At 40.1% G+C, this 144,179-nt stretch overlaps 5 protein-coding genes, 1 long non-coding RNA gene and 1 pseudogene across 12 annotated transcripts in view; 4 read left to right on the top strand and 3 right to left on the bottom strand.

The window, feature by feature from the left end:
• LOC137299150 (coronin-1C-like) overlaps positions 1–39,505 on the bottom strand; it is a 40,505-nt gene extending 1,000 nt beyond the window's left edge. The window contains exons 1-12 of one of the 3 annotated variants that reach the window (XM_067831701.1): positions 39,144–39,256; positions 38,725–38,913; positions 20,794–21,046; positions 19,607–19,782; positions 19,083–19,199; positions 18,224–18,328; positions 17,156–17,301; positions 14,248–14,308; positions 13,320–13,421; positions 11,961–12,107; positions 11,764–11,802; positions 1–3,785 (exon numbers count right to left, since the gene is read on the bottom strand). The exon at positions 1–3,785 is cut by the window's left edge and continues 1,000 nt beyond it. In XM_067831701.1, coding sequence (XP_067687802.1) covers positions 3,630–3,785; positions 11,764–11,802; positions 11,961–12,107; positions 13,320–13,421; positions 14,248–14,308; positions 17,156–17,301; positions 18,224–18,328; positions 19,083–19,199; positions 19,607–19,782; positions 20,794–21,046; positions 38,725–38,913 — 1,491 coding nt within the window. In that variant the 5' untranslated portion in view covers positions 39,144–39,256 and the 3' untranslated portion in view covers positions 1–3,629. Of the gene's footprint in view, positions 3,786–8,585; positions 8,761–11,763; positions 11,803–11,960; positions 12,108–13,319; positions 13,422–14,247; positions 14,309–17,155; positions 17,302–18,223; positions 18,329–19,082; positions 19,200–19,606; positions 19,783–20,793; positions 21,047–38,724; positions 38,914–39,143 lie in introns of those variants that run through there. The other 2 variants (XM_067831709.1, XM_067831717.1) reach the window with 2 other exon arrangements.
• A 6,334-nt stretch (positions 39,506–45,839) lies between these two features.
• Positions 45,840–49,204, bottom strand: LOC137299145 (uncharacterized). Its single transcript, XR_010957786.1, has 2 exons — positions 49,004–49,204; positions 45,840–48,161 (listed from the first exon to the last, which is right to left on the bottom strand). It is a non-coding gene; the product is annotated as an uncharacterized lncRNA (long non-coding RNA).
• A 27,982-nt stretch (positions 49,205–77,186) lies between these two features.
• Positions 77,187–89,931, top strand: LOC137254908 (equilibrative nucleobase transporter 1-like). 2 transcript variants are annotated; one of them, XM_067792562.1, is made up of 11 exons: positions 77,187–77,339; positions 78,403–78,908; positions 79,241–79,287; positions 79,556–79,632; positions 80,407–80,499; positions 83,628–83,808; positions 84,878–85,099; positions 85,553–85,654; positions 86,444–86,630; positions 88,001–88,121; positions 88,649–89,931. In XM_067792562.1, the coding sequence occupies exons 2-11, from the start codon at positions 78,427–78,429 to the stop codon at positions 88,751–88,753; spliced, it is 1,617 nt and encodes a 538-aa protein (XP_067648663.1). In that variant the 5' UTR covers positions 77,187–77,339; positions 78,403–78,426; the 3' UTR covers positions 88,754–89,931. The 2 variants fall into 2 exon arrangements, with proteins under 2 accessions (XP_067648663.1, XP_067648664.1); XM_067792563.1 differs by having other exon boundaries at positions 77,248–77,369; positions 88,649–89,927.
• Positions 89,932–100,198: 10,267 nt separating this feature from the next.
• On the top strand, positions 100,199–108,181 carry LOC137254862 (E3 ubiquitin-protein ligase TRIM45-like). Of its 4 annotated transcripts, none has more exons than XM_067792557.1 (5): positions 100,199–100,280; positions 100,362–100,472; positions 102,359–103,730; positions 105,334–105,375; positions 105,660–108,181. In XM_067792557.1, the coding sequence occupies exons 3-5, from the start codon at positions 102,563–102,565 to the stop codon at positions 106,289–106,291; spliced, it is 1,842 nt and encodes a 613-aa protein (XP_067648658.1). In that variant the 5' UTR covers positions 100,199–100,280; positions 100,362–100,472; positions 102,359–102,562; the 3' UTR covers positions 106,292–108,181. The 4 variants fall into 4 exon arrangements, with proteins under 4 accessions (XP_067648658.1, XP_067648659.1, XP_067648660.1 ...); XM_067792558.1 differs by having other exon boundaries at positions 102,557–103,730; positions 105,660–106,370; XM_067792559.1 differs by lacking the exon at positions 100,362–100,472 and having other exon boundaries at positions 100,244–100,280; positions 102,557–103,730.
• A 1,876-nt stretch (positions 108,182–110,057) lies between these two features.
• LOC137283963 (chitin deacetylase 8-like) lies at positions 110,058–112,510 on the top strand. Its single transcript, XM_067815635.1, has one exon. The coding sequence runs from the start codon at positions 110,142–110,144 to the stop codon at positions 111,273–111,275; it is 1,134 nt and encodes a 377-aa protein (XP_067671736.1). The 5' UTR covers positions 110,058–110,141; the 3' UTR covers positions 111,276–112,510.
• A 17,478-nt stretch (positions 112,511–129,988) lies between these two features.
• Positions 129,989–134,576, top strand: LOC137276885 (integrase/recombinase xerD homolog; annotated as a pseudogene).
• Positions 134,577–138,064: 3,488 nt separating this feature from the next.
• Positions 138,065–139,012, bottom strand: LOC137283953 (zinc transporter ZIP3-like). Its single transcript, XM_067815628.1, has one exon. It carries the CDS (start codon positions 139,010–139,012, stop codon positions 138,065–138,067), a length of 948 nt encoding a protein of 315 aa, XP_067671729.1.
• Between the last annotated feature and the right edge of the window lie 5,167 nt (positions 139,013–144,179).

Genomic DNA, 144,179 nt, shown 5'->3' with positions numbered 1-144,179 from the left:
GTTTGTTCCCTGTGGAATAACAATGTTGCATGAGAGTACGATATGATCACATTCTGGAACTGATGTTCCGCCATGTTCGTACCAAAACCTGTCACTCACTGTTCAATGCTCATTGCCTGTCTGAGAAACTGTTACTCAAGCACTTATTACAGGTGCACATCTGTTTGCCCTCATTTGACAAATATTTTCCACATACAATAACCACGTTTTCAAGGAAAAAGATATAAAGGTCTAAATACAGACTCATTTTCACTCTAAATAACAATCAAATGATAACATTGTTTAAACTCTCCCATGTACTTTATTACTTTCAGGTTGAAAATTCTATTGAGTGAGCGAGTATGGTTTTATGCCAATTTTATCAATATTCCAGTAATATTGGCTAAATTGTATAGAAGAGTTGTTACCATGGGTAAACTGAAAATGAAACATCTGTAAATCAAGTCTTAATGAGGCCTTACCATCCAGTAACAATGGGCATGCTGTGAAGAAGCAAATGAAACATTAGCATAAACATGCATCTTTAGCATGATAAGAGATCACTTCTGATGAGCGTCCACTTCCACACTGACCATGTCCACTCCCTGGTCCAAGCTCCACACATCCACATCCTCTACAGCAGCACACTGTTCCAACCTAAGACACAACCCCAGCTGCCCTATTACAATTATCACATGACACCTGTCAGACAATTTCATTGCAACCAGTTGAAAGACTGAACTGCCGTGTTCCAAGGAGACCTACGATTAACACATTATAACACCTAAACACTTTCAATACCCTTTCACAAACAAACAAATAATCTCTTTGATTTTCAACGGAATGATCCTTTGAAAAGTTAAAACTACTATTGCCTAAAACTGTTTACCAAACAGAATTTTATCATGAAAAGTTTTCTTAGTAATTCTTACTAGACAGCTACAAAATCAAAAACGGTTTCTAATTTGGAAAATGAGCCATTTAAATTTAGTCAGAATATGAAGTTCCACCTCCATGCACTGTCAAAGTATGAAGACTTCAATGACCATCATCTAGCTTCTATCTCTCCCTGTATAGTATGGTACGCACATATAAGCATCATCGGCACACAATGTCATACAAGGCAAGAAAACTAAGCGAAATGTCATACATGAACACATTAAACAGGCAACCAGTCCTGACGTGCTGAGGTATCAACTGTCTCATATGCATTCAAATAACATGCCTATGCATGAGAAACAAAGCAGAACAAAACCATAAGCAACATCTAACTGTTTACACTGTGGCACATAGGAAGTAAAAGGATGGTTGGCATTGGGTTTTCCCAAATAGCAGTCCCTGTGGTATGTTGTTCCCATGACCACATCTAAATTGGAAACATTTGTATTTGGACAATAAGGTGAGGTAACAACAAAAATTGAAGACAATTTTGAAAAGTAGCATTCTGTTTCCTAAGGTGCAAAGTGGAGATGAATCAAGGACTTTACACTAAATTCCTTTGAAGGCATTATGTTTTTGGTCATCATACTTCTATAAACCCATAATGTAAGGATGTCTGAAAGTTCTACCTAGGAACTTTTACTGACATTTGCTGCAGGTACTATCTGTGAAATATCAGTAAAACTGTTTTAAACTATAACTCAAACACAGCTATCGGCTAAAACTAAGGCTTGCCTAATAGGGATTTCATTGAACTGGTCACTGAATATGATCATGATGCAAGAGAAACTACTGAGAACTACCAATATTGACTAACTTTAGAAAATGTGTTAATATAGAATACAAGGTGTTATAAATAGGTATATATGATAAACAATGGCTGAATCATAGGTGAAAGGTGTTTGATCTTTGTTTATACTGTCAATAATTGCCGCAAAATTACATTTACCTATTTGAATGAGAGACATTTACAATCATGGAAGATTCAGTGGGAGCCTGATGCAGTACTAGGTGCTATTAGCACTAATGATGAAAGGCACTTGGAAACAAAATCAGAGTGAAGTAGTTGTAAAATCATAGTGAACAAACAAGTGAAAATGACACAATGTGCAAGAACAAAAGGAAAAACAAAAACAGAGCATTAATAACATGTGCACATTGGCAACATTGTATAGGGAACTAAAGATTAGCAGAGAAGCGTCAGTTACCCTCTTGCATAGACATTGACACTGTCGTGTGGAATCTCTGTCAAATATGCTGCCATATACACAACTGGGTAGAAGATATTATGAAAGGTGACCTTCTCAAACATGGCACTATGGCTACACATGCAGTTGAGGCTGCTACAGGAATGATCAAACTCATATTGTATCACTAAAACACTATAAATAAAATGACAAACAAAACAAACCTTTTTTGGTAGGTATTAAATATGTGCTGTCAGTTTTCAAAACAGGACCAATTTTATCATACCATACTTGCTAAAAAAATCTTAGATGAAATTTAGTATCTGAATCTCACTCCAAATTTCCTAATTACCATTCACTCCAGACACTTTTTAAACACATTTATGTGTTGTGAAATTATCCATGACCTTGAAAGGAGCATTGATAGGGAGTATAATTTGATCACTGTTATTAGTGGTCACTTGCATCCTACAGTGATATGAAGTGATGGATGAAATCTAAGGATGACATCTCTAATCAATTTTGGTATACCCGAGTACAACATACAGGTTATATCGCACACAAGCTATAAACATGCATCTCGTATATCTAGCATGTGAGATTTGACTGTAAACAGCACTGCACAGGACTGTCAAGGTAAAAGTGAAATGGAAAGACAAAACTTGGGTTGCTGAATCAAACATTAAGTCTGTTGCAGCGAATACTGAAGGCTGCTTACAGATATGTCCGAGGCACCCGAGTTCTGTATGCAACAAAATCAAATGATAGCTTTAATTTAGGTCTAACCTCAAAGCCTCCATTTAAAAATAATATTTGAAGATTCAAGATTAATCATTAAAAAATATTTTAATATGACAAAAATATCTTTTTGTTTGATGCTCAAAGCACCAGGGGAGATAATCAATGGTATGTACATAGTTACTTCCCCTGGTCCCCTAGTGATACAACACAAAGTTAGTGGTCGTTCGCCAATGTAGATTGTATTAAGCAGTGACAGTTGGTACATTCGCTGATCTAATCAGTCAATATTTAAACACTGTGTGTCCATTATTGAGTACAAGGTAATGGAAAGACTGACCGCTGGTCAATATATGATAAAATAGGCAGTGAAGGACCTCGAAAAAGCAACTGGATTTTTCACCTAAACATGAAAGATGAATCCAAATCAATTTCAACTGTTCCAATTCCGTTCATAAGACAATACACAAACATGACAACTGGTCAAACACATCACTGAACCTTGAAAATTATACAATCAAATGTATAAAATTGTTCCGAAAGTAGATGTGTCTCAGACTTTCAACACTTTCATTTAACGTTTCAGTTTCAATTAACAAATTACCTTAACATAAAATATGGTCAAAAATGCTGACAAAAGAATTTCAAACAAATACACATGGAAATGTGTACAAAGTTTGAGGAAGTTAATGCAAGAGTTCCTGTTTAGAGTGCCTCCACCAGTTGTGGTGAGTGTCCTCGTCGCCAGTTATGGAAGAAGCTGTGTTATGCTGCTGATGCTGCTAGTTAATCATCCTTGACCTCCTCCTCACTCGTCTGTGTCTCCAGTGCGGCAATCCGAGTTTCAAGCCCACAAATAAGCTTCTCCTGACTTTTCACAGTTGCTTTTAGCTGTTTTAACTCTTCCATAACTTCTTTGGGGTCAAATCCTTCTGGCAGACTCTGTAAGAAAAATGTTTTGATTGGTTATTAAAAACATTTAAAATTAAAAATGATTATACCCATTTATGACCTGTATTTTAGATATGTGATTTAAGGAAGGTGATGCTTATTACTGTATCTGTGGTGAATGATGAAAACTCGAGTTTCCTTGTTAACAGTTACCAGGCTTGTTGCCATCATTTGATGAAGTAAGTATGACCCAAAACCAAGCAACTTTAGCATGCTAAGCATGTGATAGCCTTTACCGTACATTTACATTAGTAACACAAAAGAAAGGGTAAAATAACTTCTACTTGAAGTAAAGAAACAACTAACAAAACTCTGGTTCCATAGAACATTAATAAACCCACAAAGAATTACCAGTAACAGACACAACAGACTCATCACTGTACCAAGTCTATGTATTTTTACCAACTGTTGATCATATTTCTTTGGATGTTTATCAAATATTAACAGAGAAAAATCCTCAATAAATATAAACCAAACAATAACGTAATTGTCAACATAACATTTCGAAAAAAAAAAATATTGATAAAAGATTCGTTCATCAAGTCATAATCAAAGTAATAAAAACATCATTTTGTTCTTTATGACATGCAAAACCTCAACAACAAAGGCTTCCTTTCTGACAAATGTTCATGCAAGACTGAACGAAACTATAAAAACATGCCACGTTGTGATATATATAAACTCGTATCTGGTTTCTACTTGAAACAAACACTTGAATAGGCATGAGCACTTAGAACAATATAAGTAATTCAACTCTACCAAATCAGATCATGCCATCATTATGTGTTTCAGTAAACATCAGTTCTAAACTATCACAATACTTTACATTTAAAACAGAATGTTTTACTTGATATCACCAAACACAAGACAGTTTCCCATATTTCAATCATTAGATACATTGAGCTAAATTAAAACGAACAGTGCTAAATACTAAGCCTTGCATTTCATTCTGAAAAAAAACAAACAAAAAAAATTAGTGAACATCTGGGTGAATCTAGTGTGATGCTGAAGTAATTGACTTGTTGAGTTGAGTTGTCATTTCAGTGGTGGTAGAAATCATTCGTCCTTTATTGAAGTGTAGCAAATGACGTCCATCATGACTACATGACTGATATGCTTCTCGTCTTGTTGGAAGAAATAGTCCTCAAGAGTTGCTATAGTAACGTGTGTTTTCAACAGATTCAGCTGCCCTTAATTCACTTAACTAATTGTAAAAGTGATCAACTGTGCCTAAAAACGCTACTCATGTATTTCCCTCACAACACCTCTGCATCTAACCATAAGATTTCATGGAACAAAACTTCAGCTAAATCTCCTTTCATGCAGTATCCTGGGATGACAATTCAGAAAAGAAGAGGGAGAGGCTTTAAGCTTTAAGTGATATGCCAGCAATATCTCAAGGGACACCAGAAATGGACTTCACACACTATGCCAACCTCAGATGTCAGGTGAACACTCTAGCAACTAGGCTACCAATGTGCCCCATGAAAGGAATCTATTGCGGCATTTTCTTGTATAAGACCACATAGGATGATAACTAAGCTCTACCAATGCAATACAGATCTCATGGATAACAACTTCATGATTTATTTTCACCACATTTCTGGGCTTCTAATCCACTTGAGGAAACACAGTGAAAAATAAATTAAGAGCTTGTTATCCATAATACTTGTCTTGTATCACTACATCAACTTCAAAATGCCTTTGGAGAATTTCACTACCATTGCTGTTGATTGATACCTATTTCAACAAATGCAGAAAAACCCTGCTTTGAAAAACCAGGATTTTCATGTACATAGCAGGGACATTTAAAGACAATTTCAGCAAACTCAAAGAACCACTATCCACTAATTTCTTCTTCTGAATGCCTAGGTATTGTGAAGAAGTGCAAAGGTAGAAAGTTTAACCATCAAACTACGAAGGAAGAGGTGTACAAAAGGAAATTACGATGACACAGCTGCAGAAGATGGAGCCACTGTATGAAAAGATGTGCAGTGGGTGCACGTGTGCCCAAGAGAGTCACAGATCACACTGATCTACACAGATCACAACCAGTCCTAACCAGAAACAAAACCAGAGATCATGCACTAAGGAAGTCAATGAATGTGTCAGTCATGAAACCATCCACATAACTTACTTGGTCGTTTTCCCTACACTGAGATTACATGCATTATGGGGAGGGCATTGGCGTTATAAGCATACATCCCAACACCATGTGGCTGCATAGCAAAGCAACCCTCAACTGACATGATGATGCCATGGAAACAGTTCCAAGTTGCTGTCCTTCAAGCAGAGCATACCACACCAAGCAGCTGACCAATACACAAACCCAAACATGCAGAATACAAACATACCTTGGAGCAAACATTGCACAAAACCAAACAAACAAAAATGATGAAAAGCAAAGAGAACCTCTGAAGTTCAGGTAAAGCACTCTCATGATATCAAAATCAGTAAAAATGTGAGGCTGAAGCTAAGATGAAAGAAGGACTTAAAATGGAATGGCTTTCAACATCATTTACTGACTTTGCAAAACCATAACAGAGAAGCAAACAAAGCGAAATAAAGTTATCAGGAAACCAAAAACTTCTCCAGCTCCAGGGATGCTTTGACTCTCAGACTGACTGACCAGTTCTTCTACAACAATCCAGGATCAACAGAATTATGACAGTGAGATAATACTGAACAAAAGAAAAGGCACCCAAGAGGCACATCTATGAAGAAGCATGGAGGATTGGGAAGTAGAGCTGTTGGTATCTTGCAAACACTGGATGTAAGTGCCCTGAGTTGCCTGAGTCTTTTACCAACATGGTATCAATATTGCTAAGCTGTGGTCTAATTTGGTCTCTCTTGCCAACTTCCTTTTCAGGTTTCAAATGCACACATGCTATAGTTTCTGAATGAGTTGTGTCTTACACAGCCTTAACAAACAATCAGCATTTTATCATGACATTCTTTTTGGCCATACAAAGACAACTCAAAAGCCTGAAATTCTAATTGTCTGCACAATTCTCTTAGCAGTGGACAACTTGACTTGTCTGACGAGTCATTGGCTTTAAGTCAAAGGGAATTCCAAGGTGATTCAGGCCTCAGGAGCTTACCACTAAGGTGAAACACAATTTTGTGCTGACAATCCTACAACCATTATCAGAGCAAATCTATGGATTGGAATCTACACTCACTATCAGATCCATGGATTTGAACCTGCAGTGACTACCAAATCTAGGGTTTAGACCCTACAATAATTATCAGAGCAAATCAAGCTATTGGAATCTGTCATGCCCAAATATTGGGATTGCGGTGAGTGAGTTTAGTTTTACGCACTCAGTAATAACCAATGACATGTCAACCAAATCAGCAAGCCTGACCACCCAATCTCGTTAGGCATCTCTTATGACACGCTTAGTTGCCCTCTTTAGCAAGCATGAGTTGCTGAAGACATATTCTACCCCGGAGCTTCACAGGTTCTAGAGACTGTAACCTACAAATAATATCAGTGCAAATCTAGGGCTTGGAACCTACAATCATTAACAGATCTAGGGATTTGAAAATACAATAACTTCCAGATCTAAGGATTGGAATCTACAATCATTAAAGGTCACATGCAACCCAAAAATCAAACATAATTAAAACAGTTATCACTTATTCATTACATATAAAATGCACTGCTGATTAAGAAAAAACAAATAAACAAAATTATAAGCGTATAATTGCAATCAAAAGTGCAATATTTTGTACTTGGCTTTACCTCTCTCGAAATAAGCAGCCGCGATACTGATCCCAGTCATTGCCAGTGTGTGTGAACTCAAGTACAACAAACCTTTTCATTGGCCACTGGTTCATTTGCTGATATGCCTAGCCGGAGTTTTGTTTATGGCATATAAGCCTGATAGGTTTTAATTGCATGTGGTCAGTGATTGAAGTTGTGCAATGCATATTGTCATTAGCAGACAGACAGACAGACAAATAAGTGTCAGTAATCAAGACCTTGAGTTTTCTTTGTGATAGAGCCGGTTTATCACAATCAACATGTTTTTTTATATGTAACAAGTAGATTATTTACTTGTTCGTGTACACAACTGAGATTAGACTACTGCTCATGACCTCATACTCAGGGCAGGCATACTGTTTCAAGCCACTCTTTCCAGGAGAGAGGGGCAAAATTAGTGAATTGTTTGAACTCTGATTTCACAGGCTTTATTTCATAGAGTTGTCTTTCAACGTTACAGGTTCAACTGGCATTTTTGATGATTTGTTCTGTAAGTGCATACCAAAAGGTATCAGAATCAGAAAGTTTTATGTTGCATGTGTCCTTTAACAGATTTAAGGATTGGAACCTACAGTCACTGACAGATCTAGGGACTGGAACCTACAGTCACTATGAGAGATAATCTAGGATTTGAATCAACCATGATCTGATTCAGGCACACTTGAGAGATACAAGAGCAGAAACCCATGAGCATGTTGAGGGTTTTGACAAACCCAGGAACATATTCAAGGCGAACACATAATCAACAGTCTGTGGATTGCCAAAGGGAGGCAACTGCACAGTGTTTTGCGGTGCCTTAAACAATGGGTCCACAATGAACCCGGTAGATTAAGAGATTAGGTTGAAGTGTACGACAGGCAAAAGACAACACACCATCACAAAAGCTCACATGAACCTAAGTTCAGGTAAACATAGGATACCGTTCCCAGTTGAGTAGGATTAATGACAAGTTACGCAACGATACAGCCATGCACATTCAACAAACGAGTAACACAAAAGAAAGCCATGAAACGGAACTTGCAATACAAAGTGAGAGGCTGAGACCGAAATACATTAAGCTTTTCCTTCATCCTCTTCCGACGTATTAACTTCATATTGGGACAGTTTCTCCTCTAGTGTTTTTATTCGGCGTTCATGAGCTTTCACTATCAGTTTGAGTTTGCGCATATCATCCAGAATGCCTTGGGGGTCAAATCCCTGTTCAGAGATAGAAACAAAATAAACACATGCACAAAAAATAAACAACCATAATCACCGAAGCGAAACCAATTTTCCCACAAATCATCTAAGCCCTTTACTGGGAAATGTCTTGTGATGTCTAAATTTGGTACTGATGTTACTGCTTTTTGTTTTCAGCTTAAAGTTGAATTCACTGCACTCGTAACAAAGTAAACAGAAATGCATTCAAAAAATGCAATCACTCAAAATGTACGAGACAATATCCATGACACACTGAAAAATAATAAAAAAATTAACCGTACATGAACTTATTGTTTATATTGTACACAGGTATATAAACATCCAGCCATGAAGGAGTTGGTGACATAATCACAGGTTAGAATGGTGAAGGTTTAAATAATTGTGGAGGTTAAAGGGTTGGTAAAAAGACAATACAATCCCTTAGTTGGTGAATAAAACATTATATGTCAATGGGCATGCATGAGAAAAACATTATTTTGTTATCTTCATGATAAAAATATGTGAATTGCACTTAATAATATCAGATCTCAGTGCCTGCTACTACTACAAAAATATTTGTAGACATTCTGCTACATAAGAATGAAGATTTTATGGATATCAACTTCTTTATGAGAGAACACAACGTTTCGGAGTTAATGCTTACTCCTTCATCAGGAGTAAGCATTAACTCCAAAACGTTGTGTTCTCTCATAAAGAAGTTGATATCCATAAAATCTTCATTCTTATGTATTTACACTTCTAAATGACATTCAAAGACTTGATTCTGCTACATGTCATTCTGGCAGGACAATCTACAAACTTTGACCAACCTACGAAATGTCTGAAATGTGTGACATTAGCCAATCAGAAAGCAGCACTCTCAAGCATCATGGCAATTGTTTCTTAATTTATTTCTATTACAATGAATGAGGGAGTATGGTTTTACAGCACTTTCAGTGATATCGTGGCTGGGATACTCCAGAATGGGCTTCACACATTGTCTAGGGTTGGGGCAATTCACTTATGCACTGATACCTTTCAATACATTTAACTTTAATACAGTTATCGCATCATCGACTGGTTGTATGGATACAATTACAAAACGACACACAACTTTTTTTCAAAGTAGTATTATTTTTAACATGATAAAGTACTTATCTAAAGAAAAATATGCAAGTACGACAGAATTACTTGCTTGTTTACAACAATATTGTTATTGTTATAAATAAATCATTCTATATCTTAATACTGCATCATTCTTTCAACACATATGTATCATGATACGTATCATATCACAGGTAAAATATTGCGACATGTATCATACGATGACATACTGTATTGTCCAAGCCCTTATTGTATCCATGTGGGATTTAAACCCAGGTCTTCAGTGTGACGAGCAAATGCTTTAATGGATACGCTACCTCACTGCTGCTAGTTCTAGTACAGACTATGCTTAGAAAAATAAACTGACATAGTTCTCCACTACAAATCTCAATAACAAAAACAGGATCCAATGGATCACAAATTATACTTCATCATAACTGTAGTTGGTATATGCATTTAAAACAAAAAACACAGCTAATAGTAGGGATTACAAACAGTTTGTTATACATGTCATATTGAAGTAAGCAAATTCGTTATAAATGCAGTTTACTTCACCTGTTTCAGACTGAGTGGCACAATGAAGCACAGACTATGAAAGGTGTCTTTCGTTTCAAATGTTTATCAAACGAAAAAACCCAGATCAGTGATGATTTTGACAGAATCAGCATCAATCTGTACCTGCCATCTGGAATGTTTAGTGTTACCATTTTGAGACTGTGTTTAGATATTAAATTTAACTTATAGTGATATATTCAAGTCCACAGGGATATGCTCTAAGTGCTAACAAATGATGGACATTATCACCCCAAACAAAAACAAGCACCTGAGGCATAGAAGGCTAACAGTCATGTGACATGCCACCAGGTACCCATTTTCTGCTGGGAGAACAGAGACAATCTTAAAAGATCTCACTAGCCTAAGGTGTGACCCCATGGGCACTTCTTTGTGGGGTGGAAGTCCCAGAAACTCTCCAGAGTCAGGCTGCCAAACATGGCCATCCATCCAAGAACTCTCTGTGACCAGCATTAGAAGTGATGTTCTGATAAAAGGTCATTCCGGTGGGGTCATCCAGATGTGACCAGTCATATAATGTCATGTTAGATGTGTAGCTGCAGCAGGCATTAAGATCTGACTTTAAGAGTCTGACATCAGAAACAGATTCCTCCTTCACATTAACACCAAGATTTACCTTCACCTACTCAGGAGTCTTTCTTACCTTATCGTACGATGTACCTACGCTAATCTAATAGTTACTGATGGATTAACCTTCATCTATAATGATGAACTTGAACTATAGCTATATTGTTAAATCAACTCTGAGCTATATTGTTAAATCAACTGTGTTACTGTAAGTTTTGTCTATCTCAGAATGAGTAAATGAAGTGATGGCTCATTAATGGTGACATAATAAAGAATATAATGTGATATGGATAGGACAGGGAGTGTCACAAACCTTCATGTTAAGGATATTCATCCCATGAAATATTATTCATCAATAATGGCACAATTTTTACAAAACTTTGTCAGAATCATAGCAAAAATTACTGAGAGAAAATTGTGTTAGTGCTAAAAAGGAACATTAGTTTGATTTAAAACACATTAAACTTCTCACTCCTCTTAGTTTTTTAAACATGTTATTCCATTTTAACAGTTTAGCATATTCCATAGATAACAACTTTACCTTTTCCATAGTTGACAACATCAGCTCATTCCATGATAAACAAATTTCCCCTAGTCAATAGTTAACAGTTTTACCTTCGTCAGTGATAAACAAATTTATCCCACAGTAGATTTAAATGTGCCCTGCATTGCTGTCAGTGCAAAGGAAATCTGGAGGCATTGAGTGAGGCATTTGGTTAGGCAAGGTTGTGAAGCGCTTCTTATTGAAAAGCTTAATCTTTTAATAATCGTATCTACCACATGTTCATCTGGAGGAGTAGACGTGGTAGAAGGTTTCTAAAAAATAAAGAATTAAATGAGTATATTTCACGTTTTAAAGAAACACTTCAGTACTTCCTGATTAGTCTTCTGCTGAAACAGAAGGTGAATGAAAATGCAGAATACATTGAAACAGTTCAAGATGATAGGACACTGATGACCGGTGGTCAACTCACCGGTGGAAGGGAAGGGGCTGCTGCAGCTTCAGAGTTTGTAGACTGAGCCTGGGATGTTCTGGTGGGCATCTTGTCCAGAACATTGGACCTGCGCACCACCTTCAAGGCATCCTTTCTTGTTGGAACAAAACCTCCCTTGAGTGACACCTGAAAAACCCATAAACACAAAAGTTAGTTCAAGTTTCTGAGTTTAGTATTTATGCCACTTTCAGCAATATTCCAGCAATATAATGACTGGGGATACCAGAAATGAGCTTCACACATTGAGCCCATCTGGGGAATGGAACAAGGGTCTTCGGCATGACAGGCGAACGCATTAACAACTAGGCTACCCCACCGTCCCTGCCTTAGTTGGAATAGAGAAAGAGACTTTTGCCTTGCATTCTGTCTGTCCTTACTGGGATGTGTTGCAGTTTCATACTGCTTGCCCAGAGATCCAGCATGTTGTAGTATAGGTAGGAGTACCTACTACTTATTCCTTTTCCAATAAAGGAGTACTAGAGCACTAAATGGAATTTATTGGTGTATAAGAAATCTTGTGTTTTGTTTCATACATACACCACAATATTGCTACTCTCATGTAAACAAGTCAATAAACAACAACACAACATTTTTTTCAGATAAATACATCCGTCAATAATTCTGAGAGCATGGTGGGGTGTGTATCTGCTGCGCTTTCTAAATTTTTTCCTACCACATTGTGCATATGTCTTATACATACATATGCCAATACATGCCTTATCTGGAGCCCTGTATAGACATGGGGACCCCATTGAGGCATGATGTGCTGCCAAAGCCTACAGTCCTTGTTTTTTCAAGCATCACATGTGATATCAACAAGAACAATATTTCATCTACTTTAGGTATGAATTGGACAAAGAGAAAGAGTGATCCTCCGATCTGTGTGAGTGAAAAACTTGAGTGAGTGAAAGCCACCTATAGCAATATTCCAACAATATCACGGCAGCATCAGCAGAAATGGGCTCACATATTCCAATCTCTGTGAAGACACCATAGGCTCTAATGGGGTCTCAATGACTACAACAACCAGTCATAAGAGTGACAGGTCAGAATTAAGCATTTTCAAAATTCTTGGCAGAACTTGACATTCAGTTTAGAACATCATACATGGACAGAATACAAAACTATGTGAGCATTATCAAACACACTGAGTGATCACAATCAAGCATTTTCAAATTTCAAGCTAGAAAGGAAGACAAAAGTGAAACAAAACAGCGAAACTGAGAAGAAAAAGAAATAAAGGAGCACTATCACCTGAGTATCCCAACTATAATTGTACACAGTGCATATACAGTCTATTGTCTATTTAACTACTTTTGTTACTGGAGAACACTGTACCATGATTGGGTCTGCATCTTTGCCACCAAACCATTCCTCAGCTGATAATGCTGGTGTGTCCGAAGGTGTGTCTGGGTACAAGTCATCCTGGAACAGCTCGGACTGCAGAAGAAATTAGTACCCATTATCCACCAAGAGTGAATGAGTGAGTTTAGTTTTATGACGCACTCATAATATTCCAGCCATAAGGTGGAGGTCTGTAAATCATTGAGTCTGGACCAAACAATCCGGTGATCAACAACATGAGCAGTCATTTGCACTACTGGGGACTGATGACATGTCAATCAAGTCAGTGAACCTGACCACCCGATCCCGTTAGTTGCCTCTCAACTTGCAGTGTTGCTTTTTGTGGCAAGCATGGATTGTTGAAGGCCTATTGTAGCCCAAACCTAATTAACATGGTGCAGATTACTTAAAACAATAGTGATTAATGAAAAACTATTACTGTGGCCTTGACCTTCTAAATACTGGTAGGTCACCTTTTCGCTCAAAGCAGTCCAGACCAGCCATACCCAAAGGATGACATGGACTAGTTTCCACAGGTATAAGTATTTGGCTGGTACTGGAAGTTTGCTGAACATGCAGAAATGAATAACAACTTCTCATTCATCAGATGATTACTGACAATTTTATCATCGATTAACTGAAATGGTATGACACAATAAGTCTGCACACTTACAGGGGACGGGACTAATGTATGAAAGATAAGTTAGTGAGTGAGTTTAGTCTTCCACCAGACTCAGCAATAATCCAGCAAAATGGCGACGGTCGGTAAATAATAGTGTCTGAATCCAGTGATCAACAACCTGAGCATCGATCTGCACAATTGGGAACCGATGACATGTGTCAACCAAGTCAACCTATTCTACCCTGGGACCTTCATGGGTCAAAAGATAGGTACAAAGTAGCAAGTATTCAGGTACATTACCTTTCTTGGTACTGTGAAGGGGATGACTTCACAGAGACCACTGTTGTGTAGTTTGTATATCCTGACAAAATAAAACATTTCACCAAATGAGTCTATTATTGACTGAAAAGGCCAATAATGATGGAACAGTAATCACAACCTGTAAGTGACTAGAGTGAGTGAGTGAGTTAAAATTTAATGTCACATCGGCAATATTTCAGCCATATCGTGACGGGAACGGAACATTAAAATGGAATGTATGAGTATTATAACAATCAGTAAGTGACTAGAAACAGTAACTAGTGCATCAGTTCCGTGTGCTCAGTGCAGTGAGTTCCATTTGACTTAGTTTATGGATATGGACTGGTATAAGCTCTTCCTAGTTAACCATAAGAAATTTCTTTGAGTGAGTTTAGTTTTATGATACACTCAGCACTATTCCAGCTGTAATCCACCTGGTGGCGGTCTATAAATATTCGAGTCTGACTAAACAACCCAGAGAGCAGCAGCATGAGCATCAGTCTATGCACCTGGGATACCATGATATGAGTCAATCAAGTCCTACCACTAGATTCTGTTAGTCACCTCTAACAAAAAGCAGGAGCTACTGAAGACCACCTCTAACATGATCTTCACGGGTGAAATGGCTTTCAACTAGTGGCTGGAATTGTTCACTGCTGTTGGAAAGCAACACAACTTGACAAAAAGTCATAAAGGGCATTATTGGTAACACTGTAACATTTTGCAGCTGTTTGTATGAAGTAAATTACCCATGAAACAAACATCAATAACTAGAACTAGGTCACAATGCACCATGTTGTATCTTATACAATGGAAATAAATCTATAATCAAATTTGCCTGGAATACACTTTTTTCCAGTCATGTTAACATTTTCTGTTATACTTTGTATTGATCTTTGATATAAAGAGTGTTGGAGCTTTTTACAAAGCAAACACACAACTGATCAGGACGCCTCTTTATAACTGTGTCCGGCTGTGACAAAGGAGTGGTGAAGAGCAGGATGCAATCACAGGGAACAGTAGCACTCAATGAGGCCTAACCTCAACTTGCAACTACCCAAATTATCAAGAACACAAGCACATGAATAACTTTAGGTAGCTACACTGTGGTGGCATGTAATAAATGAGGACAGGACAATTCAAACCAATAATCCATAGCATGATGCTCCCTTAAAGGTATGACATGATCAGGTCAAACAATGTCATCCAGATCCTTCATGATTGGTGGTTCAAGACAACAAAGTGTTTAAGTTTTCCAGATATATACCACTGCATGCAATGATTCCAGCCTGGGCCAGAAATACCAGTGGAGATCAATGCATGCAATGTCCAGATGGTCCTCTAACGATGACTCAAAACCAGACAAAAACTTGTAACTCAGGTATTTAATGAGTGAGTGAGTTTAGTTTTATACTTTTATACTCAGCAATATTGTATATATATGGCGGCAGTCTGTAAAAACTCGAGTCTGGACCTGACAATACAGTGATCAACAGCATGAGCAGCGATCTGCGCAATTGGGAACCGATGACAGGTGCCAATCTAGCCAGCGAGTCTGACCATTTGATCCTGTTAGTCGCCTCTTATGACAAGCAGAGATGCCTTTTATGGCAAGCATGGATTGCTGAAGGCCTATTCTACCCTAGACGTTCATGGGTCCTCAGATACTTAAGAACGGGTGTGATTTGACAACATACAATCAATCACTCAAACCACCAAATCTACCAACTGACAGGTAGAGGCCCACATGGACCCTCAAATATATCAAGGACTATTGCAAACACTGATTTCACATTTGACTGAAGATAAGGAAAACATCTAAAGGACTAAACGAATTTCCCTAATTTTTGAGTGAGTATTGTGTTACTGCTTTTAGCAAGATTTCAGCAATATCAAATTCCTATGGATAACAACTTCTTGAATTTATTTCTCAAGACGTTTCAGGGCTTGTCCTAGCTCCATCATCAGGTTGAAACGAACAGTAAAATGGCCTTCACATGAAAAACTAAAGCATAACAACAAATTTTGTCAAACTTGAGTTTGAGAGTGTGAACACTACAACAACTCACCACCAACAACTATTTTAGAGTTGTTGAACTGTTGTCTAGAAACAGGATTGGTCTCTATTCTCTCCAACTTTTCCAAACTTTTGGTGTTGTCAAACTTGAGTTTGATGTGTGAAGTGTTGTCAAACTTGTGTTGTGCAGAAATGGCCAATCGCAGTTAACGAAATTGTCATGTGACAGCTCCGATAGAGATCAATGCATTCAAATGGCATCAAAGTTTAACAACATGTATTTGACGGGTGAGGGTCCGTGTTTGCCAATTTTCAAAATTTCAACAACGTGAGAAGGCCACTTAAGACATTACTGTTAATACTCTGCCCATGACATCCCAATGCTATGACAACATAATATAAGTGGAAGCTAAGAGAATGAATACATGTTATTATGAATATATAAAATATTGTTGGATATACTTAGAAAAGTACAGATTCTTATTATACACAATTGTTGATTGATTTAGACATGTACAGAGACTTTTTCATAAATGTATAGAATGCTGTTTATACATGAGTGCCCTCGTCAGTTTTTACAAAGAGATTCTACAATGAGGACAAGGGTATGTTTACATAGTAGAGTGGTTGAGAGTTTATGATTTTTAGGTGATGCACTAGGCGCTAGTGAGGTAAACCCTTTGATCTCTGTTGATCTTGTGCACTAATCTTCTTATGTTGATTGACTCAAGAAGTTGTGAGAAATAAATTCAGGAAGTTGTTGGCCTTAAGATCTGTCCTGTATTACATCAATTTGTACATGCCTATGAAGAATCAAATCAATATCAAAGCAGACTTAATTTTCGAATTGTTTTTAATTGCATCAAAAAGAGAACGAATGGGTAAACATACCTGGCGATTTCACAGTTATTAACATTGAGTCCTCTCTTTGGCATGAAGCCAACACCTCTACCAGACTCCTTGGACTGGTATGTGTTCAGGTAATGCACGTAAGGTTCCTCATCGGTCACCTCGAAATAACGGATCTGACTGTCACCCTGTTGACACAGAAGATTGACACACAACTTTCCTAAAACTTTCTACACCTACTACTCACATAGGATAACACGTGTGAAACCATTCATATGTTTCATGGAGAAAAATGCTTCAGGCTTCATGGTGATTTGATTACGTATGCCTATAATGCAGACCTGAATACCCCACTTGCCTTCAAAGTATATTCATGATAGATAAAAAGTCTATTTCGAGTTCTAAAAGTGTACAGTCTCATAAGGAATATAATCTGGCTCCTCCAAGCAAGTCTCCCGAATGTGCAATATTAATGTCTGCAGGGCAATATGTACAATACACATACTTGGCTCCTTTAGTTGATCAGCTTATTCTGAGGATGGAAGTTTATTTCCGAATAAACTTTTGATCGAAGCATATTTTTTTCATTTTCAAAACTGGGGGTCTGTCAATGGCTTGGTCAGCCATACTCTTGCATTCATAAGCAATCAGAATATATTGGTAAGACTCAGGTATGTGTGTTGATGGCATTGATAAACAATATTGGAAGAACAGACAGGGACGTTCTCAGTAATGGTTAACACTAAAAATTTGAACTGCAGAGTGGTATGAGACATTTTTTTGACGACTATAACTCAACTAGCATACAAAAAAAATACTACAATCTGTTATGTGGGTATATAATTGTATTTAATGATAAAAAATCATGAAAAATATGCCAAAATATGCCAGGTAGGCAGGTCAGATAACGTTTTGTTGGCTGTTTACAAAAGGAGCAAAAGGATTCTACAAAACAGTTCACAAACAATACTGTATTGCAGTAAGCACATTCAAGGAAAATCATATGGAAAATTATGTCTGTATATGTTTCAATGTAAGTCCTAAGGAGTTATTTACAAAACTTGAAATTACAAATACTTACTTACTTACATATTACAATAACATACTTACCTTTCCACAGAGATAGACCATGTTGACATCAGCATCATACAAGGGGAAAATCACTCCATTGCTGTTGTCCAACTCATTCATTTCCTTTGCCTTACTCAAGTCTTTCTACAAAACAGACATACACAGAATTAGCCATCTTAAACATCAATATTTACCATGTGTAATAATTAATGAATACAGGGCATTTATACAGTGCACATATCCATGCAACTAGTGCTTACTGAAGGTGCTGACATTTCTTTCCCCTGATCATTGGATGTCTATCACAATGTCTTATCGTATTATCAATCTCAACTCCATGGGGAGTAAAGAACTCTTGCAGCCTCTATGTGCTCTGAATTTATTGTGGCTTTCTCATCCTAACGAGGTACCAAATTCACAGCTGGATGGACTGGGACACATATTCAGTGCTGTGTGCAGGTGTTTGCACATATTCATGTGGTCACCATCTGGTCATATGCCAATAGATTTTTGGGTTCTATTACGTGCACAGAGTTGTGTACTGTACACTAGAGGTTGTGACACCACAGAAAGAGTCAGCACACAAAGTTGACCCCAAGGTTTTTCACACCCAGTCACAGGTGGGCTTGATCCTGACACCGCAACCTTGCTGGATCACTAGCCTGGCACTTTAGCCAGCTTGCCCACCACGCCCCCGGGGTTCATAGAGGGGTCCCAAGGTCCTTCAGCAGAATGAAGCTTCGGAGTAATCAGCAAGGCAAAAATGAGGATGAAAAAGAATGATGATGGTTTACTATGATGCAGATTTTTGCTTTGATATTTCTATGAATGTGGATGTAAGTGAATCAGTGGCTTATCTGAAACGTTTACTGAATGTGTATGTGATGGAGTCACTTACCTCATCCCACAATGCATACTGTCTCTCACTCATTCTAGAGAAGCCAGTGGAGAAGATGAGCCCATCCTTGAGGTACGCGACCTGTGCAGGCTTGGCTCCAGCATGACCTGGCCCTTCCTGCAACATATCATTTAACTCCGGGCTTTGAGTGGCATTTAGAAGTCGTACAGATTAGGAGGAGAGTTTTATGGACTAATAGTTTTTATTGTGAGAAACACAATGTTTTGGCAGATATGCTTATTCCTTATTCCTCCATACAGTTCAACCTCATTTACTTATACTGTTAATAGTGCAACCGTTATCTATTATCAGCATTCCTGTTGCTGAAATTACTTTTCAGATCATGGAATCACAGACAACACTGACAAAACTAAAAGTTGCTTTCTACAAGCATGATTGGCCAATTCCAAAATATTGATTATTTATTTACATTTTATGGTAGAGAGAATTTGTAGAATGTTAAAATTTTAGTAAAATTATTTACATTCATGACTAAAATCAGTCATTTCCTGAGTAGCATTTACCTGTAAGCATTCCCCTGATCTTGAGTTGTACACTCGAAGTTTTTTGTCCTTGCAGGTGCAGGCAAATTTGCTGCCATTAAAGTTAAAGGAAGCAGAGAGTGGTAGATCAGGAAGATCAATCTCTGTGAAGACCTCTCCAGTTCCAACATTCCAGATGTAGATCTTGTTGTCCGAACCTGAAAATCACATTACTGTTTAAACACCTGGAGTGAGTGAGTGAGTGAATATTTGTCCTTTTACTTCTTAGACATAACCTCATATTTGATAAGTAGGTTACCAGGATACGCATCTAGCCATGATTAAATTTCTTGCCAACAGAATTGGTATTAACCTTAATAGTTCATTTACTGAGTATGCCAAACAGTTCTCAAACTGAAACTGACTCTAATAGCAAGTGATACAGTTCTGATAACATCAATCTTGAAACCGGGTTGGATAGTCAGAGATACTGTCCTGTTTATACAATATGTAAAGAGTCTCATTTAGTGAATTAATTATGAAGGGAAAGATTATAGGTGATGGTAAGTATGAGTATATTTTAACTTAAACCACAGAGATTATTAAAGTTAAAAACTGTTAATATTTCTTACCCATGTATAGGTTCTCAGAAAAAAATATATTACAATATACATAACTTAAATGCTAAATTCAGTTACAAGTATACTGGTTATACCCATCCTTGACAAGTCTCCACTATACCCTGGATGCATCTACGGCCCGATAATTTTATTACCTCCCTTTGCTGGCTCTGGATTCTCACAGTAGCCAATCAGATCAGATGCCATTACAGTGGAGTGCTAGTGTAAACAAAGATAGAGGCTGCATCTGCGAGGGATTGTTCACAGTGTGATTCAGATTTGGGGGAAATCATACAAACAAATTGACAGGTCCGAAACTTTTACAAAATATGCAAAAACTCTTTCAGAGTAACTCTGCATTGTTTGTGTTGCCAGGTTTAATCTGTTAGATAATTTAAAAAGTGTGAGTGAGTTGTTATTAGTACTGTCAACTTCCAAGCGTAGACACGTGATTGGATAAAAAGCTAACCAAGGGATGTAAAAACTTCATTGGACCGAGCCCTAGATGCATCCAGGATGTAGTGGTGATATATCGGAATGTATACCCAATGCAGTCCTACATACTATCATTCTTAACTGTACTAAGGGAAACTGTGTTTGAAAGCTTACCTGCACTGAGCAGCACATTGTGTGCAGTTGGGTGCCACTTAACACAGCTGACCCTACGCTGGTGGGCTACCAAGTCAACCACTGGCTCGGTCAGCGGTTTTGTGAGGCCACCCTCAGGTATCTGCCAGATCTTGATAGTACAATCCTCTGATGCACTGGCAATGACATCATCATTATGGGGACACCAGGCTATGTCCAGCACAGCCGCTTTGTGACCAGCAACAAGAGGACAGTCTCTTTCTACTCTACCCACCTGAAACAATAAAGATTGTAATCACTGAACGTGAGGGTAAAGGTCATTCTTGGTTACCCAGTTTATCTCACAATGATTACAATTTCCACTTACTGCTGAACAAGTATTAGATGAACCATGACTGGACAAATGACCCTAATTTGCATATAGAGGAACTCCCTACAGAACATTCCATTTGAAACAAGAAGGTTGTCATCTAAATATTGGAAAGTTCAATTTCCTCAAGCATTAGATGAAATTTGCTGCTGCATAATCTATAAGTTAAATGCCTTGTTCAAATACGAGTTGCAAAATAATGCAGAATGCAGAAGCCAATTTGTCACTGTTGACCATGACACCACCAACACAAAGACAGCACACTTACATCTCCAACTAAATACAAGATACATCTCTACAGACACATCATGTTAGGGGAGAAACTTGAATTATAAAGTCAACAGGAACATATAACACACATTGGAATAACTTTCTTAAACATGGTCAAAGCTTTGGCAACTGTCACACTACATTTTCATATTACTGAAAGTGTTAATTTCAAAATTTCAAAAATAGAATTATAAGAAAGTATCATTATGTCTAAATATGGCTGAGATTATGTGGCAGTACTTCCTACTGAAGTCTCTGAACAGCATTCAGAAATGGTTTATGGATGTCAACTTCCTTCAAGGTAATGCAAGGTCCCTTCTATTTAAATCTCTATTCCATCGAAGTGAATAATAGACAATGACTTTCAGGAAATCAGTGTAAAGCCCATAACTTTCCTTCAGAAACCTTATCTTCATATTTTGATGTCACATGTATTGAAATATTCTCAGATTTTTGTGCAGAGGTTGAGAGCAAAAACCTGGTCTAACAATGAATGGTGTTAAAGTCATTTCCTGTTACCGATATGAATAGAAAAGTCTCCTGGTGTAGTGGTTTCACTTTCAGTTCTAATTCAAGTTATAGGAAACATCATTGAGGAAGTTCCCTGAAGTACAGGCATATGCTTTTTAATCTTTTGGAGTTTAAAATCAGTTATTCCTTAAATAAATATGATTATGGGGACACTGTTTTTAATTCTCAAAATCTGCCAATACTTCTAATGCAATTGAAACAAACCACTCGTAACTGAATATTAATGTGTGTTGTACAGTATGTGTTGCTAAGTCGACAACTAGTCTGAATTGCTGTCATTTATTTCACTTACATTTATCGACTTTAGTTCAAAATATGGTAATAACTCCATAGAAATTGTATTGTTTGCCCTTAGCTACATCAGGTGTAATTATCAACAACTTGATTATTGAGTCAGTCAGCAACAAAGCATTCACTTACACAGCAAATTCAGCAATGTTCCAGTTATATGAATACTTCCTTTGAATAAGCTTTACACACAGCCCCTATGATTACCATGATTACAGTATAACCATTAAAAGCACTTGACGTTTTGCGTATCAACTAATAATTAAAGTTACATAAATAGTGCCCACTTAATTCCCAAGACAATTGTCATTTAACAAGTACAGCGGTTACATTATTGAAACGATTCAGTAAAAAATCAAGTTCAGTATGGGATGTAGTAATTTGAACAGTGTTGAACAGTTGCTTAGTTACATATTTTCAAAAACTTTCAACTTGTAAGAACCATGTCATGGGGACACAATGGTCTTGTAGCGCAAAGACTGCAGCAAGTTGATGTTAATGTATGAAGAAACAATCATTCCTGATTGACAAAGCTATCTCATGGTTGTTAGTCCCACTCCCAGTCAAAATCTACATCAAAGACAGGGAATCACAGTACTAGTAGTCATGGCTAACACTGCATTGTCATGTTTGTCACTACACACATTGTTAATTTTGAGCAGAGATTAAGTACACTATTACAAATCAAATGGATAATTGTACGCTAAACTGATGATGTACGTGCTGAAAATATATATCATCATTATCCTTATGTACTAATCATATTGAAAATGTTTCTTTTGTTATTTGTTAAATATTACACTCAGCATTATTCCAGATATATGGTGGTGCTCTATAAATAGTAGAATCTGGACATGACAAACCAGTGATCAACAGCATGTGCATCAATTTATGCATTTGGGAAATTTGTCATGTGCCAAATGACATGTGTTCATGAAGTCAGTGAGCCTGACCAGCTGATCCCAGTACTCACCTTTCACGAAAAAGCATTACTTTACTGGTTACACAGAGAAGATATCCTAATTACTGACAACTGCAGAAACCAGAGTCACAGTCTTCCTTAGACGCAGTTTACAGTATCACATGCAACTAAAGCTGATAGCACCTGTGTTAACAATGTATTCCTCTGATTTCCTCTTCAAATATAAATCATGATACCAAGCTGACAAAAAAACCTATGTAATTCATGCATGTTTGTTCTTTTCTGTAGACACCCACACAATACAGAATAGCAGTACACAGTTGCTGTGGCCTAGTTACTGAATATAGTAGAGCAGATCAGCATCCTAGCCTGTCTCACAATCCCTCAACCACATTATTTTCACTACTGCCTAGCCTCTCTGCAATGTTTATGCCCAAAATGAAGCAAGTTTAGACTTTCCCCAGGACCAGGATCTCCCACTTCACTAGAGCTCCTTTTCGCTTTAAGTAGGTTTATTTATTACTTTCAAAATCATACATATTAATGGAATAAGCATTAGCCAACACCCTTGCCTCAGTTAGCATCACTGGATACAATGATGACCAACCAAAATCTGTGCCTCAAAAAGAGAGTTACAAAAATTCTGTAATATATTTACATGACTAGTATCAGCATACAGTTACTATCATTGCACCGTTCATCACTATCCCTGCCTCAGTAATAATTATTATGTACAATATTCAGTGCCAGTAACACTAAAACAGCATATAGTTATTATCCTGGCACAGTTTATCACTATCCCTGCATCAAACCAATAGTAATAATTATTATGTACAGTATTCAGTGCCAGTAACACTAAAACAGCAAATACTTATCCCTGCACAGTTTATCACTATCCGTGCCTCAAACCAAGAGTACAATATTTACTGGACTAGTAACTGGATACAGTCACTACCAGCGGGCATCCTTCCCTCCAATGCCTGCAGTAAACACTTAGTAATTAGGCAGGTTATGACTCATAGCTTACTGGCTGCAGCAGTACTAACAAGTCTCCACTTAATCCTCCTACCTCCTCAAGTCCATGTGCTGCCACTACTAGAGCTGTATACATTAAAACAAGTGACCCGCACAGCTAGACACTGATCTGAGTAATGGAGTGAACAGCGCTTCTTGACATCTTGCTGCCACTTACAACATACATAAATCTTTCTATTGAAGATTCAATTTCTGGCTGATTAATTTAGCCTAATATGAATTGTTTTTCATTTGATGATACATAATTCTGATGAAAGAACATATCTCTGAGAATCTTTTCTAATTCCGAGACCGAGACACAAGATGACACACTTGTAATTTAGTGTGTCATAGAATAGTTTGTGTCATGTTTGTTTATCATATACTTAGTACTTCAGGTTGGTATGCTAGATAACTTGGTTTATCACACCAGTGACCACATAATAGATGATCCCTGATCATACTTCATCTGGTCAAAGTGACCAGGGTATAGGTGGATATAAATTGCAATAATCAAAAATATCATTGACAGAAAAAATATATTAAAGATTATCAATATGAAAGTAGTGTCATTGATAATACTGTACATAAACGTTTGTGACAGAATACTGGTTTGATTTACCCATACAATACATAAAGTTTGGTTTTTAATCATGGGCCATTTCTACATTATGTTCAGGGTGTTGTTTTGTTAGTAACTCTTGCATAAACATGTCTCCACTCACTAGGGGTTTGAATTTAAGTTAATTTCTTTCAGACATTTTTTTACATTTTTGCACAAAGTAACTTCTTCCATAATTACTGATAATTGACTTATGATTAGTTATTTTTGTCAATCCCTATAGTCTGTAATTAACTGAATCTGGACCAGACAATCCAGTGATCAACATAATGAGCATTGATCTATGAAATCTGGATGCAATGACATGCATTAACCAAGTCAGCGTGTCTGACCACCAATCCTGCTAATTGCCTCTTATGACAAGGGTTGCTCAAATGAAATCCTAAACCGAATCTTTACAGGTCCCTGGACCAGGATATTTTTCTGTATTTCCTGAAACCTCACGCTACATCACATCAATGTAAGGAGGACATCATTATACTGACAGTGTTGTAAGTATTGAGTCATTACAACAGCACTATGAGGAAGATCTCTAAAAATGTGTGTCAGTAGGCCAAGTACTTCTAACCACTAACTTAAAACCTATCACCAGCCTGACAATGCCAATATCGCCAAGTTAATAAAAAGTCTTCTGACTAAACTTGCGTAAAGTCAACATTTGAAGAAAACATTTGACATCAACATGTTCACCTAAAAATAATTAACTACAGTGACTCTTTGACTGTTTCCTACTTACAGCAAAAATGAGTGAGTGAGCAATGTTTTGCATTGCTTTTAGCACTATTCCAGCAATACCATGACATCACAAATGGACCTCGCACATGTGAGGAACAAACCAGGGAACTTCAGCATGACAAGTGGATGCTTAAACCATTAGGCTAACCCAAAAGTAAGGACTCCCACAGGATTGGGAGTGAGGTTAATTTTATAAAAAAAACTCATTAAATATTCCAGCTATATGGTGGCAGTCTGTAAATAATCGAGTCTGGACCTGACAATACAGTGACCAACAGCATGAGCATTGATCTGCGCAATTGGGGACCAATGATGTGTCAACCAAGTCAGCATGTCTAACCACCTGATCCCATTGGTCACCTCTTACGAGTCGCCTTTTATGGCAAGCATGGGTTCCTTAAGATCTATTCTACCCAGGACCTTCACAGGTCCACAGGATTGGGAAATTCAACATGGCCATTGTTTCTAAAAGCACAGCAGTTATTATCAAAACATCCTTAATACCCGATCTACATTCAAGAACTATCAAAGACTTCAAAACTTTTAACATGTTACAAGCAAAACCTGATATGAATTCATCTCTATAGATAATATTTCAAGCTATTCCACATCTCAATTACATGCTTCAGTCGTACTGACCAATTCAGGACGACCTTTGCCTGAATGATCATTATATACTAGAGCTTATTTCAGAGAAGTCCTGACAAGTATATGTCTCTATCACTTAACTGCTGTTATCAGTATAACATTAATCCAAATATAATCCTAACTGTACAGCATACTGACTGTCGGCTAGCCTCAATAAGCTGTGGACCTATGTCACTCAACAACTCTTATTACTACAGGCAGGGTAAGTTGGACTGGCACAGAGAATGTGTTTACGAGAAGTAGATGGTGCAGGGTTATGAGCAAACCCATTTGGTTTGTAAGAGGGAGAGAATATACGTAGGCTCACGCAAGTGCACTGCATGATGATGAAATTACTTTTGCACATAGCTGCACATAAGACTTTCACCTGTTCAGTATAGCAACTACATTTGATCCCACATGACCTGGGGCCTAATTGCCAATACAGCTAAAACGGGTCAACTGTCAGGCTGGTGCACAACTTATACTTGCTTGCCAGTACTCATAACTTAATTCATGTCATGTGATCATGGCTATATAAACCATAGTTCAGACAATGTAAAAATTTAAAATACAAAAATTAAATTTGCAAACTAAATATCCAACACCTTCAGGTTGCTTTTTCTTCACTATGACACTAAATGGTTAACCCCAAGAGGCCCAGACAAACAGCATATCTGGGTAAAATATGCATAGAAAATATCCAACGCCGCATTGGAAAATAATTGTCACGTACCAATTCTGCGTTAAAAATGTTAAAATACATGAATACCCACATATTGAAAGCAGTGGGTAACAGAAAATAAAATATCCACTTAGCATTCATGATACCCACTCAAAATAATACAATAGGTACAGTATGCACATAAGCTAAAGCTTATCTGGAGCTTTGATTCCCCACCAAAAATGCATAGTGGCAGGAAGCCCATGTAAAATCTCCAAATCATCATTGATAAGATCAAAAGATCGCTCTAAGCTGAATGAGACTTAAGCTAGGTGCTCCAGGGCAAAACTATCAGTACCACTCTGCTAACCTGGAACAAGTAATTCCTCTGTGTGTGAGTGTGAGCATGTGTGTCTTTGCATGCCTGTCTGTAAATGCAAACTTGTAGTATCAGTTTTTACTGATAGTGTTGGGCCCTCTGACAAATCTGGAAAAACTGATGATGATATATGAATATTTCACAATGACTTTGACTGAAGTTGTCATATATGTGACACATCACATTTGTTTACTTTTTAGAAATTTTATGTTTCTTAATAATTTCAGTTAAATCTGAATGTCTGTTTAATTTTTATTCTATGACTCCTGTAAATTTTCAGTGGGCCAGACAAACCTCTGAAACTCAGGACTAATGTCGATTTACAAACACCATGTCTTCCCATCACAACACAGAATACACATCAACTAGGACAATCATGTGAATCTTCCAATATCTTCATTCAAGCCTGCAAACTAGCTTCTGCCAACAGTTTGACATGCCAATCTTACTTTGACTTTCAGCAGAAGCTTTCATCATGTTCATAGGACTATCCCACCAGCCCTGAAGACTAACAAACACATGCTTGACACACAGAAGTATATTCTCTTCTTTATGTTCTAAGACATGTGCCTTCAACTATCAGTATCAACTGATGAGATGCATCTGAATTACGAGTACTGATGCTTAGCTTTTGCACAGCTCATTTTGGATTATAATGTTATGCAAAATACCAGGAAGGAAATACCAGTGTATTTATATTTTCACTTGTCTACAAGTAATGTATGAGTGCACATACCTATGCGTCTGCATCATATCACTATTGATTGGCTTATGCATGTAAGGCAGACACAAATCCAAACAAGCAATATTTTTCAATAATAATTACTGTAGAAATAAATCAGAATTCAGCAAACTGTCCCCATTACAACATACTTTTTCATCTATCATATACAAGTTGTTTGCTAAAACTAGAAGCAGCTAGGTATAAGAACAAAAATTCAACACCAGTGAAAGAAGGCATCACTTGCCAATAGCAGTTTGTGTCATTTGAAAGCATGAAAAGCATCCTTTGTGTGGCCAGAAATTTACCTATCTGTAAGTTCAGTAAAACAATCTGAGAAAGTATTTGTTGTTAAATGCCACAAGAAGCAGCATTCGAGCTTCAGGAGAGCAGCCTTTAAGAAATCAAGTCAATGATCAAATAATGAGCGATGACACATGATCAACCAAGACACAGGGTCTGACACTCACGAGTTTTGAAAAACACAAGGGACTACTTCTAGCCTGGTATCCCCATAAGACTGCTCAAATGTTAACTGCTTCTGAAGATTTCAAACCATTTGGAACATTTGCCATTATCTGTGTCCTTACTACCTAAATCTGGCATTTCTGGATGTGTTTTGAGTGTTTTCAGCCAATGAATAATATATTTAGACCATAAGATGGATTATCACCTCAATACTCCTTCACCTGGTCTCAGAAATATAAAAGGCTCTTGGAATCCTTGAAGTTTTCTGCTGTATTTGAATCAAGAGACACTAAAAATACTGTAAACATTGTGATTTATCTTATTTAATTGTTTTAAAAGTTAGTGTGTGAAAGTAGTTTAGCATCACTCTTAGAAATATTACAGCAATATCATGTAAGGGAGACACCAAAATAGGCTTCATATATTGTGCCCATGTGGAGAATTGAACCCAGCATGAAGAGCGAATGTTTTAACCACTAGGGTACCACACTGCCACTAAGCTGCAACAGGTACATTAGGACATGTTATGACATTGCTTCAACCTAAACACCTTTGACTGATAATTTCTACAAACCAGGTTTCGATACATGGTGAGGACTCTTCGAACTTCCTCCTCATACACATAACATGCAAGTCAGGATCTTTACAAGAGGAAGAGGAAGTAATTACTGTAGAAATAAATCAGAATTCAGCAAATCGTCCCCATTACAATGTTCACTTGATCCTCTTGGCACAACACTATGGTAAAAATGCTCCTATATACTGTTACTGTCTCCTTAAATATTGACATTCTGGGTGTATTTTGATTGATGCTGATTAAACTGTAATATCATAATTAAGACACAAAAATGGTCTACTTGAATAAATGTGAATGTTTTTTGACTCGTAACATCCTAGACATTTCAGTCTTCCTAAACAGGGTCTCAATACACGTAGAGGACCCTTTGAACTTCCTCTTTATACACATAACATGCAAGTCAGGACTTGTGCAAGTGGAAGAGGAAATAATTACTGCAGAAATAAATGAAAATTCCGCAAATCGTCCCCATTACAATGTTCACATGATCCTCTTGGCACAACACCATGGTAACAATGCTCCTACATACTGTTACTGTCTCCTTAAATATTGACATTCATGGCATGTTAAGAGGAGCATGTGGTCAATCAGCACCTCTGGGAGGTTAATCAAGAGCCATCAGCACTGAGGCAGCTGGAATGTTGATGCTAGCATCCTAACAACTGTGTCAATGTCTGGTAAGGTGCTTGGCAGTGGTGTGGGTGACGAGATTACAGGATTAGGCCATGGTGGAAGGATTAGCACAGATTATGTAGACTAATCTGCTGACACCTTGTACAGGTGTGGTGTGGGATTCACACTGGTGAAAAAGGACATCCTCGACCGCCGACAACTCCAACAGCTCAACCAGCTTGAACCACTTCTGTCTCAGTCAGTGATGTCCTCATGGTGTTATGGTTAGGATTAAACAGGACCACATTCATAGCATGCTGCATCTTAACAGCTGAGGCACGGTCACTGGTTCAGTTCAACAAAACAGCACACAACCATTATCACTATTTAGTCATGCATGCCTTTTTTACAACTAAACTAGCTCAAAACAGGCACTTGTTATGCTAATGGAAGCCAACAAATATTTGACAAGGAGCTAGCATATTTAACAACTTGAATTGCAGTTTCATTGATAGATAACTCGCTTGCACTGCAGTATAAGGGTAAAAGATCAATCCTACATAAACAGAACCTGTGATCTGATAGGTTTGGGGGTTCTATAGGGTAGATCATTGATGTCTGTCAGAATGAGAGTGGAGATGAAATGGGGTTTCATGTCACACTTAAGAATATTTCACTCATAGTCATATGACAATGTGTATGCATCTGTATGCATGGTTGCTTCTACTAGTCCAGGCTGAAGCTGGTTATATACTGCTAGCCCACTGAGACACCATGCTGCATTTTAGCATGAATATCCCATTCGAATACAGAATGCTGACACTGTGCCGACCAGTCCTTGTACCCATTAATGTAAAGTACCAGACACGAAGAACAAGTACCATAGTTTAACATCGTTTGGTATGACGCGGCTGGGTATCGAACCTTCCAATTCCAGCAGACGCTCTAACTTCAACACCACGGAGGTGGTCTGTAGAGCTGTGACGATATATCGTAGTATCGATAATCACAAAACTTTATCGAATGATAAATATATTGATAATTTTTCCATATCATGATATATATTGTTCACCACAAAATTGTTACTTGCCATTGAAATTGACAGTTATGTCAGTACTTGCACTGTTAACTGATATCAAAATATACATTTTTTTAAAAAATGACTGAGGATAGCATATCATGATGTTATCAGTGTCTGCTCTGGCTTAAATTTTCTTGGGGTCAATTGGACCCCTTCACTTAAAAATTAGGGGTCCCAAAACAAAATGGAAGGGTCCATGTTTTGCTTGTAATATAGCATTAACAATAGAACACAGTGGTTGTAAAGATTGTCATTCAGCACTTCTGAGACAACTGTAGACGTGTTCTGTCTCAGAGATGTAGTTTGAATAGCAGAATTGTGGTCATCAGCCTGCATGTGCCTGACCAGAGTGGAATGCCTATAATTATGGCAGCCAACAGTAAATGCATTGGTCTTGCTTTCAGAAATACAGACATGGTAAGTCATGCCAAGTGATCTCTCAAATCTTAACCTGTTGTACTTTGTAAGTCAGTGACTTTGAAATCGCTTTTCAACTTTTTGTTTCTTTTGCAAAGGTTCATTTTCTGTCATTATTTTCACCAGTTTTCTCAGCTGGTAATGATTTTTGAGCAGTAGTATTGCCAAACCAACTGACTAAACTAGCCCGAATACGATGGCTTGTCATCGCTGGAGCTGTCAAATTTACGCAACGTAGTAAATGACTACCTTATAAGGATGTGCCATACCTCACGGAACAAGTTAAATAACAAACTTTCATGGACGATGATTATATATTCACTCACTCTGACGAATTCTAAGAAAAAAAAAACACAAGAAGTCTGTTGTAGAATATCAAAATATTTAGAGTCCATAAAAGAAAAACAATGCCCATATCAAGTTTTCGCATTTATTCTGCATTAAATTTGTTTGCGCCGTTACCCCGTTCTGACGAATACCCTTGGCCTGCCTGGCTATTTTTAGATTAACACGAGTTCGTGATGTTTTCGACCAATCCCCAAGCAAAACAAATTAAGAACGTTGCCGAGCCCTTCAAAAGGTATCATCTGATTGGCTGAAGAAACCTATGGACCACAGCGTACGTTAATTTATGCAAAACCGAAAATAGAAGTAAATCAAGTAACGGGTTTGGGTATTGGTCATGAAAAGTGCGAGACAAATAAAACTGGCTCTGTTTAACAAACAGAAGAGTTTATGCCCCAGAAATGTTTTTAAACATTTCACAGTCGTCTTTGACATGAATTAACCCAATACGCTAGGACATGTACACACAGATGTACGTTTACGTTGGTGCGTTTAAACTCCTATTTGTGCGTCCAAGACAAAAAGACCTGCTCTTCAGCCAACACTGTGTTATCGATTCGTATCGTATCACTCCAAGATATCATGATAGGTATCGTATCATGAATTTTCTGTATTGTCACACCTCTAGTGGTCTGAGAGTATGTGGGTGGTAATGACATGATGTATGGACCATGGTCCAGGAAGCTGGTGACCATCATGGGCTAGTCACTGCCTGTCACAGCCCTATCAATCAGCCACAAACCAGGAAGTGTGTCCTCCAGAAGGAGAGGATTTCACTTCAACTGTGTCAACTCATCTTACTATCGCAGTCGGACCTACTGATGACACACAAACGCTGTTGTAACTGGTATAGGATACTAACATGTTTCTTTGTACCCAAACACTAGCCCACTAGTATGTTTTGTATATATTTAGATAGGATATGGGCTAGCAGTATTTCAGATATTAACTTTCTGTGTGTGGTAGGGCAGGGTGAGAGAAGAGGAGGAAGAGAGAGCAAGAAATAGAGAAAAGAGAGAAAGAGAAAGAGAGAGAGAGAGGGGGGAAAGAGAAAAAGATGGCAACAGGAGAGGGTGGGGATAAGAGAAATTACGAAGAGAGTGGAGTAGGAGAGAGAAGGAATAAGGAAAATGAAGAAGAGAGAAAAGAAAGAAGAAAATAGGAGTGTAGGAAGAAAGGAATGATGGAGTGAAAGAGAGAAAAAATACTGGGGAAAAGGGGATACATTCTCAGTGAATATTGATACCTGGTTTCTTTCATATGAGTATTTATGACCACAAGGGACTAAATTCTCATTGCTGATATATACATTACTGTCAATTCAGTTCAAAAGTTCACTACTTCCACCTAAAGATAGATTCGGTCATTGAGACATTAAGTTGTATAATTTCACTTATCGCAGCTAAACAAGGGAGTTAAAGTCTGAAAATATCACATACATTCCTTTATCACTTTGCATGCAGTAGTCACAACAGACTTCAGGTGTTTTATAATTCCGTGATACTAGTGTAAAGCTGTTTGTTTTAGGTGACATATAATCATAAGCTGAACATGCCAGCAGAAAGAAGTAGTGACAAAATAAACACTTGAAGATATGCATAACAGCCAAAGGCAATGCATTAGTGTTTTACCAATTCTGAGAAACCAGCAAAGACGGGAGATGCACCCAAACATTCAAAATCAGAGGATATCTGGTATTTGAACATGTGACCACAAGGTTCTTGCAAGCCAATGGGCCATAACTCTCTATGGAAAAAAATGAGTACACAGCCTTGCAACTATCTGATTGTTAGACATCATAACTTGTGATCACACTTGCTTAGCAGAGTACACTTTCTAGTACATTTTGGGGTTGAGTCCATGGGGGATTCAAACTCATATTCTCAGGGTAAGGAAACTAATTTCCACAAAAAAGAGTGAGTGAGTGAGTGAGTGAGTGAGTGAGTGAGTGAGTGAGTGAGTGAGTGAGTGAGTGAGTGAGTGAGTGAGTGAGTGAGTGAGTGAGTGAGTTTTATGCCAATTTCAGCTATATTCCAACAATGCCACGACAGGGGACCAGGGACTGGGAAAGAGAACTTTGACAATGAGCCATTTTCAGGATTATTCGCCATTTTCTGAATTTTGAATGGACCACTGCCCTTGTATCAATAGTAAACTTCCAAATTTTAATTGGCCATTTTTCGTTCTAATGTGCAAAATGGCCCATGGCCCCTGTCTTTTCCATCCCCGGGGAACATGTGAAATAGGCTTCACAGACACACGTTGTTGGGGATCGAACCTGGGCCATATGACAAGCAAATGCATTCACCATTTGGGCTACCCCACCACCCCATGTCTGACAGACAGTAGTCTAGGACATACACTTTGTGTACCCCCTTGACAAAAGCAAAGAGCTGACTTTCAACTTTTAATCTAAATGACCTAGTATCATCTACAAAATCACTTTCTTGACAGGTGAGTGAGGGAGAACATACGACTGACCTATTATATCGTGATTACAATGGAACACAGCCATACACCGATTTTGTGTTATCATCTCACTGTTATCACTGGACGATACTTGTCTGTAACACATGATACTATTGTGACAGCATGTGATACTCTCCCAACACATGATGCCTGTGATCAGATGTCAACTACACAGTCAGTTTAGGCTAACAGCTACCAGTTATACTAAATTCCTTGTGGAACCAATAACAGCTTATGACCTATGATATAATTACAGAAAAACCTATGACCTATGAGTAATTTAGGAAAAAATGTCCAGAGTGAATCGGTTCTGTAAGTTCTGATGTGAGGAATATTTTACATTAATTCATAGGGGGCTGTTTATGCTATTTTGAGTTGTGAATACAATATCTGTAATACTACCAAGTATACATTGTCATAAAGAACACTGAGAAAAATACAATATTCAGACTTCTTATAAAATAATCATTTACGAAAACACATAAAAAAACATATCTGAAATAAACAAAATAAGCTTTCTATTGCTCTCTTACTTTTACATATCTAGCATGAAGTACAGGTAGTAATATACTATTATTTTGAGTCAGCATGCTGCTAATTGGTAACATCATCCCATTTCAATAACATGAATCAGTTAGCAGGGCAAGGGCACTAGAGTTACATCACTCCCAAACTGATGATGAATCACTTTATGTAATAGCAATGAGTCTCAGTATATAAACATGATGGATGAGATGATTGAAGGCATGATTTTGTTAGGCACAAATTGCATCAGAACATGATCTTGACAGGATGAACTTTTGATGGGACATTTTCTAGTGTTATTAAGAAATTGAACAAAACTTCAGGGATCAGTCATCAGTCTAAGCCAAGAAGTTGGCCCTTAGTATAATTCCAACAGATGTTATGTGGACTACTAGTATTACTTGATTGAATAGAATTTGGATTCGGGCCAGTGCCTGAGCCACAGACTTAATGCTCATTGTATGTGAACTGAACTGTGACATTGTATGGTTGATGGATATGGCTGATAATCTGATAATAAATTGATAATATGGATATCCAGATGTTTACAATACATTGCCATCACTATCATGTTAATCCAATAAGGCTATAAATCATGCTTATTATTAACAAGATGAAATTAAAAACAACTCCCATATAGCAACTAATCAGTCAAAAATGTTCCTTCATGCATTTCAGTGATTCTGACAGCCCAGATTCACGTCAGACCATTTAATGTATTCCACACAGAAAACAAGATGGTTTCAACAGCAATTACAACAGTGACTGATTTCAGCAAATATTTACTTCTTATATGGTTCTGGACCAATGTTCAAACAAAAGCTGAAAGTTCAGCTTGTGTTTATTGCGTTAGAAGAAGTAATAATTACTGACCATGAATTTACTCATTTTTCTACAAGTTTTTTTTAAAGTAAAACATATTTGAAAAACCCAGACCTCAAACATTTTACTGAGTAACAGATTTAACTTCAAAATGTCAACAGAAGGTTGAAACAAATGGATACACCATATACTGTTAAAAAACTAAAGATAGTTTCTATGAAAACAATGAATTTTGTCCCAAGAATAACTAATTCTTCAGGCATTTGAACCAGAATTATACACATTTTAAACAGACAGTATTTATGCTTGAATGTGTGGATGAAAGGAATGAACAATTCATCCAGTATGCCAGGGATCAATTGTCAAATTACCATCGTAAATATTAATAGTAGAGTTATCAAGGATTGTAACATATATCAACAATAATATATTTAAAAAGTAAAAATGTACAGTAAAATATTTCATTAATGCCAACCCACTGAGTCAAAAGATTATTGTTGCTAATGAAACACCGAAAGTTGCCTTGCTACAAAATAGAAAATTGAGTATATAAACATTAAATTTTCTTAAGTCTTTATATTCAACTCAATTTCATTATGAACCAAGGCTGAATATACTGAATCATGTCCTCATGCTAGTATTGACTGACCTCCCATCATAAGGAACGTGTAATATATACTTCCTGCATCAGTGAAGTCCAACAAAGAGCTCTCCTCACATAACTCAGACTAGAACCAGCACAGTGTAACTTCATCTTGAGCGAAATCAAGGAACCATTTACACTTTTAACATTGCATACAGTTTGAAACTTATCATTCAAATAATCTATGATCCATTATGAATCTAAAACAAGTACAGATGAACATTTCTTCAAGTATCCTTCACGTAAACAATATCAAAAAGCGAATCTTAAGTAACTGATACAAAACTTTTACTTTCAACCGTCGACAGAACGTTTGAGCTTGCTATGTTTCTCCAGAAGTTATATGATCAGATCATTTTTGACATGATGGAGGAAAATTCAACAAGGAAACAATTTGTTCAATATTCTCCTACCTAGTGCAGTATGTATTATACATATTGTACAGCATGTCTATCCTGCATGTATCTCCTGCATATGAAGGCAGACAAACATTCTCAGCGTAAAGCAAAATGCATTACATGATTATGATAACAAGAACTGTCTGTATCCAAGATAAAAGTAAAAATAAAGTTGTAGAAAATACACGACGTATACTCCTACTTTTTTTTAAGAATATATTTTCCTGGGATTGGGAAAGAGAACTTTGACAATGGACCATTTGCAGGATTATTAGCTATTTTCTAAATTAAAAATTTGTATCAATGTATCAATGGTATACCTTCAAAATTTTAGTGTGCCATTGTTCATATGAACGTGCAAAATGGCCCCTGGCCCCTGCCTTTCCCAATCCCAGGTAACCCACTATCATAACTACGGCTGCAACAAATACACTATAGTGTGAGACGAATGTATGTTTTATGAATCTGTAGAGGTGAATATGAATATTTTTCATGCATACTTTATACTTAATATTTAGGAATTAATAGGACAAACAGGTCATTGCTTGGAACATTTAAATGATATTTCCTATGAAAAAGAGCACAATATCTTGAACAATGTCAGTATAATGACTTTTAAAAAAGGGTTTGAACACAAACATCAGTGACCTCTGTCAAATTTGTTTCATGGCTATTATCAGTGTATATAAAGTGCATATTATACTGACAACTTGTCATCCACATTCGCATTTAAAGTGGACGCTGCAGAGTGGAGATACAACACTGTATTTTCCAGTGTGATGTTATCAGCAGATTTAAATGAACAATATTCCTGTTGCTCACATGATGTATCAACATTAAATCAGCAATTAAATAAGGGCAGACAACAGATTGGATGCTATTACCCCACAGCCTATTATGGAGTGAGTTCATTTTCATGCAAATTCTACCAACAATACAGCTAAACAGCCCTGTCATGTTAGTTGCCCCTTTTGAGCAGCATGAGTTGCTGAAAAGTTCTTAATAAGCACACACAGATTCTCAGGTTCGGATAAAAATTTGACACATCACTTGCTCTTGTTATCATCTGTGTATGTGTTGAGTGCATTGAAAAATTGATTAAATGATAAGTCAATCCAAACTTACAGGTTTAATATCACAAGGAAAAATGTTTTATGATGATAAGCTTACAATAGCTACTTCCCCATGTTTAACTTTCATGTTGTTTGCCATTAACTTTTAGGTCTAAAAGCCCAAATACTGACATCATTATCACCGAGAGTCAAGTGTTATCAAACAGATTGTCTTTAGCTGTATTTTCAACTAAGATTCAAGACTGAACAAAATTATTCTACACTTGACTATGGGTGAATGGTTACAGTCACTGACTATTTAAGTGATGAATCTTTGAAAATAATAAATATTTTTTAACACTGAATTAAGATTATGTCCACACAAGTATAAGCTCTGTAAGTGGATTTTCATTCATACAATGCTGATCTCTGCTGTCAGGAAAATAACGTGAGAACAAAATATTGAACAGAACATGTGCCCTAAGCAAATAACCTCTGCCCTTCCTGATACCAATACACAAGCATGACCCACTGTTGCCTAGTCTTAAGAGAATGAGTGGTCAGTTCAAAAGTAAAAAGAACTTGTTCCTGTTTTGTCACTTGGTTCCAGAACCAATGCTTCTCTGTGATTAGCACTCAGTACACCTATGCCACAAAGCATCTAGTATAGTACAGAAATCATTGTAATGATTATTCCAAATTTGTAAAGTCTGACATAAAAACTACTACTACGGAGAATAAATCATTTGCAGGTTGAGACTTAAAAGTGTATAGATACTTGATTAATGTCACTATGACTTGCCTACCGTGAATTAATAGATCTGACTGTATCTATGGTGACAAAAATGTTGTCTGGCCCAAGAAAATACTTTGTTACTTCCCAAAACCGCTAATGTGTGAATTACGGTGCTTTAACAATTATATTATCTCATTAATATCTTAGCTGCATTTTAACTGTCCCTGAGTAGGTGACCAAGGATTAATTCTAAACCATGCCATGAACTCTCTATCTACATTAACTATAACCATCATCTATGATAGTTCACACATGCATGTTCATAAACTTCTAACATAGAGAAATATCATCATGGAAGTATCATGATGATGTAGATAAGCTCAGATTTGAATTTCCATGCGAGGTGTCATGTCAACACTCAAATCTTTACTCTTTACTCAAATCTGTTAAAAGAGCCATGGTATAATGACACCACATGCTTTTGAAACAGGAAAAGCACTGATAAAAGGAAATGATTCAAAACACGATAATAGTATTATTATCTCAATTTGGTTTGGCGAAGATCGAATATAAATATGGATTTGGTGCTTGGACGAGGAAGTATTTACGATGACGCCCTAATATAACAGCCATGCAATGTAACAGGAAAGAACTAAACACGTACCTTTGAAAGTGGCAACACAAGGAACGAACCTCCACCGGCAGCTTCAGTAATGACAGCTACATACTTTGGATTGACATCGCAGTATCGAGAGTCCCAGGAACTCTTCGTTATTCTGATATTGTCATAACACTGGTCTCTTTTTAAGCCTTGTCCAAAAACATGCCGAAATTTACTCTTCCTCATAAACATCTGCAAAAGTAATCGATATCTTATAATATGCTGATGTGCAGTATAGTGTTGACTCACCCGCGAACCCAGATTGAATCAGACGTCTGTATTCGATATCGTGAAGTAAACGAGACGCCGGTTTGACACCGTTGAACATTAACACCAAAGCGTGGAAAGGTTCATTATTAAATACATATCCAGTATGTCAACGCATGTGTGTTGCAAATGATCACAATCTTAAACTTCTTTACCTTGTGTATTTACTGTTTTCCAGTCACTTTTTGTTGTTCTGCTCACAGGGGTGGAAGTCAAAACGCCCTACGGCTTCCCACGCGGAACAGGAAGGTGTGTGAGCGCATGCGTCCAGGGTGAATGCACTTCCGGTATCGTAAAATCTCCAAAAATGGAAAACGAAGTTTACGCGAGGCTCGAGGAATGTCAAATTTCTTTTGTGTATTTTGATGTTTTGACACAGCGTATTTGTTAAATGGACAAATAAACTTGTATTTCTCGCACCAGCAAAACTGCTGTGTGCTTAATTGGAACAGTGCATACTAAAATCGATCACGTGTTGGTTAAACCGCACCTTCTCATCCCAGATGATTCAGTGCATATTGCAAGGGAGATAATTATGCAAGATCCTTGACTAACTGAGAAAGCGTCAGACGAAACGACGGTTCGAGCCCATGAACTCTCTGTCACAAAAAATGATGTTTTAATGTTTCTTTTTTTCAATATACGCCTATTTTAGGTGCATTTATTTGAAGCAAGAAGAAACATTTAATTCTGGATTTTATTATTATATAAAGCTTGATTAAATTAATCTGCTCCTTATGAGTCTACCATAAAAATAGATTTGTCAGATGTGTATACGACTTATGTGTTGTGTAATAACCTTATTTTTAGCGATTGTCTCACACTGTATGAGTGATCAATGTGGTCTGTGTGGCCAAATAAGGTCAGTCATTCCATTTATAACGGCAGGGTCTCGCCAACTATACACTACTATACGTGTAATTCCATTCAACAGTAAGTACGTGAACATCTAAGAGCAGGTCAAATGTAACTAGTGGTAAATTTTAATAAATCCTTTTCAATTTTTATTTATTCCGTTGAGAGGGTCGAAGGCGTTATATATGTTGATTGTAATCATATCGTCAGCGGCATCAGACTACATGGAAGATTTCATGAGCATATGCTGTACGTAACATGGCATACTGTTTAATTATAGAATCGTATATCGGTGGACCTTGTAATGCTTGCAAGAGATCTCGAATTAAGTAAATCCATCAGCGTGATGCATCATTAAGCTACATTTCAGTGAAAGTTTAATTGGAACACGATATACCTGTGAAGCAAACTTAGTTCCTCTCCTATACACGCTCGGCATCAGGTATGTTTGGTCATGTGATATTGCCATGTGTCCAGCTGGGCAATGGCGGAGACCTGAGGAATGTCTACTGACCACGGGTCACTGGCCTGCTGACAGTGTTATTACAAAACAATAAACCTCCAAGGCATTTTTGTCAGGGTTACTGGAATGTCACGTGTAGTGGTGTTTCAGGAAGTGGTGTTTTGATGGTCGTCTTGACGAGAATCCTGTCCACGTGGCATGTCGCACTGACATTACGTTACTTAAGAAATACAGTTCGTTCTACCACCATGTATAGTGTAATAAAGCACACTTTCGCCCTGAACTATTATAGTTAAAGCACGAGGACACTCGCGTTCGATTACGAGGGGGCCGACTGGAATGGCGCAGCGACGTCAACAGACTGTGACGTAATGCAAAAAGTGCACATTATCGTCTGATGAAGTATTGTCGGCGCCTTTGATCTTTCACCGAAGCATCTTAGAATGATTGATAAACAATCTTATATTTCTATTTTCGGGGTGTGAAGCCCGGCCATTTCTGATGTTTCCGGTCTGATAGTGCTGGAATATTGCTAAAAGCGGCGTAAAAATAAACTCATTCACTCATTCACTGCACCGCTTTAGGGGTTTTAAAACAAACGTGACTTGAAAATAAATACGCAGTTTGAAAATATTTCAGTTGCCATGGTTATTGATAGATTATGCTCGGCTTCCATGCATGGCTATTGGTCGATTACAGTTGGTTGCCATAGTTATAGGTAGATTAAAGTTAAGTGGCATGGTCATAGGTACATTACAGTTAGGTGCCATGGTTTTTGATAGATTCCAGTTAATTGCCCTGGTAATTTTTAGAGATAATTGCCAGTGTTGTTAGTTATACTTGGTTGTCATAGTTATTGGTTGAAATGTTACAGTTACTTGCCATGTTTTTGATAGATGAGAGTTAATTGTCCTGGTTATCAGGCTAGCTATTCTCGAAACGTTCGTAGCCCTACGAACTTCTTAAGCCCATTTTTAACACACTGGCTACGGTAAAAGTTAAGAATTCTTAGGACTACATGTATGTTCTAGTTAGTTGCCATGGTTATTGATAGATCAGAGTTAATTGTCGTGGTCATCTGTATGTTACAGTTAGTTACTATGGTTATTGATAGATCAGAGTTACTTTTTGTGGTCACGAGTATCTTATGTAGTTAGTTGCCATGGTTATTGATAGATTCGAGTTAATTGTCGTGGTCATCAGTAAGTTACAGCTAGTTGCCATGGTTATTGATAGATCAGAGTTATTTTTTGTGGTCATCAGTATGTTTTATACTAAATTGCCATGGTTATTGATAGATCAGAGTTATTTTTTGTGGTCATCAGTATGTTATAGTTAGTTGCCATGGGTATTGATAGATAAGAGTTAATTGTCGTGGTCACGAGTATCTTATGTAGTTAGTTGCCATGGTTGTTGATAGATTCTAGTTAATTGTCGTGGTCATCAGTATGTTCTAGTTAGTTACCATGGTTAATAATAGATCAGAGTTAATAGTTATGGTCACCAGTATGTTATATAGTTAGTTGCCATGGTTATTGATGGATCAGAGTTATTTTTTGAGGTCATCAGTATGTTCTAGTTAGTTGCCATGGTTATTGATAGATCAGAGTTATTTTTATGGTCATCAGTATCCTACATAGTTAGTTGCCATGGTTACAGATGGATCAGAGTTCATTGTCGTGGTCATCAGTATGTTATAGCTAGTTGCCATAGTAATTTTTGGTACATTCAGAGGCATTATACTGATATATCGTCTCTGGTACATTATTGTTAGTTCCTCTGGTTATTGGTTCATCATTATCATCATGCCCCCTCTCCTCCTCTTTTCTTCTCATCGTGAAGGTCCCGGGGTAGAATAGGTATTCAGCAACCCATGCTTGCCATAAAAGGCGACTACGCTTGTCGTAAGAGGCGACTAAAGGGATCGGGTGGTCAGACTCGGTGACTGGGTTGACGCATGTCATCGGTTCCCAATTGCGCAGATCGGTGTTTATGTTGTTGGTCACTGGATTATCTGGTGCAGACTCGATTATTTACAGACCGTCGCCATATAGCTGGAATATTGCTGAGTGCGGCGTAAACCTAAACTCACTCTTCTTCTTCTTTTTCCTCTTCTTCTTCTTCTTGTCTACACCCTATTGCAATGTTAAAGCGTTCCAGAATTATGACCCTGGTCAGCGGATATATAAACGCGTATGGAAACTGTATTCTGCACTCCCCGTGGCGGCTAATCAATGGACATTATCTAGACCTACTTACATCCTCACTAGGGGGTTGGTTTAATGCAATAATCGGATTATACTTGGCGGTAACTTTCCGTATAGTGACATCGTGTTTTTAGTGATGCATTGAATGTCGTCCAAATCAAACAGCCTGATCGCCGCCGAGGGGATACCAGAGCTAAAATCCTATTACCGTGGAATACATGGCGACGTCATGGACGGAAGTCAGCTCAAGGACTGGGTTGGTGGTGTGTCATCAGTCCTCAACGGCATGAATCATCAAATTGCCTCTAAAATGAGTGAGTGAATTTAGTTATACATTCCAGTAATATCACTGCAGGGGACACAAGAAATGGGCTTCACATGTTGTGCCGATGTGGGGAATCGAACCCGGGCCAGGAGGGCGACGAGCGAACGCTTTGAACATTATGCTACCCTACCACCCCCTCTAAAATGAACACACTGAAAAAAGACGACAACAACAAACAAAAAAGCCCAAACGGCTGCTAAAGAATATTCATAAAATACATTTATCAAAAAGAAGCCCAGGGTCTTCCTTCTAATTTTCATGAAAATGTGGAAATATAGACTTGTCACATATTCTAGACTGGCATGAGCCGTATTGGGTATATATTGTTTTAAGGTCTTAATATAGGTCATCATAATAATGAATAATAAACAGCAAAATGAATGAACGAACGAACGAACGAACGAATGAATGAAACAACAAAACAGCTATGCTATCTCGCGTAGTGAGAGGCTAAGGCATGAATATCAGATTATTTGATTTTGACACACTTTCTGCCACATGGTAACGAGCTTGTTTCTGTACAGAAAACGTTTGTAACGAACTGACGGGTATAACGACCTGGTGTTAGTTCTGTGACCTGGTGTATACGACACAGGTATGACAATTATGACAATCATCAGCAACACTTTGTGAATTATACGGGGCGGTTGGGTACCCTAGCGGGTAAAGCATCCTCTCGTTACCCCCCAAACCGGGTTACATTTCCCTCATGGTACTAATTATATACTCATGGAAAAATTTAAGGGAACACATGAAATAGCTGTGACTTTGAATCATTAAGAGAAAAGTTCATACAGATGAAAAGGCTTATGTCAAGTGATGAAAATCAATATCGGGTGTGTCCCCCATGTCTCCGGAGAACTGCTCGGCATCGTCTTGGCATGCTGCGAATGAGTGCACGGATGGTTCCAATCGGAATTCTACGCCATTCTTCCTGGAGAGCCACGAAAAGTTGGTCCAAATTGTTGGGTTGCTCAGGTCTGTCCCAAACATTGCGACCAAGAACATCCTAAAGATGTTCGAAGGGTTAAGGTCAGGACTTTTAACCGGTCATTGCAACACCTGGACACCTGCAACCCTCAGTCTGTCCCGACAAACATGAGCGATGTGAGGGCGGGCTTTGTCATGCTGGAACTCGAACATTCGACCTGCTGTATCCGCAAAAGGGATCACAATCGGATTCAAGATCTCGTCACGATATCGTACACTTGTTATCCTGCCATCAACACGCACAAGATCTGTTTTGTGGTTAAAGGTAAACCCACCCCACACCATAACAGAGCCTCCTCCATAACGATCATGCTGTGTGATGGTGCGGGCACTGTAACGTTCCCCAACGCGTCTCCAAACTCGAATTCGACCGTCATTATGGTCTAGTGTGTACCTGCTCTCATCACTAAACATGGTGTTTCTCCATTGACGTACGGTTCTTCCTCCATGGTTCCGTGCCCACTGCAGTCTCAAGCGCTTGTGTTGCTCAGTCATGTTGATTACAACCAATGGACGGCGGCTTTTTAGACCAGCCGATTTAAGACGATTACGCACTGTACGTGAACAAATTCTGACATTTGTCCTTCGCCTGAATTCCGTATTGATTTGGAGGAGGATTTGAACCTGTCTCGCAGAAGAATGAAGATTTTATGGATATCAACTTCTTTATATGAGAACACAACGTTTCGGAGTTAATGCTTACTCCTTCATCAGGTGACTGAGAATGGGGTACAGAGCTATATTATATATGTACAGGTAAAACAATAACAAAGTAACAAGTGGAATGAATTAACGAAAGCTGGAAGCCAGTATAAACAAGCACTGATAGGAAGCCGACAGTTATGATAACAATGATGGAAGCCAAAGGTAATACATACAGATGATAGGATATGTTTACATAACACAGATAGGGGATAAGGACGATGTACATGATTGGGGGATAAGGATGGAAGCCAATGGTGATACATTACGCATGATAGGATGATGTTTACATAACACATGATTGGGGATTAAGGATGATGTACATGACTACATGAGGGTTGATGAGCATGTTTACATGAGGGTGATGATGTACAAACATAAGTAGATAAGGATGTACATGGGTAGATTGGCTATACATGAATTACATAGATAGAATGTAGACAGATAGATGAGATTAATTTATCAATAAGTCCCAGGCACTTGGTAGGTACACTCCTTGGTCACGGTTGATTGCTGGTTTCTGTCTCCGGATCTCGATGGCCTCTTGCAGTTTCCTTAGGTGCCAGTTCTTGTTGTTGGTAGATAGTATCCTAGTGTCCTCCCATCGAATTGAATGTCCAGGGTTCTTGAGAATGTGTTCAGAGGTGGCCGATGTCTGGTCGAGTTTGCTGACGGAGGTCTGGTGTTCCTTCCCCGTTCCCACTCCCCGTTATATAGTCTAAGATGATCGTAAGTCACTAAGGTAGCCTTAGTGTAATGTTAAATAGTGGGAGTTAAGGTTAACCTTAGTAAAGGTTCTTCGTGAGAGGAGCCCCCGGTTTCTCTGTAACGTTGCATCAGCTTAATCACAATACCGGGAACAACCAAACGTACAATCAACGTGGACATGTGCAAACCACGGCCGACCGATTGTTCGGGTGCCAATCCTGCACTTGACTTAGTTTGAAACTTGTCCTTTCATATTTTCGCAATTTCATTTAAAAGTGGTACAGTTTCTTTTGGCCGTCAGTTTAGATACTGCAGTGGCCATGACTGACTAATCGAGTGCAAAGTGCAAATAAAACCCGACAGTGAAAATGAACACAGGACACGGAGAAGGAAGTAATGGCTCTCTGTGTATTGTCTGTTGCTTGCTGACTTCCGGTACCGGATATCTTTTCTCACCACCGTGTTTCATAACCGTGCTATTGCAAGGAGGCAGTCTGCTTTTGGTGTGACATTTCAGAGTATCTCCCCGACTAACAGGAGGAAAATGATACTTCCTTTGTCTGCACAGGCTACGAGATGAGATTATTAAAATTTGCAGATGAGTATATATGTATTTTATTTACTGACATGATTATAGCGTTTTCATTTTCATACACAAAATGCAAATCATATCACTGTTAAAAGTTTTTTGTTCTGTTCTATTATTACAGTTATATTTCCAAGGAGATGTTTACATGACACATAAGTATGCATAGCTACATAACACTGTTCATATTGTACATGAGGAACGGTTAATACAGGCCAGGCATTAGTCATTGTAACATTACCGTTCATTTCCCAGCAGATGTTTGTGCCAAGATACATATTATTATATTATTTTTCATATTGTATAAGAAATACGGCAAAAACAGGTTTGACTGCATTTGAGGGCATCTACGAATATGTCATTTTTACATTATCCATTACTTCCCGGCTGATGTTTACATGTACAAAATACGCGTAGATACAGAACATTGTATATGAAACACAGTTTTTTAAACTAAGGTCTTTTAAGTTTGCGAATGAATATTAAGCTCACTAGTCTAAACCTAGTGTGTGGAAAGAGGACCATAATGCGAAGGATTTGGACAGATGGCATTAATGAATCAATTTTTAAAACATGTCTTTGTTTCGTTAATTACTACAGCAGCACAAGGGGGTAAATGAAGATGTAACGCCGTTTTAAGGTGTGTGTGTGGGGTTTACTCCCATATGTTAGACATCCCATTTGTCAGACGTGCCGGTTACCAGACATATCAAGTAGTCTCATCTTACTGACATAAGAAACCTATCCCTTAGAATGACAAGATGTTTTAACAGAATGGCTAGCAGTATATTTTAACACTAACATGATTTTGTTACTTTTTGTAACAGACATACAGTGGAAGCTGTCAAAACCGGCATCTGTCCAATCCGGCAAGTTGTCGACACTTGTATAAAATCTCAGTACAGTCAAAATCTCAGTACAGTCCGTGGCTTGTACATTTATCATCAGCTCTACAATCTGGTACGTTGTGTAAACCGGATTAATTCTTCAGTCCCATTGAGTGAGGGTATAGACAGGTTTCAGGGTACTTTGATCGGATTACTAATGCTAGCAGCAACTCAGTCACCGGCTCCTCCCAGTTTGTTTTCAGAATGTTCACAGTGATCAAAACTGGATCATACATTTTCCGTGTAAATAATGCTTCTCCTTAGCCTGCACATTGGTTTTGTTTTTCAACATAAACAAAACTGCTTTATAAAACGAAGTGCAGGAATCAGGGCTCACACCAAAGAAATGTGTCTGAGACACATGGTTGGATGGTGATCGGAAAAATAGTGAGTGAGTGAGTGTACTTTTACGTCGCACTTAGCAATATTCCAGCTATATGGCGACGGTCTGTAAATAATCGAGTCTGGACTAGACAATCCAGTGATCAACAGCATGAGCATCGATCTGCGCAATTGGGAACCGATGACATGTGTCAACCAAGTCAGCTAGTCACCCGATATTGTTAGTCGCCTATTACGACAAGCATAGTCGCCTTTTATGGCAAGCATGGGTTGCTGAAGGCCTATTCTACCCCGGGACCTTCACGGGTCCATCTGAATAATAGTCATAGGCAACATAGTCACGGCAAAAGTCATCCTGAACTTCAAACATCAGTTTAAGATGAATCCGTGAGAGTGGTCAATACTCAAGCAGGGACTGTGACAGAGAACTTTGACAATGGGTCATTTTTAGGATTATTAGCTGTTTTCTGAATTTAGAATGGATCACTGCCCTTGTATCAATAGAAAATATCAAAACAGTAATAGGCCAGTTTTTATTCTGATGTGCACAATGGCACACGGCCGCTGCCTTTCCAAATCCTTGCTCAAGCAATGTCATAATATCGGACACTGGAATAGGCTTTAAACTTTCCGCAAATTTGTGTAATCAAATCAGCTTTAAAAAATACAATCAAAACAACCACTTTTTTTCATAAAACAAAGGATTTTTTCATTGGCTGCATTTTCATCACATAAACCTTTAGGTTTAAACAAGCAGCATTCAGTTATTTAGTAGCATCGAAGAATACCACAGGTTTGGAGCCAACAACACAGGCGTTATGCACCGTATTGGCCGGCACATCGATCATGTCACCTGGCTGTAGAATAACAGTCTGTCCATACATAGTGAACTGGAACTGGCCACTGGTGATAGAGTCCTTCTTGGACACTGCATGAGTGTGGTCAGGGAAGTCTGTCCCAGGGGTGAACGTGTACTGGATGCAGTTGTAGCCTTGAGATTTCAGCTTCTTCTTCATGTTGGCCGCAGTGAGTTCTCCGTCATTGTCGGAATTCCACTTCTCTATTTTCAGTACATCCGCCATGGAGTCTTCCTGAAGCAGTTGGCTTACTACAGGAGAAAAATATCACCCATTATCAGTAATAACAAGTAGTACCAAGTCTGGGGTTCTATATTTTTGTTTAATCCACTGTTATATAGGGACGAGAATGTATATTTATTCAACACACCTGCATTGTTTACTGTACTGAAAATGTGACTGTTTTGCTATTGTTGCCTGCAGTTATTATGTTGTGAATGAATAAGTTTCAATGTGCAAACACACAAACACCTGCACATTTAGTTATGAACATACAGCGATGTAGCTATTTTATGTCATTTGATTGGCAAAACAACCTTTTTATTTTTGTACTTATGTTTCCATGGGCTGCAGTTGTAAGAGTTTAATAATGAAGCATTCAAGTTTGTTTTGAAACACATGTCAAATGGTACTAAATAAGCAAAATCCAGTTGGAGTGTGATTTGATTTTTTTCCCCTGTATGCTTCGTGCCAGGGTGAACAAAATCTTGAAAATGTTGTAAATACCAATGAAAAATCTGACATAAAATTAGATCAGGAGTCATGAGGCATAAAATTTGTCCTGCACGAGTGAATTATGACAATTCATTAACAGAACTGAATTTCTTTTCTGCAATTGTAATATTACACACACACACACACACACACACACACACACAGAGAGAGAGAGAGAGAGAGAGAGAGAGAGAGAGAGAGAGAGAGAGAGAGAGAGAGAGAGAGAGAGAGAGAGAGAGAGAGAGAGAGAGAGAGAGAGAGAGAGAGAGGTTTAACCAGACAAAAGGGGACACTCTGTATTAGTTCACGTGTACCCAATTTAAAACAAAGAAGCAGAATCATGAGAAGGATTATGATCTGTTGTTTACACCTGCCTGACCTGCGTTGGACTAGCCAGTACACATTACCACCACAGACTGGCCGTGGCTGATATCACAATATGCTTTCTTCCAAAGACCACAAAGAAGTGATGCTGATTGCGAACTCCTGTCAGCAGTCAGGTGATTGAAATCCCACAGATTTTAGCACCGCCAGTGTTATGTCAGCAACTGGGGGATTTGGGGTAAAGGGAGGTAATATCATTACGGTAATGGTTACCTCCCCTGATACAAAATTACCTCACTCAGAACTGTGAAGAAGCGGCCATAAAATCATCGCGTCCGGCTATATGGGATTAAAACAACGGGCCGTTTGATCCGAGATAAGATAAGATAAGATAAGATAATACTTTATTATCCCGTGGGAAATTTTGTTTACATCGTAAACAAAACACTGAATCACAACGTACTTTACAAGGACGCTAAAATCATGCACATATAGATAAATACCATATAAAGAGCACTAAGATGTTGCAGTAAGATAGGACTAACATGCTGCGATAAAAGGTGAAAACAGTTTGTAAAAAAGAAGCCTCATGGGATAAGATGGTAAAAATGTTATAAAAAATATTAACTGTTGTTAAAATAGCGAATACCAGCTGGTACAAAAGAATGACGGAACCTGTTTGTTCTGGCTGCCGGCATGCGCAGACGGCGTCCTGATGGAAGAAATTCAAAATCATAATAGATAATGTGAGAGCTGTCATTTACAATTTTCTGCACTTTTTTTTAACAATTTGCTGCTCGTAAATTTGGCCGATAGGAGTTACTGATTCTGAACCAATGATTTTGCGTGCTGTGTCAACAATTTTGTTGAGTTTAGCTTTGTTTTGAACAGACAGGTTACCAAACCAACAAAGAAGATTGAAAATTAAAATACTTTGTATAAAGGTTTTGTAGAAAAGAACCATGAGTGAACAATCAATTCTAAAAGTGTTTAAACGACGAAGGAAGTACAACCGCCGCTGACCTTTCTTGTAAACATAATCAGCGTTATCATTCCAGGATAATCTTGAATCAAGGACAGTGCCCAACTACTTGTATGTGTTTACAATTTCAATATCTTCGTTGTTGATTGAAATCTGGGCCAAAGGATCACAAGTTTTTCTGAAATCAATAATCATTTCTTTTGTTTTCTTAGTATTTAAGATCAAAAAGTTGTCTTTACACCAATTTGTAAAGTTAGATACTTCATTTCTGTAGTCAAGGTCAGCAGATTTAAGAAGTGAAACAATAGCTGCATCATCAGCAACTCTGATGTTAAAACAAGTTTGTTGTTTTAGTAACACAATCGTTGGTGTAAATTATAAACAGAATGGGTGATAAAACACATCCTTGTGGTGCTCCAGTAGACAGGTTGGCAGTGGAAGACTTCATTCCGTTCACAGTAACACACTGAGGTCTGTCAATCATAAAGGCGTTTATCCATTTGACTAAGTTACTGTTTACACACAAATTCGAAAGTTTTGACAGAAGCAAATGGGGTTGAATAGTGTTAAAAGCAGATGAGAAGTCCGCGAAGAGGATTCTAACGTATGTACCACTGGTTTCCAGATGTTTGTAGATGAGGTTCAGGAGATGGGAGAGCTTGAACGGAAAATAGAATATTATGTTGCCCCGTGAGAAAATCGAGAGCGTAAGGAAGTCTTCTATTAGAACACTCGACGCCTGAATTGAATAGTGCTTAGTATTTATTTTACAGCCTTTAACAGGAGGAGAAATGGTGTTGCAAAAGGATGAGATTGTTTTACTGAAGATTTCTTGGTTTGTTTTTTAACAGGCACGTAGCAAGCCAATTGTTTCGTGTAAGACAGATAGGTTACAAAGCTTTATGTTTAGACTATAGTTTAGGTATTTTCGACAAGAATTAGGAAAGAAAAATGCGAGCAAAAATTATGCATACGTCCGGGTTTTTTTAAGTAATTGTGCCTACGCCTGTTTAACGCTGCTTTATTTTCACAAATACATGATGACAGTCTGCAAGTTACCATGCATGGGCAAGACGATCCGGTGATGGACATCCCGATGAATCTAAACAAAAGTAAATACTAGTAGACACCCGGTTCAGGGGAAATAAGTTTTCCAAAATACGGCGTCTTAGTAACACAAAGTTTGTGGCGTGCAGTCAACTTTTTCTCAAATCGTTAGCGTTGTGTTGTTTTGGAGATAATCCCAAACCGCAGTCTTTCTACTGTCCAGTTTCTTTTGTTTGACTGTATAGATTCATCGAATGTAATAATTTGATTGGCCCTGTCCGAACAATACATAGGGATACACATGTGACATTCATCATGGTGTCGTATTGGCCAGCCACCAAATCACCATTTGGTGCTGAGTGGCATGTGGTGTTTTACAAAGACACTTCAGCAGACTTAGTAGTGTGATTACCTGAATAACGAGATGTGTTTGGTTTCTAGAGTCTAGTTTTCGGTCTTAGACACACCACGAACAGCGATGTCTTGAATGTCAGGGCCATCTTGAAATTGGATCCAAATGTTAACAATGCGTAAAATACACATACATATTATTAATTTGTAACTGAAGCGCACATAAAATATTATCACTCTTTGTGAAGAAAGTCAAGAAAACATTAATTTTGATGAACTCGCATCTTGTATGCACTGTAGTTGTGTAGAACAACCAAGTCTAAGTATAAAGGAAAACAAAAGTGGATTGTTGGTAAGTAGTTTATTTCACAGCATCACACTTAGTTCCAGGTTCACAGTACTTTGACAATATTTCAATCATATCACAATGCATTAAAGGTGGGAGGAAATCCAGTGGGCCAAGGATCATACATCTGCAACAACCAGCGTATCCTGACATATGAGGGAAGCAACTCATTGTGTCTTTAAAATAATTAGGGAACATGTCCACCTGTTAAACTGTTAAATAGTTCTTCATCCTCGCCAACTTTGGGTTCTTAATCGCTATATTCTATCATGACATAGGCCCTTGAACCACTTACTCGATTGGTTCGGCCTGGAAATGACGTGCACCGAACGCCACGGCTATTTATAACGTCATTTATTACGTCACGACTATTCATAAGTTAATTTATTACGTCACGACTATTTATATAGTAATATATAAAGGGCCCGAGTATTTATAAGGTCATTTATAACGTAACGACCATTTATCACCTCATATCATCAGGGTCTACATACAACAGGAAGCAATGACGGCGCCACTTCCAGTTCCAGGGTAATCACCAAAACGTTTACCTTGATGGGAGTTGTAGGAAATGAAGCTATTCTATTACATTTGATGCCAGATTATTTGAACCGTATTGCCTGTACGTTGAAACATTCAAATATCAGATATTATTCTTCGATTGATATAATATACATGTACATGTACTAAGGTACAAAAGAAAGTACACCCCTAATGCTTTAGGATGTAAGATTGGCTACTCCTACACACATGTGCAGTTTACATAGTAGACAGGTGAATCGGACACATAAATGTTGAAATTCTTTAGTCCATTTCGTCATTGCGTTTATGCAGTTTGGAGTTTTGCTGTTTCTTCTAACGGCGGCGGCCCATGAAGTCGAAAAGGCCGTTACTGAAGATGTTGTTCTTGGAGGCTGGTTGTTTGTTTTCTGAGGAGATAAAATATAAAAGTGAGTTGATGAGCAAACTGCTGCAATAGGACGCCTATCACGTGCCGGCCCCAAACACAACTCACTCTCTCACACCTTTAGCTTCAGCAACCCTTGCTGGTTGTAAGAGGTGACTAACGGGATTGGGGGATCAGTCTCGCAGACTTGGTTCACACGTGTAATTTGATCTCAGTTGTGCAGATCAAACCTTGACCCGTAAACACCCGGATTAGAATAATTGATATTCAGCAACCCATGCTTATCACAAGCGGTGACTGATCGAATCAGGTGCTCTGGCTCGCTGAATTTGTTGACAAATCTCATCGGTTCCCAAATGTGTATAGAGATTCTGGACTCGAGAAGATGATGTTGATCACTGCACTGTCTGTCCCAGACTCGATTATGTAGACACCGTCGTCATATAACTGGGAAATTGCTTTGTGCGGCGTTATACCAACAAACAATAAAAAAACAACAACAAACAAACAGACACACACAGACACAGACACACACACAGACACACACACACTGACACTGACACACACACACACACCGACACATCCACCCCCACCCCCCCACCCCCCCCACACACACACCCACACACACCCACACACACCTTAAGTACTGTAATACAGATTGAACCGAAGAAATGCTGCACCTGTTTTCTGTGGAGCCCTGAAGTTGTTGAATGGCTGGAATCCCTGGAAATAACCCTGGTGGTTGCTCAGCTGGTTAAACATGGTGTGAGATACCGGGTTGGCATGGAAACCTGTCAAAATCACTTGGAATATACAAACAGACCAAATCGTCTTGTTAATATACACATTCGTCGTTATCTGTTTCAAACTAAACCAACAACAGTACAGATATACTATGTATAACATATAAACGAGACTATTCTGTCTGTCACCCTTAGCTATACGATTAAGAAACCCCAAACAAAATATGACCATAAGACTTTCAGGAATTCTGTCCTCAAGTAATCAGTTATGTAATATAGGAGCTATAAATATACGACCTTGTTAAACAACACTGTCTCTAAAGTCCATTGTCAATAATTCGAAATACAGAGACAAGAACGATTTGTAACTGATATCTAAAAATGTGTCAAAGTAATCATCATTAAGACGGTGAGTATTAGTTGTCTCCCCTTCGTTGCGATGACTGAGTTGCAATGGACAGAGGATGAAATATAGCCTCAATAAAAGCCGAATGATCGGAAAAAAATGTAGCTATTGTTTTAATACCACAGATATTGTACATATAATACGCGTGTACAACAAAGTGTATAACTGAAGGTTAATGTTAGTGTAAAATTAGTCTTGAAGGAAAATAAAGTTAAAAATGGATTGTAATGTTGGTTGATTATCAATGCCAGAAACTGTGATGTTAAACTACATCAAAGATCGACCTTATACAACTCCGTTTATCTGAACGAAACCACCCTACCTTTAAGACCAATGAATAGATGCCGGATAAATGAGTGTAAGGCACGAAGAAATGTGCTTTATGTTGGACATGGCTGTCCTAAAGTTACAGACTGCCGCAATGTAGCTGGAATATTGCTGATAGCGGCGTAAAAAATAAACTCATTCAGTCATTGTCCTGCAGGCTGCAACAGGGTGGAACCAAAGGGGGTTTGATGAATACGGAGATGATGGTGGCGATGTTTATGGTGATCGTGATTGTGAATCGGACCTCTGAGTCGGATCCAGCACTGGAATGGTGTTGGAAACTCAGTCAGGTTGCACAGGTAATATGCTACGTCCGCTTCAATACTTTATGGACGCTGTGATAGTCAAGCCATCTTGAGGAAACTGCTCGAACAGATAATGCCCCTATAACTTCCTGGTTAGTTTTGTAGTTTAAATGATTAATTAAGGGCGGAGTAGTCAGGTATATGACTGTTTGTGATTTTCTGCTACAATCGATTGCATAACAAACATAAATTTCAAAAATACGTGTAATGCACACTCAGGTCAAATTCTACAACAAGCTGGACGGTGGGGGTAGCTCATCACGACAAAGACCTCGGTTCGAGTCCGCATCTGAACATTGTGTGAAGTCCACTTCTTGATTATCCCGTCGTGATATAACTGAAACATTGTTGAGAGGGACGTGCACCCATACTTACTATACTCGTGAAGGTCCCGGGGTAGAATAGGCATTCAGTAACCCATGCTTGCCATAAAAGGCGACTATGCTTGTCGTAAGAAGCGACTAACGGGATCGCGTTTTCATGCTCCCTGACTTGGTTGACACATGTCATCGGTTCCCAATTGCGCAGATCGATGTTTATGTTGTTGGTCACTGGATTGTCTGGTGCAGACTCGATTATTTACAGACCGTCGCCATATAGCTGGAATATTGTTGAGTGTAAAACTAAACTCACTCACTCACCCATACTTGTCTGACTATGGCTTATGATGTTCGCAGTTAATGGTACATGTGTCACTACACAGGATAGAGTAGGTTAGTCTAGTGGGTAAAGCACTCGCTACGATACCGATATAAGCGGGGTAAAATACTTTTTATCTGCAAAGGTGTTATTGATTTGTTACAAAGCGCCGCAATACAGGCGTGAATGCTCTCAATTATTACTGACACTTACCGTTGCCATGGTTACCTGATGTGGATCCACCTTGGCCACTAAACATGTTACCAAAGCCAGCAAAAAGGTCATTGCCGTTGGTCATGTCGTGACCTTTGAAAATGGAAATATTCCTGTTTGTATTGTTTACACTTCTTTTTATCTCTTTTTGCACTGACAACAACTGCTACTAACCTAGGGTAATGGAAAGCATGATCCATAACACGTATGATCTTCGCACAAGACCTATGGCCTCGGGAAGAACAATAGAAACATATTTACTTCACTCCACGGTGAACTAAACAATTTGCCAGATAATTTGAGATGCAATTTTGCCCCTAAAGGTAACGTGAACGTGCTTAATGTATGCTGGACCATCACCGGTCTTTCAGTTTCAACCTACTGTAGTGCCACACCCCCAGACGAAGCAAGTCTAGAATTAATTAAGTGGTTCAGATGGATGAAGTCCCACTGGTTTTCTTCCCCCCAAATGTATCGGATTGTTTCTGTCAAAATTGTAATGCCTAAGCTGAAGCATAAAAACTGTAACAAGAAGTTTGTAATCGTTATCAGAATGTCAACTTTTAAGTTTGTAAACACTTTAAAACTGTTTTCTACAAAATATTAATGAACGTTATTTACTAAACTCCTGAGATCCAGGACGAAACTGTAATCCCTTTTGGAAAAAGTGTAATTTTTAACATTTCATTTCTTAACCACCATCAAATGTGGGTTTATCCTTGCTTTTTGTCCGTTAGTCGAGATCCATTTGTCCCATAGCTCCTTATGCCATATATCACCTACTCAATTCTAGTCCCAATAACATATCATAAAACAGATATTTTTTGCCCTCACTATTTCTGTCCAGAAATGTCGTCATTCAATCCGAAATGCACTATACGACAATACCCCAAGTGTGGCAAGCAGCACTTGCATAGTGACTCACCGGCATTGTTAGTTGATCCAAGGTCGTGAGTCGAGCTGCCGCCTGAGGTGGAGTCGGCGTTGCTGGAGGCGGTGTTGTAGGAGTTTATGTTGGAGGAGGAGGAGGTCTTGCCGGTGTTGGTGGAGCTGGACGTTCCGAGACTTTTGGCTCCAGACGCTGAGGTATCCTTGAGGTCATTCATCTGAAAGACGTACAATTGTATATATATCAAACAATGCACGTGTCTGATGTCAGGGAGGTATGACAATAGAATTACAAGATGCATGCCACTCCGATAGCCATAGGAAGTTTGAAAGAACTAATGAAATAATAAGAGGGTGTTCTGAAGTGCCATGTCATATGTTTACTTAGTTTAAAATTTGTTGTTTTGCTATACTGATGTGTCAAAACGAAGTCACAGAAAGTATGAAGAGCATGATGTTACTCGAGAAGGTTGTGTTGCACATTACATTGTATATGTTCTGCATAAGGGAAAGACAAGTCAACGTTCACCCATCGCTTTTGTTTGTTGTTAATGTCGCACTCGGCAATAAACTATATGGTAGCGGTCTGGACGAGACAATACAGTGATCTACATCATGACCATAGATCTATGCAATTAGGAACTGATGACATGTGTCAACTAAGTCATCGAGTCTGACCACTGGATCCATTTAGTTGCCTTTTACGGCAAGCAATATATTAGGAGGACCGTTTTTAAACGAAATGTGTACGTAGATATGTTTCTCCTTACAGTGCCAAAAGCGAAATATGAACTGTATACATTACATGCTTTCCTCCGTTTTCATATGAGGTATGAAACAACATCTGGATTTGGATTCTTGCTTGTTCCCTCTGATACAGGTGTCTTTTATCTCATGGAATATACGTTGCCTGTTAAATCTAAATATTTTGCAGTTGCAATGTACCTGCTTATGGAGCTGGTCTGTGAGTTGTCCAAGGTGGTTGTTCGTGCTGCCGTAGTTGTTGTTGTTGTTGTTGTTAAAGCCACCAAGGTTCTGGTACGCATTGTTATCCCCATAGGTACCAAAGCCAAATCCGAAGAATGGATCACCACCTGATTTAGGTCCAGCACTGGGAGGGGAATTCTGAGGCTTAGCGTTTCCATGGATGCTGTTGTATGCTGGCACATTTGGGAGACGGAGGTCTGGCAATGTGGGGACTTGGGATGCAGGGTGGGCTATATCATTGTTGTGGAAGTCTGAGTGGCCAGGAAACGGAGCAAAGCCTGAAAACCCTGTATACGACTGTCCAGCATGGCTAGGATCAACATGAGTTGAAACAAGAGGACCGAACTTAGTATGAGAATCTGGACCGGAAACAGGATACGAAGAAGGCCCGGGAGCTGGTACGGAAGAGGGGGCATTAGCAAGATCGGAAGTATCGCCGCCATGAATGTTGGTGGGAAGGGAAGGCAGGCTCACGTAAGACGCTTTATCTTTGTTGGATAGTCCGCTGAGGAGGCCATCTTGATGAACAGAAGATTTGGGGACGGCAGAATTGGACGCAGAGGCTGCTGGGAGAACATTGATGACTGAGGGATTCGACACAGCTGGTAAACTCGACTTAGGGACATTAGCAGGAATGTTGTTGACGGTGTGTGGCAGTACATTCTTTGGGTCTGGGAGGGAACTAACAGGATTACTAACGACGTGAGTTGGGAGAGTGTTTAATGGATTACCATGTACTGATTCGGACAGATGCGATTTGGGGTCAGCATGGTTCTCGCCAGGGAGAGGTGTATTTACACGTATTGATGCTTTGTTAACTAATACATTTGGAAGAAACCCCGTTTGAGCGCTTGGTTCGTAAACATGATCATTGACGACAGCTTTAACTGGTGCCGCTGGAGATGGATGGCTCAAAACGACCTCATCATCAGATCCAGCATCGGACTGAAGAGCAGGATCGACTGTACCAGGATTAACTTTTGGTGGCCGAGGGGTTGGGTTTACTGGGATTGCTGACTCGGCTTCCAAATTGGTGGCAAGAAATTGGGATCCAGCGCCACTTGAAGTTGGGGAAAACGTGGTAAATGTTGATTTAGGAATATTAGCGTTGGCTTGGTGAGTTGGATGATATACAGTATGGAGATCTGTTGGAAGGAAGGAGGATCCTGGACCACTTTGAGGTTGTGAAGGGTTTGTTTGGGGAACATTAGCGACAGACAGGGGAACATTATCGCTAGCCTTAGAAGCTGGCTGATATCCGGTGTTGAGATCTGTAGGAAGGAAGGGAGAGCCAGGACCACGTGGAGGTGGAGTAGGGCTTGGTTGGGGAACACTAGCGCCAGGTTGGGGAACATTATCGCTTGCCTTAGAAGCTGGCTGATATCCGGTGTTGAGATCTATAGGAAGGAAGGGAGATCCAGGACCTCTTGGAGGTAACGTTGGGTTTGACTTTGGAGCATTAGCACCAGCACTGGGAGCTGGCTGATATCCTGTGTTGAGATTTTCAGGGAGAAATGGGGACCCAGGGCCACGTGGTGGTGGCGTTGGAGTAGGTTGGGGAACATTAGTGCCAGGTTGGGGAACATTATCGCTAGCCTTAGAAGCTGGCTGATATCCGGTGTTGAGATCTATAGGAAGGAAGGGAGATCCAGCACCTCTTGGAGGTAACGTTGGGTTTGACTTTGGAGCATTAGCACCAATGGGAGCTGGCTGATATCCTGTGTTGAGATCTTCAGGGAGGAATGGGGATCCAGGGCCACGTGGTGGTGGCGTTGGAGTGGGTTGGGGAACATTAGTGCCAGCATGGGGAACACTGGCGTCACTTTTGGGAACTGGCTGATTTACAAGAGTTCCAATAGCAGTAGGATTTGTTTCCGGGGAATTAGCTATAGAATGGGGTACTGGTTGATATCCAGTATTGACATTTGTTGGAATGAAAGGAGATCCAGGAACATAAATAGCTGGATTTGGGTTTCCTGTCCGAACATTCACGTTTTCTGGCTGATTTAAGGAATTGAGATTTGAAGACAGAAATGGGGACCCAGGACGTTGTGCAGGAACTGCTGATGCTACTAGAGCTGGGTGTTGTACAGGAACTGCTGGTGCTGGATGTTGTACAGGAGCTGCGGGTGCTGGATGTTGTACAGGACCTGCTGGTGCTACTAGAGCAGGGTGTTGTACAGGAACTGCGGGTGCTGGATGTTGTACAGGAACTGCGGGTGCTACTAGAACAGGGTGTTGTACAGGAACTGCGGGTGCTACTAGAACAGGGTGTTGCACAGGAACTGCAGGTGCTGGATGTTGTACAGTACCTGCTGGTGCTGGATGTTGTAAAGGACCTGCTGGTGCTGGATGCTGTACAGGAACTGCTGGTGTTGGATGCTGTACAGGAACTGCGGGTGCTGGATGTTGTACAGGAACTACGGGTGCTACTAGATCAGGGTGTTGTACAGAACCTGCTGGTGCTACTGGAGCTGAGTGTCGGATGTTGCTTGGGAAGAAATGTGTTCCAGGGAAGTTGGAAGGCCCCGCTGGGAAGAGGTTGTGAACAGATTGGCTAGGTTGTGGGAGGGGGTTAAAGTTGAAATTTGTGTGAGGCTGTTGTTGGTTCTGCTGGTTTGGAATTATCAGAGGTTGGTACACATCGTATGCTCCTTGTGGAACGAGATTCTGGTTAAATGGGGTTGCATGTCCTGCGTTATTAGCTTGGACCGCTGAAGGATTTGGGTTAATGTGCTCTGGCGTGAGTGGATGGTTGGCAAAACTCAAAAGGTCTCCTCCGAACCCAACCCCGCTTAAAAGATCTTCATGTTTCTCATGCGGTGTGTTCAGCCCCAGTAGGAGTCCATTAGACATGATGCCCTTCAGCTTGTCGTTGATTGTAAAGTTCTTGCCGACGTCTTCGACCTTGACCCCGCAAGAGGCCTTGCAGGAGAAGGTCATGCCTTGGCTAGAGCAGGACACGTAGTATCCCGGATGTTTCTCGTACTTCTTGCAGAGTTTGGTTTCTGTAACCGAGGTGAAAATATGTAATTTTACCAATGGAATACGGTGTATGGTTCGAAAGAAGTCCTGCTTTGAATAAATAACGACAAAGAGAACCTACAAAACTTATCTCTGCTAAAAGCAGAATGGAGTGTCCTATACCTACTATGTCAGAATAAAGAAGTTGTATATCCGTAAAAGAGTTCCCATTCCTTTTGACATGACGTGTTTAGAAATCTCTATATCATAAACAACTGCAAAGGCAAGTTAATTGTTCACCTGAAAATTCTGGGACGAATATGAACGAATGTTAGTACATTAAAATGTACAATGTTTATGTTCCAATTGGATGAATTGTTGATATTTACGCATTTAATCATACGGAAGTGTCTTTTAGTTGGACGTTTTGTATGGGAGGCGGACATTGGTCTGTGTCACGGTTGGATCAGTATTGACTTACGTTCAGTAGGAAGGTCGCTTATCTTGTCACACATTCCCGGGTCAATCTGTATCCTCGATGGAGGGGTGTACACATCGTCACAATGGTCATGATCACCGTCTATAGGACATGAGCTGCACCCTTCAATATACAATGTAACCTGGATTAGGAAGGCCACAGTAGAGTGGTAAATGTGGCAATAATGTTAAAATACAAGTCCGACCATTTAGGATGACAAAAATAATTAAATTTAAATTGTAAATAATTGTTTTCTGTAATCCCTCTCGGGATTCGTTGCCGTTCTTTTGTGTTGTTTAGAAAACATGAAACAAGATAATAAACGTTCTTTAATTATAACTTCGTACTTAATGTGTTAGAATTACTAGCAACAGTAAATTGGTTCGCCCTCTACTGGCCCACAAAAAAGACCCAAAACGACACTGGAAAATTAATGTGTTAGTATTACTAGCAACAGTAAATTGGTTGGTCCTTTACTGGCCCACAAAGAAAAAAAACGACACTGCACAAGAAATGTGTTAGTATTACTAGCAACAGTAAATTTGTTGGCCTCTCACTGGTCCACGAAAAAAGCACCCCAAACGACACTGTGTTACAAGCAACAGTAAATTGGTTGGCGCGGCCCTTTACTAGAGAACAAAACGACACTGCATAATTACTGTGTTAGTAATACTACCAACAGTAAATTGGTTGGCGCGGCCCTTTACTAGTCCACGAAGAGAACAAAACCACACTGTTTTTCATTTGTTTTGGTAACACTACGATTGGGGAGAGTCGCAGGCTCAGTAAACCAAATCTCAAAATGATATGGCCGTGGCTTTATTACAGTATTTCTATAGAGATGAAAACTATTATCTATAAAGTGACAGTTTTCTGACCAGAAATGAACAACTTTTGTTTATGAATAATTAGATGTTGTGATGTTATCTGTTAAATGTAGATACAGCATGTCAACGACAGAGAAAAAATATCCTCGGTTACCTTCAGAAACATATTCTAAGAGGAGATAAAGATAAACTAACAGTAAAATGTACATGGGTCATTGAACATTTGAGGAGACAACAGGTGTCTCTGAACAGAGCAAACATGTTTTGGTACAGAGGTAAAGCCCACCATTCACACCATTTGCATAAAAATGCAAGTGTTTATTGTCTGATATTGCTGGAGCTTTAACTGAGACAGGTATAACCGTTCGATGGGTATTACAGTCGGCGTACCTGTCCACTACAAACATACATTAACATAAATAACGACCCTTTCAACCGTGAGAACAATATGCACAGTGTCATTAAAGTGTCCATTTGGAATATTCGTTTATGGATATTTAATGACACATTGATCGTTCATCCGTCACCCGCTTCACCAACAGTTCTGGCACTGCTGATGCTGTGAGAGAAATGCTATACTTTTTAAGTCCTTCAATAGAGCAACAGTGCAGATGGGCTAGTAGTGTATTAATGTGCTATGATGTAGTGTATTAATGTGCTATGGTGTAGTGTATTAATGTGCTATGATGTTAGCAGTTTTCGGACTTATTTGTGTTATATTTGACCAAGGGTGTCCTCCAATTAGTCATAGGTCTTAAATATACACATGTCATGGTTGATTGCTCTTACATATCAACCCTTAGTACCTCTCTAGGTAAATGAGTGATCGAAACAAAACGAATATAGCAAGAGTTTATTTGCGTCATTATTACAATTAGTGCTTATTTCATGTAGGAAAAAATTGTAAACTTGTGTTTACCTTGAAATCTTATCGATTCCTTTTGTAGTATTTTGAATATACAAAACATAAATTATACAAGTTTAACGAAATTTTATTTAGCATATTTATCCCTTCTGAGTGGAAATTTCACTGTTGTTACGAAATTTGTATAAAACCCAAACCTGATATCATTTGATGTACATATGTCTTGGAATATCTAGTTTTGCAATATAACACGGTTAATGATTTTGAAATATCATATTTATTGCTTGAATTGATTATCTTGGTTTGAGATGAATGGTAGAAACACGTAGCAGTAAAACCAGCCTCCTGTTTTGCTCATGGGTGGTATTTCTCTTGAACTTGAATCAAATCCTTTCACTTACTTTAGTCATACCTCCGACTAATAACTAGTCTCTGAAATGAACATATTTGACAGAAAAGTGTTCATTGTAAAAACAACATAATGAAAAGGAGCCCTGAGACTTTCGTCATTTCCTGAAGCTAAGGTAATCTAAACTTGCCACATTTTCTTGACTTGCGCGGGCTTTCTTGGACATATTTACTTCAGTCATGACTTATCATAAATTCTCGCTATGTTCAGTCGTCAGACATTTCAACATATCTGATAATTACCATACCTTACTTATTGTGGTCAACTTTACATTTCCAAAAGACTACTTTACATTTCCAAAGTGAGCCAGAAACACAGTGATGCTCTTTTTCAGTCTTTAGTGAGTGAGTGAGTTTAGTTTTACGGCGCTTTTAGCAATATTCCTGCAATATCACGACGGGTTTACCAGAAATTGACGTCACACATAATACCCATGTGGGAATCAAACCCGGGTCTTCGGCGTGAAGAGAGAACGCTTTAACCACTAGGCTATCTCACTGCCCCTTTAAAATCTTCATTATTAGCTGAATAAGTGGACGCGACGCACCTTTGAACACTACAGCGGTTACGTCACGGCGTGTGAAATAATGTCTTTACAATTAAATGTGTTTGTCTTGCGTCGACATCAACATAGAAGGAAACTGTAAGCTGTCAACTTCGAGATAGAAAACAAAGGGTTGATGTAATGAGCACCATCTCAGGCCGAACAGTTACACAAAGGCACGCCAACTATCATTGAATGTCTTACATGCTGATAAAAAATTGTACTGTCCTCGTAGTTTGGTAGATAGTCATCGCGACGTCATGGCGATGCATGCTACAGAATGATCCCTAAAACATTATTATTAACTTCGTTTTATCATACCCAAGTCGTTATTCATGTACATACAAACACAGATTCTAGTTGGTTTAAAGGGTATCAGTACCAAACAGCGATTGTACTTGGTGTTTGAGAAACAGTGGGCGTATCCGATCACAAACACATGAAAAAGAAAATCAGTTATACGGAATCACAGTATTTCCACGAGTTTAAATATTCTGTAAGTTTAGCAAAAGCCCTACCAACTCACGCTGTGTGGACTGCATAAGATACCCCTCCTCCCTCCCCCGCGTCCCCCATCTCCACCATCACACCTACACTCTATGGCCAGCCCCGGGGCACATATACGCTAATCCCATTCTGTATAATGGCATGGTCATGAATAATTTCTCCTGCTGTGGAAAATGACCGTGAAAGGTTTAACGGGAAGAAATGCATCCGGATACGTCAATTACCCAGTCTTTGAGGATTTAATTAAACAATGCATTTTAATGTGATGCGAAATAGTAGTTTGAACTTTTATGTAGCGTACTCAACTGAGAGAATGCATTTAAAAGCGTGATAAGCGACGCCCCGTGTGTGGGCCTGTCATTTTGTGTTAGTCCGGAGACCAGTTTATCATCACGTCTAATTGGTTAGATATTGTTCATGTTTGAATCGGTGATCTGGAAGGTTCGGTTGGGCTAAATGGTCACAAACCTAGTGTTCGATTAAGCGAGGCTGTTACCATTTCAGTTGGGCAAGATGGTTAGAAGGTCGTCGTGGTCGATTTGGTGAGATCATTACAAGCATGTTGCGTTCGTTTGGGTGAGATGGTTCGAAGGTGGCCGTCTTCGATTTGGTGAAATGATTAAAAGGTAGTCGTGTTTGATTTTATGAAATGGTTACAAAAATGTCGAGTTTGGAATGATTGTCACAAGAGTTCAGCTCTGTGGGATGGTTACAGTGAGACTAGGAGAGAAGTATTGTGCAGAATTCTACGTAGTAACTTTTACGCAATGGAGTTTTAAACACGTCTGTTGTACAGACAATATCCTGAAAATTCTCAGCAATACTAAAAACGCATTTCTGGTTCTGAAGAACATTGTACATTTTCAAAAACATCATCCCATAGTTACCATTACATTTTCATTTAATTGATTTGGGTAATAAATCAATTTCGTATCTTAACGTTTGTACTGGTGTAGTAAAGCTGGACTTTAGTTTGTCTGTTGTGGCTTGAAAGATACAAGAAAAACCAATGAAAAACATTATGCCAAACTACAACGCATTTGCCCTTTTGTCATTGCAAACAATATCATGTCCTGCTCAACTAAAGCATAGCTATAACCCAGAATACTCTAGCTGATCTGTAACAAAATATTAACGCCATCAGTTAATTGTTTTCTAAAAAATAATCTTAAACGGTGTCAGTTAATACGAAACGGAAGCGCCAGAGAATACGCCAGACTACATGCCGCGGACGATCCATCAGGCATACACCACAACCTTGTCTGTCTCGATTATTCCCCTCAAGGCATAGTGACACACCTCAGGTCATCAGGGCATGGTGACACACCTTAGGCCATCAGGGTATGGTGACACACCTTAGGTCATTAGGGCATGGTGACACACCTTAGGTCATCGGGGTATGGTGACACACCTCAGGTCATCAGGGCATGGGGATGCAGTCACGAGACTTACCACCCGATTATCCTTAGTCAACTCTTACGGAAATGTTTGAATAATGACCATCTGCGCCAAACTTCTAATGAGATAGAAACAGTTTTTGGTTGTCCTCTGTTGACATTTGTGGCATGCTGACACCAGTCGACCCAGTAGAGAACAGAAGAGGCAGGTGGATATTGCACGTGTTCATTCGTCAGAAGCGCAATTTTCTATGTCCACGTGGGTACAATGGGTATATTTAGTATGACATTACCACAGGATTTCTAACCAATCACAGATTGAGAATAGACAATAAATACCTTTCCCCTTGCAATTGCCAATCAACACGATTGAAAACGGAGTATTTTCTAATTTCTAACGAAGCTATTTCTTCTAAATAAAACTCATTAACACTGTTAAAAATATGTGATGAAATATTTTAGTGCTTTTCTCATTCTGGACACACACCGGTACCTATATGGATATTCATAGATTAACTAACACACATTTTATAACCCTCACGTACCATCCGAACTGGCGAATCCGGTCCATGCAGTGACCACCAGCGCTATGATGAGGTGCAGGTTCATTCTGTAAACAGATGGTGACGATTATGTTAACATGGTAGCTCCTAACACACAGTTTGACCAGTAGCAATGTAAATACAATCCATTGTCTTAATAACAAAGGCATGCAGAAAAAAAACATTTTGCAACACTTTTGAATGGTATCCACGTCTTGGTATCCACGATTAATATTTAAATTTCCAAAAACAGACGCTTAACAACTAGTCCATCCTCTCTTTAATTAAAGGCTGACGAATGTTGGACGTGATGTAATAACTACATGTACAATGACGTGTGAATTCTAAACTCAAATAATTTTGATATTAAACAAATTTCATATTTACTTATCCTGTTTCCCTAGGTACAGTATATAATTATTGAACAAAAAATGAAACATTTTACAAAATTTTCTTTTCAAATTATTTAATTTCTAGTTAAGGAGCGGTTGGTATTCAGTTTATGATATTTTGAAAATATAAACTTCTTATTTGTTAACACTCACTTTTTGTGTCCACTTCTCTGCAAAGCTCGTGACTCTCATCCACGTTCTATGCTTCTTCTCTCTCCAAGACCACTTTTTGAAATGTCCGTACTTCCGTCTAAACACGATACTACCCCGATTGGGAAACCAAATGCAAATCAGTTGTGACAAGTTAACAGCAATTCTCTTAAATATAGCAACTGCCCTCCCATAAATTTTAATGCCTGTTCAAATCTCGCAATTTGGCCCCCGATCGAGCTGTGTAGTAGCAATAAAAAGAATAGGATGGAGATATGCACCTTGCCGTACACACAGCAGGGGTGAAGATTTTGGTAGCTTTGACACAATTAATCTTTTCTCAAAGTATTTGTCAATGCATGAAAGGGTTCTCTGTTGTCATTGTACTTTAAGACACGGTGATTTATAACAGGTGTAGCGACGTCTCCGTGCACGGCATCGATACCTGTCACCATACACCTGACTTAAGAGGAAATTGCAAAGACTTAACGGAGAGAAGCATTAACGTGGAATGTAAACATACTGAAGCATGCGTGGGGCGACTGGATGAAACTGTTACAGTTCAATACCCATGAACGGATCCTTTTCTCTGTAGAAGTTCGACTTGTAAAGGAGTTTGACTCATGCAAACACCACGATTCAGTTCACAAAACTATCAACACCTAACTCGATCGAAAGTATGGAAAATCGGTCGATGAAGATTAAGTAAATCGACATGGCTTTTTTCTTCTTCATAAGAACGTAAATTGTACGACATCATGAGCTTATATCCATGAAATGTTTTCGTTCGGGAAACAGTGCTTCACAAACTCACACGTAGGCAGGCCAAGAATACATTGTACGATTTCTACGATATCGTGAGTTCATATCTATGAATTATCATTAACTTGCGTTAGGGATCAGTGGATTAGGGAAAAAGTACACGAAGACAAGCCAGTTGTTCTTAACAAAATCGTTGAAATCGTACGAGTCCAAATAGGGAACTGACACAACAAAATCGGATATGTACTCCATACATCTACCTTGATATTATTTTCCGAGGCTTTGACAGTAATAGTCACGATAAAACAATGTTTCATTATGTGGTACATTGAATTATCTCAAATGTTTGAATAAGTTAGATGCACGATGTCTTAATAAGAGTTTTTGCATGTTGACTGGGGACTTCACAGACAAGGCTTTGGCAAGTTCAACCATTTTCTTTTGATCATGGCGGGCTGGGGTGGAAGCGAATATTTAGTAAAGATAAGTTCGAATGAAAAGTATTACTATTTAATACTTGTTTCATAACACACAAGGGGTGGTGGAGTAGCCAAGTAGATAAAACGTTGGCCCGTCACACTGATGACTGGGTTCGATTCCCCACATAGGTAGAGTGAGTGAATCCCGTCTCTGGTGTCTCCCGCTGTGATGTTTGCTGGAATTTTCCTAAAGCTGCGCTAAGCCATTCTCACTTTCATGCCTTCACTTTCATTGAAACATAATATCCCCAGCTGGGTTCATACCATCACTTCAGCCGCTGGTGATTGTAGAAAGTATTACCGATATTTTAAATCACACAAATGCTACGTTTAAAAATTCTGGTAAGTTGAAATGTACTTCGAAGGTTTGGAGACTTACATATCCTCGCAGGAGGACAGTGGCTTTACAGTACTTTTACCTTGTACATACATAAAACAACAACAAACAAACAAACACAACAAAACAACAAAACAATAAAAAAACAAACAAACAAAAAACAAAACAAAAACAACAAAAAGACCAATAAAAAACAACAAAAAGACCAATAAAAAAACAAAAACACAACTTAAAAAAAAACAACAAAAACAAACAAACAAAAACAAAAAAACAAAAAAAACAAAAAAACCAAAGCAAAACCAAACCAAAAATAGCTCAAACAAACAAAAACAAACAAACAAAAAAAACTGGCATACAAGCAAAATATAACAAAACAAACAAAAACGCCTGTTGCCCTTAAAATGGAAATCTGGTTAGTCCGCTGTTTTGTTCAATCACGATATACAATGACAATTTATTCAGAATGAAAGCCACATGGCCTAAAGAACATTTAATGTACCGAAATACAGTATACAGTGGTGTACAATGTAAAAGAACAGGCTAAACTCAGACGCACTTTTCAATTCAGGTAGATATTCAAAGCTAGTATATCGGGGAAATGCCGACGGTTTTACATTGCCTACCAAAACCGAGGAAAGGTGTTTTCTCTAACATATATACCGTCAGTGGTGGATAATTACAATGTAAATGGTTATTTAATGAAACTACATAATTTAATGACAGTAACTATAAATAGAAAATTCAGCCCTGTACTTCCTTCGTCGTTCCGGTGGTAGAGCGTCTGCTTTCAGATCTGCGAGTTTCAGTTGCAGTTTCAGTCTTGCGAGGGAAAACATTTGCACTTTGAACGTTATCTTGAACGATATTTTTCAACTGCAAACACTCATATATCACTTGAATGTTGATGTTCAAATAGAGTTAGGAAAAGATGACTGCACAAAGTAAAACCTGGGAAGAAGTCTTTATAGCGAAAAGTAAAACCTGCAAAACAAAAACCGTAAATGCGTTTATTCTGGGAAAGCAAGAGGTGAACTAATATATAGTGGGAAGCACACTTTAGGTTTATATAATAGCAGGATGGAATAATCCTCTTGCGGCTTTCAGAATAGCAGGGACAAATATGCAGCAAATCCTACCAGTGTATACGAACATTCTTCTCTCGACAGTTTTATCAAAATGATTCTGTTGAATGTTTAACGTATGTGAAAAAATCCCCGAAACTTAAATAGAATTCTCAAATCGTGTTTGTCAGCAACAATACAACTGAACAGGAAAACGGACATATGACTACTACCGTTGAGTCGAAATTTGATGTGTCGCATTTTTGGTTGTCCCCAAGTAACAGGTTTTACATTTGTGGTCATTTTGAGATTGTGCCGAACACCAGGTAACTCGAAGTATTATGGAGATCCCTTCAGCTACGACATCGGCATCAAAGGATAATGTACTGTAGTCGAGATGACATATAGCATATGCAGTATGACTGCTGTAGGCATGGTTTGTCGACTTGAAGCAATACAAACAAACCAAAGTGACTTCAGCTTCAAACATGTATACGCAGGGGCTTGCAACGCTAAAACCTGCCATCAAGGTATATGCTGTCTCTGATGGGGTATTTGTACTATAAAAAAGAACCGAAGACAGTATATACCTAGATGGGAGTTTTTAGCGTTAGAAGCCCCCATGCACGCATATACGGTTGTGAGCGGACATACTTGCTGGTCACAATATATACATTGTGCATAAAACACCTGATTCTGAAGCAGAATGAAGCCCACAAATATAATCTCACCAACTCTCATCCTCAGGGACGGTGGTGTAGCATGGTGGTTAAAGCATTTGCTCGTGACACTGAAAAGCCTAGTTCCATTCCCCACGTGGGTACAAATGTGTGAGGCACATATCTGGTGTTCCCCGCCGTGATGTTGTTGGAATATTGTTAAAAGTGACTCAAAACTAAACTTACTCACTCACACATCCCCGTCTGTACCGAGACTATTGAATATGGACCCGTGAAGATCCGGGTTACAGTTTGTCTTCAGCAACCCATGGCTTTTTTGTAAGTGGCGACTAACGGGATTGGTGGTCAGGCTCGGTGACTTGGTAGACACATGTCATGTTATCCCAATTAGATAGATCGATGGTCAAGCATTTGATCGATGGATTGTTTTGTCCAGACTCGATTATTTACAGATATATTTCTCAGTGCAGTATGACACATTACAAACAAAATGGAATTAATTTGGAACCCACATGTGTATTGACATTCCGAGCGATTTGACACAGACATTACGACTTTTGTATAATGCACATTAACGTTCATCCCACATGACAATTTTACGTTGTCACAAAGCTGTTCTGTATACACGCATTCACGTTGTCACGATGTTTTCTAGTCGTCACTGTGTTATTTGATGCTAACGCTTTTGACGATCTCTTAACGTTAACGTAATTGAGTGAGTGAGTTTAGTTTGTGGCGGTATGTGGCGGCGGTCTGGAAATAATCATGTCTGGACCGGACAATCCAGTGGTCAACAGCATGAACATCGATGACATCGACCCGATGACATGTGTCATCCAAGTTAGCGAGAATGACCACCAGATCTCGTTAGCCGCCTCTTTCGACAAGCTGAGTCGCCTTTTACAGCAAGCATGGGTTGCTGAGGACCTATTCTACCCCGGGCCTTCACGGGTCACGTTCTGTTTAACCTTAATAGTTGATAATAGTTTCCCAAAGTGAAAAGGTTTACAGAAAACTGACAGCAGGTTAGTGCATTATAGTCGATACGCACCGGTTTGACAACGTATAAAAGCAACGTTCCTGTAACGCTGTGAAGAAACGTTATAACATGACGTAAAACTAACGTTGTGACAACGTTGTGTCATGACATCACCAATGCACAACCCTCCAAAAACATTGTGTGATGACGTTACCAGTGCACAACCCCCCAACAACGTTGTGTCATGACGTCACCAGTGCACAACCCTCCAACAACATTGTGTCATGACGTCACCAGTGCACAACCCTCCTACAACATTGTGTCATGACGTCACTAGTGCACAACCCTCCAACAACGTTGCGAAACCGTTGTGTGTTAGTTCGGTGGTTCTGCCAAACATGGGCTCATGGACAGTACGAACCAGGATTCGAACCTTTACTATTTGAGTGAACGTAATCTAGACAGGAATATGTGATGCGTTTGACCACGGCTCTTCGATAGCCCCAAACCTCAGTAGTGGATACGAGGTCAAAGGTGAAAGTCTCAAATGTTAGTCTGTGTATTATATTACATGCCAACATACATATATTGACATACCAGCTTATCACTGTTGGCATGTGCAGGCGCTTTGACCTTGTCACAATTCCCAACTCTACTACTGTGCGACTAATCGGGATTTGAGTTGGCTTAACCTGTAATCCATACGTCCCCATGACGGCTGAACAGCGTGATTAAATACCGCTAAACACTACCAGCGACAGGCTCGAGGTGAATGTTTTGTGAGGACGTTATTGCTGTTTTCGTGAGTCGCCATGAAGAATCTAGTAAATATCAGATATAGATGATTCACCCAAATACATTCCCGTGTAATTATCTGGCATTAGAAAATACAATAAACAACCTCAATAAATAGCATGTATAAAACGAACTGACGGTTATAAGTGTCTGAAGGTCCTAATAACATGCTGGTCAACTACGGTTGAGAGGAATTACGTGTTGGTTCTAACAATATTCTGTATATTGCATTGAAATAATCAACTACTGGGGTTTTTTTTAACTTACAGCATGCTGTGTATTTTAATGAATATAGGCAACTACGGTTGTAATGAAATTTCAACTACGGCTGAAAGGAACTGTTTGTTGGTCCTAACAACATGCTGTGTATTGCAATGGGTATGGTGGGCGAGCTGTCTCAGGCACCATGCTAATGATCCAGCGAGGTTGGGGTGTCGGGATCGAGTCCACCTGTGACCGGGTGTAAAAACCTTGGAGTCAACATTTGTGTGCAGACTCTTTCAGTGTTGTCACAACACCTAGTGTACTGTACACAACCCTGTGCACTTAAAAGAACCCACGAATCCGTTGGTATATGACCAGATGGTGGCCACATGAATACGTGTAAACAGCTAGTTGCGGGCACAGCAACGTGCAGTGAACTTGCACAAAGTATTGTGACTATGTGTTTCAGTCTACCCAGCTGTGAGTGGGTACCTCGTTCAGATGAGAGAGACTCAATAAACTCGGTGCACCAAGTGGCAGCACAGTTGTATACTCCCCAGGGAGTTGAAATTGAAATACCATGTGCTGTTGAGATTGACATCCAGTGATCGAGGGAAAAATACCAGCGCCTTGAGCATACACTAGTGCGTGAATATGTGCGCTATATAAATATCCTATATCTACCTATATCTATATCAATGCATTTAACCAACTACGGTTGTAATGAACTGTGTGTTGGTCCTAACAACATCTGTGTATTGCAATGCATTTAACCATCTACGGTTGTAAAAAAATGTGTGTTGGTCCTAACAACATCTGTGTATTGCAATGCATTTAACCAACTACGGTTGTAATGAACTGTGTGTTGGTCCTAACAACATCTGTGTATTGCAATGCATTTAACCAACTACGGTTGTAATGAACTGTGTGTTGGTCCTAACAACACGTTGCGTATTGTAATCAAATCTTATACGACGAATTATTGCTGTGACGAATCGGAATTATGGTCCCTCTGAGTACAAACCCACGTTTGACCCTGGCTCAAAAATTCATAAACCAGAAATGGCGCTATGTTTTTTCGCTGTTGTTTTAAAAAAAAACTGTTAACACAATTTGATATTGTGCTTTTGTCTTTAAAATATGCGACGACTGTTTGCAGAGTAATGGCGCTTTGAAAACGTTTATCATCATGGGTATTGAATAGACGATTACTTCAGTATGTCCAAACCTCATTAGTGTCTTGATGGGATGCGGATGGGATGGGATGGGGGTGGGTATGGGGAGCTATTTGGGTTTTCATTATGATGCCATATGACAGCTGCTAATAATACCAACAAACAAGCCATACTGAAATGCGTCGCCTAAGCACTTTGCTTAATAACATTCTACTTAAACGTCACATGCAACGTAAACCACAACTTTGCACATACCTTTCGTTATGCACTTACCGAAACAAATCATCAAAATGCCAATTCAATCTATATAGTTGAAAAAAAACGTGATAAAAACGCCCGCGAAATCGGAGTGCAAACGATTTACTAATTTTCCTAAGCGTTAGGGAAAAACGTGGTTTCAACAGCAGTGAGTAGGTTCGTGAAGCTTGTAGCAGTATGCCTGCCCGGGGCATGAAGTTGTTAGCAGTAGTCTAATCTTGGTTGTGTACATGAACAAGTAAATGATCTACTCGTTACATAAAACAAGAACATGTTGATTGAAATAAGCAAACTCTGTCACAGAGAAAACTCAACTTCAATTACTGCAAGTAGAAATTAACACCCATCGGGCTAAAAAGGCCATAAACAAACCCATCTAAGCGTATAGGTAAATGAACCAGTGGCCAATGACCAGGCATCGTTACACATGAGTGCAACGGCCCTGACTGGGTCCGGTATCACGGCTGCTTTGTTTCGAGGGAGGTAAACCCAAATGCAAAATATTGCAATTTTGATTTGCGATTATAAGCTTAAACAGTTTGTTTATTTTTTTTCACAATCACCAGTGCATTTTATATACCAAGAACAAGTGATAACTGTGTTGTAATTATGGTTCACTTTTTTGTTGCATTTGACCTACTATCAGAAATAGAAAAAAAAAACAACTGTTTTTAGGTTGTTACTCTGTGTCCCCCAAATTTACACAACTGCAAATAGGATATGTCGAAACACTTCCTCATAACTGGGCATTCAGTGGAATGCGTAAGAGGATATCCAGAAAAGCATTTTACTCGTAAAATTGGGCAAAATACAAATATGTATGACGACGGACCGTCGACTCAATTGGCATGAAATTCATGAGCTGCCTGCTGGCACAAGGGGTCATCTGAAAGATGTTTTGTGCTTTTTTATATGTGTTGAATGTGTCTCATTTATTGATTAACATCTCGTGGGTGTCTTTCTTTCTTTCTTGAAGTTTATGTTAAGATATGTAAAAGAGTATGATACCTGATATACATAGAAAAGCGTCGTGTTAAAAGTCTCAAAATATATAGGTGGCATGACCACCCGAAGATCGACATGACGGGTTATTGTAATATATGTTAGAACATGCCGTGTACCTCCCTACTTTAATCCCCCCATGGGGTTATGATATCTTAGCTGATATCTATGTGACCCAGCCAGACCACAGTATCGTCTGCTTCACTTTCTGCTTTGCCTTTGAGACGACCCCTTCTACCCGTTTTTTTATAGCGATAGTGAGACTCCAGAGTAGCTACATCCTTAATAGTTCCAGCATGAAAGTTATCATTTCTTACGTCAGTTATCGTTTATGATGAAGCTAAGTCTAAGTAATGGGCATTCAATGCGTTCCTTGTAGTTCAATATCACCCCTCACTAATTTGTTTTAAGCCATGGTCTGTTCCAAATAAGTCGCTTTAGGCTGAAAATTTCTGAATTGCATATTTCCGCACTTTCTCCTCAGTAAAGTCCTTTCACACTTTCGCATATCAACTGCGTAAATTGTAGACATAAACGTGAAAATCAGTTCCGTCACTTCTTCTACAGCTCTGGATACAACCAAATCAGCGAGGCCACTTACATGGCTTCTTTCGATAAGCATAGGCTTCTGAAAACCAATTCTAATCTCCCAAAACATGAGTATCTGATGAGAGCCCACTTTGGTCTACCCTCTGTGATGAGTGAAGACACTGAAGGTCGACCTCCTGTCAGTGTCAAGTTTGTGATTCCTTACTTCACTTTGTCAGGAATTCAGGTTCGTTACATGAAGATCATTGAGAAGAGCGGGTATCAGGCACTGCCTTGGATGCGTTACATCATCCAGAATGGAGACTATGGCGATGAGAACCATACGTAATAAGACTCTGTTTAAGCGGTGTGATTTTATTGTCTGTAAGAAATTATTGCACTACTCCTACCAGATATCTGACAACGTTTTGAAACGCGTCTACACAACCCGTCGCAAGACAACGCTATCTGACAACACTCAAGTAGTAATCTATGAGTTACTTTGTGCTAAAGAGATACAAACTTTTTCACATGTTATGATCCATGGGTAACAGTGGTTAATTGTACAAGTTTCGACAAGGTTTTGGTGAGATTATAGGCTTAAATGATAGTCCACAAAACGTAAATCCTTACATAAATAAAATACGCACCTTTGCACAGTCACATTTTACTCTCTCTAGATATTGTTTTACATCGAGTGGCCAGTAACTGATCTAGAGGTTAGTGCGCAGCATACACATCATGTCGGCAGGCGCACGTAAAATCTCAACATCACCCTCCTCCTCATCAGCAGCATCGTTGTCGTCATCAACAGCATACATGTCAGCGTGGTAATCCGACTGGACCTGTATGTATAGCCAAAGAAAGGACAAACCTGTTTGAATGGACACTCAACTTATTTTCATATTAACTGTGTTAAGTTAACTTGTTTATTTTACAACGGACGAAGGACATTTGAATCAAACTATTCTGAGCTAATTGTTGACACTTTTGAACGAGGCTTGAAATCATGGACATATCATTTCACTTCACCTCCCTTATAATAAAATTATGTTTTTTACGAATAAGACTTAACTAAGATTCTGGGACCTCGTTCGTCAAAGCCACCGTAGCGTTAATGTGATTGTAACACTCATACTTAAACGGGGATTACAACTGTCGTAGTGCTATGATCGCTTTGAGGAACCGGTCCTGAGGCGCATACAGTTCAGTTATGCAATGTGATCAGACCTAATATCCGGGTAGAACTGATCTTCAACAACCCGTAGGTGTAAGTCGTAAAAGGTCATTAACGGGTTCGGGTTGTCAGGCTTCTTGATCTGGTCAATGCACGCCATCGTATCCCTACTTGCGTAGATCGCATTCGTAACCACTCGTGTCATTCCGGCAAGCCGGTTGGCGCCTTCTTGTAGGTCACGGAAAGAGACGAGTTGTTACGAATGGCGTAGATCGATGCTACTGGTGTCAGTCACTTGATTGTCTGACCCAGAGGCAGTTATTTACAGACCGCAGTCATATAGCTGGACGAACTGGGTGTTAAAGAAACGAATACGACGTTATCAGTGTCTCTCACTTTAGATGTACAAATGCTGTCGGAACGGTTACCCTCCTCGCTGTGTGAAATCGACAGTATTCAATAGTAAAATGTAATCATAGTGAATGAGTTAAGGTTTACACATCGTACCCCTCACACGTTGTACAATAATTTTGGGTATCAAACTAGGGTCTTCGGCGTGACGAGCGAACGCTTTAACCACTAGGCTACCCGACCGTCACAAATGCAATTATGAAAGTTTATGTTAAAGTACAACCGTCACACGCATTTGAGAAATATTTGAAACTGACTGTTCCTTTTGGTGCATTCCAAGAGTGGCCTCTGTCAAATACGTAATAACCAAATTCAGGGTACACTCGGCGACAACTCGTTAGGACGGTGTGAACAAGGCGTGAAAACTGGGGGGTCCACTGTGGGAAGGGCCGTAGTGTTGTGAGTGAGTTTAGTTTTACGCCGCACTCAGCAATATTCCAGCTAATTGGCGGCGGACAGTAACCAATCGAGTCTGGACCAAGCAATCCAGTGATCAACAGCATGGGCATCGATCTGCACAACTGGGAACCGATGATCTGTGTCAACAAAGCTAGCGAGGCTGACCACCTTAGCCCGTTAGTCGCCCCTTGCGACAATCACAGTCGCCGTTTATGGCAAGCATGGGTAGCTGAAGACCTATTCTACCCCGGGACCTTCACGGGTGTCACAGCGCTGTAATTTACGTTTAGTAGATGTTCAGATGTGCTTGGGTGCTGAATATTTAGTAAAAAATTCTCTAATGTTGTACTTCGTGGAAAGTTATGCAATTTACCGAACATCAAACATTTCCCCCCGCTCGTTACCACTGGCAGTTGTACATTTTAACCGTGAATGGCTCGTTAAACAAACAAACAAAGGTGGATGGATGGCTGTTAAAAATGAACGTGGCAATAGTACAGATTTCAGCTATGCAGAGTTTACCGTTATTCAGTATGCACACCGGTCCTGGTCCCCTGATAAAATACATAAATAAAAACCCACAGTAGACCAAAGTCTCTCCCTATGTCAACACAACTTCATATGCTGAACCAGGACAACCTTAAACGTGCCCAGTGTGAACTCTTAACACCGCCAAGGGCCCTGAATCTGTATAAGTGACGCGGACATGTCATTCACCGATAATGTTACCCGACCCTTAAACGCACGAATATGGACGGACCATGTATGACTATGTATGTCAAGGCGACGGTGTGGGGCTGAAAGCAGAGCGCTGTTTGTATCCATGTTCAGGGAGCGAGTTGGTATTAGAATGGAGGTGTAACTGCACAACGTGAAATCCTTGCTCCTGTAACGGAGATTACACCGCCCTTGGAGGACCCCCGTGCAGGTAGGCACTGAACATTGGAACTTTGCAGAGGTACGGTGTGTTTATTATATGTGCTGACTACTGCTTGGATACAGTAAAGGTACATTTTCTTAGCTGACGTGTGCATGACGCTTACATGCACTGATATACATGTCGGTGTTGCGAGAGCATGCTGATTAATGAGATGTGAATTGTATTTTAATAACCCACTTCTCATTTCTAATCTGCCTTCTCCTGTTGCTGATATCACTCGTCTTCTTTATCTCTCGCATGTTATATCTCGTCATGTCTGTCTCTCATTCTTTCTCTCTCACCTGTGTCGCTCTCCTTAATCTCACTTCCAAACACTCACACAATGTCTACTTTTGTTGACAACAGTACACATGACAATTACCTAACCGCGAGGAGCACCTCTCCATCCCTTCCAACTCTCTAATCTCTCCCTCCCACCTTCCCAATCTCTTATTTATTTCCCTCTCTCACCTCTTTCTCTCCCTTACTTCTTTCGCTCTGCATCTGTCTTTCCTGCTCTCTCTCACCTTTTGTTCTTTCTTTTAATTGCCACTCTCCCCTTTATTCCATTTACAATCTCTTACTTTCTCGCATCTCCTACTTTCGTCTTTATCTCGTTCATCTCTTTCTCCCACCTCTCTTTGTCTCACCCTTTCCGAATTTCTCTCTTCCTTTCTCCTTTTTCTCTCATCTGCCTCGCCTGTCTACTTCCCACCACCTCTGTCATTTTTCACCACACTCTTCAAATCACCCACCTATTCCTCTCTCTCTTCCCTGTTTCTCTCGTCATCTCTTTCTTTCTCTCATCTCTTTCTCTCTCACCCCTTTTCTTTCACCCCCATAACACCTCCTTTTCTGTCTCGCTGCTTTTTGCTCACCTCTTTCTCTCTCCACCTCTTTCCCAAATCCCTCTCTCTCCACTGTTTCGGTCCTCTAATCCTCCCTCCTCTCTTCGCTCTCATAGACTCTTCCTCCCATCCCCCCTGTTCTCCTCTCTCACTCGTCTTCATATTTTCTTTCTCGACCGTTATCTCGATATCGTTTTGAATAATTTTAACCATTTCTCATTCAGTTTACTGTCTGGAAATTCGGAACAATGCTAGACCCTCATAGGTACCGTCTTCTTGTGGCAACGTGGGCAGTGGTGGAGACGTCCTTGTTTGGCGGAGTCATGTACGGATGGCCGTCTCTTGTCTACATCCTCAAGGAGGAAGGACTATATGCTCATCTATGTACAAGAAACTCTTCGCATAACTCTCACAGCATGACTAATGGTTCAAGCTTGTTACATATAATAGAATCAACATCCCCGTCATACGTACAACACAAGAGTCAGACATATTCAAAATATCACAGCGCAACTCGAGAACAGTCTATGAACCAGAGTGTAAAGGATTTTAAAGACAATTCCACGGAAACGTCGGAAGGATTCCGTAATGGAAGTGTGAAATGCAAAGCCCAGGATTCAATGATTGCTTTAGGACAGACGATTTCCGGTAGTGTGTGTTTCATAGGAACACTTCTGATTGGCCAAATTCATACACGGATTGGAACCAAGCGTCTTCGAATAGGAATTTGGTAAATTGGTTTTTAAAAATCTCGATATGTGACAAATGAAAAAGAAATTACAGCAGTCTATTATACAACATAAGACGATTAAACCGAATTTTAACGCAAGCGTCTATACTCCCACTGTCCTTTTATGGGCGCCTGAAGCATTTAACGATGATAAAATATTTACCTTGACATAAGGATAAGCGAACACTGGAGAACCTGAAAAAGCTCACAATCGGTTCTCTTTCTGTACTCGACACGGTATTATTAGTATATGTAGATCTATGGGAACACCGTGACGATATCTCACAGCAATTAACTGCGCTTGGCAATTAACTCTCAACTACATATTTCAGGGTCCTGTTTGTCTTCGGCTGTCTATGTGTGGCCTTCGTGACGAATGGTGGGTGATGAATAATCAGTCAAAACACAAACAATGCAAAAATAGTTTTTTGAACGTGTGCTTTTAATATAAAATAAACCAACACCACGAAAGAATGTTACTTACAAGAGCACCGACAATAATTAATGGTGTAGCGCATCATGACTGTAAAATGGACTTGGATAAAGATGAAACGAACTGAATATGAACGATGTATCGTGTTAAGTATGGAAACTCGCTTTTTAAGAAATGATAAAGCATTTCTGCTGTTGACATGATATTATTTCAGAGACTGCTTGGTTGGTATTCGTTGGATACTGGACACTCAACGTAGCGGGACTGGGTCTCCTCGTCACGAATATACAGGTAGATAACTAGAGCTGAAGGTTATACGAATATACAGGTATACAGCTAGAGCTGAAAGTTTTACGGATATACAGGTAGATAGAGCTGAAGACTTCGCGGATATACAGGTAGATAGTTGGATCTGAAGGTTATACGAATATACAGGTAGACAGCTAGAGCTGAAGGATTTACGGATATACAGGTAGATAGAGCTGAAGACTTCGCGGATATACAGGTAGATAGCTAGAGCTGAAGTCTTCGCGGATATACAGGTAGACAGCTAGAGCTGAAGGTTATACGACTATACAGGTAGACAGCTAGAGCTGAAGGTTTTACGAATATAAAGATAGTTACTTAGAATTGAAGATTTCTCACGATTATACAGTTCGAGCTGTGGACTTCTGAAAACGATAAGCGTTGCTAGTTTTCATCACAGGTTCCGCATGACGAATGTACAGTCAGATTGTTTAAACCGTAAGATTTTTATGACGAGTCAACAGGCAGGTAGATCTACAGGTAGATAATTGATAATGACGTTTGTCTCGACAAACGTGAGACTGTGATATTATTCTTTACAGTGATATATACAGTTTGAGAGTTGGACCTGTATGTAGAGAGCTGGATCTAAAGGTCTCTATTGAAACGATCAAAGAAGCCCAGCGAGTGATGACGAATATTAAGACCTAGGCATATGTGGAGGAAGGCATTTTCTATTTGAAAAAAAAATAACTGCGCTAAAAGAGTTTATCTTGCACATTCATTCAACTACCCACTGTTTCGTTTTATGTCCTTCAGGTGTCGTATCTGTTCTCCAAAACAAGCGGCACTGTGACATCCCTCATCTCTGGAGGCTACGACTTCGCCGGGTCCGTAATGCTCTTCATCAAGGCACGTAACTCTGCAGCGCTCCACATAAGAATCTACTTTCATTTTTGTATGCTATTAACCGTCACTGTGCATGGCCTCCCGGTGTCGTCCTGTGCGGACCTGGGTTAGAACTGGTCTTCAGCAACCCATGCTTGTAAGAAACGACTGACGGGATCTAGTGGTCAGGCCTGCTGATCTGTTTAATGCATGTCATCGCATCTCAGTTGTGCCAGTGCTCAATTAAATGATCATTATATTCATCACCGGATTGTCTGAGCCAGACTCAATTATTTTCAGCATATAGGTAGACAAATTGCTTAGAACGGCGTTAAGCAACGAACAAACCAACAAAGATCGGATAACCCGACAGTCGGTTGGCATTGGTGACGCACTCAGAATATTCAGAAACAAGCAATTTCATGACTGCTGCTTTTGGGTTCATGTCATCAGTTCTCAATTGCGCAGATCAATGCTCATATTGTTGATCACTGGATTGTCAGGTCCAGACTCGATTATTTACAGACCGCCGCCATATAGCTGGAATAGTACTGAGTGCGGCGTAAAACTCAACTCACTCTTTCACTCTTTTGTGTTCTGTGTACGCACTCACCCTTTGTCCATTCAGTTGTCAAATGTTTTACTGAATAACATTGAAAGGCTTGCCATACTTATACACAGCACTTAGACGCAATTTAAAAATCCTATGTTTTCTTTTACAAACAGGGGAAAAACACTATAAAATATCACGAGTGTCAGAGTTGTTGTTGTCGAGATATATTAGTATTTTTGTGTGTGTAAGTACAGTCGACGACACCCCACTAAAACACAGCTCATTTTACAGCTGGGGCGGTGGGGCAGCCCAGTGATTAAAGCTTTCACTCGTAACGTAGAATGCACGGGTCGATTCACCAAATGGGTAAAATGTGTAAAGCCCATTTCTGGTGTTTGCAAGCCGTAATATTGCTGGAATATTGCTAAAAGCGGCGTAAAACCGAACTCATTCACCCACCTATTTTACAGGTTTACAGTTTGAATATGCAAGGAAACCGTCTTCAGTGAGTAAATTAATCACAGAAAATCATTCATAACACGAAGAGGATGAATAGCAGTATTTAAATAAAGAAACGTGATTAACGCCATGCAAATGCACGTTGCTTAGATTTTCGAAGCTCTCCTAGCACTAAGATCGTCGCAAGTCAATGCTAATGTATCTTAGCGCTAACAGAGTTTCGAAAATCTAGGCACTGCCTCACAAGTGAACCAATAGCTTTATTTAAGCAAACTGCATAAACCTAAACAACCTAAATTTAAACGTGGTAGGATATGAATGGTAATATTGTGGTAGATATTTTGTCCTTAAATCAGTTTAGTAAGGTCTTAGCAGCAAATGGTGTAACTCATCTTCGATTACATGTAATGCACAAAGTACAGTCTGTTTTCTCTTGGAATATTAAGATATAATTGCACGAACTAAGACAACATGGGCGTCTAATATTAGAAACCTTTATTTTTCCATGCTTTTGGATTTGTGTGGTCGAACCCAACTGTTGGTAATATGAATCTATTTCTTAAGCAATTTCGAGAACATCTGTTAGCATGTATCATCAAGAATGACATTCGTGTCTAGACAATAATTCAACATGTCATTTGTATAGATCACATAAGAGCTTAATTCAACCAGAACTGTATCTGTCTATATTGACATCTAGAAATATCAGACGCACACATTTGTCGATTCTCGGTTGGGTTTATTAGACTTATCAGTAAATAAGGGCAGACGACTTTCAACACAGAGACGTTTAAGGATATGTCCATATGTCCATTATGTTACTCGGTCATAGAAGATGGAAATCACTTCACTTTTTGGCTGCCACATTATGCAGATTTAAGCAAAATATATGTAACAAATAACTACCTATCAAAATTTCCTTCAACTGCCGTTATTTCCATTCTGTCCCCCAAACTGAAAATGTAATACGTAATCATGTCCTCTATGTAAAACATGCTGTTATTTTTAGAAGCACTATCTTATCTGAACTGTAATTTCTAACGCGAAATGTCTGTAAGGTGCTGATAATATGCTTGTATTACTTGCATGTGAGCGGGAGGCCTTAAGTACAACAAATACCGTTGTCTTTGTCCTAAACGAGGATAACACCATGTGAAGAGCATCTAAGTCTGGTTAATAAAACGAGACATTTAGTTAAGCAACGAACAAACCAACAAAGATCGGATAACCCGACAGTCGGGTGGCATTGGTGACGCACTCAGAATATTCAGAAACAAGCAATTTCATGACTGCTGCTTTTGGGTTCATGTCATCAGTTCTCAATTGCGCAGATCAATGCTCATATTGTTGATCACTGGATTGTCAGGTCCAGACTCGGTTATTTACAGACCGCCGCCATATAGCTGGAATAGTACTGAGTGCGGCGTAAAACTCAACTCACTCTTTCACTCTTTTGTGTTCTGTGTACGCACTCACCCTTTGTCCATTCAGTTGTCAAATGTTTTACTGAATAACATTGAAAGGCTTGCCATACTTATACACAGCACTTAGACGCAATTTAAAAATCCTATGTTTTCTTTTACAAACAGGGGAAAAACACTATAAAATATAATGAGTGTCAGAGTTGTTGCCCTCCCCCCCTCCAAATATTCTCGAATATATTAGTATTTAGAGCATCTAAATCTGGTTAATAAAACGAGACATTTTCTGAAATTAATATCGTGGAGGTATTGCTCTGTAATTAAAACAGATTTAAAATTACTTGTAAAATTGTGAATTTGTCTGACGGTACATATCTTGGAATCCTTGAGATAAAGCAATATAAACTGACTATGGGGAGGTAATCGTTTGTGACAGAAATACATCACTAATACCACAATTGTTTGGTAATTATGTACATATATATAAATTTCTGACATTCGTTACTCAATTTGAATTACCGCTAGGGTCAAACATACACACCATGTTACACCATTTCCTGGGAAGTCTTGACACAGGCGCATGTTCAAATTAAATGGAATTCTCCCTTCCTATCAATCTCTCACTTGGGTACAGTGTTTGAAACTCATTTCTGGTGTCCTCCGCCGTGACATTGCTGGAATGTTCCTATAGTGGCGTAAAACTCACCCTTATATTGCAGTTTGCCTACGAAGCAGGTGCGTCACTCAAGCTCACCCATCTGGTCTTGGCCGGAGTGAGTGTGATGACCGTCATCAGCGCCATCTGCTGGATGCCGTCGGGAATATTCAAGAAGAATTACCAAGCAGCGCCACCTGACGGCCAGGATCAGGAACAGGAAGCGCAGCCATTCAAGGTCGAAGGTGAGTTCTTCTCTCTGTTCACATGAATCAGGGGCGGTGGGGTAGCCTAGTCGTTAAAGCGTTGGCTCGTCACCCTGAAGACCCGGTTTCGATTCCCGACATGAGTACTAACTCACTCATTGGAACCAATGAGACTCATGCATACAGAACAGCGTCTCCTCAGGTTTAAGGTGCCCTCTAGCCACCATTTAAACTGGGTTTGATGATATGTCTTACAAGGATTAAAATGCATCACTTCACCGCACATAAATCACCGTTCAGTTGAAATTGTGTAGAAAGGACCATGCTCTGTCAGACTATAAAAAAAATTCAGATTACGCTCGGAAATCGGCATTCGTTTTAAAGGAGTTTCAAGGTCAAATTACAACGCCACGTCTTGACTGCACAGACCAGGTCTGAGAGAGACTGGACTTTGACCCAGGAAATATGACGTCGGGTCCATGCTTTGTCGTCATCATGGCTGTCAACGTCTCCGTTATCCAAACTATTCACCTGGTTGTATAGACATTTCCTTTCTCTAAACTGAAGCAAAAACTCATATACTAAAGTGTGTATCTGCGGACGAGTTATGCATGTTTGAAGATGCAACATATTTGCAACTGATTTTCTGGTTATGCGTTTCTTTTTGTGAATAGTATTTGTTAGTTTCATTGCGACTACTGATTGCCTACGCTGACAGGGTTGTTTACGTTCAACCTTTACATTGCGCCATGGTTATATCCGTGATATGGTTGGGTATCGATCACGGGACAGTTCAGTGGTTCGGCAACTTTCCTTGTAATAATTTGAACTAAAAATTGAAATCAGAAAGTCAAATATATATAATGCAAACGGATATCCAGTCTTGACTATCCTCATAACAGATTCCATTTCATATAAAATATATAATAGCTGCGATGCAATTGGTGCTCAGTTTAAGCTAGAATGACGAATGAATAAAGTGTGTTGATGTGTCTGTCGTACCGCATGGCAATGACATAGACAGTTGTCAGACAACACGAATGAAAGTGTAACAATGCAGTTTCTAGTCCATGCGTGCAAGTGACTGACACTGGTGACTACATTTCAGACAGCAAGAAAGATGAATGCCGCCAGGAGGAAAACAATCAGCTTCATCCGTCCGAAGGAGGTACCCCAGAGGAGAATATTCCGGGGGTTAAGACATACCTGTTGTCCCCACTTTACCTGTTCCACCTTCTGTGGTACAACATCCTACAGCTCAGGTTCATCAACTTTACCTCTCTCCTGAACCCCTACCTCACCTACATCACACAGGGCAACACACAACAGGGTAGGGGTTATGGAATATTTAAGTATGTGTAAGTGTTCAATATTTTTTTTCAGGAAAACCTAGAAATAGGCTTTTCATAGGCTTGTGAAAGAAAATTTTGAACGCAAATAATGAGCTAATACGGTTCGTATTTTCGAATTTTGCTCCTTGTGGGCATTTTCTTTTCAACCCGGTAAATGTTAGAATACAAAACTGATAAATGATAAATATTATTACATATTATGTATGTGCGCGCGCGTGTGTGTGTAGGTGTGCCTATGTGCTTCATGCATTAGCTCAACCATTTTTCAGTGTCTCTTCACAGGTGCACGTAGCTGTATTTTTTATCAATTGTATGATTGCTTCCCGTTCATTGGTCGTTGACCTTTTTGACTTCGAACGGTTATTGTCATAATAGTTAATAGTCCAGCATGCCCAAGTCTTTGCTGACAAGCCAAAACATTGTTGTTCCAGTCAGTCATTTCACCAACGTATTCCTGTACGCCACCATGTTTGGTTACGTCACTTCCTGTCTGAGTGGCATCGTGTACGACATGCAGAAGGCCAAATATAAAGGTCAGTGCGTTCGAATAGTATTATATGACGCCAATCTCATGTTCAGAGTGTGAATCGGGTAGTTGTTGTCTTCCAAGATTAGATTTCATTTACGCACTATAAATACCTTTTGTCAATTATGGGCACATAGAAAGTTGTAAGAACCTGAATCCAGAAAATTTTCTTACGAGTAACAACTCTATTTCTTTTCACAAGGAGGGGCGGTGGGGTAGCCTAGTGGTTAAAGTGTTCGCTCGCCACGCCGTCGACCCGGATTCGATTCCCCACATGGGTACAATGTGTGAAGCCCATTTTCTGGTGTTCCCCGCCGTGGAATATTGCTAAAAGCAGCGTAAAACTTTTCTCACTCACTCACTCTTGTCACAAGGCGCATAGCTGACTGCTTATAAAGAATATTTCAAATGAGACTGGATGTGTTCAGTCGCTGTCTTTCGGAAACATGAGGATATACTGTTCACATAACCCTCGGGGTTCTGGGGTAGCATAGTGGTTAAAGCATTCGCTCGTCACATGGATGTGAGTAAGTTTTACGCCGCACTCCAGCTCTATGGCGGCGGTCTGTAAATAATCGAATTTGGACCAGACAATCCAGTGATCAACAGGATGAGCATCAATCTGCGTTTTGGGAAGTGATGGTCATACCTAAGACCCGAGTTCGATTCCCTACATGGGTATAATGTTTGAAACCCCTTTCTGGTGTCTCTTGTCGTGATATTGCTGGATTACTGCTAAAAGCGGTGTAAACCTATACTCATTCACTTACGGAAACCTTTCCTGTTTTGCATGTAGCCTCGACGCCTTTGAAACGGGAACTCTTGCCAGCTGTTGTACCGTTGTGTCTGGCGTCCCTGATTGGCGTCCTCCTGTCAGTCCTCATATTCGTCCCCTACCTGGAAGTCCTGTACGCCATCTTTATCCTAACCACAGCGTACAGATCGTTCCTGTACAGCATAGCAGCGTCCTTCGTCAGCCAGGTGTAAGTATATTTTGACAAACTGCATGGAACACATGATTCTCACGTGAGAGTGACCGTTTTGATACTCTGTTGTACTGTTGTCAGGCAGAAAAGAACACTAATTATGCAGTACATCCAGGGGTATGGCTCACACTACCTGTGCAGCACACCCAGGTGTACATCTTACACTAACTGTACAGTATAACCGGGTGAATGTATCACACTACCTGTACAGCACATCCAGCTGTATGTCTCACACTACCTGTGCAGCACACCCAGGTGTACATCTTACACTAACTGTACAGTATATCCGGGTGAACGTATCACACTACCTGTACAGCACATCCAGCTGTATGTCTCACACTACCTGTGCAGCACACCCAGGTGTACATCTTACACTAACTGTACAGTATATCCGGGTGAATGTATCACACTACCTGTACAGCACATCCAGCTGTATGTCTCACACTACCTGTGCAGCACACCCAGGTGTACATCTTACACTAACTGTACAGTATATCCGGGTGAATGTATCACACTACCTATACAGCACATCCAGCTGTATGTCTCACACTACCTGTGCAGCACACCCAGGTGTACATCTTACACTAACTGTACAGTAGATCCGGGTGAATGTATCACACTACCTGTACAGCACATCCAGCTGTATGTCTCACACTACCTGTGCAGCACACCCAGGTGTACATCTTACACTAACTGTACAGCAGATCCGGGTGAATGTATCACACTACCAGTACAACACATCCAGCTGTATGTCTCACACTACCTGTGCAGCACACCCAGGTGTACATCTTACACTAACTGTACAGTATATCCGGGTGAATGTATCACACTACCTGTACAGCACATCCAGCTGTATGTCTCACACTACCTGTGCAGCACACCCAGGTGTACATCTTACACTAACTGTACAGCAGATCCGGGTGAATGTATCACACTACCAGTACAACACATCCAGCTGTATGTCTCACACTACCTGTGCAGCACACCCAGGTGTACATCTTACACTAACTGTACAGAATATCCGGGTGAATGTATCACACTACCTGTACAGCACATCCAGCTGTATGTCTCACACTACCCGTGCAGCACACCCAGGTGTACATCTTACACTAACTGTACAGTAGATCCGGGTGAACATCTCACACTACCTGTACAGCACATCCGGGTGTATGTCTCACACTACCTGTGCAGCACATCCAGGTGTACATCCTACACTTATTATGCAGTACATCCAGAGGTATGTCTTACAGGTGTGTACAGATCACTACTGCCTTTATTTCCAACATTTCAATCATCGAATAACACTACCATGGATTCAACAAATTGTAACAAATATCCGCGGTAACATTGAATGTAATGTATTGCAGGTTTCCCTCTGAACACTTCAGCATCCTGTACACGGTACAGATAATCTCAGGAGGTTTCCTGTCCTTCCTACAGTACGCCCTGTATTACTGGTCGTATGCCTACGATGGGGCGTACACGCACGTAAGTACATGTCGCCCTCCCTTTTCTTCAAAACGCCTTGTGGTACTGGTCGTATGCCTACGAAGGGGCGAACACGCACGTACGTACACATAGTCCTCTCCTTCCTACAGTACGCCCTGTATTACTGGTCGTATACTTACGAAGGGGCGCATACGCACATACGTACATAACGTCCTCTTCTTCCTATTGTACGTCTTGTATTACCAGTGATATGTCCACGAAGTGGCGTATACGTATACGTAGGTACGTACATACCGCCCTTTTCTTCCTATAGTAGGCCCTGTATTACTAGTACACATACACCTGCGCCGTTTTTAGCAATATTCCAGCAATATCACGACGGGGGACACCAGCAATGGACTTATCTCACTCCCATGTTGGGAATCTTAAACCTGATTTCGGCGTGTTTGACGAACACTTTAACCACAAAGCTACCCCGCCGCCCCTAAAGTCAGTTAATTTGGTGATATGTGTTGATGACAAGAGTCGGTACCACATTACCAAATGTTTGTTGTCGTCCTCCACAGATGAGTATCCTGATGCTGTGTTTGGTGCTGTTGTCGTTCCTGCACCCCCTCTACATCGTCGTCAAGTGCCGTGGAGATTCAAGCGTCACCGCCAACCATCACTGACTCAAACACAACCTCTACTATCTCAGTCATGCATCCTCACGTGTTTACTTTATCATGTTCCATTCGTTACAACTAGAGCTGTCTATTTTCAAATATATGTAATATTACATTGCAATATGTTGTGATTCTGGTACGCGTATATATTGCGAAAAACTTGCGACAGTGGCACTAAGTGCACATGTCGATCCTATTTTCTACATCATAGGTCCCATAAAATAACAGTCATGATAACAGTACTCATAAAACTAGCTTGCAAAGTCAGGGAGCGATTATGAATACTTTAGTGTCTGTTCATACAATTTATATTATTACAGTAAGCCCTTTGGTCATTGAATAACGAAGGAAAACGTCTGTTGTGAATGAAAGTTTGTGTAAATTTTAATTCAAACCATAAACTTCATAGATGTTCATTTCCAAATATAACGGGTGAAAGAAAAAATATACTACAAGCAAAAAGTAAGAGAACACCTTAAATGTATATGAACTTAGACATGGCGAGGTCATGTAAACTCTAAATTAAATGCAACTTTTGTCTTTTAATGGGTAAATTATACGACCTTTTAGAACTTGCAGTGAAGCAACTGCTTCAATATTGGTTGAGTTTGAGTGAAATGAAACATTGTCGAAAAAGCGAAAAACAGCTGCTAAAACAGAGCGGCGCCATGTTTGATTCAAGCGCCCAAACGCAACAGCCTAATGCATGTGAAGGACCGGCTTCCTATGCCCATTAAGTACATAATATGTTGTATTTATCTTAGAGTATAAATGGCCTCATCACATGTAAGTTTATATATGACTATCAAATTTTAGGGTGTTCCATCCTTTCTGTTTGTAGTACATTACAATCCGTTTGAAAATCGTATTGCGCTATGCCGGTAATGCTGTTTAGGACGAGTTACAACTATGGGAGCCTGTAAGGGGCATTATTGTGTCATCGAGCTTGCTAAAGATAGGTTTCAACATCAACCATAGCTGACAAATAGTCAAGCTATTGAAAGTTTACCTCAAGGAACACAAAACACCCCCACAAACCTGCAATGCAAAGGACAACACTGATTGCCTGCACTCTATATATGATGTGCTCATATGGTTTTCATGAACTATATTTTCAAGATATGGCTCGTTTGTCTGAAATAAAGGACATGTTCTGGTTATAAATATGAAGGAAACCCAAGGTCTATGGATAGTCAGCTTATTTATTGCTGTGACTGCCACGCTGAATGTGCTTGTCGAATGTGCCAAATGTGCTTTGTTGATGTGCATGGAAAAACGTCTGAAGTCACCCGGTTGCCATTGCACTGTTGCAACAACGCAACACTGGTTGTTCGGTGAGTTTACATTCTGATTACAGATTACATTCCATTCTCACTCACTCACTCACTCACTCACTCACCCACTCATCCACTCACTTCTGTAGAAACGATGCTCGCCGACCCTTTTCTTGGTGAAAATACATGTCTATCACAGATGGCAAATTGGACGTGGGCGTCCAACCAGGTGCACCACGTCGACCCCGTGACAACCGCAGGTGCTTCATGCTCGTGGCAACATTTTCATACATAATATGCGTGAATGTGTGTCCTTTCCCGGGTGTGAGACAATTAGTGAAGATGGGACGCATGGATCAAACCTGGGTCATTTCAAATATCAACTGTTTTGGCTCTAGCCACCTTCATGGGACATAGCTTCGGGTGGTTTGCGGGTGGGAAAACATGATGACATCCACACGTGTTGCACATGTTGCTTCCAATCCATAGTAACAACAAACCCACGTGGTCGAAGTACGGGACATGACAAGTGAGTCAGTAAGTTTAGTTTTACGCCGCACTCGACAATATTCCAGCTGTATGGCGGTGGGCTGTAAATAATCGAGTCTGGACCAGATAATCCAGTGATCAACAGCGTGAGTGTCGATCTAACCATCCTGCCCCGTTAGTCGCATCTTACGACAAAAACAGCCGCCTTTCATGGCAAGCATGGGTTGCTGAAGGCCTCTTCTACCCCGGATCTTCATGAGTCTATCACAAGTACCTGCAGCGTGGAAAACTGCCGTAAATCGTGAAAATCGTGATAATCGAGAATCGTAAATCGGGCTTCAAAGCGCCCATGCGTCGAACCTGTTGACGATGTATGTATGTATGCATGCATGTATGTATGAGTTTATGTAAGGAGCAAAAATAATTGAGACAAAATTTGATTCAACGCATTGATTTAATAACTGACATAAATCTATGAAAGACAATGCATTGTTGCATTTTTTATGTTGATAGATTATATTTCTTGTACCTGAATGAAAGGACTAGTTGTTGCATGATGGTCTGCTTGTAAATCTGAGATTCAGTGAGCTAATGCTGCTGCCATGTTGCCTACTGCGGCAACACATCATTCGCTCACTATATGTGTGACGTGTGATGTGTGCTTATGGATAATTGTTTATATTATTTTCTTGCAATGTTTGCTTTGATATTTGTATCATTTGAACGATTAAAAAGAAGCATAAAGATACTCTTGGGTAAAAAGCCCTTTGTCTCAAAAACAATGTTTACCATGGCAATTTGGACATTGCATATCCAGTAACGTGACAATGCCGTCTCTAGGATACCATACACAACAATGAGAAGGAAGGATTTAACTCGAAACATACATTGTCCTATATGTTTTAGTCCAGTCCAGCCATGTATCAAGTGCACGCTTAGTAAGGCATATTGGGAATGGTTTTCACTGCATTTCCTGCTGCATGTGGATATTTAACGCCCCTGTGTGTGTGTGTGTCTGTCTGTCTGTGTGTGTGTGTGTGTGTGTGTGTGTGTGTGTGTGTGTGTGTGCATGCATAACTGTGGATGCGTTCGTGTGCCAACATAAACACACTTTTTCCGACTTACGCGATATTTTGAGACATAGTGACTTAAACACTACAGTTTACTTTGCAGATTTTCTTTCTTTAAGCTTGACAGAAATTTCTCGATTCGCTGAGATTATTTTTGTAGTCTTGTTGCATGAAAGATTCAGAGTGACAACAAATATCTACAAGGTTGTATGACGAAAACTTTCCAGTAGTCAATTTTCCCGTCATGTTGAGCAATATGCCAGCTCCAGCCCTGGTGTGTGCGTTTCGCAACCGTTGAAGGGCAGTCGAGTATGCTCCTTTTACCTGGTTGGTCCTAACTATTTACAGATCACCCTCATACGGCTGTCATATTGCTGAGCGTGGCGTTGAACAAGCAAGCAAGCAAACAAACAAACAATAAAAAAAAAAAAAAAAAAAAGGAAAGAAAAAAAAAAAGAAAAAAAAAATCCCACAACAACAAAACAACCAACCAAACAAACATAAACAAACATGCAATAGTCGGAATTATTCAATATACACCTAGGAAGCAGAATGGTTAACGAACTTTTCAAAGACGGACATCTAGTGAAAGCACCATCACTTCACCGTACCAGCACCAACGCAGGGGATGCAGGTGCACAACTCAGTAGCCCTGTACACGTGCCCGGGTTTTATTCTTGGTTCTGATGGTTTTCAAGAAGGTCAATAATCACTATCTTACATCTCACAATCCTCCCTAAATCAAAAGTTCAAGTTCCAAAACTTTTCTTAAGAGTATGTAAGGGGTGAGTGAGTATGTTTCTACCCCGCTTTTACAATATTCCAGCTATAGCATGGCGGTGGACACCAGAAATGGGCTTCACACATTGTAGTCATATGGAACCCGGGGCTCCAGTGTGACGATCGAACGCTTTAACCACTAGGCTACCCCACTAATCGAATCTGGACCAAACAACCCTGTGATAAACATCAACCTACACAGCTGGGATAAGATGAAATATGTGAAACAAGTCGGCGAGCCTCTTGAAACATGCGAGGGTTGCTGAAGACCAATTCTAACTTGGGTAATCATGGGCAGATACATGATTAAGGAAACCGAGGATCTTCACGGGATGCCAAGTCATGATAATGAAAATGATACGCCAGGTGTTGTATAGAGGCTTATTGAGCAAATTGCTATTATTCAAGGCCAGATAAACCTTAATCACTCTGGCACAAAAGATTTAATATATTTTTCAGGATGGTAAACACTAATTGTTGCTGGGTTTATTATAATTTGATGCTTAAAATTCTCACATCCACAAAATACTGAAAAACCATGAAGTGTCCTTAATTTTACGCACTAAACTCTAAATGGATCTGTTGCACATTTAGTGAAGAAAACATATTACGAGAAGGAATACAAAGTAACTAATAACAAATAATTAAGAAAATGCTTGTCGAACTGACATCTATTAAACGTTGAATCACCGTATACGGCTTAGGCGTTGAAATTGGTACATTGCATTAAAGTCTAAAAGACGTTGTTATACGTCTAAACCAGATTTAAACCTCTTCTAGTCGTCTAATGGATGCCCTGTGCCTGCGTGATTACTATATTTCACTAAACCCATTCGTGCACAACATTTCTGCAACGTTTTAAAAACATGTTATGGAATAGTTTCAACCATGTTATAGCATGATGATTATTAATAACATTTGGAAAAAATTCAATAACATTATGACTTGATAAACATTTTAAGAACGTTCCCAAAACATTTTGATGAAAATGTGTTTGAAAAACCTTTTTGAAACCTTGTGAAAATCTTTGAAACCTTGTTTCGAAAATATTTCGTGCCAGCCGGGTTCATATGCTCGCAAAGGTTGACCAGCAGTCAGACTGCATTTATAGAATAGCGGTTGATAATTTGACGGTATTACAAGTGGTCAGCTTCCATTGTTTAAATGTCAGACTGGAATTATGTGTACACTGAATGGCTGTTATGTAGGGAGAGAGCTTCCGTTATGTAGGGAGAGACTGACCGGAATTAAAGTAGTCAGGAAATGGTCAGATAATATCTCGTGTGAAGTGGTTGTACACGTATGACTGTCACTAGTCCGTGGTTAAATGAACCTAGATTGCCTTTGTGGCTCTTTATATAAATATATTGATTGATCTTTAGCTTTTACGGGTTGGTATAACTGTCAGCATCACTGACATCATGCTTTTGCATCGTCAAACGTGGCAAAACTAGGACAGGTGTATTTGTACCAATATATTCTAAGCTAATGCAATATCTAACAACCAGGCATTTTGAATGGCCTCATCTCTAAGTGCATTGACAAACTCTGGTTTCAAACCCAATGCTACGATGGGCATATAACTTATGAAAACAGTCTTCTAAATACCATCTGTATTCCATATGGTATGAACTAATCTTCATAACACCGCAAGATAGTCATTTCTATCATTTGTCCCCTGATATATCTGTCATATCGAGTCACTGATAATCTTCCTCCAAGTGATAATACCATTGATGGCAAGAAATTGTTCTCTGTTCATTGTCGAATCTCCTCAATGTATTGAAACATTAACATGAACCTTAAAACTCGTAATGTTTTAAAACACACTAAGCAATAACTTCTAGAAAACGCGATCTTATTCCTATCTTAGTTGGGAACTTAATGAGACTGGTACTCGATAAAATATCTACTTACATCGACAACCAATGCAATTATGCTCTTAATATTGATTTGAGTTCAGGCACAAAGTCAAGCATTACCTGGATACTTTCGGTTTCTTCCACTGGCCCAGGGAAACCTTTAGCAGTAGGTATGACATTTCCAAGGTAGCATATAAGTTCCATCCAGGACTTTGGAACCTGAGTGACCAGACCTCATAGCCTCCTGCACCTGACCAAACACACGGGGAAGTTCCAACCAGTGCTTGAGAGTTAACGTAATGCCTCGTTTGTCAGGATAATGTTTTTGCTGTGACAAACACATCAAATCCTACGTCCAAATCACAACGGGGGTCCTGTAACTCTGTCTTATCATCACCCCTCTGTCCCAGGAGTCTGAGCGCTTCATGATCTCCACTGAATAGGAGCACTTGTAGAAATTCATCAAAAGTATGGGGTCCACATTTTGGTAAGATTGCGGTAAGGCTCTGTTGCGGTGTACCTTAATGTCTTGATTTTCCTGCAAAAAATACAGTGTATGCTGTTTAACTACGCAAATTCATGAGAAAAGCACAGCATACTATACTGTAAGAGCTGTGTACATTGCTATACCATGTATTGTATTCAGTACTGTACACCTTACTTAATGGAAAATATAGACATGAAGAATTTGATAATGTAAACACAGCATGTCGGAATGACCTTGGACACCCCTGAATCGCGAAGACAATCAGCGACTGTCAGTGCATTAATTAAACTGTGAACTGTAATATTTCATACAGATGATAAATCAGTCGTGAGTTGTGATTGATAACTGTGACAGTGATTGTATCTGTATCTGTAACACCTGTACACTTGAATCATATGATCCGTAGGAATGAATCCGGATCGATTATCGGATTCTTGGAACTGTCAGATGAATCTCGATATCAACAAAGTTGAAAATAACCCCCCAAATTATTTTCCACAACTAGATACTTAGCGAGCAGTCCAAGTGTTTATAATATCCTGGTTAATTAAAAATCATACAATAAAAATGCCTTATAATGGGGAAAATGAGAATTTAGCTGTGGCATAGCGCTGGAACCCTATCTTGCTTATGAAAGTCAAAATCCTGTCCTATCCCGCTAACCTTGACATGTCTATTTATAGGTGACATAAGGTCACGTGATACGCATACGTCACGTCAGAACATTCACGATGGCGACGGGAAACATGTTGTTACTTGTGCTGAAATTTAGTGTTATACTAACACTTAGTGTTATACTTCACACTCACACGTCACTCATACATACATACATACATACATACATACATACATACATACATACATACATACATACATACATACATACATAAAATCCACAATTCAGTAAAAGGTGGCGCTCATCTTCAATGGTATTTGTATTATGGGAGTTTCTGCAGATTCTATTCTCCAGCGGAATGGTTGGCTTGGCGTAACGACCAGGTTCTCCGTGTAAAGGGAGACAACCACTCCGGAACTTGGTGAGAACTCTTCTTTCTTCTCTGTTCCAAACATAACGGCTAACAGTAGATATAGAGTCATTTCTAGAGTCATCTACGAGTTCTTAGTTTATTACCATTCATTCTTCCGCCATCATGTCATACTTTCTGAGACCACTGCAGGAGATTACGGTTACCGTAGAAACCTCTTAAAAACTGTTTAGAACTGACCTTTAGATTCCTTTAAACTGTGTTACATATACTCATTTAGATTTCATTCTTATAAAATATATCCAAACATAACTTCAGCCTCATAAAAAAATGACACCATAGTTTTATTCAGGTGATAGAGAAAAGGGTAATAATAAGAATTTCAAACCTCAAAAAACACACCAAACATTCATAAATAGGTTGTAATTCACTACGAATGGGCTCGCTATTTACAAACGCAAACCTACACTGATTGGCAAATGTTCCCAGTAATTCGGATTAATTGAAACAGAAAAACATTAATCATAATTGTAAGTACTAGCATGTGTCACACTGCGATCTTGTGCAGTACACCCGAGTAGATACCTGTAACGTTGTGGCCTGATATCTGTTCTCCTGTTACATGTGCAGTGCCGGGATAACAAACATTCATCATGACCCACATAGGTCTGTCAAAATCTACACCTGTAACAGCGGTGTACACTGTGTCATCAGCAGGATTGATAACTAACAGTTTGTTGCTTGCTCCATTCAGTAGAAAACGCAGCCTAAGGAGACAAGTCCGGCCGGCTCTGTTCCTGGTGAGTGGGATGTCCATGAAGAGGCAGCCTGGTGACACAGCATCTCCTTGTGGTTGGAGCATGCAACAACACCTGCACTCAGTCAAGTGAGTTGTCTGACTTTAGTTTCAACAGGGATGGGGGTCAGAGCAGCTTCTAGTATCACCGACTTGTCTGGTATAGTTTCTTTCACAGAGAACCCAATGTTTACTTGATAGAAGTACTGCTGACCGGGGCTTTTTGGGACCATCAGCGGTCCAGAAGCGAGAACTGATGTGGTGCCTTGTATCCGACATCCTGTATCAGGAGAAGCGGTGGTTGGTGGAGTATTGGTGATTACCGATCACGTACGCTTAAATCGCCAATACCAACCATCCCTTCTATATGCAATGTATAGGCTATGTAAATGCTATGTGCTAAACAGTGTACACGACACTTGTGGATATATATTGCACGCGTAGGTAACAACATATGACATCATAAAATAATAAAATATACATAGTAAAACTGCGTCGGTATATTGATCATTTTGAATTGTTGAGAGTAACGAGGTGAAAAGTGTGATTTATTAAGACAAGAATAAACAATCACTCGTCATATTATAGTCTTATCTTTTGAACAAAGTGAGTTGCTTTTACACAGGCGCCTAGATGTGGGTGCATTCCTATCGGCATTGGTAATTCTACACATTTAAATGCTTTCTAGAAATCAACTGTGCAGGATGGCAGTGATTATTCAATCTGTCATTATCACTTAAGCCGTCGATTGAATTATGTTGCAACTGAATTGATCATTTCTCTTACAGCTGCCATGACCATACTACATAACAATTACATTCAACACCCAAAGCCTTTTTGAACCTCACCGAAGAGTTTAAACGATAGGAGATGACTGACAAGAAAGAAGCAGCAATTGTCGTGTGAAATTTGCTTGGAATATGAAGAGTTGTTGCTGTTTTGAGCAGTAATTATCGGATCTGTATGTTTCTATGTTGAAACAATACAACGCACACGATATGCGAATTTGCAAGGTGAAGAGATTCAGAAAGCTTTAGTTATGTCATGAAGCATAAGAAGGCGATTTCCTTGTACTTGAACGAACTACTTCCTTGCTGGTCCGAAACACAGTGGAGTTTGGTGGCTGACACTAACTGGCATCCGATTTACGAGACTAGAAAGTTGTAATTTTGTTCTACCAATTGCAACATGAATACACACTGCCATTTAAAATGTGGTTAAAGACATATTATATCTGGGATTTACTCCTCCTCGAACCCACACCCTTAGAGTCGCCAGAATCGCCAGTAGTCGGCCGTCTAACCCACTGAGCCGCCATTTTTGTGGAGGTCAGGGTGGCTGAGTGGGTTAGATGGTTGAGTGTGGGTGAGCAAGAACTCTGAGTGTTCAAGAACTCTGAACTCTTGGAAGAGTGAGCCTGTCCACAGTCCTTTCACGTAAGACGGGCCCGGGTTCGATTCCTCACTTGGCAGAATTCTGCTTCACAACACACTTAGAACAAACAACGCTTAATGATAACAGTGGTATACCTTGTGAGATCTGGTTCATCAAAACGTAAGGATATATCAGGCAGTGCAGGAGAAGGGAATACATGGGGTTGTGTTGAAGATTTAGATGTATGCAATGGTGATAAGGGAGTGGGTGTGTTTAGTTTGACGCCGCTTTTAGCAATATTCCATCAATATTCATGCAAGGCCACCAGAAATGGGCTTCACACGTTGCACACATGTCAGGAATGGAACCGGGCCCTTTAGAGTGACGAACAGACGCTTTAACCACTCGACTTCCCACTCGACTTCACAAACACCCAGAGTATACGTGAGGCACACTACACACTATAAGGCGTCCATATGTGTAAAGTATTTCCCTGTGATACGCAACTTTGTCCACACATGAAACTTTAATCATCAGATGGTGGGTTTGGTAATATTTTAGTGTCGGTCTGTAGGTAATCGAGTCTCTAGGCTCTAATCGATGACTATACAATCCAGTGACTAAACATCGAACATCACAACTGGGAAACAATGACATGTGTCAACCAAATCAGTGAGCCTGACACCGCGATGCCGTTACGACAAACATGGGTTGTTTGAGATCAGTTCTAAACCTGATTTTCACAGGTTGTTTTGATGGGTAAAGCTATTATTAGCGTACATTCCCTTGGTTACTTAAAGATTTCGACTGGTAAAGTGCGATCCATTATTTGTGGGGTTTCTTTGACACACTGATTGACTGTTGTTTTACTCCGCACTCAGCAGTGTTCCAGATATATGGCGACGGTGTCTAAATGTTTGAGCTAGACAATCCAGTGTGCAAATCGATCTGCGGAATTGGGATACGATGACGTGAAGAGAAACACCAACAGCATGTTCATTGGTCAATGACATTCTGAGATGGAGTGAATCATATTCAACAGATGTAATGATTTTTAATGACCGATATTGTCTTGTACATGTATGTCACTAATATAGTGCCTACTGTGTGTACATACGATTGTATTTATGAGCACGACAACGGGAATAGAGGCTCTCTCTGCAACGGTTTAAGCCCTGAGGATATCCCAGCATTTCACGAGTTGGTTTTGCCGGCTGACGACGATGACACCTACGACTACCGGCAATGAAGCAAGTGATAGTGTTGTTTCTGTGGCTGTGGGTGCCTTGGTAACTCAAGAGCAGACTTCATCTATTTAAATCCCAAACGATCAGGAACACTTCAGTACGTAATAGTGGCATTCCATACACTGAAAAGAGCCTGTCAGCTTATTGGCTATAGATAAAATATGTCCCATAGCTGACTTAACATTAGATGTCCATAGGCCACGGTCGTCAACATTAGATGTCCAGAGGCCACGGTCGTCACAACGGGCACAACACAATCCTGTTTGAGATGAATAAATGTCAATTATCTCGTTATGAAAATAAGGTGTAAGTGTCCCCGAAAGACTGGCGATTGACACGCTGACGGGCACCATCAATGCAACATGTTTTGGTGCACGTCGTTTGTGTGCTCGGAATCGAGAAATCAAGCACTGCTTCGACTTTTGTGCTGTATGCCTCATTGTGTAGGTAAATCTGATGGTTTGAAATATATGCGTACTTTTATGTGACAGATACAGTGATCATTGTTGAATTCGCCTGAAACAAACTTGGTGTATTGCCCTCATTACAACCCTTCACTTATGTATAGTGTCAAGCCCCGGTAGTGACCCTGATGGCAGTTTTTAGCGTTACAAGCCCCTTCGATTCTAGGGATGTGGAGGGGGCAGGGGATGATGAACTTGTGGGATCAGCAGTCTTGTAGATTTTTAAATTATTCTTAGTTATTATGCATTTACATTGTACATGTTTCTCCACAAAGATCATGATTAGCGTCACACCCCTATCCCGCCCCTTTTCCCCAAAGCCACGAACCCCTTAGTCTCTGTTACACGCTCGCAGTATGAATTCTCATGAGCTTTTTTCAGCTTTTACAGGTCTTTGAGAAGCTCTATGAGAAGTGAGGTGACAAGGGGCGGGTTGCACAGTTCACCCCACAGATTTTCTGGCTGCACTATTGTGATAAAGGTTGTATTTGTCACAAGCCGCATGGCGTGATGCAAATGCACTGTTTGCAGCTGACCTACATATCCGTTGCTGTAAAACTGCACATCTATTTCAGTTATTCATACCATTATCCTCAAAATGAAACTAGCTGCTGCGCATGTGCAGATGGTGTAGGACGGGTTGTGCATGTATACGTGTATGTAAACACCCAACTTATATCCAGCTCTACTGTAGTTCCCGAAAGGTAAGAAGCATCTGATGTTGATAATATAATTTCATTAGGAATCAAACAACGTTTTGGCTGTTTCCGATTTTATGTTTACAGGTTGGTGTCAATTTCTGGTTACTTCCTGGCTGCTACCGACAGCTGAATGACATAGGTCGCCTTGGTTTGTTTGGTGTCTAACACTGCACACGACAACATTCCAACGATCTTGTAAGTTACCTGATTCAACAAGGATGGGTTGTTCAAGATCAGTTTTGCTTCTTTCACTTCTCTTTGTTTCCGTAAGCTGTCTTTTGATCTGGTTTACTGCAGATTTTCTGTATGAGTGGTACTTTAATTTTTTCTTCTGAATATTGCGTGACTACCAGCAGGTAGAACGTACAGGTCACCCTAGTCTTCTGTCAAAGATTGTTTGACATATGAAGGTTCATTGTAGTTATTTAAACAAAAAGAAACAGCAACCAGCAAGTGTGACAAGTGCATTCTAAAATAAACAAAGCTTACAAATTAATGCAAATCACTACAAAGGTATTACAGAGGCCGTGTAATACAAAATCAGTAATGAAAGCAGTAAGGTCTGTTATAGTAATATTTTACTCACTGCAACAATGGTCAAGTGTTTGAATATCCATGTTAAGATATGATCTTCTTGAACTATCTTGTAGTTTAATATGTAATATGAGATGCAAGGCATCACCTTATATACCCACACAAATGCTACCTGGCCGTTCTGTTATGTTCTCTGCATCAGATGAGGGTTGTAGTGCATTCCAAACCTCCGTCCAAATATAGCATAGCTCTAAACATAGAGCTCACCACTGCCCCTTACCACATATAAACAGTACAATGTACACTGAACTGCAAAAAAATCACTCTTTTTTAAATTGGTAATCAGTTTAATTAAAATACATGTAAGTAACATAAGTATCGGAAAGATTTCAATATTGACATGTTTGATCATCAATACAATCAAGACAATTACAAGTCAAAATGACGACAGGTGGCGCGACAGTGCGATCCGAATGTCAAGAACGTATATGGTCTCCTTGAACGTTGACAACAACGTTGCATCGTCTGTACGTAGAGTAGATGAGACGGTTGATGCAGGCCATAGGGACTTAAGCCCAGACTTAATGATACGCCGGAGAGAGTTCAGCTGCAATTGTCGGCCTTGGTCATTGAACCTCCTTTGAATCTCGTCCCACAAGTTTTCTATCGGGTTGAAGTCTGGGCTGAGGGCAGGCCAAGGAACAGTTTGTATGCCGTGTTGACGGAGAAGGTGTCTAGTTGCTCTGGCGGTATGGGCACGCGCATTGTCTTGATGGAAGATGTCGTTTGTATGACGACCAAAATGTGGCTCGACGAAGTGTCTAAGTGCTTGATCTGTGTAGCGAGCAGATCTTACACCATTTCCTCTACCAGAACCAATTTTCTGGAACACCATAGTTTGTGATTCAGAGCAGTAGCATCCCATACCATTATGCTCGGACCTCATCACTATTCTCTTTTTAGGACAAAATCATTGGCAAAAAACTCCCCGCTTCCTCGCCACACTCTGACTCAGCCATCGAGACACAATATCGACTTTCGCCGGAGTTGACCACAGTTCGCTACTCTCGGTGACATTAATTCCGATGATGTGTAGCCCACTGGAGACGAGCACAACGATGTCGAACAGTGAGGGTCGGACTCCAGTAAAGCCTGCGACATCTGACGTTTCTCTGCCCCCAACGCCTTCGCCGGCGCTGACTGCTCTCTGGTGATTGCCAGTGGCTGTCCGTGCAGTTTCCATAGCCCTAGCAAAACGATTTTGCAGGTGTGGGTATGGTAGACAATCTGCCGATTCTGCCTCAGCGTTGTCGCAGGCGGTCTTCCACTGCAAGGACGGTCGGCTGTGCTTCCATTGGCCTGGACAAGTTGCTGCAGGCGGTATATTGTTCGAACATGAACAGAAATATGATTTGCAACAAGTCTTGCAGTCTGACCAGCATTTAGTCTTCCTAAAGTTTGATCCCTCTCTTCCCTTGATAATCATTGCATGTCGCACTACTTTAGTACTTGCGTTTTGACGACATGTTTTTTTGTATCAAATGCAGATTATGGAAGCAAAATTCCTTGACCACCGGCTACGAAACAGGTCCAGCTAACATATAAAAAGTGAAAAAAAATAATTAAAATTAAGATGAAACATACCTGGCAAAATTTGTAGTGACGGGGTCTTTTTGCGGTTCAGTATAAATGGCAAGGAACAAGGAACGCTGCCTCATAACAAAGATCATTATGTCATTTGCCAGACAAACATGTCGGACCTTATCTCAGTGGCGGCGATCAAGGACCTTCTGACAGAGTGTCCAATATGCACAGAACACTTTGACGACTCTACACGAATTCCTCGTCGTATGCCATGCTGTGTCCAGTCCATATGCCAGCCCTGTCTGGAAACCTACAGTGGAGGCAATACAACTATATCCTGCCCCATATGTCGACATCAGCATAACCTCCCTGGTGGAGTGACATCCCTGCCCAAAGAGACGGTCATCCTGAAGACTCTGGACTACCTCAAGATCCAGAAAGGTCTTCGTCTTCCATGTACAGACTGTCCTGACAAGGAAACAGCTCAAGCCCAGTGTGACAACTGTGGGGTATTTCTCTGTTCAGTCTGCCTGACCGCCCACAAGAGGAACGTAACAACAAAGACACACACAATAGTTACCTTTGATGAGATGAAGGGGCGACCTGTGCAGAGTTTCCGTCGTCGACATCAGTGTAGTCAACACCAGCAGCCTCTACAGTTCTACTGCCACACTTGTTCCAAGGTCGTCTGTGTGTCATGCACTGTCGTAGATCACGATAAAGGGAAGGGACATAAGGTTGCGTCTGTGGATGAGGCACACCAAGAACTGTCCAAATCCACAGAAGACATTTTCGCAAAGATGTATGTCAAGCCAGAGACACTGGACAAAACAGAGGCAAAATTAATGCAGAATCTAGAGAACATCGAAATGTCCAAGAGGGTTGCCACAGATGATATCAACAAAACTTTTGACAATCTGATCAATGAACTGAAGCAACGGAGGTCGGTCCTGTTGTCAGATGTGGAACGTAAATCTGCTCAGAATCTTAAGCTGACAGAGGATGCACTGGAATCAAAGAGAGATTTGCAGGCAAGAATAAAACTTTCCATTGAATACGCAAAACAAATGAGAAGTAAAGCTGACATGATAGAGGATCTTCAGGTGACGGCTTCTTCAGCTGCCTCTTTGAGCACAATGTTGGAGAAGGAAAATGCATTCCTTGTCAGGGCTGGTGTGAACTTTGTCGAGGCAAACATACATCATCTTCGTGACAGTATCAAAGCAGTTGGAATGATCAGGTCAGTCACGTTCTCCCCAACAGACAGACCGAACACTCTTCCAGATTCTGAAGCATACAATGCCATCGTACTGGAACCAGCAGAGTGTCCGGCAGGTAAGTAATAGAAAATCACTTCATCACTTGCTCATATGATTATGATGGTGTCACAGCATACTGTGAGTGGGGGTTTAGTGTGGGTGTTTAGAGCTGGTGGTTAGGGTGAATGAGTGAGTGGATGTGTTTGGGGGTTTTTGGGTGGGTGGATGAGTGAGTGAATGAGTGCTTAGAGTGGAAAGTTGGGGCTGGCGGTTAGGATGGGTGAGTTAGTGAGTGGTTGGTTAGGATAGGTACTTAGATTGGGTTGGTGAGTGAGTGAGTGAGTTGTAGTCTCAACGGCAATATTTCAGTCATATTTTGACAAATTAAAAATTCACAAATAATGCCTAGAATCACTAGAATATCACAGATACAGAATTAAAGCTAGTAGTGTAACTGTAAAATTAAACAAGCATCAAAAAGGGCTATAGATCACCAGCAGCTGAAGGTAGGTCACCATACTAGGGACCATGGGGATATACAGTACCTTTGATACATGCATGGACCCTAGTTTGATTTACACCATCTCATCAGCCACTTGCAGTTGTAGGTAAAATGTAATCGTGAGTGGTTAGGGAGGCTCGTAAGAGTGGATGGGTGTTTTAGTGAGTGGTTTGGTATTTGGATGAATGCGTGGTTGGGTGAGTGGTTTGAGTGGATGGCTGTTTTAGTGAGTGGGTGAGTGAATTAATGTATCTAGTCACATCGGCAATAGTTCAACAATATCATGACAAATTACAAGTTCATCATAAATGCAATTAAATTATGAAAAACCTTTCGAAACAACAGAATATAATAAAACGAGATCACTAGCAGCTGAAAGTCACCATTCTAGGGACTATGGGGCTTATAGTACCTTTGAAAAGTACCTGCACGGAAACTGTGTGTTCGATTGGTATGAGTGTTGGTTGGTTGGTTGCCTGCGTGGCTGGTTGGGTGGTTGGGTGAGTGAGTGAGCATCCATGCACATGATCACCATTTAGTTTCGTCAGTGTTAACAAGTATGCGTGTTCCATTTCTTACTGTACCATCACCTTTAATAGTATAAATAGACCTTGACAGCAAATATCCCACAGTCAGGTCCACAAAGAAGTATTTGAAGATTTTAAAGACCTTTGACTCCCAATTTTCGTGATACAAAGGTGATGCAACCATTCCCACCAACTTATCCATGCGACAGTTTCATAGTTTAAGCAAATAGATATTGAAAGTTATGAACGAGTGACGATAAGTGTCACTGGCATGTGGGCTGTGCTTATATCTTGCTAGATGGAAAACGTAACAGCTGTTGATTGCTTGCCGAATGTGAATAGATGATTCGCTGAGTCACAACATACTGACGGCCAGTCCATTTTTATCCCTTAGTGTTGGGCGCCAGACATCCAGTACAAATTTGAACGTGCATGTTGCATGACACAAACAGGAATCAGTCCGCTAATTTTCCCAAGATAATTCTCTCCACTCTCGGGCCATTTTCTCCTGCGCCAGTGCACCGCAGAAGTGATTATAATTTGTTTTGCAAAGCCATCTGGTTCGAAAAGGCTATGTGGGGGCTGTGGTACCAGTGCCGTAAAGTATATATGATACTGTGGAGATATTACATGTCTTACGTTTTTTTCAGCGATGGAGATGGACCTGAAGTTGTGTAAAGGGGAGATAACTTGTGAGTAGTTCTGGATGAGGGCATCGTGTCCCTGGTGAGGCGTCAAATGGGTTTCTGTGTCACATTTGTCAATACATCACTCGAGTGTGATATTTATAACAATAAATTGACCCAGTTTATTTTCGTGGAAGTAAGTTCGTTGTTTGAATCATTTAATTACATCTGTTTGATCTCCATATTTGTTTTTTTTCTTCGTCTATAATATCAATACATCTTCGTTCACTGCAATGGAATTGATTTGAATTAATGGTTTGAATTAGTTATGAATGGTATTCTTTACACAGGCCCAATGCTTGAATGGGACCCAGGAACAGCTTGGCGTGGTATAAGCGTATCTGGGCAGGTAGTCACCAACACTCCACCAACTACCCCTTCTCCTGATACAGGATGCCAGATACAAGAAATGCCATCAGTTCTGGCTTCCAGACCTCTGATGGTCCGAAAGAACCCCGGTCAACAGTGCATCTATCAACTAAACCTTGAGTTCACTGTGAAAGAAAATGTACCAGAGAAGTGTATGATGCTAGAAACTGCTCTCACCCCCACCCCTGTGGACACTCCTTTCAATCAACGCACTGGGCTGAGCGTACGGTTTGTTGCATGCGACAAACACAAGCAGCAGCTGTGTCTTTGGGTTGCCTACAATAACACCATCCTCAGCGACATCCCACTCACCAAGAACAGAGCCGGCCAGTCTTATGACCTACGACTGTGTTTATTACTGAATGGAGCAAACAATAAACTGTCAGTCATCAATGCCGCTGATTACACAGTGTACACCGCTGTTACAGATGTAGATTTTGACAGACCTATGTGGGTCATGATGAATTTGTGTTATCCCGGCACTGCACATGTAAGAGGAGAACTGATATCAGGCCACAACGTGACAGGATCCTTTAACGACTACAGACGGTAGATAGGACTTCATCATCAGCATGACAACCTGCATCTACAATACAGATGCCGGTCTCTGAACCCAGGCCTTACGTTGGTTGCCTGAAGTTCTTGGGTATATTCCACAAGCATGTAATCTGCAACAGATACGAGCATTGCAGTAATCATTCATGGTTTTACAACTAAGGTATTTTGGTAGAAGAAAACAAAGTGTGAAGTGCAACATGTTTAGCTATGATTCTGCACACATTACACATTAGGGTGTTATCTGGATAAGAATTAATCCGATTTACTGACAGATATGTTTTTAATGGAACAACTATTGCCATTCATTGTAGGTTTGTGTTTGTGAAGAGCTGGCCCATTCATGGTTGAATATTACTCAACGCAAAATGGTTTATGGTTTAAATTTTCTTAAGCAACTAGATTTCTTTTTACCTATATGCCATTTTCACTTAGAACACAACAATAGTGTCATGTGAATTTGTTAAAGTCTGAAGTAATGCGTGATGTTTTTTCGCATGGCACAGAGCGCTTGACCCCATTAAAGTTCGTTGCTGATTTACTAACAGTGTTAGTGGACCAATTCGCCTTACATACTGGGATGTATATACAAATGTTACCACCCATTGTACTTTTGTACCCTCAATGACACTATCTATATCCAACTACTGGAATATAAATACTCATTTTTAGCATGTTAACATCCGCTGTGTCTTTTGTATCCTCAATGAGACAATACTATCTATATCCAACTACTGGCATATAAATACACATGTTTAACACATCTTTTGTATTCTTACTGACACAACACTATCTGTATCAAACTACTGGCATATAAATACTCATTTTTAGCATGTTAACATCCGCTGTGTCTTTTGTATCCTCAATGAGACAATACTATCTATATCCAACTACTGGCATATAAATACACATGTTTAACACATCTTTTGTATTCTTACTGACACAACACTATCTGTATCAAACTACTGGCATATAAATACTCATTTTTAGCATGTTAACACCCGCTGTATCTTTTGTATCCTCAATGACACAACACTATCTATATTCAACTACTGGTATATAAATACACATGTTTAACACATCCTCTGTATTCTCAACACTGTCTGCACCAAACTACTGGAATATATTCTCATGTTTAACATGTTAACACCCACTCTATATGTCGAATCCTCAATGGCACAACACTATCTATATCAAACTACTGGGATATAAATGCTCATATTTATTACGTTAACATATGCTGTACCTTTTGTATCCTCAGTGACACAACACTATCTGCATCAAACTACTGCAGTGGGATATATTTGCATGTTAACATCGTTCGCATCCTCAGTGACACAAATGTATTGATAATATATGGCCATTTGAATTGTAATAAGTGGTTACAGGCATTATGATGAGTGACAGATTTGATAAATAAAGTCATGCGTTAGTTGGGGCCCTAAACTTATATTTTAGTTTGAAGCGACTACTCCCTTGTCTATTTTTCGGCCGACGATGTCTGGGGACTGGTGACGTCTCATACCTTTTAGGGTCATTTGTTTGTGTATTTTTTCTTGAAATTTCAAGATACTAACTCTGTCAGTTTTGTGCAGAATTTATGTCCTCTAAAAATTAAGAACGTTGTTTAACAAACTATCATCAAAATATTGACATAGTTCATTGTTTAATTTGTTAGTGTAAGCAAGGTGCAAAGCGAGGAACAGCCAGGTGTACGAGAAGCACGGAGACAAGTGTGGACACATTTATCTCCATCCTTTCTCGCACACCTGGCTGCCCCTCTCTTTTTACTAAATATATTTACTCTAATGATACCAGCAATTATAATTTTGATGTGATCGCAATGCATTATTATATTTGTAATAAACGGAAGCTTATTTCTCCCACAGACCTTATGCTGAGTTTGGATGAACATGTAGCTCCAAGAAATATTATTATGACTAAAACACACATAGTGAGTGAGCTAATGTAGTTTTACACCGCTTTTGGAAACATTTAAGCAATACCACGCTGGGACCACCACAATGAAACGCACATGAAACGTGATGAATGTAAACGTGGCGAGTACATGGGCGTTCCTCTTTATATATGAGGACATAGATTGCCCCCGGGGCCTGTCTTTGTTGCAATACAGAAATATCTGGTTGTTCGCTTCAGGTCGCTCAGTGTTTAACTGAGGTCGTTTACATATTCTTTACTGTTACATCTAAGCAACTCTGAGTGACCTCTGTCTCTACCAAGGCGGACCCCGTTGGTTGTTCCTCTCTGTGTTTCCGTCTCTCTCCCCCACCCCCACCCTTCCCCATTTTCTCTCTTGTCTATCACGGGGAGGACCCCGTTAGTTGTTTCCCTGCGTGTGTCTCTCCCTCTGTCAGTCTGTCTGTCTCCCCCTCTCGCCCCCCCCTCCCTCTCTCTCTCTCTCTCTCTGTATATGTGGAAATGCCCTTGTTAACCTTTGTGACAGCCTACCGTGACATTGTGTATGTCATCCTTCGAGTGATTGTAGCGAATAGATAGGCTTTGTGTAATTACTACAGAGGATTGGCCGTGGGGTAAGATTAATGAGTATTGTGGGAGAGGAAGGGTTCATGTCGTGGGATGTCAGAGATGGTTGGTTGGTGTGACGAGTGGCGTATTGCGTGTGGGACATCTCTGCATGTTCATCTTAAGTGGACAATCAGCCTCCTCAAATCCACGGGGAAATATAGATGTGACATCACCATGATGAATGATGATGGTGAAGATGATGCGATATGATGGATGATGTTGATGGTGGCGATGATGTTGAGGATGATATTGCTGCTGAAAATACCGAATATGATGTGAGTGAGTGGGTAAATATTTAACGTCACATCGGCAATACTTCAGCCATACCGTGACGAGAACCATCTAGAAATTAAACCACAATAAATATATACAGTGTAAATCTGTCGTCAACGGACAGTAAAATGCAAGAATATCGCAGTTTTGGTTCCAAATGTAACAAAATCCATTACTGCAAAAACCAATACAAAATACAAACAGGCTATTCCTGCAACTGAAGGTTGATCACCGTACTAAGGACCATGGGGACATACAGTATGCGTTATATTGTGTATATGGGAACTGAACTGATGATGATGATGATGATGATGATGACGATGAATGTGATGTGATAGTGAGAAACAGAATGATATATGTTTCGTGATCTTTACCTTACATAACTGAATTACAAACAGATAGTGCAACGTGTATCGTTTTCACGAACACAAATGAAGGAAAGATACAATCAGTAGATATACTTATAGTCAAGATAATGCCACATTGAAAACTCTGACATACTCAAGATATCCGCAACAAATCCACTCTACAATATCTGTCCCAGAGTGTCCCTCACACTGACAACGCTCCGGGGCTCTGTCAATCTACCCAACATGACAACACTTTGACTCTACATCTATCCATCTGCACAGCTGATTGAAACATAACACCATGTTAAAAGTCAAATAAAGGATGAACCTGTGAGAAACTAAATACATCTACGACTTCCGATGACCGGTCGGTCCCTTGTACAATTTATCGTGATGAACGTAAAGCAGCAAGCAGATTTATTAATTGCCTACATGGGACTACTATGTACCTCAGTACAGGATGATCCGATGAACACGAACCAAGCCTAGGGCATTACTTCATGACATCAATAACGCCCTTATAGTCATGTCACAGGAACATATCTCCGAATGCACCGGTAGCAATAAATACAAACCGCCCAGACGGTTGAACGTCTTACGCATGGATTTTACAGCCGTGGGTATACTGTGAATAACCCACGAGAGTGTTTGAAAACAATTTCACTTCTTCATGTGAAAATGTTTTCGAAGTTTCGGGATAGTTTCTACAAAACAAGCCTGTTGTGGATATTTGCAGCGTTGTGCCACGGTTCTCAGTCTAGTACCGAACAATGTGTTCAAGATTCAAACTGTCGTCTGCCTCAGTGTTTCTGTCTGAATTCGTCTGCTCCACCAAATCGCTTCGCGGCTGAGGACATTCCACAAATAGTTGTGTTTGCGTTTGACGGATCTGTGAACAAGGCAAGCTACGTGTATTACAAACATTTCTTTTCGAAAATTTACAGAAATCCCAATTCGTGTCCCATCCGAGCGACCCTTTTCACGAAGAACAGGTATACCAACCACAGCATGGTACGTGAACTCTACCGACACGGTCTGGAGATAGCTGGGAACAGCGTGACGGGTAAGCTACCCATCTCTTTCTGGAGGGAAGCAAATAGAGAGGAGCTGCTGGGTGAAATTATCAAAAACAGACAACAGTTATCAGAAAAGGCGGGAATCCCTCTCAAAGAGATTCGAGGATGGAGAAGTCCTCATATTCAACCCACGGGCGATATACAGTTCAAGATACTACAACAGAGTGGGTTTGAGTACGACTCGAGTCTGTACGTTCAGAGGCGGTCTCTTGAGGACGATATATCTTGGCCTGGAACTCTACAACATGGGTGGCCGTTGCCATGTGAGACGAAGCCCTGCCCCAGCAGCAACTATACGTTATGGGAGATCCCCGTTATAGCGCTACTGGACCACAAGCTGAAATACCCTTGCATGACAGTAGGTGGGTGTATCGTTAAACCGGAAACAGAATCGGACGCTTTTCAGCTTTTGTGGAGGAACTTTTATAACTTCTACAGGAGTAAAAAGATTCCGTTTATTGTTAACATGAAGCCAGGGTGGTTGAATACCGATTATCATTACTCGGCTTTGGATAGGTTTATTTTGTCCCTTCTGGATTTGAACGACGTGTACATCGTCACGATGCATCAGTTGGTTCAGTGGATGAAGAACCCAACGAATCTGACCGCTATTCATGAGTTCAAACCCTGGAAGTGTCCCGGTGCGTTGGGGTCCGGAGTTTCTGTGAATCTCAGTGCGCTTGCTGTTCTTGGAGTTTCCGTGCTGGGATATGTATTTGTCGCCGCTTGGAACTGAAAATGTGTGTGTGCACGATAGTGTTCATCGCAATGTTTATAGCGGTGTTCACAGTGATGTTCATGGTATTCTTCGTCCTAATGTTCATAATTGTTTTGAAAGTGATGTTCACGACAGGTGTTCATCGCGGTGTACATAGCGGTGTTTCACCACAGTATTCACCATGATGTTCGAAGTGGTGTTCACAGTGATATTCACGCCGTTCTTCATCATGATGGTCAAACTGTTGTTTACAGCATCATTCATTACGTTGTTCATTGTAAAAGAATGTTCATTATAGAGTCGAAAGCTATGTCCATTGTAGTATTTTGTTCATAAAGTACTGTCGTTATCAGAAATAAAGTGTTTACACAACTGCAAAATAAGCTTCGGCCTAACTAGGCGTTCAGTGGGATGCGTAAGAGGATATCCAGAAAAGCACGTTCGCTCGTAAAAGCGAGCAAAACATTGACACCAACCCTTTAGCTGATGAAAACGATAGATCAGATTGTAGATGGCAGTTAGATTCGCTCAACCAAGAACGACGACGGACTCCTGGCATGAAGGCACTAGGGGTCATCTCACACATGGTTTGTCCTTTTTCATGTGTGTTGAATATGTCTCATCTGTTGTTTAACATCTGTACGTGTCTTTCTTTTATAAAGTCTACGTTGGGATTCGTGAAAGTGTATGATATCTGGTAACCATAGAAAAAAACATCCTAGTACGTGTCTCAAAATCTATTCTAGGTGGCATGGCCACCCGAAGATCGACATGACAGGATATTATTTGTAATTTGTTATAAAATGCAGTGTACTTCCCTAGTTTGATCCCCTAAAGGATTTTCATATCTTAGCGGATATCTCTATCCCTCAGCCAGACCCAAACCATCGTCTGCGACACCTGTCCTGGTCCAACTCCCACTCACCCCACCCCCGCTTTCCCCTACCTGTTTCTTTTTATTGTGACAATTAACCTCCATGGTAGCTACATTATTAATAGTTTCAGCATGAAAGTTATTATTTTTTACGTCAGCTATAGTTTATAATGAAGCTAAGCCTAATAACAAAATGGGCATTTAAAAAGTGCCTTTTATAATACAATATCATCGCGCACTAATTTGCATAAGGCCATGGTCTGTTCCAAGTAAGCTGCTTTGGACGTTAACCGCAGTGCCTACATTTCTGCACTGTTCTCTCCCCAGTTAAGTCCTTTTTTACGTGACCTATCTCCTTGCCACAAAGACTGTTGTTGGACCGAACTTAAGGTAACAGATATTTCGCACTTTCACATTTCAACTACATAAATTGAAGAGATTAATGTGAAAGAAAGCATTTTTTCTATTTCCGACAGTTCTTTAGTGATGTTCACATCTTTGCTCATTGCTGTGTTTACATTAGTGCTACATTTATGTTCACATTTATGTTTACATCAATGTTCACTTCAGTGTTTACGTAAATGTTCTCCTGATGTTCACAGAGATAGTCACGTCTGTTTGCATTGATGTTTACGGCATTGTTTACATTGGTGTTAACGTCATTGTTTACATTGGTATATACATTGATGTTCATCGTGCTGTTTACGGCAGTGTTTACAATAGCGTTCATGGTGATGTTTACAATGATGTTCACAACAGTGTTTACATAGATGTTCATTGCCATGTTTATTGGGGTGTTCCCGACATTGCTTGGAAACGTGTTCACAGCAGATCCTTTTTGCCAACGTTTTGTGCTCATTAAGAATTTCTTATGACGGATGATTGTATTAAGGACCCCTTTTCGCTTTTTGTCGAATTTACGGAATCAAGGCGAACCAGCCAGGAAAAAATATTTCCATACCTCGAACCGCATTCGCAAGGGAATGCCAAAATTAAACATTTTTTCAAGCTTTTGAGAATGAGATTCCCAAATACCATCAGCCATTTCAGTGACAGGGGGACAGGTTTTTTGCGAGTCAGCGGCGTTCTGACGACGTCAGGGGTCATTTGAAGAGCATTCTGGACGTTCTGGCTGTTTTCAGGGTGTATTCGAGGTACAATCGAGCCGTATTCCAACTTCAGTCAAAACATTCCGATACATCTGAAGCACATTCCACATGAAGTCCAGGGGTACTCGAGATACATTCCGACTCACCCGAGGCGCATTCGATTCATTCTGACTGGATTTGGAAGTGGCTTGTCTTCTTATCATTCCTCAAATGTATTCAGAATGCTTAGAATGCAGTTCGAATGCAGTAAGAATACTTAAAATGCAGTAAGGAGGCCTAGAATGCAGTTCGAACCCACCCCATGTCGTTTTTCCACTTCAAATGTACCGCGAAAGTTTTGGACGTGTTCAAAACATACGGGCATGTCACACGAATTCACCCAAATAGTTGGAATACATTCGGAGTGCAGTTGGATGTTTTAGAATACAGTTCCAATTTCCAGGAATCTTCAGAAATCTTCATTCCGGCAGCATTCCGGCACTCATTTCGCCTCAAGTGTGAATGGGGTATTAAATGGGATATCCACGTCACTGACTAGCCTAAGGAACGCATTTAAAATATTTTCACCAAAACAATCAATTTCCTCATAATATAAATAAATATTGAATCGTTTGTGACCGGATCGCAATTGTTTTCAACAAGTTCCCATTTATGAATGCTTCATTTTAACATTAGACAAACTGGGGCAAACGGCAGCCAAGATTTGTTTGATTCATTTTGATCAAACACTGAGTTGGAAAATCGGTGTTATACAAATTAATTATCAATTGTTATTAACATTTTCCATTCATAAAACTTATTATTTTAAAAGGATAGAATTATCTATTAACACTTCATTTATTTGTTTATTAACATTTTAAACAAAAGATAACGTTTGTAATCACTGACCCTTTGTAATGAACTGATTTTGATTATGTAAGTGCTATAGATGCCTTTCATCTGTGACATGCTTTGTTAAATATCTAACATGCTCCGGGGCGTGACTGTCAAGTAATAGAAATACCCACTCGTTAGAGGTCACTGTGACCTAGTATAACATTCACTAATGTGTTTTTAACGTGGTGGTAAATGACACTTACCGTAGATATAGGACGGCAGGACGCCTCGGTGGTCCAGTGGGTTTGCCCCGGACCGTTGAAGGCTGGTGGTTCGATACCTAGCCACGTCATAGTAGAACCAAACATCAAGATCAATGTCAAATACATCTGGAATTCGTCTTTTCCACCTGAAGCTCGGGTCTTAAATGGATATTTTTGACATAATGCTTTATTTTGTCCTCTCTGTATTGTTCAGGGATTTTAAGATCCATTTAGACGAAAGGGAATGAGTAAATGAGTAAATTTGAAGCTTAATGCAACACTCCAGCAAAACTCACGACATGGTACATCAGAAATGGGCTTCACATATTGTATCCATGTGAGGAATCAAACCCGAATACTTGCTAATTCGGGTCAACTGCCAGGTCGATGCTCAACTTATCCTTGTTTGCCATTAGTGTTTGATAGGTAGACATCAACGCAGATGCTGTGTACACATATCTATCAACATGCAAAGGTTATCTTGCAAATGGGGTCGGAGTGATCGTCTAGTGGTTAAAGCGTTCACCCTTCACGTCGAAGATCCATGTTCGAGTCCACGTGTGAGTACAATATGTGAAGCCCATTTCTGGTCCCCCACCGTGATATTGCTGTAATATTGGTAAAAGCTAAAGCATGTTTGGACGTGTAGTTTAGAGCTACAATACACTCCAAGTTAATGATGTCCACCAAATGTAGTATGACATATGGTATACTTATATTACACTTTCTTGGTAAAGTACCAATTCTAGTACTTTTAGGGGTTCAGTCCAATCCGGGATTCAAACCCGCACCTTCAGAGTCATGCACCTAATCGCCAGCACAAAAATGTTAGTTGGACAACTGCGGACTGGATCGGCTCCCACGGCCCAAAGCTACGATTACACAATGTCAATTTAGTAAGTGTTCAGACGATATATTTGTTACATTTGGGATTACACTTAAGTACAAATTCTAGTACTTTCTTGGTTGACTTCCGGATGGGAATTTGTACTTTACTAAGAAAAAGTACTCCCAAATATAACACATGTTACGTTAAAACCATTTACCAAAATAGCATTGTGTAATGACACATCGTCTGTGATAAGCATATGGACGGCAAAGGTTATCCTCGTTCATGGAAGGATGAAGACCAAAGCCATCTCTACCATCTGAAAACAGATGTAGCTATTCAGAACTTCACTCCAAGCAAAATTGGCACATTACGACTTTAATCGTATGATTTTAGTTTTACTCAGCTTTATGAGCATCGATCTACACAACTGGGAGACGACAAGCGTGGTTTGCTGAGGATCAAATCTAACCCGGATCTTCAAGGGCGTGCTCTAGCAGGGCACTTGTGAGCCGGTGGCGACCAGGATGTAAAATATACATGTATATATCCCATATAATCTATAGTCAGGAGGAAACCGATACAAGAACAATGCCGCGTGCGGCGTAGAGCAAACCAACAACAACTACGAATGCATCTCTGCTGATTGACAGATGCACGCTCATTCTTGGCATTTCTCTCTCTCTCTCTCTCTCTCTGACTCTCTCTCTCTCTCTTAATTCGGGCCTCACGGTGAATTATTATACGCAAGCTAATGTAGTTAAATGAGCAAAAGTACGCAAGGTATTATAGACCTATTGGGTTTTAAGAGATTCTTTTTGCCTCATCTGCAGCTCTGCGAAGCAACACACACACACACACACACACACACACACACACACACACACACACACACAGAGAGAGACACACAGAGGGAGATATAAAGGAACGCATGTGTTTTCATGTCATCTCTTATTTTTTTCCCTCGTATATACATGTATAACATAAAATGAGATACTGGCATCCATAACTAATATACCAGCAGGTTATGCTGAAGCCAGCAAATAATAATTTCGTGTCATGAATGTCTTTTGGTATGTCTTTAACGTCACATTGGCAATATGCTATGTATGTGTGTATGCTTGTGTAAAATGATATTACAGGTAATGCCTATTTCGTACTTTTGACATTAAACCTACGCATCACATACATGTATCCTAAGAGATCCTTGAGATGACAAGACGTATGACAGGTATGGGGCGGTGTGGTAGTTAAAACGTTTCCTCTTCACACCGAACACCCGGGGTCGATTCCCACATGGGTACAATGTGTGAAGCCCATTTCAGGTGTTACCGACATAATATTACTGGAATATTGCTTACCATTGCGTAAACCTAAACTTACTCACTCATGCTGGTGATAATTGCTATTTTAGCGATTCTACGAGTGTTTCTTGTAAACGTATTTGAACCGCATCGCTCGGAGATAATGCAGATAACTCACTGGGGTATACAGTCAGTAGTTTCATTGTGATCAAAAGCATCTGAATTCTGCTGCTGCTTCACAGGACTTGAACTGAAACTTCCGAAGGAAATATAATTACCTCAAAAAACAGTTATGACTAAGAACTATTTTGTTTTTCGTTATATAACCCTCTGCTTAATTCCTTTGTTACGGTTAATAATTTGCCGTGACAAAAGGTGTAAGAAATCCCCTGTGAACCAGTGAATATAGCACTGACAAGTCTATAATATTCAATATTATGTATTGACCAAAGAGCAAGATATAATGATTCACAATAGAGGTTTCTACAGCTGAATCAAATCTATAGTAATGGGTCACAAATATAATATCAACTCACCAAAGTCGTTAGTAGTTCTACTGATTTTTTCACAGCAAACGGTCTGTCTTGGATGTAGATCGAACGTTGGCGAAGAGGCAGACACATGTAGATAGGCCGAATGATGATACAACTCCAGTGTAACTCTGAGTGTAATTCCGTGTGCGTGCGTGTGTGTGTGCGCGGACAACACAACAGCCAGCCTTATATAGACACAGTCATTGATTCTTGAGCATTCCTGCGAAGTATGGCAGCTTCGCGATTGGCCTCGTGTTTACCAACAGTCAAAACACATACCAAAGGGAGGCAACTCTAAAGTGCTACCTTAAAGGCGTGCCGTTAAAACACTATTACCGATTATACGAAATGTGACCCATGATAACTATCACTCAAAACTCTAAACATTGTGACCCAATAATAACTATCACTCAAAACTCTAAACATTGTGACCCAATAATAACTATCACTCAAAACTTTAAACGTTGTGACCCAATAATAACTATAACTCAAAACTCTAAATATTGTGACCCAATAATAACTATCACTCAAAACTCTAAACATTGTGACCTATAATAACTATCACTCAAAACTCTAAACATTGTGACCCAATAATAACTATCACTCAAAACACTAAACACTGTGACCCAATAATAACTATCACTCAAAACTCTAAACACTGTGACCCAATAATAACTATCACTCAAAACTCTAAACACTGTGACCCAATAATAACTGTCACTCAAACTCTAAACATTGTGACCCAATAATAACTATCACTCAAAACTCTAAACACTGTGACCCAATAATAACTATCACTCAAAACTCTAAACACTGTGACCCAATAATAACTATCACTCAAAACTCTAAACACTGTGACCCAATAATAACTATCACTCAAAACTCTAAACATTGTGACCCAATAATAACTATCACTTCTCCAATAATAATACAAATTACAGAAAACGCACTTTCGTAACACTTTGATGAATTGATGATAGTGTTCGAATCTTTTATTGGCTTCACACAAACATTATTGATAACACCAAGAGTTGTTATTATATTAGACATACATTCTTGTAAACGCACTCGTGATGGTCCGGGGTAGAATTGATCTTCAGTGACTCAATAGACATGCTTGTAAGAAGCGACTGACGGGATCGGGTGGTCAGGCTCGCTGACTTGGTTGATACATGTCATCGGTTCTCCATTGCGCATATCGATGTTCATGCTGCTGATCACTGGAGTCTTTGTTCCAGATTCGATTATTTGCAGACAGCCGCCATAACTAAACTCGCTCACTCTTGAAACCGATCAACACTTGGCAGTACAGCCAGTGATGGACATGAAACACGGTTTTGCATTTACTGTTTTCTTTGCCCCTTTGTCCCAACCCAGACAGTTGATGGGACTTCTCCCAGGAAGCGGTGCTTTATCTCAAATAGGTTGTCCACTACATTACACACAGGGTCAGAAGGGCTCTGTCCCTGGCGGCAGCCAACCAAAGTCATGCCAGTCACTTAAGGTATAAAACCTGTGGGTCATACTAAATCTACGCAAGGTACCAAGCACAATGTTGAATAAGACGTTTTGGTGCAAGGCGCCTTACCCTGAAGGAAACAAATAAATTGTTATAATATAAATGATTTTTAAAATAAAAGCGACACGGTCACACCAACGACCCTGTTGAATTCCGCGACTCAAACGATGCCCTATGTGTTAGAGGACGCTGAAAACTAAGCAGAAGTTATCTTACTGTGAATAAACACCCAAGCATCCATCAGTATAGTTTTAGCTTCCAGTTGTTAGCGAGTTAATGTTGTTAAGTGAATGAAACTCACATAAAATATATTGCTTGGTTAAGTTTTCAGCACACACACACACACACACACACACACACACACACAAAATGAAGAAACGAAACTGACAGGTACTCCGAACCACGGAATAATCCCATTTACCTCTGGTAGTTAATGTCTTCCATTTGAACTCAATTGTACCCACTTCACCTATGTTGTGTGGGTTTTAACACCATTTTAAGAGGTTGTGTTGATATTCCATCATCCTTTACTTCTCGTTTACAATATAGATAGGACAACCCCATTCGTTGCTGTCTGTATGTGAACACTGTGTTATGTCTCGCTACGAAACCAACATTTTCGGAACCCCTGCTCTGCTGGTCTGTGAGAACGCTCTTGTACTTCTGCAAAGGATTCTCTATACGGCGTTGGCTCAGTCCTTTAGAACTTATTTTGAATCGTTCCCCTTGATCGTCTTGTTGGAGAACGTACGTTTTTGAATTCAGACATATCATTTGGTAACCTTGTGATTCTAACTTAAACAACCCAGGTGTTTTCTAGTCGCGCTGAACATGCCTCTCGCAACACGTCCTAGGGAGAAAGTGAATGTTCGCATCGGCTGTCACATCATCCTGATTACAGAACCCCTTTAACATGGTATAGTATTCGCTCCGTTTCTGAGGTTTGATAACATCATCAAGAGACTTACCATGGATAGCGAAATACAGTGAATCTGTATCCATTTGTAAAAGTTCAAAATCAGCTCTTTCCACGAAAGCGTCCAAGAAATCATAATAGAACTCCAACATACGTTGTTTGACGTACTGCAGGATAAAGAATCCTAACACGAGTGGGAGATCTATCGTGATGCGTCTCTTAGCAACCACAACCTCAAAGTCCTCGGTGTTTAATTGACACAAGGACACAAACAGGGGATCGTTTACCACTGTTGTAGCATTGTCATTACCACTAACATACCGACAGTTCATGTGCTTCGATTTGTCGAGGAGAACGCCGCCATAACCAGCATTTCCTATGAGTTTAAAAGTCGGTGTCAGCATCAGCCATTCTCCGTGCGTGAGTGACTTTATCCGTGAAGTTTTTAAAGCAGTCTTTTTTCCCGTACTCGACTGCTTGATGAACTCTGGTTATCACTAATCCATGTTCCATGTACCATTTTAGTAATGGTGATGCTAACAACACCCTCCTCGCTGCCATTCCACCTACGAGTAGAATCCTATCCTTTGTGCTCAGTGATTGTCTGGACACATATTCTTGCATATGACGTCCTATACAGGAGTGAGGTACCTTACATGTTACAAACAGTGGTGACATCTCTGAAAAGTGATCGTACAAATCCGCGGGCACGTGAATGTCGACTTCCACCAACCCAAAGAAGCTGTCCTTGCGCACACCCTTTTTCATATGGGTAAATTCACACTCCCAGACAGACACAAGACTATACCCAGCCTTCTTTATGTACTCTTCCTTCTCTCGTGTCCTTCGAAGACATGCCTCAGCTTTCTCCAGTAGCGACGGCTTTGTTCGCATGCGTTCACCCACACAACAACCCAGTTTCGAACACCCATGCCAATAGCATCCATTGTACTCGTAACAGGTGTTTGTTTGCGAATGATAACCATCAACTAGGTAGGGTCCTACCCGCTTTTCAGTGCCAGTGTTCATCTTGTGCGCTAAGTGTATATTCTCAGTATAAGCCAACCAGTCTAACCAGTCATAAGATGCTGTATATTTTTCACACGACTTTACGGCGGCGAACTTCCTACCATCTGGTGTTGGTAACCACCTAATGTAATGGGATACTGGTAGTTCTTGAGCTAAACAATAAAGGTACAACGCGTTGCTGTCCAACCCAATTATATTACCACACACTCTGTTTGCATCACCACGCAGATAGGTCTTTCCTGTTTGGTGGAAGCGAGTAAACAACAGAGAGGGTCCACCACATATACCTTGCTTCACAGTCTCGTATAAGTCACTGTCCTTTTGGTCGAATAAGGAGAACCCAGTACCAGAATCTTTAGCTGTCTTAAACAAGAGTTTTCGTGCAACACCGGGTATAGAAATAGCCTCTTTGAAGATGTCCACTTTTATTTCCTTCCAATAGAAATCTTTTAAACGTGATATTGCTGACACACCGGGTTCGACATCGAGGTTGTTGTACCAAATCAACAGATCTCTTAAGGTTTTCATATTATTTTCCTTCCACACCATCCTCAGGTAGGTATAGTTGTCTTCAATGGAGGGGGGAACACGCTTGAGCTTCAGTGCTGACAGCGTTTCTGCTACAGACTCCTTCTCTCCCATTTCACGACGACGGTTGTTGTAAATTTCTTCATTTGGATCCAATAATGTGTTAACTTGTTTCAGATCCGACCAGAAGGATTCAACGGGGGGAATACTCGGCTCGTCCAATCGCTTGACGTCATCTAGGTAGTCATATGGAAAGAATCCCTTGCACTGTTCTACTTTCATTGTCCTCAAAAAACCTGCGTAGCTGGTGCCGGGTGGAAGATATTGAGAAAGATCCAGTATACGAAACTGCTCGGTGGTTATGCAGATGTATTGGTTGTTTTTCTTGACAATAAAGCTGTCCTTAGCAGAACCAACTAGTGAGAGCGCGCGAGCTAAGTGCGTTTTAACAAGGTTTAGGTCATACTTGGAGGAGTTAAATCCCAAAACAGGAACTTGACGGCAATAGAGTAATGTTCGTTTTCTTAGGGCAAGTAATTTCTTCAGATGTATAGCATGTGATGGCGTCCATTTTTCTTGTCCTGCCATCTCATCATCCACTCCTACGGACGTCTCCACATCACCATCGTCTATATCATCCCAGTCGTTGTATTCAGGGGTGATCGCATCAGTTTCCATCACTGTCTTCAGCAGTCTGTGGTACACGTTTGGTTTCGCCAGTCTGTTTAACATAGCTCTCGAAGGGGGTTCCTCCTCCTCCTCCTCCTCCTCCTCCTCCTCATCATCATCATCGTCGTCATATCCTGTGGTGGAAGGAACAATGATGTTTTCACCCGAGTTGGCCTGTTGCTGCGGTGTGTCACTTCGTTCACGAAGTGATGTGAGGAACTCTATTTGGTGTGTAAGTGTTCGAAGTGCTTCCTCAAGCTTATGCTCAGTTCGTTTTCCACCTTCCTCAGCTATACGACGCGTGTATTTCACCATATTGTCCAACAATACACTGGTATCTGGGCATACCATACACTCAGGTTCTGTGTAGCCTGGAACATTACTACACACGCTAACTGATATGGGATGATGTTTTTGCAGCCACTTCGTGTTACCCGCTCCTTCGGCTTTTTCATTGGGGGGTGAAAGTATCGCCTCCATGTCAAACATGATAAAGAAATCATAACATCTGTTTTCATGTGGAATGTTAACACCACGCATATCTTGCAACTCGTCAAAAACCGATTGTTGAGTTTTCATGTACCCACCAGGTAATATGAGCTTAGTCCTGTTACAGCACCCCGTTTTTTCGTGCTGTCGAACTTGTCTGGGTCTTTTGAAGCATTTGTCACAATGTCTACACTTAAAGCGTTGCGCGTACGAACTGAGATTTGTAATGTAAGACAGGTGGCCTTTGTAACAGTTCATATTTAGGTCCGTAATATTCGCGGCACAGGGTGTGTCAATAGGCGACAGATATATGGGACTGCAAGAATACCCCATGTCTTGTAAGGAAAAAACGTTCACTCTCACATTAAATAACTTTTCAAATGCGGGTACATCTTCTGGAACTTTTAATCCTGGGAATGACTTCTTGGAATTATTAGTTTTATGTTTTTTTATGGATCGTTGCCATTCATGGAACAGTTTGAGTGCGGTTTTTTTGCCTCCGCAACAGATAGGTTGTGGTAGGACATTTGGTTTTCGCTTTTGACACAACCTTAAGTGCGTAGCTAGACAACGAAATGCGCATAGAGAGTCGTTGTGACGGGTTTTAGTCAACATCAAACACCTTTTTTTACGGATCCAGGATGGGATTGTAGCGCCACCACCAGAACCCCATCTCCCCAAAACATAATTAGTCAGGTACACAGAATATACAACGTTAGTGATGAACACTGGGATCCACTTGGTGTTGGGACTTTGCGTCAAAACATGATCATCCATGCTCTTCTGCTGTATACTGGATACAATCCGTCGAATAGATCTCGCGTTAGTAACAATCCGAGGTCTGTCAAATAACTGGTTATTGCGATATGCTATGAAATATCTATATTCACCACTGTCGACATGCAATAAAATGATGCCGAAAGCAATGTTCACCTTAAACGATTGTTGTTCGTTTAGATATATATAGCCGAGCTGTTCCGAAAAGTCGATAGAATCGATATTATCTCCGTTCAGCGGGAAGTTGTAAGTATGGTGAACATTACCCCGGGTCTGGTGAGGACGCAGTATTATATCCCTATGCGTGTTATAATTCCTTTGTAATGGTTCATCCACAACCTCACCACGGTCATTTGTCCAAGGTCTCTGATGTTCATTTGCTGACCATGGTTGTGGTTGTAAGCGATTACGATCGCCTCTGTCATTGTTTTCATGTTGACCTCCCTTTTGATTGTTCTGTGGGTGAGCATTGAGGTGGTGGTTCCACATTGCGCGCCTGTCGGGAAATGTTTTGAAACAGATCCGACACCTCAATGGACGCTTGTTAGGCGCGTGCTTACACAGACGGGAGTGAACGTCAAGTCCCCATTTCCGAGCGAATTGTCTCCCACAATGAACACATACGTGAAGATGATGAGAGTGGTTGTTGGTGTTGTTGTTGTTGTTGTTGTTGTAAACCGGTGAAGACGTGGACGCAACGGGTTCACAGTTGTTGTTATCTACGTGCTCACGAAAGCGTAACTATATAATCGTCAAATGATACACGACACTTCAAACATTCTAATCTACACCTCAAAATACACATTTTATAATGTTTCTCATACTTGATACGTCCTCCTTTAATCCACCTATTGCATCGTTTACATCTAATTAATCTAAGAGGTTTTATCATGTCGTCTCCTTCCATGGTTAATGTCTAACTCCCTCTCTCTCTCTCTGACTCTTTTCCCTTCTACTCGGTTACTTTCCGTTCTGCTTGGATCGCGCGTCCGGCGTTGATGTAGGATATCACCTGGAGCGCGTCTTCAACGGGTAGACACACCCCGTTACTTTTCTTCAGGGTGGTTGTCTTCTCAGCTGCGGTTTTCCGACTTCTTTCTCTTCTTATATTAACATACCAGAAGTTGTTTAACTTTGAATAGGTTACTTTGTAACATGGACGAACAGACAACACAAATCCTGAAACCATCACAGCTCTGACCCTCTTTCTGTATCTCCTCTTAACGGATGTTAGTTGTCTCTTCAACAACCCCAAGTTGGCTGCGAACTGTGGTGGGAACAAAAAAACAAGCCAGCATTGAAGAGAGAGAGAGAGAGAGAGAGAGAGAGAGAGAGAGAGAGAGAGAGAGAGAGAGAGAGAGAGAGAGAGAGAGAGAGAGAGAGAGAGAGAGAGAGAGAGAGAGAGAGAGAGAGAGAGAGAGAGAGAGAGAGAGAGAGAGAGAGAGAGAGAGAAAATAACGCCTATTGAGCAGCTAATCAACATATGGTCTAATAATAATGCGAGGAAAGACACACTCACACCCTCTCTCTCTCTAAGTGTTTGGGTGGCATAATTTTTATTATAAAAAATTATCTGCACATTTCACCCAGCAGAAAATGGGTACCCGGTGAGATAAAGTCAAGCGACTATAACCTTCTAGCGCCTAACGGGCAGCTTGGGTTATCCGGGGTAATAGTAATGATGGTCATTTCTGTAGCGTCTTGAGCGAGCATTGAATGCACGGATACAGGCGCAGTTACAAATACCCCACTATTATTATTATTATTATTATTTTAAATCGCGTTCTGCTGTACGGAATGGAAACGCAACACATATATACAGCCACAAGGAGCTGCGCGCAGTAATAATGCAAACAATAAGTATGAAATGTGATTATGCATATATATACACGTATGTAATCAAACACAAACACACTCACACGATTTACTCACCTTTTTAGCTATGGTCCAGGGCATCTTCAATTTGCTCATAATATTTTGGACGTTTCTTTTTAGTACTACCACCATTGTGTCGTCAATCTTGACTTTCAGAGTGGCTGATATCGCATCCTGAATGAGGACCCACTGCCCCCACTTAACTTTCAGTTCTTCATCATCCAGCTCGTTGGTGGAGGAGGACGAACAAGAGAGTTTGTCATCATCATCATCATCATCATCATCATCATCATCATGCATACCATGAAAGTGGTCGTCATCATTATCATCATCATCTATAATAATTACGGTATCATCCGTTGCGTAGCCCTCCTCCAACTTTCGAGATGTGGTGGCTTCGCTACTTCTACTCCCGGTTCTGTTCAGTTCTTTATCCCCTTCGTCAGCACTGCTGAGGTCAACAATTAGAGGTTCATTATCATCATGGTGGAAAACCGTTTTGGCGTTGTCCGTGTCGGCTACCTGGGTGGACGTGCGAAGTCTTTTAGCTGTGCTGGGGAAGAAAGACGTTATGGGAGGAGTTTCCATGACTGTGGATTGGTGACTCTCTCTCTCTCTCTCTCTCTCTCTCTCTCTCTCTCTCTCTCTCTCTCAGCGTTAAATTCGGGATGAAATTGGGAAATATATATATACCCTCCCCACCAATAAACGCGGGTTGTGATGTGTCAGCACTACCATACACACACACACACACACATACACTGACACTCGTTGCTATGATGCATTAAAGATCATGCTTATGAAACGCCTTAATCGAGATTTGATTGATATTGATAATTATTAGATTGGGATACGCTTCTGTGTCTACATTACACGACAAGTCAGCAAAACCCCACACTGACACTCGTTGCTATGATGCATTAAAGATCATGCTTATGAACGCCATAATCGAGTTTTGATTGATATTGATAATTATTAGATTGGGTTAAGCTTCTGTGTCTACATTACAAGACAAGTGTGATGGTTGTGATTCTCACGATCTTCTAACCTTGTCGCGTGCGTCAGCGTTTTCACGTCGCGATTTCTCACGATCTACTAACTTGTCGCATGCGTCAGCGTTTCACGTTGACAACGCGTACATTTTAGCCAACCTACCTCTGTACATCATCTGAGCAAATCTAAGTAAGTCTTGCTATTACCATCCGTTATGAAGAGACGTCTACAGAATGTCAAGTAATACAAACGTCACCACAAGACAGTCTCATATAGCGTGTCTTCTTGAAAACCACCTCAACAAAAGGACAAAAATACCCGACTGCGGTCTGTTTATAGTATATTGTCTGTATTGTTCCGTGTCGTCCTGACCTGTGAGTTATAGTCCTCTTAGAAGTGGGTCATACTGTCTTTCTTATATTTTAATTGTAAACTTCGCCATACACCTATCCAAAGACGGACTTCAGATCAACACTTATACACATCACAAAATCGCACTCATGCGAAAATTACGTACAGCAGAGCTTTGTTCGCACAAAGTACTCCACAACACGAAACACAGTAAATGTACACTTGTACACAAACAGAGCCTGTTTACACATGCATAATTCAACACTCTGGTAAATGGAAACACATTGTTAACATCATTCTTTTCCAATAAGTATTCCAGTATTCCAATACTGTAAACATGATTCAATATGGAGAATGCCGTGGCTGAACTAGATTCGATATTGTGTGAATACCCACTCGGGTACTATAGTAGTGAGTGAGTGAGTGTGGCTTTACGCCTTTTTTTATCAGTATTAGAGCAATATCACGATAGTGATATTGGTGATCACATATTATAACCATATTTGGGATCGAAAACGGGTCTCCAGCGTTACGAGCGAACGCTTTATCCACTAGACTACCCCACAGCCAGGGTAATACACAAATAAGACAGTGTGGGCTATACTTCATATGCAGACTGTTTATAATCTTGTACGCTGTATACTTTACAATTATTATTATGTATCGTAAATAATGGTATATGCATCATGTCTAACGGATCTTTATCACGTTCTTCTCATTTTCGGTTTTCTACTACTGATTATAAACTTTATCTAAGAAATGATTGTGAATATGCCTATTGTTGACTGGTTATTTATAAATAACACAGTGGCTGTTTTGTAAACTGATTAATTCACTCAGATCTTTGTTGTTTTGTGTGGATTGCCGGGCTGTTCCGACGCGAGTGTTGATTCCCCATCCTTCGTGGTGTTGTACAGATAGTTGTTCCTTAGTCTGGCTACAAGCATTCGCCATTGTTTGATACTGACAACGACCACTGTAATAAACAAATGAAACATACAAATAAAATTAAGAAATGGACACAATAAGAATAACGATACAGACAGTAGGATACATATTCTACTAATAAAAGGAGAAATAAAACAGTCGGCAAAATTGAGCAATTAAACATGCCATCTCTTTCATGCGTCAAGATATTGGCTGAAATCTCTCACGTGTATGCCATTGGCAAGTTAAGATTCACGCTTCACACTTCACACTTCAGCAAACGTAGATATTTGCAGGCAGGACTCACTGCCATGATCCAATTGTACAATCGATTCAGTTATTTCTGAAAGACAATGGAAGGTTATGTATACTTCATAATGTGAAACATTTGGGTTCAAGTAAAATTAAACGAAGGTCAAATCTACACATGTTCCCACTTTTCAGTGTTTACTACTGCATATTAATTAGACACTTGCGATGGCAGAGTAATGTCTGTAGTTTAGTCTGTTTAGTTGCATTTTAAGTCTGTGACAAGATCTGCTGTTACAGATTGTTTGCTAAATATGAATATCCATAAATAATACTTTCTTAAACTGTGAGTAACATGCATGCACTCACATTTGTACACCATGTACAATATCTGTACGAGGTACCATTTTTAAGTTTTTGATTTGAAAAGATGGAAGTGTTGTCATGGAGTTTATTTCACATTTTGATATACTACCTAAGTGTGATCATCAGCATTGAAGTAAAGATTTTCTATGGATATATTGTAGGCATTACATACTTTTAATTGGTCGATACAGTCTATCCACTCTGAACAATTGACACTGCTTTTACAGATGTATTATAAGTGTGGAAAGGGTTTTTCCACATTTGAGTCCAAAATGTCAGCACTACACGCTATATATCTTCGGTTAGATCCTAAACTTCTAAGGTACCAGACAAATGTTCTTTTTCGGTGGTTTTGAAGGCATTCAATTACACCAGGCCATACATGAAGTACATTGAATTGATAGACATAACAATGAAATTGCGTGTTCACATTCTACAGATCATCAGGCACGTATGTCCGTTATCGGTTCCTGCTTCAGAACGAGTCCTTTTTTTTACCATGTAGCATGCAGTGCAATATTCAGTGGTAACTTAAAATCAAAAAGAAAGCATGACAGTGATGATGATGAGATGGACAGTGATGATGATGGTGTCAGTGACTTAGGCTTCCCCGGGAAGGTTGGTCGAGGTGGAGGAGGTAGTCCTGCTGTCAAACATCATCGACGTTGTGGTAGGAAGCAGCAGCCAGCACCACTCGCTGATGAGGAAGCCGAGGAGTGGCAAGATGTGGGTTTGCAATGCATCTGGGAGTGGTTGTACAACTTGCGTCATGACGTGATGAAACTCAAAAGAAATAAGTACCAGCAGCAGGGTCGAACGGATGACTGGATGGACAGATATAGTCTGGTTCATAATTATTGAGAATTTTTCTTCTTACTTTGAGCTATCCTAACACCTCAACTGATTCACTGATACTTAAAACTAAGTAATGGTATAAGGGAGGTAACTCATCTTGGCCTACTAAGTGTAGTACAATTAGAGTTACCTCCCCTGAATTTGTAGCAGACGTCATTTTCCTCAGCACTGTCAACAATGTCTGCTGAAGATAAAAGAAGGTTGATTTTTGAGTTGTGTAATCAAGGAATTGATGATGTAAATACATTGGCAGAGAGAACAGGAACTCCTCTTTCTATTGTGTATATGATTAGGAAGAATTTTAAAGAGGGAAAGGATTTTGGGCACCAGAAAGGAGCAGGGAGACCCAGAAAATTGGACTTCTCAGATCGCGTCCGGCTGGGAATTTTAGCGTCTAAAAAGCAAAGGGCAAGCATCTCCAACATCAGGTATGAAATGATAGAAAGGGGATCAACAGTTGTATCAAAATCTACAGTTAGAAGAAATTTGATTGATCTTGGATGGGAGAAAAAGACTGGAATTCCTTCTCCTCTCATGAAACAAGAACATAAAGACAGGCGTGTTGAGTGGTGTTTGGCACATGAAAACTTTGACTGGGAAAATGTGATTTTTACTGATGAAAGCTTAATATGGGTATACCCCAATAATGTGAAAATATGGACAAAGTCTGCGTCAGCACCGTTGTATCGACGACCTAAATACAGCCCAAAGTTTCATGTATGGGGAGGGATATCCTTATTAGGAACGACCCCGCTGTGTGTGTTTGAGGGAAATCTGACAAGTCAACGCTACACTAACATATTACATAATTTTCTCCTTCCAAGTGCACATGTGTTTTATGGAAATGACTGGATTTTGCAGCAAGATAATGATCCTAAACACACCGCAAAACATGCCAAGCAGTGGTTTCAGGAGAAAAATGTGACTGCATTACCATTTCCTGCATATAGCCCTGACTTAAATCCCATTGAGAACATTTGGGGGATGATGAAGGAATGTGTGAATCAAAAGGGGTTGACAAAAATTGAAGACATGAAGAGAGAAGTGGTCCGATACTGGGACAGCATAACTCACGAGACACTAACCTCTGTGATAGGAAGTATGCCTACCCGTCTTAGACTGTGCCGTGAAGCTCAAGGAGACTTGATAAAATATTAAATTGTTACCTACACAACAAGAAAAGGTCAGTTCACTTTCACTATACATTCAATTTTATCTGATTTGTTCTCGTTTAATAATATGAAATGCTTTAGCTATTCTCAATAATTTTGAACCATACTGTATATGATGCAGTTGTGGGAAAATGAAATGGTGAATACCCTCAGCTGCGTGTTAGAATACACTCAGTACTTAAACAGTCACCTCTGTTTCAACCAGTTCTGCGCAGTCTGGATAATATGAATCCTTCCACGGATCCATTAATGCTAAAAAACAAAATTAAACTCTTTTTAAGACCCAGAATGAAAGGCATCCTGACTCGTATAGATATGCCCGAAGTAGCGAGGGTCGCGGTGGCGGAAAGTGACTCTGCCTCTGACATGGCTAATGATGATGATGATGATGATGATGATGAGGAGGAGGAGGAGGATGAGAATGGTGATGACCAGAAGAATTAAGTGTTTCTTATATGCTGAAAGTGTTACATGGAATTCGGAATCGTTGAAAATTTGTTACATGGAACTTGGAACTCTGCGTTGGTTTTCCTATAGTGACATTTTACTGAATAGAATTCAGTTTCTTGTATATGTAAACTATATATGTATATATCACTGTGAGAATGTATATTAACTTACATTATGGTTTTAGTAGTAAAACAATATGTTATATATAGCTCATGCATGTTGTTTGGTTTTCTCTCAGTAATGGTACAAGCTACGGGCCTGAAGCTGCATGGAGATGATTCCCTAATTAGATCAGAAACTCGAACATCTGTCCCATGATTCAGACTGGGTGCAATTTAATTTGCCGTTTGAGCTCGATTCCCTGGATGTCCTCTACAGGTCAAGTCTGACTCTTTCGCCTTATCCCATAAGCCCAAAACTCTGGGTGTATTGAGACAGACCCAGAACATAGATACCACGCCTTTATATCGTTGACTGCTCACTAAAGAGCATGCTGTACAATGGCGTGTGAGTAGTGTCTATAAGCTGTAATGCCAGCAAACGAAAAAGAGACGACGCTACCAAACTGATCATGAACTAGCTAGACATTTCTTGGTTACAACAAATATCTCAGTATTGGTGGAGTGTTGTATGTATACCTCCCCCAAATCACAGACAACGATATGGGCAAGAAGTCGAAATTACAGCATCATTAACCACATTCCCAACAAGTCCCGCTTGTGTAAACAACCACACCACCCCGCACGCGAGCCCCATTGCACAACAACCACACAATATTTGTTTTGTGCTGCTACTATGACATTTTCCAATTGAGATTTAACATTGGATTTTACTACCTCTCCAAATGCAGCGGAACGACCCGACCCCGGTGACCCCTGACCTTTTTTACCTTCGACCCTCGGCAGCCTATATCCAGGCAACTGCGGACGACACCCCAAGCACGCGAGGGGGAACACAAAATAATTTTCGGAGTCGACCCCAACATCCACAAAAGTAACATCTGTGGTGTAAATTGTAACTGGAGACCCCGTTATATGACACCGATCGAGTAATAAAAGCAAGAAACATATTGCATACGAGTTATACAAGGGCTAAGAATATACTCCCTTAGCCTGCGGCGACATAAGGATATTGCGCGGTATTGCACAAAGCTATAATATTTTATCATACACACAAAAAGTCTCAGTCATTCACATTTCTATTACACGCATACATGTATACCACCGCTTAAGCACAGACAAAGTTACGGCGAAGAAATCGAAATTATAACATCAACAATCACATTCCTAACAAGACCTGACTGGGTTGAAGATGTCAAACGCCAGTTTAAACTAAATAGACACCCCTGATTCGTAGGGACAGCCCATCATTATCATTAGAGAATGATAATGGACATTCATTATTTTGGAGTCATGACAATATGATATTCTTTTGTGAGTAAGAAAAGCAAGAGTTTTTGCAAAGATTTTATTGCTTTATGTTGTATTGTCATTCATATGATTAGTTAATAAATAGTAATATTTTCACTGTTAAAATCAGTCATTACAAACTATTAGTAACATGGTCATAATATATCTGGGTATTGCCACAAGCACCCGGCTCCATCGAGACAGACATTAATTGTAAAGATGTCCTGTTGTTGTATTACGAGCTTTTTGATAGTCCTGACAGTGACAATATACACTGAGCTTTGGTGCGTGGTCTTTTCAATACCTCGAAACTCCCTGTAGTCGCAGAGTCAGCGGCTCTGTTCTTTCCGCTTGATTTGGCTGTTGAGGTAGTAACCCTCACATGACTCGTTTTGCGACGCGTGCCACGCGCTATCAATAACATGTTTACAGTGTAGTGTCATATAATGTGCTGACAACTATTGAAAAACCTCATGGGTCAGAACTAACCACAATACCTATATAAATTCACATAATCGAGAAACTTTAACAATAGGGATCTTTTGTGAAAGCCATTTTCCACTATGTTACTGAAATATTGGCGAGGTGACGTAAACATTTTACCTCACACACGCTAAATATAATGCTTGTATACTAAAAGCGGGTACCTCTGCATGAATGTTTCGCTTAATGCACGTACGATATCTTCCACACAGGCGGGTCTTGATGTGAACGTTGTTGTTGATGATATGATTTCGACTTCATCGCCGTAACGTTGCTTGGATTTGGGTGGTGGCATGCATACCACACTCCACGAATATTCAGACATTTATTGTGTGTGAGGAAATAGAACTATCTAAATAATGGAAAAAAAGAGAACACTCCCAGTATATCTCTCTAAATATTATTACCGCTTGCGCGATTCGACCTGATATAGGAAAACGGTACACAAAGAAGAATTGTAATGTCACTTTGGTCTGCTTTCCTTTCATCTACAATAAAAATACCTCCATTAATATCCAACCACAACGATCAATACTCGTATAGTGATTAAATCAGTCTTGACGCGGTATGTATATTCTTTCTATAGCTCTTTTGGTGGCGACTTATTCAGCACTATTTATGCCCCGCTCAACAAAAAAGGTACGGTGTCATTAAATTCCCCGCAATAGTAGGTCATCGTCTCCGTGCGGGGTGAATCACGTGGTCCACGGTCGTATCGTTTCGCTCGATTTGTCTGGACTTGTCGGGGGTAGTAAATCCTATGTTAATCTCCATTGGAAAATGTTCGGGTAAAGGCCAGATATACACTACTACCATACATGGAATATTTCAGAGAAAACATTCAGCTCAACTTGGAGGGAATTAAAGGCTGTTGAATTGGCATTGTTTTCTTTTAGACACTTTCTAGCACACAAGTCGGTCAAGTGGTTTTCAGACAATAAAGCATGTTGTCACATCGCTACTTGTGGTAGTTTTTCCACTGTACTACAGACTTTAGCCCTGTCGATCTTTAGATGTGTAAGGTCAGATAACATCAGTCTACAGTTCTGTTGGATTCCCAGGTCACACAACCATAAAGTAGACAGTTTGAGTAAATTCCGAGATTATGATGACTGGACCATATCGGATCGTGTTTTTCAATTGTTAAATAACAGGTGGGGCCCTCACTCTGTGGACAGGTTTGCGAGCCATATCAATGCTAAACTAAACAGGTTTAACTCCAGATTTTGGACTCCGGGTTCGGAGGCAGTCGATTCGTTTACTCAGCATTGGTCCAGAGATAATAACTGGGTAGTTCCACCCGTATCTTTAGTGACGAAGGCCATAAAGTATGCCCTGAACAATAAGGCTCCAGCTACACTGGTAATTCCCTATTGGCCATCGGCATCGTATTGGTCAACGTTGTTTGAAAATGGTGCATTTCGCTCCTTTGTAAAGGACTTTATTCAGTTAAGCGGCAGTACGTCCTTTCAGGGGGGCAGCAGAAAGTCAATTTTTGATAGTTTTCAAGGTTATACATTAGCCATTAGGATATAGATTGGTGCTTATGTCACTGGACATTTTCAGAGCTGTTTACCGCTGGCGTGTGGAGTGTGAGAAACAATCTACAGGACGAGAGACTACTGACTTTAGCTGACAAGTTACCCGATATAGTGTTGAAATCAAGGGCACCAGCTACTACAAGCAAGTATAGTAGAGCATATAAGAACTGGAGAGAATGGGCCTCTAGTTTTGATATTAGTTTTCTTCCAGCGTCGTCTTTTCATGTTCCGTTGTATCTAGTTTCCCTGATTCAAAGCGGTAAGCATAGCTGTAGTATAACAGAAGCAATTTATGGTATTTCATGGGCACATAGAATCTCAGGACTCCCTGGTCCTTGCGCAGATAACGTGGTTATTAAAGTTAAAGAATCAGCAATGAGAACCTGTGTAAAACCTGTGATTAAGAAAGATCCAATCACACCTGATTGTTAAAGTTGGCAAATACCTTTGGCGGAAGCAATGCTACTTTGCTAGATTTAAGATTCTTATCAATGTCTTTGCTCTCATATGCAGGATTTTTCAGATTTTCTGAAGTAGTGAATATTAAAAGAAATGATATTACCTTTGAAATAAGCATTTTTCTCAGAACAAGTAAAACTGACGTTTACAGAGACGGTAGAACTGTTTTGATTTCTGTTACTAGTTCTCCGACATGTCCAGTTACAATGTTAAAGAGGTACCTTGAGGCAGCAGATCTTGTAGAGTCTTCCGAAGATTACATATTTAGACAACTGTGTTATTGTAAACGTAAATCAAAATACAAATTGAAAGGAAAATCTCCGCTCTCCTACACTAGAGCTAGAGAAATATTCCTGGAAAAATTAAAGTTCATCGGTGAAGATACTTCCAAAATCGGACTGCACAGTTTTCGCTCAGGGGTAGCCAGTGCTGTTTAAAAGACACGGTCGCTGGGCTTCGGAGACAGCTAAAGACGGTTATGTGAAAGACGATATAAATTCATTACTCCTAGTGTCAGCGAATTTGGGAATTTGAATGTTTTTGGTTGCGGCATTTGTTGGAAGTAAAGTTGGTTTGCATCAACAGGCCCGTTCTTTTATATCGAGGCGCGGTAGACAGCACCCTGTATTACAAGTATGTTGTACTTGGTAAATAATTTATGTTCGTTTGAGCGAAGCGAATTAGAACATAAATAAATTTATCTAGGGTAAATACGGTAGTTAAAGCCGATCACCGTGAATGCAGACTTTGCACGAGAAGTTGTGCTTGTTTAGTCACGTGACAGAAGGTTACAAGTTGGGACGAAGACATTGTTTCGTCACTCGAGGTCTACGCGTTGCTCAGGCGAGTAGCTTTGCCTTGGTTTTCATGTTTTTATTGGGGGAAAAGGCCACTGGGCTGTGTTGCAAATGTAGGCCACTGGGCCGTGTTAACCCACTGGGCTGTTGCAAATGTAGGCCACTTGGCCGTGTTAAGCCACTGGGTCGTATTATACATTTAGGACTATGGACAGTGTGTATGACATATGGTGCTGTTTCATTGAGGATGAGCAGAGGTTAAAAGAAGGAAATGCCGTATATACACAGGGACTGCTGACAGGCATACAGTCAAGGACCCAACAGCGATGAATCTTATGGAGCGGAACGATCACTGTTTTAAGCTAAGTATGCTTCATGTTCAGGCAGGCAAATCTTGTGTAGGCTCGAACGTGTCGTAACGTTTGTTGGTACTTGCAAAAGTTTAAGGTGATGATTGTTTATTTTACCGAATACTTTGTAAATCAGAGGTTTATTTTTTTCACTTGGATGTGTCTGTCATCTTTAAAGCTAATATCGTTATCGATGAAGTTTCAAGTATAATTGGTGCACCTTATTTCAGAAGCAGTTCAGATCTGGGTTGATTCATCTTGGATGTGAAGAAGGCCGTGCTTTAAGCTGATACGTTTACCAGGTGGATATCATATTGCTTCTTCGCTATTCTCAAGGACTGTATCATAACGTGCGTTCATCTTCAGCAGATTCCGGGATATATATTGTGTGGAGACCTGGCTTTACAGCTGTTGTTTTGTTTACTACTGAAGGCTATCCAGTTGGATCGCATATGGAGGCTGCCTGCAGACTTTCGCGTTTGTCGTATGCCGTCGTCTCCGATACGGTTTGATGTCCTTTTACATTGTAAATTTTGAAATAAACCTACTCGCTCTCGAGGCGCGGTAGACAGCACCCTGTATTACGAGTATGTTGTACTTGGTAAATAATTTATGTTCGTTTGAGCGAAGCGAATTAGAACATAAATGAGATATTAACACGTCAAGGTGAAATTACATAATGTTCGCTGTTTTTGATGCTATTGTCACTCCACCTATGGCATTGTGGCGTGCCAAACTAAACGCACTGAAAAGCCGCAACTTACCACTGTTGGTAGTAGCAGGGATACTCTATATCACATCTCTATATAGGCTCCCTGGCAGTAGGTTACAGTATTCACATATAGGTTTATTCGGTTTGTCAGTTCTTTGTTTAACAATAACCTCAATATATTTTGTGTGTAATTCCAAACCAGAATGTAAGTTGTTTCAAAATATCAACCTCTTCAATCCGCATTGTGTCATGTAGCGAATCACGCTGTTAAGTGAAAACAATGATCTGATAGGTCCGATTGCATACACGGATATTCTGGTTCATTAACATTATCGTATTACATGGCCAAGCTGAAAATTTACTTGGTTCTGAACGTCATAATATGATTCCACTGCCACACAGGTGACTGGTGAATTTTCTCTCAAATGCCAACACACTTCTATACCAAGTTTGTTGAAAACGAAACAACAAATGGAAACAGCAAACACAGATATCACATGGGAATTGTTAAATACAATCATGTATGTTACATACACACCTGAACTGAAGAATAGTTATCATTTTCAGTTTTCAGTTATCATTATTTATAGGGGTGCTTCAGCCATATCGTGACTGATACAACGCCATTCAGCTTTCTCATTATAACTTATATACAAGAGCCGAAAGCAAATTTATAGTAACATCGACAATATTTCAGTCATGTCGTGACTGATACAACGCCATTCAGCTTTCTCATTATAACTTATATACAAGAGCCGAAAGCAACTTTATAGTAACATCGACAATATTTCAGTCATGTCGTGACCAAAATAATAAGCAAAGTACCACTGAAAGATCTCACGAAAAGGGACTGTGAACATGTCTGTACATGTAACTTGCAAACAACCGACTATTTTTTGCAGTCTTGTCCTTCGCCGTGACGTTACTAAAATGCGGCGTAAAACTTAACTCTATCACATAAGTGCAAAGTGTATATAATGTCAACCAATGCTTGGCTTAACGGTCGACTAACGGGATCGGGTGGCCATATGTGGTGCGTGCAGTCGTATTCCGTAGCTCGATGCTCATGTCAATCATTAGGTTGTCTTGCCAGTACCATTTAAGACGGGACCTCTCATTTGTCAGAATTTTACTTGCATGCTTAAAACAATCACCACTCGCTCATATATACGAAACAAAGGCCATTTTAAATATAACCAAATGTATTTATTGTTTTCAACAATTAACATATATACACGTACATATACATCAAAATGAATAAATAGACTACGTATAAAGTGCACATGATAATGTGACCTTGATAATGCAATTTAATGTGACGAAATAACCCACACGTGACTCAAGCGTCACTTAAATTATGAATAGTGTAACATCATTGCCCACCATTAAATTCCATCCGGATAAAACGAAGTACACAAAGCGGAAAGACGAAACAATGTAATACAGCAATCTACGGCTATTACGAACTGGTGTTTCCAGTGCTGGATTAACATGCTGTGCTGACCTGCATGGTACACAGTTTTCGTGCACTGATATATGAGTACCCTTTGGTAAAGCTTGTGTAGGTTTTGCAAGCACATCACCTCGTTGTTTTATCTCCTATTTCACGGCCCAGACTCTCTAGTTCCATTTGGCTAAACCAGTATCAAACACATATGTATATCCTATCAGTGCATGCATTCGATCTAAATCAAAAACCATTTCACTAATAGATAAGGATTGATAGGCTGGAGATCATGGTTAGGTTTACTCTTTAAATTAAACTTGACATACGAGCTCCCTGAATAGATCGGGTAGTCACATTCTGTGAATAAGCTATATCTGCGTGTCAGACTACCCTGGAATCACAAATCCTCGCTCATAATATCAATCACCGGTTTGAGTGCCCCAGATTCGATCATTAACAACATACAGATGGAATACTGCTGAGTGAGATGTCATCAACAAATAAAATTGGTGGGCCGTTGTTATTCTTGTGGGTAGGTTCCCAACAGTATAACGAAATCTGTCACGTAGATGAGATATATGGTAAGCTATATGTCTCAAGACATTGTTTGTTTGTTGATTTACTTACTTGAGCGTAACGAATACCACTGAGACTAAGTTTACTTAAAATGATTTACTTGAAACATCATTTCCTTAAAAACGTATCCAACGCTGCCTTCAGTCGTGATCAAGAGCCTTCACACCCGCCATTGCTAAGAAGCCCACCAATGCAACAAAGACATTCAGCACGCTTTTACCACTAGCGAAAGCCTCCCTCAGGATTTCAAAACACGTGACATAAAGGAACGTCCCGCAGGCAATACCCTGGAGAATCCCTGACGCTATTGCTTGTGCGTCAAGGTCAAGGTTGGAAGACGTCACAGCTATGCCTATGCATATGCCGATCGGCGACATCAACGAAAAGAAACAGAGGCACGCGAAGGGTTTCTTAAAGTTCTGCATATAGGCTCTGAAAAGTTGAAGACCAAGACAAAAGGCAACCAGACTTTTGTGAATCGAAATGCCAACGAAGACCTCCCATACTTCCGTTGATTCCTGCTGCAGCCCCACTGCTAAACCGTCAAATATTGTATGGAAAGACAGTGCGATCAGCACCAAGAACGCGCTGAATCCAGACGTCGAAGAGAGTGACGCCAGGTCGTGGGTGTGGACTTCAGATCTTTCCTGTTCACTGACACGGGGCTCCGAGGATACGCTGCTTCTTGTTGTGTTCTTTTCGTTGTGCGGTTCCTGTTTTTCCAGGTTCCACGACTGTGACGTCACAGCCATTCCCGTCATAAACAACATGGCTAACTGTTCCACTCCAGCGATGATGAAGAATCCGGCACCAGTGAACGTCTCAAACACCGGAAAACCGGTGAAGTTGTATGCGTTTGCAAGTCCCTCTTCCAAATCCTCCTTGCTCTCGACCATTAGATGAACCAGACACGTGCCAAGAAACACACCCCCGGCGAAGCAATTCAGCAGATTCAATATCCTTTCTCTTCGAGAAGATGTGTTGGTATCCATTTTCTTTTTAATGATGAAGTACGGAATTATGCCCAGGAGCAGCGTAAGAATAAGAAGAATGAAGATGGTGAGGACCTTGGCTGTCGTGGTATCCATAGTCGTTGACCTTTCCGATCTGCAAGGAAAGCAACAGTTCGAAAAGGTGCAATATATCAGTATTAAAACAATGCTCAAGGCACGTTTCCTCCCTCTTCCCCTCCCCCCGTCGCATCTGCAAACATCACATGAATATTGACATACTCTAGACAGGTAGGAGGTTTCCTTCCCTTTATCAACAGCAGCATTTTTTATTTGTCACATTATTTTAAAGCTGGTAATCAGTTGATTCATTTGGGCTTCTGCCTATATTCCAAATTGATTACTGGTATACTTGTTTCCAAATCTGTCTGTATTACCAGAAGTTAATTTGTTGTAGAATTCTGATTTCATATACATCATTCTTGTCTGTACGAATTCCTCAAATCACGGAACGCCAACAACATATTTACTCACCAGTGGTTCAAAACATTTACAGAATATTTTTCACGATACAAAAGTACATTTACTGTCATTCCACTCAATATCGTGTTCGATGTATACTTCTTACACGACTTTTAGTAGCCGAAGATGTCAAAATTTATGAAAATATATTAACAGCTGAATTTATGTCGCACACAAGATCAATGGTGAATCCTGTAATTGAATAACGAATATTAAACATTTCTTCTAAAATTACCTTCTATATCTCTGCAGCTCTGCTTTTCAGTACGTGTCGAATATTTGAAACATAACTAACTACCATAGGCATTATTCTTTTAAAGAGCACCTCGCCACCTGTTCCGTGTTTCACGTTTCCCAAGAATGTAATGCTTCACGTTACATACCTAGACGTCCGGAACAGCTGACATCAGTGTCAAGAATAAAACAACTAAGTTTGTGTGGTGAAACGACATACCTGATCACACCTTCCACCCCGTGGCCGTATGTCTCGCTGACTGTAGAAGCTGTTCGTTTTAAACTAGAATGTAGGTCACATGACTTGACATGTGAATCAAGATGGCGGGGCTATGTTATCTCAATGTGAAACATGGTGAGGAAGGTATGTTGTCAGTTCGTGACCTACTCGTGTTGTTCAAGGACAGGTAGAAGGGATATTTTATGAGATTACGAATATACGACTGAGTTACAATCTATTGGTGGACAAGTACGTCAGGCTTCCCACGATGTGTGGCAGACCACAATTCCCTGACCTTTCCCTGATAAGCAAAGATTTTTACTGATCATTTCAGTGTAAAAACTGGTCTCCTTCCCCCCTTCAAAATAATCACATGTTTTGTTAATTTATTACATAAACCAAACCATTAATATTTGGAACGATGAATGTTTTCCTCGACTCTTTTGCCACAAGGTATAATAAAACTAGAAGATACATGGCGGCAAGATAACCCAGCGGTCAAAGCGTTCGCTCGTCACTCCAAAAATCCGGGTTCGATTCCCCACATGGGTAAAATATGTGAAGTTCATTTCTGGTGTCCCGAGCCGTGATGTTGCTGGGATATTGCTGCTGTGTAAAATTAGATTCGCTCACTAGTAGTACATTTTAGAACAACCAACCATCATTTTTTTGTAAATTCTAAGGCAACGTTAACAAGAAGACATGGTCATCAATATCCCCCGTGTGTTTTGCTCACATCTGGGTCCTAATGTTTGAATCAACCACGACGTCCATGTTCAGCAAATACAATCCACACCTGGTTTCCCTGTCTGTAAAGGTTACTGAGAAAAAATGCCCCACTGGAGACAACGTCCAGTATGTCAACAAACGTACGACAAGGGCCATCCTCTGTAACAAACTGTAACATAATTAGAGTGAATGGTTTCATTCAAAGTCAGAAGCAGATTTCTTCGTTATCACAAAATTATGTTGTAATTATCAAAGGCATGTTTGAGTGACTGAGTGAATGAGTTTGGTTTTACGCCGCTTTTAGCAATATTCAAGCGATATCACGGCGGGGGACACCAGACAATGGGCCTCACACATTGTACCCATGTGTTTGGAATCGAACCCGGGTCCTCGGCGTGACGAGCGAACGCTTTAACCACTAGGCTACCCCACCGCCCCAAAGGCATGTTTGAAAAGAATAAACATGTAAGATATGACTTTACATCCAGCAAAACCATGATCATAGCCCTAAATATTCCTGACTTAAACCCTAAATTCGCTGACATTTGGCAACATATAAAATTCCCTGACTTTTCCATGACTTACAGAGAAAACACAAGCACCTGACTTTTCCCTGTGCTGTGGGAGCACTGATGAGTTAGTAAAAATTTGCGCCGTTTTAAGCAATACTTAATAATATGATAGGGACGTGGGAGTCACATATGGTGCGTACGCGGGTACAATATGTATGTCAGTCAGATGACATGAAACGTCATGCCTGTGAATAAGACGCAATTATAAACGCCAGCCTCATACCCTCAAGTTTCGTTTGAGGTCAGCTCACGGCTTAGGACAGTTGTTTCAGTTCACTACGTTCCCTAATGGATTAAGTTGTGCTCCCAGATACTTTACTAAGATTCTTAGAGTTCCATACTCATACCTACGTTCGATAGGTCACATGAATGTTGGTTACATCGATCAGTCCCTCCTGGATTCCGCGATTGCAGAAAAATCGCGGAATTTACCTTGCCATGCAGAAAAACGTCTGGTCCGCGGAAAACGCTTTTGCGTGTAGAATCCGTGCAGAATTTGCCACTTTTCTGCCGCGGAATTCGTTCATTTTAAAAAGTGAGTGAAAACTGACTGTCAGCCGAAACGAAAAGTAGAGCTAATGTCAAAAGTAGGGTTGGTTACACATAAAAAGGACTGACATATTTATGGTGACAACATTTTCAAAATAATCATGATTTAAGATACTTTATTAATAAAGTTTTAGGCATTTTTTTCAAAAAATATTAGATGAATTTGACATTGCAATTACATTTTCAAAATCGATCATTTTGAAAATGAAAATATTTCAGATTTCTTTCAGGTGTAATATTGTCTGCATGAAACCGGAAGTTGTTACAATTCAAGGTTACTGTTGAGAGGACAGAAATAACTTTCAACGAGTCTTTAATTCTCAAACACAGAAAAAGGTGTGGGTGCTTTGTCACTCAAGATGTGATGTGTACTGTCGACATAAATTTATATCTGTTATCTTTGATAGGCATTCTAGAAGTTGAGTAGATGAAGAATGAGGACTATGATTTGTGGATATACAACTTTGCTCTTGGGTTTGGGAGGGGACTGTCTGGAGGTTGCGTAGCTTGTTGAAGGTGTCAGTGGGGAGTGATGACCTGAGCTGTTCTTGGTGATGGGCTATGGAGTTGAGGGTTAGGGCCTTCATCTTACGGTGATGCTGAATTCTTTGTTTGACAAGGAGATGGGCGGCTTTTTGGAGGATTTTGGTGACGGCTGGTGAGGTGATCGGGCTTATCAATTGGAGGCCTTTGGGAATGATGCGTAGGTCCCGTCGCAATCACTGAATAAAAGAAGTTGTATAATTATCCATATATCATAGTCCTCATTCTTTATGTCCGTGTTTGAGTATTAAACTATGAAGGTCTGTATAATGTTTTTCGTTGTTTTTTCTAACTGTTTTAATCGCAGAATGTTTAATTGTAGAATATTGAAAAGTGGGGTCAGAATTTGCTTAAATTTGCCCCGGAATCCAGGAGGGACTGACTGATGATTCATTTATCTCAGGTGATGACAAGAGTGAGTGTCGTGTGTTTGTACAGGAAACTGCAGAACTATTCACGCGTCTCGGGTTTATCGTACACCCATGCAAATCAGTTATGACACCTAAACAGGAACTTGTCTCTTGGGGTTTTGTGATTAACTCAATCAGCGTGACTGTTTCTCTTACAAGTTGACAAGATTAAGTGCGCGTTTACCAGACTACTAAACAAACAGCTCATCACACTCCGTGAATTAGCTGAAGTGGTCGGCCATCTTGTGGCTAGCTTTCCTGGCGTCAGGTTAGGACAACTCTACTATCGCCAGTTGGACAATAACAAATCAAAGTGAAAGTGGGAATCAAAAGGCAACTTTGATAGCTCCATATCCCTGCCGGATGCTGACAACGTTGATTTGACTTGATGGATACCTCACATCCACACTGCGAGTAAGCTTATAGCCCTTGATCCCCGTCGATTACTATCACGTCCGACGCCTCTAAAAAGGGGTTATCGGTGAGCGAGCAACGGTTAGTCGACAAGAGGGCATTGGTCACGCGAGAAAGCAGTCCTTCATATCAACTACTTAGAGCTGTCAGCGGCTTTCCTCACACTTCGAACTTGTTGTTGAAACATGTCTATGTGCCACATTAAACTTTTGATTGACGATACCACAGCTGTTTGCTATGTGAACAACATGGGACAAAGGAAATCAACCTTGCACCGGTTAGCCAGGGATTTATGGGAGCGGTACATGTTCAGGAATATTTGGCCAGGGATACTCTACTACTCTATATAGGCTCCCTGACTTGGCTAAGCGCTGCACATCTCCCTGGTAAGCAGAATGTTATTGCTGACAAGGCATCACGAGTGATCAAAAACAACACTGAATGGTTTATCGTGACTCGTGTGTTCAAAAGAAATTGCCACTCGGTAGACCGATATAGACTTATTTGCTTCGAGGCTGAACTATAGGTTAAACAAGTAAGTTTCCTAGCATCCAGATTCTGATGCACTTGCAGTTGATGCATTATCTTTATCATGGACAAGCTATTTCATCTATGCCTTTCCACCTTTCAGCCTTCTGAATACTGTGGTGAAGAAGATCGAGGAAGACAAGAGCAGCGGAATACTGGTAGCCCTATTATGGTCCACACAGCCGTGGTTCCTGTGCCTGCTCAGGCTCATCTCACACCCTCCAGTGATCCTGCCCCCAGTGCGTCAGATCCTCAGGTTACCACACAACGAAGTCACAACCCACGCACTAACCAATTTGAAGATGGCAGCATTTCTCTTGTCGGGAGGAGACTACAGGGGAGAAATGTATCGCAATGAGCTACCGAGATCATTCTCCAGTCCTGGAGAAAATCCACACGAAAACAACACAGCGCTTACATCAAAGGCATCAGTCCAGCCCAACCCTTCCACGAAACAATGTGACCTGGGACACTAATATAGTTTAGCGTTTTTTACAAAATAAGTCACCTGTGAAGAAACTCAGCTTGAAAGATTTGACACTGTAGTTTGTACACTTTTAGACCTGTTATCAGGGCAGAGAGTA

The sequence above is a fragment of the Haliotis asinina genome, chromosome 1 (assembly GCF_037392515.1).
Source record: "Haliotis asinina isolate JCU_RB_2024 chromosome 1, JCU_Hal_asi_v2, whole genome shotgun sequence".
Classification (NCBI taxonomy): Eukaryota; Metazoa; Mollusca; class Gastropoda; order Lepetellida; family Haliotidae; genus Haliotis; species Haliotis asinina.
The sequence above is the reverse complement of the archived record's forward strand: the minus strand, read 5'-3'. Positions and strand labels throughout refer to the sequence as shown.

Coding starts and splice junctions, on each gene's coding strand:
- LOC137254908 (XM_067792562.1), top strand. CDS start 78,427: ATGCTAGACCCTCATAGGTACCGTCTTCTTGTGGCAACGTGGGCAGTG. Junction 79,288..79,555: donor TGTGGCCTTCGTGACGAATG/GTGGGTGATGAA, acceptor ATATTATTTCAG/AGACTGCTTGGTTGGTATTC. Junction 80,500..83,627: donor CCGTAATGCTCTTCATCAAG/GCACGTAACTCT, acceptor CTTATATTGCAG/TTTGCCTACGAAGCAGGTGC.
- LOC137254862 (XM_067792557.1), top strand. CDS start 102,563: ATGTCGGACCTTATCTCAGTGGCGGCGATCAAGGACCTTCTGACAGAG. Junction 103,731..105,333: donor ACCAGCAGAGTGTCCGGCAG/GTAAGTAATAGA, acceptor CGTTTTTTTCAG/CGATGGAGATGGACCTGAAG. Junction 105,376..105,659: donor GTGTAAAGGGGAGATAACTT/GTGAGTAGTTCT, acceptor TTCTTTACACAG/GCCCAATGCTTGAATGGGAC.
- LOC137283963 (XM_067815635.1), top strand. CDS start 110,142: ATGTTTTCGAAGTTTCGGGATAGTTTCTACAAAACAAGCCTGTTGTGG.
- LOC137283953 (XM_067815628.1), bottom strand. CDS start 139,012: ATGGATACCACGACAGCCAAGGTCCTCACCATCTTCATTCTTCTTATT.